A 144179-nucleotide genomic window follows, 5' to 3' on the forward strand; every position below is an offset into this window, starting at 1 on the left:
AGTCATTACATCTTTTGACAATTTCTCGTCTCTGGTAATTTTGAACATGAGCCGCAAAGTATTTGCTGGAAGGTGGTGGAGGGAGTGAGCATGCTGAGCTTGAGTTAGGGGTACACTGCTAAAGGTTGGTGCTATTAAGGGAAGAGTACAGGTGGCTTGGTCAGCAAGGGCATTGCCTGCTGAAAGAGGGCCAGGGAGTCCTGTGTGAGCTCGCAAATGGCCAATAAAAAAGGTTTTGGAGCATCAGACTATGAGATATTGAATTTGTTTGAACAGATCTGCAGCGTTAGATGAAGGTTTAATAAAGGGAGTGGTTTCTAGGAGAGGTACTGAGTGGGCTATATAAGAGCTGTCTGTATAAAGATTGAAAGGGGTATTAGGGAGTGATTGGAACACTTGAAGAACTGCATAAAGTTCAACAAGTTGGGCAGATGAAAAGGAAGTGGACAGGGAAACAGGGGTTTTACCTTGAATAACATATGCTGCTTGCCCTGTTGCTGAGCATCTGTAAAGATAAGGAGGGCTTCTTGCAAAGGAGAGGGGGAGGTAACTTTGGGAAAAACTAGGGGATGCAGTCTGCTAAATTGAATCAAAGGGTCAGTGGGATAATGATTATCTATGGTCCCAGCAAAGGAGGCACAGGCGATACCCCAGTCATTATTGGTTTGTAGCAACCAATCTATCTGCTCTGTAGTATACGGGACTACAATGATATCAGGATCTTTACCAAAATACTGTCTGCTTAATTTTCTCCCTTTTATGATAACAGAGGCAGTTAGGGAAAAGTAAGGTGTTATGACTTTTATAGGTTTGTTGGAGAGGTAGACCCAAAGAAGAGGCTTGCCTCGTTGTCCAGGGGTCTTGGCTGACTGCCAAAAAACTCCTACTGGAGCATGGGTGGTGGCACAAGTGATAAGATATAAAGGAGAAGAGTAGTCAATCTGGAAAGAGGTTTGTAGAGAAATAGCTTGATTTATCTGTTCTATAGCAGCAACTGCTAAGGGCGTTAGGGTGCGGGGGGAGAGGGGATGTGAGTCGCCTGCTAGTAAATTGTTTAAGGGAGTTAAGCTTTCGGGGGGAAGTTTCAGGTATGGCCTTAAAAACTGTAGGTTGCCTAGCAATTTTTGAAAATCGTGCAGCGTTTTGAGAGAGGAATTTTTTTTTTTAACAATTTGATTTTTTTTTTGAGAGGGCATCTCTCATATTTATTGATCAAATGGTTGTTAACAACAATAAAATTCAGTATAAGGGGGGTCAATGCTCAATGTACAATCATTAATCCATCTCAAGCCTAATTCTCATCAGTCTCCAATCTTCTGAAGCATAACAAACAAGTTCTTACATGGTGAACGAATTCTTACATAGTGAATAAATTCTTACATGGTGAACAGTACAAGGGCATTCATCACAGAAACTTTCGGTTTTGATCACGCATTATGAACTATAAACAATCAGGTCAAATATGAATATTCGTTTGATTTTTATACTTGATTTATATGTTGATCCCACATTTCTCCCTTTATTATTATTATTATTTTTATTTTTATTAAAATGCTGAAGTGGTAGGTAGATGCAAGATAAAGGTAGAAAACATAGTTTAGTGCTGTAAGAGGGCAAATGTAGATGATCAGGTGTGTGCCTATGGACTAAGTATTAATCCAAGCTAGACAAGGGCAGCAGAACATGAGAGAGGAAGTTTGGAGCTCTATTTTGGGTGTGAAAATCCTGTGAGCCTGGAGGCTATAGCCTAGGTAAGTATAGGGTTCGGAAAATTGAATTTTATTGGGAGCAATTTTTAAATGAGAGGCCTCTAGGGTTTCTATAAGGTGTTGAAAACAGGCAATGCCTTGGGCTTCATCAGGAGAAGCAATAAGGATGTCATCCATATAATGAAGGAAGTAAATATGAGGCCATTGTCTCCTGATGGGGACTAGAACTCGAGCTATGAATTTTTGGGCTAGGGTAGGGCTATTCGCCATACCTTGGGGAAGAACTGCGCCATTGATACCTAGGCATTGGTTTGTTAAAGTTGATTTGGGGAAGGCTAAAGGCAAAATGAACACAATCATCAGGATGGAGAGGGATAATAAAGAAGCAGTCTTGCAGGTCTATAACAATTTTATAATAGTTTATGGGTATGGCTGCGGGGGACGGGAGACCGGGCTGCAGAGCACCCATAGGTACCATAACTTTATTAATGACTCGAAGGTCTTGCAGGAGCCTCCATTTGCCTGATTTTTTTGCAATGACAAAGATGGGGGTATTCCAGGGGGAATTGGAAGGTTCAATATGACCTGCTGCCCGCTGTTCCTGTAAGCTGTGTGGCTGCATGTAATTTTTCTGTCTTCAGAGGCCACTGATCAACCCAGACAGGCTCGGTTGTTTTCCATGTTATTTTATCAGCATACTGCTGGGGTACAGGTATGATTGTGGCCTCTAGGAGAAAGGGAATCCTAGTCCCCTTTTTTGAGTATTTGATACGATGGTCACAGGAGTTTTAATGCCTTGTGCATTCTTTCCTAACCCTTGGCCTGGCAAGTAGCCTTGTGTCAGCATCTGCCTGGTCACTAATTCATTTGGCTACACATAATAATATTCATTTGAGAGAGAATGTCTCATCCCCATAAATTGACTGGAAGCTTAGGAATTACAAAGGGAATAACTGTCCCTGAATTCCCTTCTTGGTCTGACCAATGAATAGACTGGGAACTAACTTGAGGGTTTTGAGACTGCCTGATTCCTTGTAGGTGGGTAGTGGAGTCTGTAAGGGGCCAGGAAGAGGGCCACTGTTCTTTAGCAATAACAGTGGCATCTGCTCCTGAATCTAGGAGGCCTTGAAAGGCTTTCCCATTTAGGGACAGAGTTAACATGGGGCGGGCGCGCATGATTTGTTGAGCCCAATAGATGTCTGTGGTGCCGATGTCGCCTGTTTCATGGTGCTCTTTAAGGCACTTGTTAGAGGAAGGGATAAGGGGTAAGAGGAGAAGTTGGGCAAGAGTAGTTTTTGCTGGAATGTATAGGGGGCCCTTAAGCTTGGAGGCTAAGATTTGGATATCTCACTTGAAATCTGGGTCAATCACTCCAGGGGGTATTTGAAGCCCTTTTAGGGAGGCTGAAGCGCGTCCCAGAATTAAGTCAAAGGTGTTAGGGGGGAGGGATCCTCGGATGCCTGTCTGCAAAAGCTTTGCCCCTTCTCCTGGAGTTAATATTGTGCTGGTGGTGGAACAGAGGTCCAATCCTGGGCTGTTTTTTGTGGCTCTCCAGAGGTCTGAGATTGACTTTGGGTTACTGTCTGACATTGGTTTTGGGTTGCTGTTGAGGGGATGAACCCAATTGCCCCGGGGTTCATCTTTTGCAGGGGGGCCGGCGGCTGCCCCCTGAAGGGGTTTCCCTGGTTCTTAACAGGGAGGGGCAGACCTTGAATATCGGTTTTTGACCAACAGTCTCTGGCCCAGTGATATCCTTTTTGACATTTGGGACAAGGGGTAGAGGAGGGGAATGGATTAGTTGATTTAGGGGCATTGCCTGAACCACTAGAGAGGGGCAGATTAAAGCTAGAATTGGGGGGTCGAGGGTCTCAAGGCAGTCGGCAATCTTTGGCAAAATGACCAGGCTGCTTGCAATTAAAGCAAGTTTTTTGTGTTGAGCTAATGCCTGCCCTTTGCAAGGCAACTCCAATAGCCAGTCCAATGGCATGACTAGTTCCGGCACCTGCACAGAGGCACACAAAGTTGGATACTGATTCTTTACGATGATGTCGAAGCAGGTCCTGGCAGACTGGATTGGCATTTTCAAAAGCTAGCTGCTTGATAAAAGGGTTATCAGGCTCTTGGATTCCGAACATGCATTCGGCAGCCTCCGTAAGACGGCTGACAAAGGAGCTGTAGGGTTCATCTGTTTCTTGACATATCTTAGTAAGAGTGGCAGTAGCAGCTCCTTTAGGGGGTAACTTTTTCCAAGCTCCGAGGCCAGGTTGTCTAACTTGAGCTAGAAGGCCTGTGGGAAAGCGTGCTTGGGCTGCTAGAGTGTTATAAGGAGCTTCACCTAGAATTCCTTTTGCTGTCCAGTCCCGGGAACTGAGTCGAGTAAAATTTTTACTTTCAATTTCCTTTGTGAATTCAGCAAGCTCGGCTTTCCAGAGAACAAAGTCTCCTCTGCTTAAGGCTGCAAGAGCAAGCTGATGGAATGCATTTGGGGTAAGCCAATCATTAGTGATAGATTCTAGCAGAGCTAGCGTAAACTGGGCCACAGGCCTGTAATTGGAAACAGCTGACTTGAGCTTTTCCAAAGCTCGAATATCTAGAGGTGAAAAAGATGTTGCGGGAGGCCCGTCATTAGGATGCGGGCCCCCATTAACTCGGTCCTCGGGGCCATCGTCTAAATTGCGGTCATCATGCCACAAATCTCTTTTAGTTCCAACCCCAGGAGCAGTACTCACGGGATGTTCCTCATCTATATCAGGGTCACCACTTTCTTCTTCAGGGTTATCGGGGTCAGATAATATAGGGGAGGGGCTCCGGGGGATAGAAACTCCACTCCGTAGGGAGACAGGGAAAGTTAAGACAGGGTTGGATGTTTTCTTCTGGTTTTGCCCAAGTGATTTTGAGGGGGGGGGGAAACACTCTTAGGAGGGGGTTTTGGGATGTAGGTTATGTGAGTCAATTTGGAGAGCTCTTGATCTAAATCACGAATGGTCTGCAGGAGTTGAATCTGCTCTTTTCTGTTTTTGACCATGTGCCTGAGGACTGAGAGGTCATCTGTCATATGCAGACGCTCGCGGGAGAGAGTTGATGAGACAGGAAACACTTGGTCAAGAACAGGGAAATGATAAGGTGGCGGTGGGAGGAAGGGAGGCAGGCTTACAGTTGGGGGGCGGGGCGTGGTGGCAGGAACAATAGCAGGGCCTTTAGATGGCCAGTCAGGATTATTATGGCGCGCTGCCCCTTCCTCTAGAGTGGCCTCATCAGCGGGACTAAGGGGCTCATCAGGGTTTAGGTCGATGAGAGTAGGGTAAATACTTGGGGGAGGAATAACAGGATCGGCAGAATTATCAAGGGAAGGGGACGGAGAAAGAGACTCAATTGTTGGCAAGGGCGGGAGCTCGTTTGTGTCCTGGGAGGGGTTTGTAGCGGGATCTGAAGGGTGTGTTTTAAAAGAAGGGGAAGCTGGCCGGGAGGCTTCGGAAGAGGGACGAGAATGGGATTTCAAGGTTTTTTCTCCCTCAATAACCACTTTCTGTAAATTGGGCCATTCGTGATGAACGCGCAGGATATCATTAATGAGATTCCAATAGCTAAATGCTGACACAGGTACTTTTCCTGGACCAAAAACTCTGTAATAGTCTTGAAGGCAATCGCCCACGCATTGCCATTTCTTTTCACTAATGATCCCTCCTTGAGGGAGCCAAGGACAGACATCTTCTAGAAAGACAAAAAAAACGTTTCAAATCTTTTTTCTTAACCCTTGTTCCTTGTGTCCTGAGGGACTCCTTGAGTCCAGCTATAAATAATTCTCCTCGGGAGGATTCTTGCCCCATAATCACTTTACTTACCGTCCTACTTCGTCGCCGGGGAAATACACATGAGTCTGTCTCACGCCGGGTTCAGAACGTGGCGACTCAGGCGAGGGTCTTGCTGCAGACACCTCCTTTCATGAGTGGGGTGGGGTGGGGTGGGGTGGGGTGGGCCCACCCGTGGGCCCACCCCACCCTCCTGGGGGCGACTTTCCCTCCTCTTCAGTCGATTGGGCCTTCTCACAGACCATCTGAGGCCCCACGTTGGGTGCCAATTGTCCCGACCTGCAGGACTATCAACGGGGGTCGACGACATGGAGGAGAGAATTGGAAAAAAAAAAAAAGAATGGGGCAAGGGACACAAAGAACGACCAGCAAGACAGGGTGTCTGATCAAGCTGGCACAGTTTATTGTTTGCAGGCTCAATTTATACAGGTTAGCAAGTAAGGGGTGGGTCAGGAGATAATTGGACTTCAGGTGGCACCGGCAGGGAGGTGTAGAGGGGTGATTGGGTCTTGGTTGGCGCCGGCGGGAAAGGAGGACCCCGAAGAGAAGCAGGGAGTTCGCCATTTTGGGAGTGGGGGTCCTTGGGAGGGAGGTTTTAAGGGAGGGGCTTTCCCCTGGGGCAGAGGGTGTTTCTTGATTAACAAAGGACAGAAAAGGCACATGCTGTGAGGTAGCCTAACCACTAGCTCTAACCTAGGAGTTCACTAAATGCACTTCTTGGCAATAGGGGAAAACTTGTTTCTAACGCGTGGATGGGTTCATTGTTGCTGACTTTACAGGAAAGATTTTACTCAAACATTGCTGTTGTCTTAAGGCTTTTGTGACCGAATCTGCCTAAAGGCCCACAGATTTGCTCCCAACACTGCCCAGGAGGGGGCAAGGACAAGCAAACTCCCATGGAAAGGGCCTTCTGTGCCCGGGCTATGTCACTCCTCAGCACAGCTGGAGGGTAGAGAGCTCTGAAGGAAGGCAGTGGCTTGGGATCTTTTATATCTACAGAATTTATCTGATTTAAATAGCTAAAATCCTGCTTATCTGGGCTGAGCTGAACACAACTGGATGTACAAAAATTTGAGTTTGGCCTCAGTGGGCTTTTGAGGTTCTAGTCTGCTATGAAGAAATAACCTGAAGACCAACATACAGAGGCCATTGCCGGCTCATTTATGTAACAGACTACAGAATGAGCGACTGCTCTGTAATAATTAAAATGTCAGTGGTGTGAAACTGAAGGGGAGACTGAAAAGTGATTCTGGATTAAAAGTGCCTGACAGAGACATAACAGCTGTGATCCTGGACTGGACTCTCCTGCTGTAATGGACATCACTGGGGCACAGGCCAACTTGAATGAAACTCCCTGGTGCATGAATATTTTGAACTGCTTTGTTCTAGTCAAAATAAAATTACCGAAACAATATAAAAATCACACATATGGGCTCCTCTATTCCTTGGGATCCAGTGTTTAATGTTGGCTTAGTGCAAATGTGCAACCTTAAGCTTGGACTCTGATGGACTAATACTTTGTCAAGATTTGAAATTTGTCATTTTGCTTTATAACTTTCAATTATTTATACATATTGACTGTGAGCCTCTATTTGTTTTTCTGACCCAGGTCCCAAAAATGTTTGCAGCTGTCCTGGACTGGGAATACATGTATTCCAAGGACGTCAGGGAAACACTTCTCATGACTCCCATCCTCTGCCCTTGAAACACAGGACACATGCTGGGAAGTTGGGGTCGCACAACAACTGTTCTTGGAGATGGACAGCGGTCTGGAGGGCAGAAGGATTCAAGTAGCAGAGACATTTCTATCAGAAAAAAATTGAACTTCCTTACAGATGGTATGGATACAATAGATGCTTGTGTGACAGTATTTTCTGGCACATGGAACATGCATTTTCTGGCTTTTCTTTGCATTCCAATATTTGGTCACAAAGGGACTCATAAATTAGGATGGGTTGCAACATTGCCCATAGTAGCTGAGGAGCAGTTTGCAATTTAGTACAAGTCATATTACTCTTAAATTTGTGTACATATATGCATATTTATGTGTATATATGTATATATTTGTATATGTATGTGTGTATATATATAGCTTATATATATAAACTTTAGATCTAAAATATATGAAACATGGCATTGATTCCCTACACTGGCAACCAGATATATGTGAATGACAGCATTGCAGATTATGCTTTTTATAAAAATATTAAATATTTCTCTGGATCTTCAAGAAATCAAATCAAATTTCATTTCATTTAAATATTTTAAAATTGGTATTCTTGACTAATTAATTTGTATGTAGCCTTTTATTTTAATAGATAAGAATAAGTTTTTTGTAATAATATGAAAAATAATTTTGATTTTTTTGTTTTATATTTATATTTTGATGAAACATTCAAATTTTGACTACTTTGAACATACATTATAATTTTTCAATCTGTTAAATCCTTATTGTTGATGGAACATGAATTATGTGGACTCAAGTATAAAACACAGTGATTTTCCTGAAATAAAGGCACAATAAATTCTATGGAATAAACATGTAATAGTTTATGAACCACTTTGCTCTTTATTTTATTCATCCAAATATTGCTGGCACATCAACAAAATATCCAGACTTGTGCAGCAATAATTAGATTCAATTATCTTTGATAGTTTCCTAATTTTTAGTCATATTAAAGCCATAGCTTTACACATATTTTAAAAATTTTGTCATTATGGCATTTTATTTGTCCAAGTAAGCAGATAGAATATATTTTATTTTATAGTTTGTCATTTGAATTATAAATTCTAATTATTTAGGCAGTGATATATGGGCCTCCATTTATAATATTGATCCATGCTCCACAATTGCTAGGGGCTGGACTGGGTTGGGGAACACTTTGTATTCCACTGACTTCAGAAGAACAACCAATAAAAAAGCATTAGCCCAGTGGAGCAATGCTTTCCTTAGGGCTAAATCTGTGTATGTTCTGTTGTGGTAAATTGGAATTTCTGTCTTTATATTTTCTGAGAAGGTTAAGAAGATCTTTAAGGTATTCAGCTATTAATTAGAAAAGATTTTTGTGATTCTCCCACCAATATAAACTTTAACCATGAACCTATGATGCCCACAAAGCCTGTAAAATAGGTCTGTTATAGAAGATGGTATTTATTAGAATATATTTGTCATGGAACATTGAGTAGCTCACTTGAGCTGTCTACAAACTCTTGACCATTGTGCCAACACCTGAAAAAGAAAGCGTAAGAGGAAGCACTGGTCTGAGGAAGTGGTTAAGGTGAAGTAAATTCATTTTGTCCTTTTTGAGTTTTCAGGACATTTGAAGGCCAGGTGGCAGCCTATCTTGATTTTACAGGGGGTGTCTGAGCTGGAGATTGAGATTAGGATTCCTCTGCATTCAATGGGTGAAGACCAGCGGTTTTTGCAGGGAGAGACTCTACACTGAGTGAAAAGAGGGAGGGCCAAGGCTGGCGCCCTGAGGCCGGCAGAGGAGGCCAAGAAAACAGTCAGCGAAAGAGCAACAGACCCAGGGAAACCGAGTGTTGCAGAAGCCAGAGGAGTTTCGGGAAGGAGAGAGTGATAGATCACTTCAGCTGTTACTGTGTGCCAGGGAGAAGGGGCTGAAAATAAGCCGCTGCAGTGGGTGAGAGGGTGGGGAGGAGAGGGGATGCGAGGGAATGGGAGGGTATGGGGAACGGTAGTTTCAAAGGATTGGTAGGAGCAGAAGCAAGATTGCAAAGGTGTTGAAGGGTGAAAGGTGACGCTAAGTGTTAAATTATCTTTTAAGAGGAGTGACAGTGAAATGGAGGAACATGAGGCAGAAGCCTGAATGGGGAGCACACATAGGGCGGAGTGGCTCCTTTTCCTCTCTGCCCCCTTCCCTTCTCCCTCTCTCCCTCCCTCCCTTCTTAGCGTGAAGAAGCTTTAAGTAAGTTTATAGACTACAGAGTGGAGACTCGGGGGAGAAGAAAGGACGACACACAAGAGGGAACCCAGTTGACCTGAAATTCCGGAAGAGGCAGAAGGGATGAGATCAAGAAGGCTAGAGGTGTTATTTACCTGACAAAGGAAGAAAAATGCCTTCTTCTAAGGCAGGAAGCAGAAGCAGAAAAAATGATTTAAGACATGTTTGTAGATGGAGAGAAGTTCATTCCCCAGGGTGGTTTCCACTTCATGAGAAATGTTAAAAGCTGAAAATGCTGGATGCCGATTTCCTCCAGCCTCCCTTGCAGCCATAGGATATGGGCACAGGTGGTGGCTGCTGCCCATCAGACCACCTACGGCTGCCTCTCTCGGACCCAGGGCCCGCCCCTGCCCCAGCCTTGTGCCTTTTTGGAGAGCCGTACCTGCAGTTTTCTAAGTCCCCCTCTGTTGCCTGACGCTGGGCCGGGCTGGCAGCGCTGTTGGGGCACGGGGTGCCTAGACTCGGGCCGACCAGGGTCCCGTCTCTCTTCTTTGGGGGTGTTCTCCACCTTTCCCTTCACGGCTGTGGTTGGTGAAACTCTGTGGGGAGCGGCGGTTCTACTGTCCGTTGGTGAAGAGTGTCCTCAGGGTCGGTGGCGGGGCGGCAGTGCCGCTCTCAGCAGCTAAGGCAGTGGAACATTCGGACTGAGCGCGGCTCTTAGGGGTGCAGGGCGGGCTTCTTGGGCGTGCAGCCTGTACAGCCCCAAGGCCCCTACACCTGTAAGGGTCCCACACTTGGTTTAATGCTCTGCTGCAGCTGTCTTAAAATTCTTCATGTTGAACAAGGGGCCTGCAAATGGTGGAACTCTTCCCGGGACATTGATGTGACTGAAGATTTGACTGTTGATCTTGACTGAGAGAAATCGAAACCTGGACCCTCAGTCAAATCTAGAGGTTGTCAATTTACCAAATACTAGAGGTGTACCAGTAAACATTTAGCAACCAGCTCTTTGAGTACCAAAAAAGGCCACCTGTTTTGTGGTGTTTGCCAGTTCCCATGGTGTAAAAGCACTACTGCTGAGTTCAAGCTAAAACGTGATGTCATTGAGCATGGAGTGGGGCGAGATGGCCCACAACACTGCTGTGTGGTATTTCTGCCATACAGACAGACACAGGGCATGACCTCAAGAGTACAGATAACAATAAAATGTAGTAAGATAATTAGGAGGTATTTAGTTTTGAATATTGATTAACTTTGTCTTGATGTAATTTATTTAATTTTAAGTATATATAATTTAATTTTTAATAATGACTGTGCTTGGCAACTAGCTTACAAAAATTCCTGGTAATTTTGCACTTGGCTCTCGTGAGCCAGTTCCAGGACACCGCTGCTCACTCCACTTTGAACGAGTTAAGTTTTCAGTTAAGTCAGGCAGAGCTGGTTTCTGCTGCTTGCAAATAAGAACCCTGAGTGACAGGAGCAAGAATTATCAAAGTGTGTGCAGGGGATGGAAAACCAGGGTACTATCTCATTTGTGACAGGAAATAGGTGGCACATCAGGAGGCTGACATCTTGAACCATGAAATCCCATATTTCTTGGCCTGCTTGTGAACCCATGGAGATGGTGAGACAGGGACAGTGGGTGTAGTCAGAGTAGGGTGAGGGCCTCCTGGGAAAAGCAGGGTGGAATATTTACAGTCAGAGCAATGTAACAATGAGCAAAGAAGTCCCATTGAAACTCTGTGCTAAGCATTATGCAAAGTCAAGGTCACACTAGTTTTCTAGGGAAAGATACCTATGAATATAGACATCTTCAATGAGATTAGTTAAAGGTCAAAAGGCCAGAAGCAACTTGGCCTGGAATGTTTGAGTGTTCTGCAAGGGAATCAGCATAACCCGTGACTCCACTGTCAGCCCTAGCAATCAGACTATGACCCAGCCCACCTTGAGGACAGGGCAGGTGATGTAAGTCCACACTCCTAAGATTTTTCATGTTCTCAAAAAATCCTCAACTGCCTATAAAACCCCCTAGACAATGCACCACTACGGACTCTCTTGTCCCCTCCTGGCTTGAGCCAGGAGCTCTATTCTCTCACTGTATCTCTAAATAAAAACCTGTACCTTGCTCTCCTACCTTGACTGTTTGTGAAGCTCATTCTTCAGCTTCGTGAACAAGAACCCAGTCATCAATGGGAATGGCGGTAGAAGAACGGGTGGGAGTTATTGCTGAGGGAAGGCAGCCCCAACGCCATGTATTATGTGGTTTGGTACTGGATTCCAGGGTTCATATTGTAACTGCTTCAGATCCTCGGAGATGAGAAAGGCCAGTTCTGAGCAAGACAGTCAAGAAAAGCTCAGGAGAAGAGATTGGATTTGAGCTGGCTTTGAGAGTGGCACGGCTTGATAAAATCTTGGCTTTCATTTATATATGTGGGAACATTTTGGAACCCAGCTCCGCTGAAAAACTTCCAGCCTCTAGAACTGTAAGAAAATGAATTTCTGTTGTTTTAACCACCCAGTCTATGGTATTCTATTATGGCAGCCCAAGCAGGCTAAGACACTAATAGAAGGAAAAGCAGCAGCCATTTCATTATTCTGTTTATAGTTTGCTTTCTGTTGTGATATTTGACCAAATACCCAAGTGCTGGACCTCCTGCAAGTGTTTATGTCTTCCCCACTGTGGCATGAAAAATTTATTCACACATCACAACTTAAATTTTACTTGCTAGTTAAGAATGTCACAATCTCTCCCATTTAAAATAACCTCCTTTGGAAGATTCTGTCTCTTTCAGATAAGTGCATGATCTTCCTGATTATCTCCTGTTTTAAAATGTACCTGGGATATGTTCTAATTAGGTGTAGTAAGGTGGTGGACATGGAGACAGCTTCTTGGAAAGAAGAGGCTATTACCTACAATTCCCAAGAGGAGAGGGCACACCACTCCATACAGGGCCACAGGGGGAAGCACCGGAGTTGGTCTGGAGGTGGGAGGACAGCATGGGCCAGAGCCATTATTGTGTTTTTTATGGGAAGGAATGGGCAAGGTTGGGTAGATACACTGAGCAAGGTTAAGACTGGAGAGTGAGTGACTACAGCGTGCTCTGGGCCATAGAGCTGGTCCCTTGTTGTTTGTTACCTGACCTGGGGTAATGTAGGGCAGGCAATGACTGGCTCAGGGTGTGGGAATTAAATAAAGAAGTGGTTGAGGATATTGGCTCTCAGTTGGGTGGTCTGTATATGCAAGGTAAACTTGCAGGCAAATTGTTTGCTATCTCTAGGAATTAGCAAATCCTGGGAGGTGCAATCTCTCCAGGATTAGAAAGGTCCCAAGATGTAAAGCACCAAAAAATAAAAAACGTAAGTGTGATGGTTAACTTTATGTATCAGCTTGATTGGGCCGTGGGATGACCAGATATTTGGTTAGGCGTTACCTTGGGTGGGTCTGTGGGAGTGTTTCCAGATGAGATTAACATTTGACTGGGAAGACTGAGTCAAGCAGATGGCCTTTCCTAACAATGGTGGAACTCTTTCAATCAGTTGACGGTCTAAATCGAACAAAATGGCTGACCCTCCTGCCAAGTCAGAAGGAACTTTTTCTGTCTGATGGCTTCTGAACTGGGACATTGGTGTTTTCCTGCCTTCAGACCCAAACCGAAACATCAGCTCTTCCTGGTCTCAAGCCTGCTGGTTTTCAGACTGGGTCTGTGCCATCAGTGCCTCAGTGTCTCCGGTCTGTGGACTGCAGATCTTGGAACTTGCCAGCCTCTATGATCATGTGATGCAATTCTTTATAATAAATCTCCCTCTCTCTTTATCTATCTATCTATCTATCTATCTATCATCTATCTATATCTATCTATCTGTATCTATCATCTATCTCTCTATCTCTATCTGTCTTTCTATATCTATCAATCTATCTATCATCTATCTATATCTATCTATCTATTTATCTATCTATCTATCTATCTATCTATCTACCTATCTATCATCTATCTATCATCATCTGTCTGTATGTATATGTATCCTGTTGGTTCTGTTTCTCTGGAGAGCCTGACTAATACAAGTAAGTTATAGACCTCCCTTTCTTTAACCCTTGCCCTGAGTCCTCTCCCAAATGATATCTGGGGGATATGGGAGGCTTAGTTGACCTTGTGGTGAAGTGAGAGGAGGAGAGAACTGTAGGTTCACAAGTGTGCTCTGCATCCATGGTGGTCCCTGTGGCAGGCTGTCTGCTGTGGTCGGGCCTGGAGCCGAAGAGCAGCTGGCCTCACTGGGTCTTCTGGGGCACTCTGCGAGCACACACTCAGGGCCTCTGGCTTAGCTGTTGCCTTTGGTTGTGAAGTCCCCAAACACTGTGGCTTTTGTCTCAATTCTCAGCCTCTGCTAGAGATTATGGAAAATCTCTATTCTTTGTGCGAACCAGGTGTACTCTGTAGAGATGACCAAGAATGAGAATATATTGGCTGAATCTTCCAAATGTTCTTCAGCTTTCGGGTCCTCGCCCTTCAGCTGTCGGATGGTAGGCACACCAGTCAAAAGGAGAACAAGCGAAGAGGCTGGGGCCCAGCCTCATGAGGACTGGATAACTGGTTGTTTCAGTTTGCAAAAGGCAGGTACTTACATGGATATTAATTGTGAAAAGGCATTGTTTGAATCCCCTGGAGAGATGAATGCCTAGGAGAATGAACAGATACATTACTTGAGATTGTTCTTAATGGAGCAAGGTATTTATTTGATCCCATTGCACTGCTTCAAGTCAAAATGAAATTATGGCCAGACCACACTGACTGGCCTCTTGCCAAATCACACCTCAGGCAGGGACCCTGTTGTTCTAGAAGATGCCAATTTGCTAAGGTCACTTGTTTCAGTAGAAAGCAGGAAAAGGATGTGGTCGCAGCAGGCAAGAACCACATCGTAGGATGTTTAGGTTTAAATCCCTGATAGGGAAGGGAAAATATTTATTGTTCCTGCAGCTGTAACTGATTTTAAAAAGAAACAAATGGAAAGGGAATAATTCGGGTTTTTTTTCTGTTTATAGCTTGTATAATGGACATCTGTTTTTACTTACCCACTAAACCCCCATTCCCTCCCGTTCATCTTCATATCCTCCTGGAGTTCCGTGGAGTGCATCATCTGAGAGACAGGTAACGCGGTGCCCTGGTCTCCCCAGGAAAGGGTTGGTGTATGGGGAAGCCAGTCGGACAGACTCTTCTTTATCTATGCTGCAAAAAATACAGCAGGGGAAGGGATGGGGAGTGCCGCGCGGTGGAAGTGCAGTTTAAAATAGGGTGATCAAGAACGGCCTCATTGAAGATTTGCCTGAGACTCTTTCCTAGAATAAACCCTGTTCCACCTACAGTCTTTCCCATCTCAGTTGATGGCATTTCCATCCCAAAGAAGCAAACAAAAATTAATAACAGCATAAAATAATCCCTCTCATTTGCTTATACCCACATCCGATCAGTCACCTTACCTGTTTACCCCTGATGTATATCCAGAATCAGGCCATCCTCCAGCATCTGCTTAGCTACCAGCCTGTCCCAGGCCATCCCCATCTCTTGCCTAGATTGTTATCACTATTGTCTGAGAGATGGTCTCCCTGCTCCTACCCTACTTTTCCCTCATCTATTCTCAACCCCACAACCAGAATAACCTCTGTTGATAGAAACCAGTTAATGTCACTCTTTCCCCAAAAACCTTCTGATGGCTCCCATCTCACTGAGAGAAAATGCAGGCTTCACCATGGCCTGCAAAGCCCTAAATGAACTGGTTGGCTCTCACTTCCACGAGCACATCTTGGGTCATGTTCTCCTTTATGCATTCTGCTCAGCTGCCTGGCTGTCTTTGGTTCCTCCAGACCTGTGTGCACCCTTATGTGTTGGGGCCCTGGCACACACTCTTCCTCGTCTCTGGGTTATTCTTTTCCCAGATACCATACACCTCATCCACCCAACCCTTTGGCGTTTTCTGCATTGTCTCCAGACTCATTCCGCTGTGCAGGCACAGGCAGAGTAGATGGAGTTGAATTGAGATTGACCATGGAATTTAAACTGGATAAAGAGGGAAGAAGTGGAGCTAAGAGACAATGATAGTCCTAGGATAGATGGGTTATCAGTCCAGTGGAAGTACCTGAAAGAGTGAAATGGAAAATAGGAGGTGGTGTCAGCAAATGTATTTGGAATATGACTCTGGATGTGAGCAGCCAGGGTAAGGTGGAGGGCAGTATCACAGGAGAAGAAAGAAACTGAGAGGCCAGGGCTTTGGGAGGGTCATGCAGTGGATGTGAAATCATCGAGAATTAAAGCAGGAGCAGGAGAGACTGACAGTGAGCCAGGAGCCACCATCTTCAAGCTCTGACGACACATTCTAGAGCTGGTAGATGACCGCACAGGGAGGGATATGGGTGGTCCCGCCTGATGATTCAAAGATTCGGGAGGGTGCAGATAGTGAGGACAGAGGGAGGCAAGAGGAACCACCTGGCAAATCCAGTAGCATGAAACTCATGAGAGGGGCAGTTTTGCTGCTCAAGGGGGCTGCAAGGGAGAAGTGTCCTTAGGGCACAGCTGGGTTCCTGGGAGAGCGAGGTGAAGGCTGGGTCTAGCAAAAAGGCTGGGATAGGGGGCATTTTAATGATGACTTGCGAGGGTCCTGAATTCCCAGGAACAGTTTCAGGAGTTTGGGAGCTGCACAGAGTTTGGGAGGCCCATGCAGAGCTACGTGAGATTCAGAGTGTAGAAAAGGGAGGTGACCTGGAGTCCCGGGTTTTTGTGGAGGCAAAACAAACAGAGATAAAAGGCATAATAAGATGAGTAATGGCGGTAAAATCTAAGCTCTCTCCACTAGTTGAAACTTGAGGAAAAGATTTTTAAAACTCTGCATCTGGAATGACTCAGCAAGTCAACTAGTGCCAGCTATTATGCACAAAAATAACTTTAAAAAGGTGTTTTAGAAATAATTCCAATAATTTAGAAAAGGATAAATAAAAAAGTGAGAAACCCCCCTCTCCAGTCCTAATTCCAGTGGTAACAGCTATTAACAATTTTTGGGCATCTTTTCAGCCATTTTCTATGTATGTACAAACAAAACAGTGTGTCACTTTTAAACAAATAGATGGGAACATTATTGCTTTATAGCTTGGTTTCATCCTTTAGTAAAGCATTTGATACATTTTTTCATACATATATAAACCCCCCATTTAATTGCATGCTTATTATATTCGACCAGTTCCCTATTGTTGGAGATGTAGATTTCCTCTTTTTCCCTTATAAACATTGCCTCCATGATGATCCTTTAAATAAATCTGTTTTATTTCCAGTTTTATTTGAAAGTACAGAGCAGATACAATACATAACTGTGCACACTGCCAAGATTAAATACATGTTAATGTTTTACTACAATTGCTTTAAATCTTCAACTTTACTAGGTACTATTACCCTGCTCTTCAAAGAAGCTGTACTAATTTGTACTCACACAAGCAATTATAAGCATTCTCATTTTCCCATAGCGTTGACAGCACATTGTATTTTCAGACTTATTTTGCCAGTCTGTTGGGTAGGAGTTGGTATTGCATTGCTTTATTTTCATTTTCCTGAGTTTCAGATGTTTCTTGGCCATTTAGGTTTCCTTCTTTATGAATAAACTGCCCTGCAAATTTGTCCTAGTTCTTTTTGACCATCGCTCTTCCAAAAAGATATAGAACTAATTTTTCAAGTTTTGTGAAACCCTTTGGTTGGGATTTGCAGCTATAGTTCTTTGCATTCTTTTTTAGTGATTGGTCTTGAGGTTATACTATAGCATCTCAACTTTGCACAGCCTTTCTAGGGTTCATACGGTGTCACTTTGTGTAAAATGTAAAAAGTTTGCAATTACAAAGGTCTATTTACTCCCCTCTGTGCTTCTGTTGTAGTTGATATATCTTTTACGTCTATATTTAAAACCCTTATTATTATAATAAACTTGTAATTTTTGCTTTAAGTATTACTGTGTATTTTAAAGGAACTAAGGAGCTAAAAGGAAAACATACTTTTATATTTACTCATATATTTACTATTTCCAATGCTCTTTATCACTAGTTTCCATCTGGTACCATTTTCCTTTTGACTGAGGAAATTTCTTTACTATTTCTTGGAGTGTGTAGTGGGTGACATATGATCTGTTGTGTTTAGTTGTTTAAACCTGAAACTATATTTTGCCTCCATTCTTGTAGGCTATTTTTCTTGGATATAGAATTCTAGGTTCTGTGTTGTTTTCTCTTAACATATATCTTGCTCAGCTTACACTGGGGTTATATTCTGACAAACCCATCATAATTTAAAAATATGGCAAGTTGCAAGTACACTTAATGCACCTAAAGTACTGAACATCACAGTGTAGCTTAGCTTACCTTAACCATGCTCAGAACACTTACATTAGCCTACAATTGGGCAAAATCATCTAACACAGAGCTTATTTTATTATTTTATAATATAGTGTTGAATATCTCATTATTGAATACAGCAATGAGGATGAAAAACAGAATGGTAATAGAGGTACTGAATGGTTCTAAATGTATTGGTTGTTTACCCTTTTAATCAAGTAGCTGACTGGGAGCTGTGGCCCCCCGCACTGACCAGCATCATGAGGATTGTACTACATATTGGTAGCCCAGGAAAAGATCAAAATTCAAAATTCGAATTAAGGTTTCTACTGAACATGTGTCACTTTCACACCATTATAAAGTAAGAAAATCATAAATCTAACCATTGTAAATTGGAGATCACCTAAAACTCTGGAAGATGTTGTTCCACTGCCTTCTGGCCCTTATAATTTATAATTCAAATCTTCAGAAACCTCATAATTTATAATTCAGATCTTCAGAAACTTGAATCATTGTTCTCCTGCAACATACTACTTTTCTTTGGCTGCTTTTATCTTGGTTTCCAGAAATTTCACTATAATAATACCTAGATAGAGTTTTCTTCATATTTATCTTGCGTGAGGTTCACTGAATTATTTAATCTGTTAATTTATGTTTTCCACCAAATTTGGAAAATTTTTCATCTATTATATCTTCAAATATTTTTTCTTCCCCATGATCTCTTTTGTTTCTGAGACTTAAAGGTATGCTTGATTGACTTTTTGATATTGTCCCACAGATCCCTAAGCTTCTGTTAATTTTTTGTAATTTTTTTCAGTTCTTCACTTTGGATAATTTTTGTTGATTTATATCCAAGGTTATTGATTTTTCATCATCATCATCATTTTTCTGTGATTTTTTTTCTAAAGGAGGCCTTAATAGAGATGCCATTTAGAGTGATTTTTTAAATTGACTTTATTTTTATTTTGTTGTTTTACATTTGTTTTTATTTTTTATTGATCTATAGTTGAATCCAGTATCATATTAGTTTCAGCTGTACAATGTAATGATCTGGCAATTATATGCATTACAAAATACCACAATAAATGTAGTTACCATCTGTCTCCATATGAAGTTATTACAATATACTTGACTATACATTGTCCTTTTCATCTACATGACTTATTTATTTTATAACTGGATGTTAGTACCTCTTTATCACCTTCACCTATTTTGTCTATCCACTCACCCCTCTCCCCTCTGGCAACTACTGGTTTGTTCTCTTTGTGAGTCTATTTATTTATTTTTTTGTTTGTTCATTTGTTTTGCTTTTTTAGATTCCATGTATAAGTTAAATCATGCAGTGCTGTCTTTCTTCATCTGACTTATTTCACTTAGCATAATGTCCTCTGGGTTCATCCATGTTGTTGCAAATGGTAAGATTTCATTATTTTTTATGGCTGAGTAGTATTCCATTGCATATGCATATCACATCTTCTTTATCCATTCATTTATTGTGTACACTGTGATATTTTGTGTGAATCTGAACTTTGTTATATCCTTCCAAGAGTTTTGATGTTTTTGCTTTGGATGCAATTAACATGATTGGATTCAAGCTTCAAACTGTCTTCTGGTTGGCAGCTCAAAGTCAGTTCAGTACTCTGTCTTAATATGGACAGTTTGAGTTTACCCCATCCAGAGAATTGGGTATAATTTATACTCAGAATTTGAGGCCCTCTCCACTCAGATTCTCTATTTTCTGGATTCCCTCTCATTTTCCAGTGTCTGTAGTTGCTCAAAATGCTACTTTTGGTTGTTCAGCACACAAAGACTGTTTTTCTCTATCACAGTGTTAGTCACCCTGTGTACCACTGACTTCAGTCTGACAAGGCTAAAAGCCTTAGAAGCAAACACTTTTCTTTATTTCCTTCTCCCAAGTTTTAACTTTCCTTTAGAATATTTTAGTAGCTTTTGTTCACTATCTAGGGCCTTCAGATCTGTATGTGTGTGTTGTGTTATTTTCTCCAGAGTTTAGATTTATCCAGAAAAATCTTCCTTGCTTACTTTGTCATAGTAGAAGTGAAAACCTTCATTCTTTTTTTATTTTGAATTTTTGGATTACACAGTGGTGGAGCGTCTTTTCACATATTTATTTGTGTTACTTTTTAGAATGAACTATCTGTTCATGTCCTTTGGCCATTTTTCCACTGCTTTTTTCCTCTTTTTCTTTTGATTTAAAAGCTTCTACATTACGAAAATTGCCTCTGTCCATCACACTTGTCACAGTTATTTTCCCAAGATTGTTATTTTCTTTATTTTTTGCCCAGGAGGAAGTTTAGATTAGTCATATTTATCTGTCTTTCTTGGTTTCTGGATTTTTGGGTCATGCTTAGGAATTTCTTGTCTATAGAAGAAAATACATATACTAGTATTTTTATAGCTACTTTAAAATATTTTAATGTTAACTATTTCATCTATTTATAAATTATTATAATGTAAGGGCTTAGGAGGTGAACCAGCTTGTTTTTCCAACCGTGAAACCAATTCTACCACTTTGACTTAGATAAATCATTTCCTCACTGATTTTGCAATGTCAACTATCTCATTTATCAATTTCTTGATATTGATTTTTTATATACTGATTTTTTACATACTCTGTTCTGAGGATAGTATAAAAATTAGTATTATAATATGTTTATATGCTCTCAGTACCACCAGACTCTTCTTGGCTTCTTTGTTTCTGAATACTTAATTTATATCATCTCTTGGTTTGTTGGGATTCATCATCAAATAATTCTTTCTGTAAGACCTCATGGGTGAGTTTGTCTTGGGTTCTTGCATATTTGAGAACATCTTTTTTTTTTTTTGCCTCTTCTGTGTGAATGACATATGCATTGCGTTTAACATTCTTAGTCATATTTTCACTCAGAATTCTGTAAATATTCCAGCACCGTCTTCTGACATTGCATATTGCAGGACAGTGTAGAGAAGTCTGAGGCCAGCTTGATTTATCCTTGATTTATCCCATGTTTGGGTGACTTGATTTTTCTTCCAGGACATTTCTAGAATTCTTATTTTTCTTGTCTTTAGCTCTGTCATCTTCCTGTAAATTCTTAGTGTGTACTTGAAAACTATTTTTCCTGGCTGTTTTCAGCAGTGTCTATTCTGCATCTTGTTCCTTTTAATATGTCTCATTTTTGAAATATTTATATTTTTGTTTTTCTTTTATTGCCTTAAACTCTACCAGCTTTGTTTTGTTGTGTTACCACATCTTATTTGATCTCATCAATTTCTTCTCTGAGTTTTATTTTTCCCAGAGAGTCCATCTCTTCTCTAATTCCTTTGAGAACATGGGAAAATATTTGTCTGACATTTTCTTCTGTTTCTGAAGTGATTCTTCTTCTGATATGTACCCTTAATAGGTATTTTATTATTATATTCCTTCCTCCAGCCCTCCACCAGGCTCAAACCATATCTGTTTATCTGACAGCAAATCCCACATTACACTGCAGCAGGATGTAACGGAATGGGAGTACAGCCTGGTGCCACATAGGCTAGGATGAGATCTCACCTGTCCCACACACCAGCTCTATGACTTGGTCAGCTAAACTTGTATATTACCTACTCAGAGGCTTTTGGAAGATTAAAGTGCCTAATACAGTGTCTGGTACATAGTTCTCAATAAATATTAGAGGAAGATAATTCTGGTCATTACTTCAGTAGGGGAGTGATAATACCAATCTTGCATCCTTTTGACGTTATCTAAGGAAAATACAGGCCTAGCAATACTAAACTGATTTCTCTTTTTATTCATCCTACAAAGTCATAAAGTAGTTACTTGTGAGAGCTGTTATTGTCTACCAATAAAGAACTACCCCCACCTGCTGGCCACACTCAGGAATGAAAACTCAAGGGCTTTCTGAATGGGGTTGTTGAAATACTTCTTGCAGCAGTCTTTTCAGCTGGGAGCACCCCACTTCTCTCTCTCTCATATACACTCACACACACAGTTAGTATCTCACCACACAGGGCTACCTGATTTGTTGACACACTGATTTAGTTGAGGCAAACATTTCTTTTCAGTTTGGATTTTAGATTTGTCTTAGATGCAGACTAGACATGTTTCCCTTCTTGTTGGCTTGGTTATTACATAGTCTTGGCCTTCTAAATCTTGAATCTTTGTCCCAAGAAAGGAACTTCACCTAATGTTTTCAATTTTCCTTCTTAAGACTCGCTGAACTCACACACAGAGCTAATACACTTATATTCTTAATCACCATCAATGTTAAACAGGAAAGAAAATGTCCTTTAATTGGCCAATCTGTTTTTTATTTAGTTGAAGATGTAAGAAGAGCTGATAAACGAGCTGCTGGGGGGAGGGCTCTAGTTAAGCTCTGCCTGGGACTGAGACATGTCAGGCCTTCACAAAGCCATGTTAGGTCTTGGCCTGTGAGACTGCAGCCTGCTGGGATCAGTACATGTCATTAAAGCTTTCCTCGGGGTCTTGGACAGTGGTTGAATCGGTGACTTAGGTGGCTCAGGTCAGCGCCGCGGCACTGGCATGAGGAGCCGGGGCTGAGGGAGACCCAGGATCCTGCCTTCAGCCCTTCATTGTTGTCAGCACCCACTGGCCTGCTTCTTTACTGACCCAGCGTCAGGCTGGTTCTGAGCTGGCAGTGAGGACACTACTCTTCTCTGACTCCTGACAAACTACCATCTCCCACCCTCACATTCTCTGTGGCCTCGCTGTGTGCCTACCCCCAAGGGACCTTTCTAAGGAGCTCTTAGGTCCTCCTTCCTTCGGAGAGATGAAGCTCTTACTGCTTCCCTTTCACTCTCCACCCCAATCACACCTTCTCCTGCTGCCTGCACACCCTCTCTCCATCTTCTTCCCAGTGTCTCCCAAGTCCCTCAGCTACTCCCTTGTCAGCTCGCTGCATCTTTTCCCACTCTGCCCGTGCCTCCTGGATAATTCTCATGTTCACTCATTCTTTCCCTCCACAGGATTTCTGTTTCCCAGGCTTTTGTAATGTCTTCAGGCTGCTTTTTGCCCATTTTTGACACACCCTCCTTTTTTATTACTTCTTTTCCCTCTATGTTCCCATAACACTTTGTTCATGTTTCTAATACAGCCTGCACCACAACATCCTATCACTTCTGTGTCTGGATCCTTCTAGTCCAGACTGATAGCAAGGGCTGTCTTCCTCATTGTGTCCCCAGCTCCAGCACAGCCTCTGGCATGTGGTAGACACTTTGTTGAAAGAATGGCTATTTCTGTTATTTCAAATCTTCATTTGGTGATCAAGTTTGCGTTAATGATTATTTTCTCCTGATTTCATCTGTGTCTAAAGATTTTTTAACTTTTCCTTTGGAAGTACTTTCAGGCTTAAAAACACTGTAAAAACAACACAAGAAAATTCCATATGCTCTTCAGATTCCCTGAATTGTAACGTTTTACATAACCACAGTGTAATGATCCAAACCAGGAAATAAATGTTGATATAATGCAATTTATCTAAGATGTTATTTTGCCAATTGTCTCATTAATTGGGACAATTATGAGATTTTCCTTCTTTTGAACTGAATCCAAATCCAGTTATTAGCTGGCCATGTCTCCTTAGTCTCCTTTAATCTTGGACAGTTCCTCAGTCTTTGTCTTTAAAGACCTCAAAATTTTCGAGGGGCAGTGGCCAGTAATTTTGTAGAATGTTCTTCAAATTGGGTTTGTGTAATGTTTCCTCATGCTTATGTTCAAGTTTTATGTATTTGCTAAGAATACCCTTCTCAGTGCATCATATCAGAGGGTACATTTTGTGCCATAAATGATGGTTTTGACATTGATTGCTTGGCCAAGGTGGATCTCGTAGGTTTTTCCACTCTGTTGGTGTTTTTCCTTTGTAATTAATAAGTATTGTGTAGAAATGTGTAAAGATGCTGGTTCTCATCATACTTCCATCCACTGATTTTAGTGTCCTTGATGATTCTGGACTGCTACGATTATTATGCCAAGGTGGTTTTCTATTTCCAAGGTTTAAATGGGGCTGGGGAAATGGTTTGTTTATGGTGAGTCATCTGGGGCCCTTACCCCAGGAACGTCTTTGCAGCATTCTCCAAGCCAGGTCTGAGCACTTAATGTAGCACTTGGGCCACACATCTCTTTAAACAGTGTCAGTCTATGGACTACTCCTTTCCCTTTTCTCCTTTCATCCCCCAAAACTCCTATTTGTGGATGCAAATTGGTTCTCCTGATGGGTGGTGGTGTTTCTGATGAGACACCGAGAAGGGCTATCACAAGAAAATTGATCGCAACTTAATTATTAATTCATGCTCCTAAAGTACATACTGTGGAGAGTAATGTTCCAAGCCAAAAGATCCTTGGCTCACATCTTCAGAACCACTGTCTTAAAGGACAGCTGCATAGGCTAAGATCAAGGTAGCATATAATAAACCAAGACCTACTGTCTTTGGGGGAAATAATTCCCAATCCACTCTGAGCTATATCATGAAATGGATGACCTTGGGCATCTTTTCCAAAGCATTCAGGCAGAGTTTGGGGGAGGGTTGGATGTTGTATGAAATTAAGTCCTAAAACTGTGGATCCTTCATGGAATGCCAATTAGGTTCCATTAGTCCCTGAAGTATAGAGTATTTATTATCTAGAAGAAGTTTCAGATCTGTAGACAGTGTGTTGGCAAAAAAAAAAAAAATCTTTCTTTTGCCATGTTTGCAGGAGTTAGTTTTCAGCATGACCTGATTTAGGTTAATCTCTACTTAGAAAGGTCAAGGTGTTGCAAATCTGCAGGCTTTTAAGGGGCTGCAAAGCAGGCCACCAGGACTCCTGGTTGCATGAGGACTCTTTGGGGAAACAGGAAAGTGAGCATGAGGGTTCACAGTCAGGACTGAGATGAAGAGAAAGAAGTTTCAGCTGCCTCAGGCCTTGGGGTCATCAGATGACTGAAAAGTGCGGAGAATCCCGTTGAAGAAGAGGCAATCAGAGCTATGGCCCTGCTTCTAAAGCAGTCCCAGTGTTGAAGAGGGTGTCTCTCAATGAAACCCACTGTCCATCGCCACCCCAGGGAATTACAAGGAGCATACACAAGACCAAAAGACCAGAGTTTGGCTGGAAGACAAGTGACACTTGGGGAACGAGCCATTCCCCTGGCTTTCTGCCATGTGGGAGCGCGACTGGCTGCCACGGAGGATGATGTGTGTCATCTGGAACCTGTGGGCAATGGGGCAGGGCTGGCAGCAGCCCCGAGGACAGTTACAGATGCAGAAAGACTCAAGAACTCCAGTAACAAATGGGGTAGGGAGTGGAAATCAATTTCTGCTGTGATTAGAACCCACATGTGTGATTTTCCTCCACAGCTGGTATAGCCCAAGGAAACAAAGGTTACATTCATGAATAAATTAAAAGCAAGAGCTATTTGTTCTTGTTTGGGATTCTCTAAAACTGATCATGATGCCTTTTGAAATCTGTAAGAAAAAATAATCTTCCCTAGGATGAGAAAAGGAAAATCTTTATGTTAAAATGGAAACCCCAAGTGGATTTTTCAGAACTCTCTAAGAATGAATTGCCTAAATACTGTCTGCCACGGCACAAAGGCTGTTTGTCATGAGAATCATACTCTAAACAGAAGCCTTCTTTTGAGGCGTAGGATGGCGTTCAGCGTTTAGTCACTCATACATTCTTCTGGTGAGCAGTTGAAGACGCCCAGCTGGACAGAATGGTCTGGGAATGAAGGCTCTTTTCTCTGGGACAAAGGTTTCATGTCACAGCTCCGAGCATCAGGCTGACAGGGTCCGTTCAAGGCTTGGATTCACCCAGCTGGGTTCTCTGGAAGAATGGTCACAGGGGACACTTGGACACACGTATCTCACAGTGAACTTGAAATAAGCAGGGCACAGATGGGGCACTGGAGTGGTGGGGGCACTTGTCATGGGGGAGGAGGACCATGAAGTCTTATCCTTGTCCCTCACCAAGCACTGTAGCCTGGGGCAGAGTGTGACGCAAAGGCCATATTCCAGTGCCTTTATTATGGTGGAGATTCTTACAGTGCTCCAGGCAAGTTTTTCTCAGGACCTGTGTGGATTCTACCTATCAGCTCTGTCTGTACACCTGGCCTCACTTTGGGATGACCTGATTTGGAAATGCTCCTGAAGAGGTCTGGGAGACCTGGGCTGGCCGATGGGTAGTGACTGAGCCCCTGTCAAGGCTGCTTTTATTAGTTGTAGGAATATTATTGTTTCCTGTGTAGGAATCACTAGTTCCATAATCCCAAAGGATCCTTCCTCTTCTGGAATGCCTTGGGAACACAGAGAAGAGAAGAGGGCAAAAGAGCCTCTTCTTGAATGTTTTCCATTCATTCAATTAATCACTCTGTTGTTCAATGCATATTTATCAAGTGCCTAAGGAAGTGGTAGGCCCTGTATTGAGTGCCAGAAATGACAGCAGTAAACAAGACAGAAGAGATCCCTGCCCTTGGGGAGCTTTTTAATAAGACACATTCTAGACAGTAAGTGTTATAAGGAAACAAGATAGGCTTGTGCAACACAAAGTGCTTGGGGGCTGGGAAGGGCTTCCTTAAGTGCGGTGGGAGTGGGGGCGAGTTCTCCCTGATCTTAAGGCAGAATGGAACCCATCGTGTGAAGTCCTGAGGGATGAGAATTCCAGGCAATGGGACCACTTTCTGCAAAGCTTCTGTGGTAGGACTGTGGTTGAAGAATGGAAAGAAGGCTGGTAGCACCAAGCTCAGAGAGCAGATGTGGGGTGGGCTGGGCAAGCTTGGACAGGCAGGCATAGACAGGATCAGGGGAGACCTGGCAAGCCATGCAAGGAGTTTGGGTTTTAAATTGTCAGTCACGCAGTCTTTCAGAATTGTCTTCGCTAGAGACCTCAGTTTCATCTAAAGTCCAAGGGAACATCAGGGTGGGCAGGCTCTGCACCCTCCTCCTGTGTCCCCACTTCAAACCAATACACCTCCCTCCCTTGATCAGTTTTGCACATTTAAATTTTGTGTATGATTTAGCCTCTCAAAGGTCTCAACGTTGTGGCAGATGAAAGATAGCCAGAAATTCTTTATTTTATTAAGGTATCATTAATATACACTCTTATGAAGGTTTCACAAGAAAAACAATGTGGTTATTACATTCACCCTTATTATCGAGTCCCCCCCATACCCCACTGCAGTCACTGTCCATCAGTATAGTAAGATGCCACAGAGTCCCTATTTGCCTTCTCTGTGCTACTCTGTCTTCCCCATGACCCCCCACACCATATGCATCAACCATGATACCCCATAATCTCCTTCTCCCTCCCTCCCCACCTGCCCTCTCCCACCCCTCCCCTTTGGTAACCACTAGTCCCTTCTTGGAGTCTGTGAGTCTGATGCTGTTTTGTTCCTTCAGTTTTGCTTCATTGTTATACTCAACAAATGAGGGAAATCATTTGGCACTTGTCTTTCTTCAAACCCATTTTCTCTTACCTGTCTTACAGTAAACTCAATCATGTATGTGCAAGAAGACCAGCAAATATAGAAATAATCCTACTAGTCAGCAATGGACCCTCTCTTTTATTAAGTGAAAGAAAAGGTGAGTTAGAAAGTAGTCTAGGAGTAAAATGTTGGTTGCAAGGTTTGGTTGGGAGGGAGGAATCGGGAATTATTGTTTAATAGACAAAGGGTTACAGTTTGGCAAGATGAAAAAGCACAGGAGATGGATGGTGGTGTTGGTTGCACAACAATGTGAATGTACTTAATGCTGCTGAACTATACACTTAAATGATTAAAATAGTAAATTTTATCTATTATTTATATATTAATAGATAGTTACTAATTAATACATAGTTACTACGTATTAATAGTTACTAATTAATAGATAGTAACTATTAATACATAGTTACTAATAACTAACATATTAGTTACTTATATTTCACTGAGCATAATACCCTCAGCTCCATCCATGTTGTTGCAAATGGTAGGATTTGTTTCTTTCTTATGGCTGAACAGTATTCCATTGTGTATATGTACCACATCTTCTTTATCCATTCATCTACTGATGGACACTTAGATTGCTTCCATGTCTTAGCTATTGTAAACAGTGCTGCGATAAACATAGGTGTGCATCTGTCTTTTTACTCTGAGAACTTGTATTCTTTGGGTAAATTCCAAGGAGTGAAATTCCTGGGTCAAATTATATTTCTATTTTTAGTATTTTGAGGAACCTCCATATTGCTTTTTACAATGGTTGAACTAGTTTACATTCCCTCCAGCAGTGTGGGAAAAGAAATTCTTTTACTTCCCCATCAAGAGGTGGAGTTCATTTACCTGCTTTTGAATCTGGGCTGGTCCTGTGATGGCTTTAACCAAAGAATGTGGCAGAAGTGATGCTGCACCCCTCGTAAGAGGCCTGCCAGCTTCCCCATTGCTCTGTTATAATAGCAGGCTCCGGAGTCTCAGCTGCCATCTAGGGCGACTCCTACTGTGCTGAAGGCATCACGTGGCACAGAGCCAAGGAACCAGCCAAAGTGGGGCCTGAGGCACCATGTATGCCCCTAACTGGGCTGCCACATGCAGCCCCAGGCCATCTGAGCCATCCTGGGGGATGTGGAGGCACCACCTCGCGTTCTGTCTCCAGCAGCTGTCACGTGGGGTAGAGACAAGCCGAGCCTGCTTACATTGTCATGGACCTCAGAATGGTGTTCAAAATAAAATGCTGTTTTATTTCATGTTTTCTGATAGTTCGTTACACAGCAGGAAAAATGAAATAAAAGTTTTAAAGAAAGAGTTCAAAAGCCACTCTGCGGAGCAAAATCAGTGATTTTACAAGAACTCAGTGAGCTGATATCTTACAAGGCGGGAGGCAGTGGGGTACGGAGTAATACAGTCCTGGGGTTGAATTGTGACATAATTTTTATTCTTAGCTTCCTCATTTCTAAACAGCAACAACAATATATACCTTTGGGTGTTAACGTGAGATTTGAAATCAGACACTCTGTGTATTTGAGGCCTTGGCACAGAAGAAGAGCTCAGTAAAGTGTAATTATTGTGTGGATGTCAAGGCCCTCCTAATGGGGGCTCACGGCAGGCTGCCTGGGCCAAGGAGCCCAGCTGGGGCAGCCACGGCAGAATCCCCGCCAGGGCCCTCGGGTGTTCACAGCGGCGGCGGCAGCAGGAGCAGGCGGGGCCCAGACTGGCTGCTGGGTGTCCTCACGTGTTAACCCGTCACGTGGGCACAGAATTTCAGACCACGGGATTAGGATTGAGAGCATTCCCCCCTTTCAATTCTTCTGGTAAAGTCAAAGCCTAATTGTACTATAGTTTTAATGTCTCTCTAGCACCTCCCCTCGTTTTCCTTACTTTCTCATTGTAGCTGACCCCGCTTACTGAAACCCGTGACCGTGGGGTTAGAGGGCTTGGCAGGCCACGTGTCTAGACTAGCATTGTTTGATATCATAGTTCAGTTTTCATTGTATTTTTTCCCCATTGAAAGTTTCCTTTTTCCTATTTTTCTTGACCTTGACATAAAGATTTCTTTGAACATACATGAAGAAAAGTGAGCAGTTGAAAGTAGAATATTAAGTAAGAAATTGTATGTGTGTTGTACGGTGTGGCGAGGACCATGGGGAAGGTACACAGAGGGCCGATGCAAATGCTGTTTCACTGAATGTCCCCAGACTGCCTGTGGGCCCTCCTTTGGGTTGTCACGGTCCAGAAAGGTTGACAAACCCATAGCGTGGTACGTTTTCCCTCTGCTGCCTCTGAGGCCCGTGCTCACCACGGTCCTGTGGAATGGAGAGGGCCAGCCTGGGACGGCAGGAGAGGAGGGCAGCTTTGGGGCCAATGGTCTAACGACACTGCTGGTGTTCAGGCGATGGCCTCATGGCCTCTGAGCCCTCTTCAGAGCCACACTAGCCCATGAACCACCGCACCCGCGCCGGGACTCCTGCCCAGGCCTTTCTGTCAGCTCAGCTCTCTCTGACCTTCCCCGTCTGCGGCTTTTGCCTCCCTAATGCACTCAGCACTTTTAGCTGTTCTATGATAGTCTCAGAGGGCATGAAGATGAGAGCTTTGCTGAAAATGTGCATCTTCTGCAGAAAAGGGTCACAAAACACTTAGAGAGGGAAAGGACAAAAAGATCAAAGTGGTTTTGGAACAGAAGAGGGAAGGAGGGACTATAAAATTTGAATGAAGTGAAAGAAAAAGCAGGAGAAGGGAGATGGCTTTGTTCGGTATTTAGAGCTAAGACAGGAGAAATGACAAGAACAAAGATGGGAGGCCTTTAAGGGCTGCTGGAAATATAGAAATATTGTCATTCTGATCAAAGCATCAAAACCTACCAGTGTTGATCTCTGGCAGCCAATGTGACCAAAGGACTTTTGGTAGGAATCTTACTACCTAACTTCCTGGATTTTAAAATGGAATCTTAGCTTTAAGATGGAATCTTTTCTGTTCTTACTATGCTGTTTATCTCTGGGTGTTTTTCATCATAGGCAGGAAAAGTTAACCGTGGTGCTTGTCTCCTGCCCAGGTTGCAAATTACCTGATTAGGGGCTGGAGGAGGAAAAAACAGCATATAGGTTAAGTTAAAGAATAAGCTGGGCCTTTTAGCAGCAGGCTAAGGTAAATTTTACAATGGCATGATCTAATCACACAATGAAGACATGGGCTGTGCTCAGATACTTTCTTTTATCTGGGGAATCTTTAGACATTCCAAGTTACTCCTGGCCTTTGGAGCTTCAACTGATTAACCCATTAATTCTGCGAGTCTTTTCTGGCTCTTTAGTTTTAACTGGTTAACTCTTTGAGTCCCTGTTGGTGGGCTTTACTGGCCTTATTCTCTCTCCACGCCACTCATGTCTATTTTTCTGCCTCACACTTATGTCAGTGACATGGTGTTTTGGTGGCTCCTGTGTCCCCCCAGGTATCTGCTGTCACCTTAATTCCTCTCCTCTGTGGTGGTGCTCCTAGAGGCACATTTTCAAATTCATGGTTACAAAGCAGAGGACAGCCTCCTGACTCGTGTCTAATTCCACCTGAGCAGTAGGAGCAACAGTGAACTTGTATTAGGGCAAAGCGCTGAGGCTCCAGCTGTGCTGACCACCTGTATTAACCAGTCTCCTTATGGCACTTTGCACTTTTTGCTGAATCTATAAGAGTTACTGCTAATAATATCAGTTATAACAGAGTTTGACTTAAGCTTCCCTGGGCTTGGCTTATGGCACCATTATATTCTGGGTGTGCTTTTGACAAAGTGATGATATAGAATTAAATCTGTGCTTCTGTCCACCCAGTGGTGTGGCATTAAATTTTTCAGCAGCTTCTGACATATTCCTAGAGACTCTAAAAATCACCAGGGAGAGTAGACATTTTTGTGTTTACCCTGCCAGGTAGGTATTACTCTCCCTAAATCACAAGAGGAGAATGAGGCTCAGGACTGTGAATTAACTTGCTCACAGTCACATGGTTACTGAGCAGTGGAACTCTGATTCCAAAGCTTATTTCCCAGTGCTCTGCTTTCTCTATTGACTGAGAAGTTGCCCCTATTTAATTCACTGTGGGACATAGTCCACAAAAAGAGAATATTAACCTCCAGGAGAGCAGAGGCCAGATGAGATCACCAGGGGAGACAAGGTGAGACAGTTCAAAGGCAATATGAAAAAGCACCAGTGTGAATGAAACCGATTTGAAATACTGTAGGCGCCCAGAATGGGAGAGAGAGAGGCTGAGTGTCTGGGCGTACAAGGATTCTCAAAGCTCAGAGAGGGGATGGGTAAGGCTGGGTAAGGCACAGAGTGAGAGGAGGAAGGAAGGTCCCACACAGGAGAGAGCACCCCCGCAGAGCCTGGCCCGGGACCCAGAAGGAAAACCAATCCCACGGTGGTGGCACAGAGATGAGTGGGGTGGAGGACCCGGGACAGGGGGCCACAGATGGCCTGGCTGTGGATTCTGGACTTGACCAAAAGAGCCATCCTCTGGCCCTTTATCCCACATCACCTCCCCTCTGGCCTGGGTTACTTCAAAATGACGGTAAACAGCCTCTGGTAGTCAGCTGTGGTGACTATGAGCTCTTGTGTCCTACTTTTCATAAAGCCATTCTGTTTCTTTTTTTTTTCTTGGAGGATGTTTTGGGATACGTAACCAGTTTTGCTTCTTGGGGTCTTGGGTTAGGAGGGAACATAAGCCACCTGACCTACTTTTTATGGAGCGCAACTGCCTGTGCTTGTGTTTTGGCCAAAGTCTGATATCTCAAGGCAGGCAGTTCTCTCCCACTGCAGCACGCAAAGATTAGATCTGGAAAACCCTAGTAGAGAGAAACACTCCAAAATCACCTTCTTGAATACACACTGAAATACTTACAGATGAAAAGATAAGGATAGCTGGAAAGTGGGTACGGTGTAGATAAAGCCAGATTGGTCACAACCCGATGATAATTGCATCTGGGTGATCGTCTGAGGGGTCTCATTAAACTATTCCTGACTACTTTTGTACATGTTTAAATTTTTTCCATAATAAGAAGTTAAAAAAGAAACACACACAATTCTTTGTTTCATGTTGCAGCATCCAGAAAGCTGAACTGTTGAGTATACACAAAGCTGTTTCCTGAAGGAATCTTGAGATGTGGGAAAACAGTAAAGTTGATAAAACAAAATAATTTACTCTACACGATAGAGTCTCTCTGAGGACACTGGCCTTAAATGACTTGTTGACAAGAACAAGCTCTTTTTTTTGTGAGCTGTTATTTTCCTGCCTGCTTCTCCTTTCTCTTCTGTCTTTTTGTTTGTAAGTTAACTTTCTCCTGTGGGGAGACGGAACTGCTCTTTCAAGAACCAAAGGAAAGATACCAAGGCCCTCCAAAGCAGTGGTTTTCTTTCTTTCTTTCTTTTTTAACCACAATTCAGAGTAAGAAATATACTTCTCATCATCATAGACAAACACAATTGACATAACTTTCACAAAATAATACCCTTTACTCAGTGGGATACATTGTTATATTTTCTGTTCTGTTCTATTCTATTCTATTCCAATATTTTAAAAGGCTGCTGTGATCCACTAAATTGATTTTAAGATCACTAATGGGTTGCAGACTGCAGTTTAAAAAAATTGGTTAATGAAAGATACTCTGGGCAGGAAACTTAACATTTAAAACATCTGGCCTAGGGCTGAAGTCATAGGCAGCTGGATCTCATTTGTATCTGACAGTGGAAGAGGCCTCCACACTTTCTCTGAGTGGGTGGAAGGTCAGATCCACAACGCTAGCAAAGGACTGCCTGCAGCATGACATTTCGGCAGATGCGTTAATCGATGGGCGCATCAACAGAGAGTTATCACAAGTCATAGGCTTAAGATGGGACTTTGGTTGAAATGGGCTCAGCCATGTACCATCTGGTAGTTTTATGATGGTAAAAAAGGGAATAGCTCTGTGATTTACACCCCACTATGGCTGTTGCCAACCAAGGCACCAAACAGTGGTATAATGTGCACGTTCTTTGGAACCAGTCAGACCTGAACTGGGACCCTATTCTTAACCATGTGACTTTAGACAGATCACTTAACATCTCTGAATATTCTTTTTTTTTTCATCAGAGCAGGGATAATAATACAGGCATGCCTCAGAGACATTGTGGGTTTGGGTCCAGACCACCGCTGCAAAGCAAATATCCCAACAGTGAGTCAAATGACTTTTTGGTTTCCCAGTGCATATAAATGTTATGTTTACACTGTACTATAGGCTGTTAAGAGGACAATAGCATTATGTCTAAAAAAACAGTGTACATACCTTAACTTAAAAATACTTTATTGCTAAAAAAGTCAGCCATCTTCTGAGCTTTCAACCAGATAATCATTTTGCTGGTGGAGGGTCTTGTCTCAATGTTGATATCTGCTAACTGATCAAGGAGGTGAATGCTGAAGGTTGGGATGGCTGTAGAAATTTCTTAAAATAAGACAACAATGAAGTTTGTCATATCAATTGACTCTTCCTTTCATGGGCAGTTTCTTGGTAGCATGTGATGCTGTTTGACTCATTATTTCACTCATTTCACTCATTATTGAATTTTTCTTTCAAATTGGAGTCAATCTTCTCAAAATCTACCACTGCTTTATCAACTAAATTTATGTACTATTCTAAAGCCTCTGTCATTTCAATCATCATCAACAGCAATTCAGTCACATCCTCTAATTCAGGCTCCACTTCTAATTCTGGTTCTCTTGCTGTTTCCACCACATCTGCAGTTTACTTCCTCCCCTGAAGCCTGAACCTCCTCAAAGTCATCCATGAGGGTTGGAATCAACTTCTTCCAAACATCTGTTCATGTTGATATTTGACCTCTTTCCACAAATCATGAATGTTTTTAATGGCATCTAGAATGGTGAATCCTTTCCAGAAGGTTTTCAACATACCTTGCCTAGTTCCATTAGAGGAATACTATCTACAGCAGCTATAGCCTTAAGAAATGTGTTTCTTAAATAATAAGACTTTAAAATTGAAATGACTCCTTGATCCATGGGCTGTAGAATGGATGTTGTGTTAGCAGGCATGACGTCAACATTAAGTTCATTGTACATCTCCATCAGAGCTCCTGGGTGACCAGGTGCACTGTTAATGAAAAGTCATATTTTGAGATCAATCTTTTTTCTGAGTCATAGGTCTCAACAGTGGGCTTAAAATATTCATATTCAGTAAACCATGTTGTAAACAAATGTGCTTCAGGCTTTGTTTTTCCATTCAGAGAGCAAAGGCAGAGCAGATTTAGTGTAATTCTTAAGGGCCCTAAAATTTTTGGAATGGTCTTGGAATGGTAAATGAGCACTGATTTCAACTTAAATTCACCAGCTGCGTTAGCCCCTACAACAGAGTCTTACAAAGCTTTGAAGTCAAATACTGACTTTTTCTCTCTTGCTATGAAAGTCCTAGATGGCATCTTCTTCCAGTAGAAGACTGTTTGTCTATGTTGGAAATCTGTTGTTCAAATAGCATGGGTCTTATAGACACTGAGAAGTGACTGGTGGTTACCACAGAGGAGGGGAGTGGGGGCAGGGGATGGTCGAACCACTGTGATACACATTTGATTAAAAAAAAGAAATTCATTGTTCAGTGTAGCCATCTTCACTAATTGTCAGAGTAGAATTTCTGAATAACTTGTTGTAGCTTCTATATCAGCACTTGCTGCTTCACCTTATACTTTAATATTATGGAGATGGTTTCTTTCCTTAAACCTTAGGAACCAACTTCTGCTAGTTTCCAACTTGTCTTCTGCAGCTTCCTCACTTCTTGAAGCCTTTGTAGAATTGAGAGAGTTAGGGCCTTGCCCTGGATTAGGCTTTGGTTCAAGGAAGTTCTGTGGCTGGCTTGATCTTCTATGTGACCATTAAAACTTTCTCCACATCAGCAGTAAGATTGTTTTGCTTCATCATTCATGTGTTCACTGGAGTAGCACTTTTAATTTCCTTCAAGAACTTTTCCTTTGCATTCACCACTTGGCTAGCTGTTTGGTGCAGGAGAGCTAGCTTATGGCCTATCTTGGTCCTCAACATGCCTTCCTCACTAAGCTTAATCATTTCTAGGTTTTGATTTAAAAGTTAAAGACTCTTCCCTTGAACACTTAGGGGCCACTCTAGTGTTCTTGGTTGTCCTAACTTCAATATTGTGTCTAGGAATCAGGAAGCCTGAAGAGAAGGAGAGAGATGCAGGAACGGCCAGTTGGTGGAGCAGTCAGAACACACACACACCAGTCAGTGAATAAATTTGCCATCGTATTTGGGCACAGTTTGTAGAACCCCAAAACAATTACAATAGTAACATCAAAGATCCCCAGTCACAAATCACCATAACAAATACAATAATAATAAAAAACTTTGACATATTGTGAGCATTGCTGAAATGTGACTCATGAAGACATGAAGTGAGCAAATGCTGCTGAAAACTGGCGCCAGTAGACTTGCCTGATGCAGGGTTGCTACGTAAAAAGCATTGTCTGTGAAGTACAATAAAGCAAAGCACAATAAAATGAGGTATATTTGTACTGTTTTAAATGAGATAAAATGGAGCATCTAGACAGCACTGACATGAGGGCAGACCCTCTGCAAATGTTGTTAACCTCTTCCCCTAGCACAGTGGCCGTGGGAGGTTTCCTTTAAGGCTGCTCACTCCAGAATCCTGTATGACAGATTGGTCATCTCCATTTTGCTCAGAGGTCTGCTGGAAGGGAAAGAAAGGCAGAATACTGAAGTAAGTATGAAGTGCCAACTAACCAAGAGAGAAGCCACATTTTCAGGCTCAGTGACTGAGGGAATATTATTCTCCAGGCTTAGGTCTCTAGTTTCTCAATCCTGAAGTGAAGATGAGGGAAATGCTATGTTCTTCCAAAACTCTTGGCTATTGTTTTTCAAAGATATTTAGCTTCCTGGGCACCAAATCAGACCTTTTGAACTGTAATCATCCCAACCCAATGTCTACTAATTCACCAAGTCCTTTTGAGTCTGCTACCTAAATATGTCATCAAGCCATCTAATTTTGCTTCCTTGCTGTCTCACCTCTGTACCTGTCAGCTGGACTCCTGGCTCCCAGTCTTGCTTGCTCTCCACCTAGTCTCCACACCACAGCCAGACAGAAATAGGCATACAATGCAAGTCCAGGGGCCAAGGGCAGGCTGCTCCCCCATGAACCATTGTGACATACAGATTATTGCAGAGTTGAAAACAAGCAAGGCCCAAAAGACTCCAAAAGAAACTTTGACACCCCCCACCCCACCATGTGCATAAAAAGAATTAGACAGTGGATCTGCTGCAAGAAGAGAGCAATCATCATAGATAAGTTTATCATAATATAATTTAGAGGTCATAGACAGGGAGGAATGTGGTAGAGTCTGTTAAAATTCCTTCTATGTCCATTGTTTCTGTGTGGCCCAGCAAACATTTGTTTAACAAACATATAATGTTTCATATTCCTGTGAATTGCTTCCTTTTTCCTTTGAAATATATATCAGACCCTTACCTCTTCTCCTGAGTTCAGGACATACATACTCATTCTCCCTGACTGTCCTTGGAGTCTATGGATTCCTCACACATACATAATTAAGCTGTGTTTTTTCTCCTGTGTCTCATGTCAGTTTGATTTTTAGACCAGCTATGTCCTTGAGGGTAAAGGAAAATTACTCCTCTTCAACATAAGTGTGACACAGAGACTGCTGTGCAAAATTTCCAATGATTTCTCTGTGTCCTTAGAACAAAGTCCAAATCTCTGACATGTCTGTCCCCAAGGCTCATCAGTGTCTGTCCTTGCACCTTCTTTCGGGATCGCCTGCCCCAGCCCTTGGACTGCCAATTCAGAGTGGGCAGGGACAGTGACTCTCCTGCTGTTGATGCGCCAACGCCCAGCACTTGGCCTGATGCAAACTGGGCACTGAATGGGAGAGCAGTTTCTGAGCACCAACTAAACCTTTTCTAAAAGACTATGGCACGCGATCTATTTTCTTCACAGAATAACTTCCATGTCCTATGACAAATTGTTTCTTAAAGTCGCTATTGTATTTTCTGCTGGCTGATTAGGGAGTAAATAAATTGTACTATAATTTCCATCATTTTATATTTCAGAGCAAGGGTGATTTCAAGGATTTTTTTTTTAGATTTTGTGGAGAATGAATATAGTTTATGTCGTTCCCATACTCCTCAAAGTGTTCTAAGTGAATGCTGGTAGTTGCTCTTTAGTTCTAAAGCCTGGTCTTGGTCAGACATAATGGTTGAAGAGCTCCCTTAGCAGAAAGAATATCAAGCATTACAATTTTCACTTCCATTTAGCCAGATTAAACATTTGTTTAAGTGCTTTGTGCTCTGATTAGTGGTGTTTATATGTGAAGTGCTCCTTGAACAAAACTTATGGGTAGTCAAATGTAATGTAATTGAATAATGTTCCACAACTAAGGTAAAACCACTTCACTTAAATAATTAGCTTGAAGTGCTTACAGTAACAGAGTTAATAGATGTGCTTTTATTTCCCCTATGCTACTGGCATTACCTAACAACAGAGCTCCGGTGCCATGCTGTTCTACAGAACCTTCGGGCTCAGCAATTTAGGGTCCCAGGCCATGTCTGTACTGCCTCACTGCCTTCCCACGAAGGTGCCAAAGATCAATAATCACCGATCAAGTTTTCTCCTCTATTTTGTTCAAAAGATTGAATAAGCATTCAAAACAGCCTTCTGGAAAGCATATGGGTATTTTCCCCAAGCATAGTGGTGCATACTGGAAGTCACTCACAGATTTTTCTAGGCTGGTGACTCTTGAATCACTACCAACTCAGGATGCTGCTGTCACTGAGGTGGTAGCTACAGGTGAAACCAGCCAACCCAGGACTCGTGGAGGCAAAAGACTGGTTAGTCATTAGTTAAGCAGGTAAGAGAAAAGCCAATTTATAATGATTTAAACAAAAATATTACCCACATAATTAAATATCCAGAAGTAGGGTGTTACTGACATTAGTCATGTAGGTCAAAGATGTCATCTGGGCACCCAGGTGCTGTCTCTTTCCAGTCTGCCTTTTTTAATGTGTTAGTTTCCTCCTTAGACTAGTCATTCCATGGTCACAAGCTGTAGTTCAGCCATGCATCAGCATTCCAGGTGACCAAGGAGGAAGAGTCAGGCAAGCCACCATGTCCCCTTTTATTAAGAAAACAGAAGGATTTCCCACACCCCTAAGCCCAGCAGATGTTTGCTTGGGTCTTCTTGACCCCAGGGAGGCTGGGACAGCAGGGAGCAGGACTTTCACATTTGCCCTGGACTCAACCCTATCAGAACAGACCTTCCCTTTACACCCTTCTTTCAGAAAACGAATATTTTGTAATACTCCTCTATCCTGAAAGGTAAAGAAGAGATCATGTATCCCAGCTATATCCATAAATTCGGAATTATGCCATCACATAAAAGTAAGAAATAATAAGCAAGTAACTTAAACAAAATATTCAAACAAAATTTCAATACATAACTACCTCAGTTGTCTCCACCAAAAGACATGATGTCATTGTCAGATGTTACATTTCTTTTTAAAGAGTAGTTAAGAAGATAAAAAAAGATGAGAAGATATTCCATATAGGAAGTATAGGAAGAAGAAAAAGCAGAGGTTCAAGTGTGCACCCTAATGAAAAGCAGTGTAAATATAAGTAGTAACGAACCAGGCTTGTTTGCATATGATACAAGAAAGAGGGAGAAAGACCTTAATTGCCCAGACAAATTACAGACTGTGATTTGTAATTTGAAGCAGAGACAATGAAGGCTATGATGTTCTTTCAAGTGAGCTGAGCCTTATTGCTAAGTGCAGGGTCAAAAACAGTTTTTTCTGTTATGACACAGGACAGGAAACCGGAGAAATACTACAGAAAACGTGTCCTGTCTTGAAGACTTAACACATATCAAGACAGATGCCTAGCCAAGGACCTAGAAACTTCTTGGAGACCTTGTGTTTCAATGAGCAATGGAATAGAAAAAAAGTCATGATACAAGAGGCTGTAGAAAAAGGTGTTTGGTATAATTCTGGCAAGACAATTAAAATAAAGTTAAAAAATAGGCAACCTGAAAATAAATGAATGTCATTGCTCTCACACCACACAGACATGACATCATTAGGCTAAACAAAATAGTTTTGAAAATACACAATGACAAACATGAAATTATTTTGAAAATAACTTTTAATAATGAATTGAACTCAGACTATTTTGTTTCAAGCATCTCTACTTATTTAATAGTATTTGATTCTAAGTCTGTTAACAGAGACTCAAATTCCCCACTCTCATAATCACATGTGACAGCTACAATGTTGGGGTGTGGCACTGTCAACTCAAGTTCAGGGATGACACCCAGCAGTGATGTAATTTTCTGTAATAATGACCAGCTTCTGGTAAATTTTGAAAACACACACAGACATAACAAAGCATAGCACAATGTTTCCTCAATTTATACAATAACAGCATTCCTTCAAAATTTCAGTGTTTGTTAAAGCTCTGAAATGAATGAGTTAGATTGCTAGGTGCAGATGACACAATGCTTTTATTATCTGCATGAAGTTCCAGGGGCTAGTCTTTGTGCAGCAGAACTGCCTGACACACTACAGGGCACCCAGCACTATGCCCCCACTCTGATGCCCTTTAATCATTGTGACTTTTACTCTCCCTGCTGCTTCCCCCGTCCCCCAATTTCCAAACCACCCTCTGGTGTAGTTAGCAACCTTCTTGGAGAACCACTAGCTTAGGTGAATCGTGGTCTGCCGTGGGTTGCACACAATGTCCTGGGGAAAAAAAACAGGGTTCTGCAGGCAAGGAGGATGGACACTGGGCAGGCAAATCATGCTGTCTTGTCTGCTGCAGTGAGTGAGTGGAAGGGAGCCCAACAGGCCCCCCACCACCAAACCTCTTATCTTGGAGGAGAAGTTGAGGGATGAGCATCCACAGGGAAGTCAGGGGTGGTGATGGGAAGACCTGAGGTGAAGTGTGAAATCTCAGTTCCACCAGGGTCAGAGTCTGCATGGTGAGGAGCCGACGGCGGCCCTAGCTCAGGGCTCCCAGTCCCCAGCGGGAGCAGACAGACGGCAGCTCCAAATATGAAAGGAACTGAGGAAGGGCAAGATGCCCTCAGGAACCTTGGGCTGCACAACACGTGCAGAACAGGAACTTCTGCATGGGGAAGGCTGCTGCAAATCTGCCTCCGGCTGTCAGGCCTCATCTACTTCCCACCACAACCAGAATTCTAATCTGGGAAAGCAGAACTACAGAAAATCTAAACTCATTTTCCTTATTTGGACTGTGGGATTTGACCAGGGATCCACAAAGTTGCTGCTAGAATCTATCTCCCCTCCCAATACTGGACACAGAGGGACAGCTCCTTTATATGGAGAAAAACCACCAGACAGATTAAAAGATTCTTTTTTAAGAAAAAGAGGAGACTAGCTTGAGAAAAATGTTCAGGCAAAAGTGTTCCCTTCTGAGAGTATTACTTCAAGCCCATTAGGAAGCCTTAAGCCATCTCTAATTTGTGTCCTCAGAGAGTTAAGTGCATATTGCATCAAAGACAAAGGAGCAGGCAGATAGGAAAAGGGGAGTGGTGGGGGCAGGAAGGTTGTTCACAGATAAACACAATTGCCACATGTGGACATACTGTGGATGCAGGTGGACATGGCTGATGCTAAATTAGAGCAAGAAGACAAATGAGTAGAACAGAGACAAAAATGACACAGAGAAGAGACAAGCCACGATGCGAATCCAGTATATTCACATGTATAAAACAGAAACTTCCAGAATGAGAAATGGAACAGATGCAGAGACTAAACCTGAGCTGAAGGTTACTGTCCTTTTCTTTGTCATACTTTTTGCTTTGCTTTCTTTTCCTTCAAGTTTTCATGGAATGTGCTGCTTAAATAGTCACAAAACCACAAGCTACAACAAGCACACAATTCAGACAAGAAAACCTGTTTGGAGGCCCTGTTTTGCTCATCTTTTGGAAGAGGAAATCTTATAGAGCAAGAAGGGGTCCCAGGCTGAAGGCCAGAAATGAACAAGTATGACAGTAGTTTTCAACCAAAGGTGAGCATGAGCTGGAAGAAAAAGCATCTTCCTAAGTTTACTTGCTTGCTTCCAGCTTCCCTTCACAGCTGGGGAAGGCAGATCCAGGTCAGCTGCCTGGTCCTCCCCCAGGGCAGGCTTTGACTCCGCCATCCCATCTATCAAGGCTCCCAACCAGAGGGGACCCAAGCTTGTAGTGTTTAATTCTAGAACCTTCTTTAATAACCACAGCTGGGGCCTGAAGTCTGGGGCTGGGGGCTCATGCAGCTAATGAGGAAATATTAAAGGGCTGGTGCCAGGATGAGTGTGCGACTTTTACACAGCAGAAGCTCCTCTGTCCTACAGAAGCCCTAGCTTGAGTGGCTGGTCATCAGCTATTCCAGTCACAAGACAGGGGCTCAATGCACCTAGAAACACAGCTTGAATCACTTGCTCTGTCGAGAGCATGTAAGTGAAAGGAAGAGTCCCTTAATGCAAGGACTTTCTGGTAGTTCACAATTTTCCTTAAAGTAGAGTTAGTGAGACATCTAATTTTCTAGTGGCTAGCAATGAAAACAGTATTACACACAGAAGTACTACCTTGAACTTCCAAAATGAACATTTTCTCTATGGAGAATTGCCCCTTAGAGGAAACAGACTCAATATTTTAAAGTGAATAACATGGATTATTTTTTTTTCATATGTGGATATAAAGAATGAAACATGACTAACAATCATCTAGAATTTTAGTCTCTTTCTTCAGCATAAGCCTTGGGTATGTCTTAATAAGGTTGCCTTTAGTGATAGTTAGTCTAGGTATAGAATTCTGTTCCTTAGCTGATGAATGGATAGACATAATGTGGCATATTCTTAAGATGGAATATTTCTTGGCAATAAAAGAAATGAAATACTGATACATGCTGCAATGTTGGTTGAACCTTGAAGATGGGCTCACTGAAAGAAACCAGTAACAAAGGACCACATATTGCATGATTCTTCTATATGAAATGTATGAAATGTCCAGAATAGGCAAATCTATAAAGACGGAAAGTAGGTTAATAGTTGAGGGATGGCGGGGGAGGTACAGAGATTGGAGAGTTATGGCTAAGTATGTGGGTTATCTTCGTAGATTAATGAAATGCTCTCAAATTGATTGTGGTGATGGGTGCTTAACTGTGTGACTATATTAAAAGTCATTGAATTGTACCTTTTAAATGGTTGAATTGTGTGGTATATGAATTATATCTCAATAAAGCTGTTAAAAAAAGGTAGCCACAGGCAGTCACTCTTTTCTGGGGATATGCTTACATTTAGGACATTACTTTTGTCTTGTCTTCATGGCTCTCAGATTCCTGGCTTTGTGCTTCTGCTTTGGATGCCTCCATTGCTTTTGGGATTTATTTGGGATCTCTGTTTTTAACTGAACCCGGCTCTTTATCTGTCTTTCAGCAATGATTGCTCTTTTAATTTTGGCCAGTCTGTTACCCAATGCCCAACTCCAGATTCATGTGTCCATGTGCAGTAAGCCAATCGCTGAGTCACTGGGTTTGAAGTAGAGAAGGACAGCCCAACGAGAGGGCAGGGAACCTTCCCCAAATCTGCCTTACCCCATGGGCTGAAGGACAGGTTGTATACTAGTGGCAAAGACAGGTGGGGGTTAGGGCAGAAACTGGAAAGGCCTCAAAGCTTCTCAGAGTTATGCAGCATTCCCATCTTCCTGGTGCTGCCAAAGGTGTTTGGCATGGTTCATGTAGACTCCATGTCTGGTCTCAGCTCTGCAACATACATTTTATCAGCCAACATCCTCTCAGCCTCACCCCTCCCCCACCACCAACCTGTGACCAGCTTCAGGGGAGAGGACTAAGGACAAGTCCAGGTTAATGATCCTTGCTAGTTCCACGCAGCTGTAAGGTTACCGTGGAGGGAAGCCTGGTGAAGATATAAGGAATAAAGAAACTTATGTCTGAGTTCAAGCCTGCAGGCTCTGGGTGAGAAACCCGTCTTCCCTCTCTAGTCCTCTGGAGCCTCATCAGCAGATGTACCCAAGGTCTTGCATAGCAGATGGGGAACGCAACAGAGATGGACACAACTCTCTTCTCTAGTGGCTTTTCTGCAGGGAGCCTAAGGAGCGAGGTTATTTATCATCTCTGCCACCACTTTCTGCAAACACTGTGCTTTCCAAAGCAGTGTTCCATTTGCTGTGGTGCCTACCTTTTACAGCAATCCTGTGAAGTGGATACAGTGATTGTTATCATCCTGTGTCCAGATGAGGAAACTGAACTCAGGGGGGACTACCTTGCTTCACATCACACACGAGATCGCACAATTCAGATCTGATTCTAGCCCCAGTTTTCTTTCCCTTGGTTTAGGACAGCCCAGCATGAAATCCCATTTCAGGATGAACCCTATTTTATTCCAAATTATTTGGTTTCTTGATCTCTGCCCTTCCACTGTAGCTACTGAGCAATTGCTATGCGTCAGACTCTGCTAGGTGCTAGAGATACAGTTGAGAAGAATTTAGGGCCCCAGCCTTACAGACTGTCACACAAACACCTTATCTTACCTCAGATAATTTCTTCATTGCCATCCCAGACCCCTGCCTAGCATCCCCCCCACTACCACCCCATCATCTGGCATGACTTCTGTCTTTTCTCCCCCAGGTCAATGACCATCTAACCTTGAAAGCTCCTTCCCAAGGATAACACACCTTCCTGATAATATACAACCTCCAAGGATCTTTCTCTGCTTTCCTTTGGTGTTACATATGGGTTTTCAGGGGAGGCAACCATGAACTGAGTGCCCTTCCCTGCCCACAGTCAGGAAAAGGGTACATAAATTATCCTCTGAGCCCAAAAGGGCTCAGAGCAGAGATGTACTAAATCACTTTAAAGATATAGAGTGGCTCTCAGTAGTCCAACTGCTGATAACTTGATCAAATGCACTAACTTATCTAAAGAAAGAAATCATCATTGACAGGTTGGTCAGCCATGGAAATTGCAAAAAGGACAGTCCTTGAAGCCAATGTTACTGGTGCCTACTCCACACCAGGGAAGAGAGTGCCCAGCTGGTGTGTGGCACAGGAATTATGGTACAGATGGTCTAAGGGGCCACCCGAATCTGCTGGCACCAAGCCCTTGGCTCAGGTATCTCCCACCCCGTGCTCTGAGCCATGCTGCCAGATGACCACCAGCAAAACTGGCTTCCTTGGCTTCTAGGGAAAAGTGAACTGCTCAGTCAGCATGCATGTTTGGCTCACCTAACAGTTTTATTTCTCACCGGAAATTAATAAATGAGCATGTGGTTTTGTACAGTAGCCTCTTGTGACCTGAGTCAGCCTTCAGTCAAACCTGGGACTCTCCCAAGACTTGATTGCCTGACCTACCAAGCTGAGGGCAGGACCTTGGGTCACTACAAATCACCAAAGAAACCAGCACCCTACAGGGCCAAGGGAAGTACAAGCCTACTTCCTTCAAACCCCTAAACCCAGCAACAAATGCTGGTTGGCTGATGCATCCCCCTTGGAGGAAGACTTGGGGAAAAGTTAGGCTTTGCCCCACTTTCCGGGGGACTAAGCCCCTCTGCAGTGTTCATTGTCGCTGATACTGCCCTTGTTTTGGTAAAACCAGATGCTCAGGGCTATGATGTTTGACAGGGGAAAGCTGGGAAGGACGATCATTTGCACAAACATGCCTTTTCAAATATATTTACTCATAATCATATTTGGTAGGCAATGTCTTTACTCAGTATTGGATGTTCTTTTCAAAAACTGATCTTCTTGAACCAATATTAAAGCTCCAACTTCTGGAATTTCAACAAGAGGACATCTGCAGAGGAAGGAAGACTGTCCATAGAACTCCCTGTTTCACCGGCATCTCACTCACCTGCACAGGGTTAGGATGAAGTTATTTTGTTCTTAAACAGGGGTTTTTATGGTGATGTACCTAAATTTTATAACCTATTTGATCTTATATGCTTTATAGAAGTTCATTTAAACCATGAAATCTCATTTATAGGAGGAAGAAATACCTATTTTAGTCCACGGAGACTGTCATAGGTCACCTTGAACAGTCAGTTGGCCTTTTTATGACAGGTTCTGTGCAGATACAGAAAGGTACACTCTTGTGGCCAAGGATTAGTGATAAATAATGAGTTAGTTATTAAGGTCTCTTCTAATTTAAGAATGAAGAATCACATTTCATACAGGGGCTTCTATGTTTTCAGGCACAGACAAAATGGGAAAGAACCAATAAGATTAAAGGAAACTTAAGAATTTTCTAAACTATACACTGTGTTTTAGGAGGGAAAAAGTAGTATCAGGTTGAAGTAAATTAGCTTAATTCTGTTATCTGGAATGTGTTCACTGGTAGGCTTTTCCTTCCATTTGTTGACTAATCGAATTTTAAATCCCATTAAAGGGCAATGGATGCTTTTTTCATTTGAGTGAAAGGAACTCAATTTCCTACCAGAACAGGCCCGCTGAAAATACATAGCACATGGCTCAACATGCTAAAAACTTGCAGTTGGAACCTCAAGGGATATCAAATCTATGCACACATTCACACATACACACTCACACCATGGGTTAAATTTAAAAATGTTTACATTATGAAATAAATTAGTTGTTCGACCCATGCAATCATTGTGAATTACACACCCTCTAAACAGGAAAGTCTAATTTCAAGGCTGCCTTTTTGCTCACTAGCAAATGGCTTCGGCTTGTGAAGGACATGCTCAGGAAAGAGTCTAAGGGATGCTTGGCACATTTCAAACAGCTGGAGATTTTTGACAAAAAAGGGAAATTAAAAAACGTAAATGTAACACAGAAACTGAAAGATTGGTATTTTCACTTAAAGTATATTTGAATAACAGGTAAAAGCCTGATATAAACATTGGCAAACTTGAATTTTAATCTCTGAAATCACACTCTTATGAATTACACTGTCACTTGCCACCCCATGTCATTCAGACTTCGGTTTTTATATAAGATTTACATTTTAGCAAAATAAATAAATAAATAAGTTTCCTCCATTCTCCCACGAAGGCTAAATGCATGTTTTAAAAAAAATATCTCTCACAAAAATATGTGAGTTGTGCACACAAGTACCTAAGGCTCTTTCCTATGTAAAGTCCTCCTGGTTCCCTTCCAATCGAACAAATGAAAGAATTCCTATTCTGCATTGCTTCTGGGAGCTCACTTAGCACCACAGCCCTGTTCTATACTCCGTTTCTGGGTGAGTCATGCAAATCAGTATCTCATACAGCCACTTGGTAGACTTGCAGAATTCAACTAGTTGGGATAATACAGTAGTCTGAAATGTTTCACCCTGTGCCTCAGCCTAATTTATGGGAAAGCCAGGCCTTTCAACCTGAGGGTTGAGTGGCAATTTCTGGCCCATTCCAAAGTGCTTCTCCTGATGCCTGTGCCATTTGCCCCATACCTGGTATGTTTTCATCTCCTGGGTCTTAAGGATTTCCCCAGCCTGAACCTTTACTTCCATCGGTTATTGGCCTTCTTAGTCTAGTTCCTTTGGAAATCTTCGCACCTCTTTATCTCAACCTTCACAAAGGAGATCTTGGAAAACAAGCTGTATGCTAAGTTGAGTAAAAACAATAGGCTCCTTTGGGCTCAGAGGTACTGGCAGATGTATCCTGCTTTCTTCCTTCCTCCCCATGAGAGGAAGAGGGGAGGGTTTGGTAGGTGGGTAGGCATTTTACTTGGAAAGCAAAGATATGAAAGCTAATGAGGCTTGTTTGGTGAACTCTTTGGAAACTTCTTGGCAAAGGATCATGGGAAATCATGATTGCATGGGGCGTTTTGGGGTGGTGTCTCTGCTGGCTCAAATGGGAAGAAGCCAAGAGCAGGCTCTTAGGTCCTTGGCTCCAGAAGTAAAGAGGGCCTCCTTGTTTCCTTCTCGGTGGTCTCACCCTCTCCCTGAGCCTGGAGGAGGAGCAAGGATCCTGGGAAAAGTCTGGCCCTGGATCTTCTATCGGTTTTATTTTTCAGGATCCTGAGCCATTACATGTGGTGCCAGAAAGAAAGAAGTCTAAGTAGTGTAGGGGTTAATATTTGTAGGGGAGGAAAATATTTTCCTCAACCCTTTCTGGGTCTCAAAATTAAACTGATAAGACAGGTTAAGAGAAAAACATACAAATTCCTATAATGTAAGTTTTAAGGACTTGGAGCCTTCATAGGGAAATGAAGATACAAGTAGCAGCCTCAAACCTAAGTATTTCTATTCTAGGTTTGATAAGAGTAAACAGCCATGAAAAAATATGACAGGCTAAGGAGTGTAAGGCAATTGCAGTAAAATAGGTGGAAGTGGCGAGGCCTGGCAGCATTCTTCTCTGCGGCCTTTTGTCTGCTCTTTTTCTCCTGGCAAAGGGTTTTATGACCTGTTTCAGGGAAGAAGGGCAGTGGGAGTCGGGGATTAGGGCAGTGGGGGTGTGAAAGGGACCTTCCTGCTTCTGCTGTTTTCTCAATTCCTTCAACTTAAAATATTCAACAGCAGCAGTAATGACTTCCACTTCCCAAAGGTCTGCAGAATGATCAATTCTGCCCTTAAATCCCCTTGACTTTTCCCAGCTCTCAGTGGAATGATCTTCCAAATGTAGTTCCCTCAGGCATTCACTACCCAGCAGTGTCCCAAAGCACTGTTAGAACTCAAATGCCTGTGCCTTTCCTACAAATGTCAGCCATGTCTGTGGTCATCCGTCACAGCATGTCACCTACACCGTGAGCTCAGGAGAAACCCCGAAGAACCATTTCTGTCTCTTTGGCCACAGGTAGATGGTAGGCTGACCTCTGGAGTGATGTTCTTAAAGCCAGCCCCAACTATCTACAAGCTCCCTCAACCCCTAGACCTCCTGGGGGAATTTATAATGGACTTTTCACTTCCATTTCACAGGGGCTGTTGGGAAACACCCTGCAGCAAACGCCAAGTTCTCCATGACCAGGGCCCTGGACAGCTGTGGGGTGGGCCTGTTGCTTCATTCCGGCTGTTCTCACTGACGCGTGGCCATTACAGACCCCTCAGAGGAAACCTTTCTGATCTTCCATCTACGGAAAGCTCACCTTCACGTTTGTGGGGCCCCTTCAGCACCCCTGGAGCTGTCAGGGCACACATGCAAGTCATTTGGTCAGGACAGGTCCTCAGCCAGTTTTCCCTTCACTAAGCAGGCAAATTAGCTTTACGTTAAGCTTAATAATAACATTTATGCTTCAGTTTCTTTAGATGTATATGTGCTGCTGAGGCATCAGATACATAATAGATACCACATTCCAATGGGCAAGCTTCCTCAGGATTTATCAGAGAAAGACTCTTGAACTCTTCACCCGTACGAGGGCATATAAAGGATTGAAGGGAACAGAGACAAGAGAGAGGTGCGGAAGTGGATTTTGGCAGACATGCTGTTTCCCTGGAATCAGACCCTAGCTAAGGGGTGAGGAATGCCTCCACCTCAAACCCAGTGTGATCAGCCTCAGGAGAGCTAGATGGGGGCTTCCACCGTTGAGTTACACGAGTCTGAGGTCAACTCTGGCCTGGGAAGTGAACCCCAGCATTGAGAGGTGACTGGCCAGAAATTTTGGTGGTGAGTGAAAGACGAGGGTTAGGTTGTGACCAGATGTCATTCCCAGACTGTCAAACCAAGAGCACGTGTTTCCTGTATACAAAATGTGGGTCACAATATGGAGGCATAATGGCATGGGGTCATCTTAGGTTTTGCCTCAGACGCCCACGTAGGGGTAAACACAGCTACAGGGCCATGAAGGTCTGGCTGGGTTTCTGTCAGGTACCAGGGGGAGAGAGCTGACACCACCCAGGGAAGATAAACGCACGCTGGATGAACTGCATCTTCTTTCAGAGGGGGCAGAGCGCTCCAAACAACCTGCCAGACTAAGAAAGTGTGGAGCCAGCAAATGACAAAACCAGTCAATTCAGAGGTTTCCTGTGACACTCAGGCCCTGGAGAGATCAGAAACCATAGCGGGCAAAATGGAGGAGGCAGGAATCAGCAAGGCAGGAGCAAGAGAGAAGACCCGCGCAGCCTCTTCCCCAGATGGAGCCTTCCTGTCTGAGCGGCTCCAGCCACCGCACACCCGAGAAAAACTGTCCCGATCCGCGAGACGAACGTGGAGTGTAGCCGGAGACACCTGCAGAAATGACAAGCAAGGGACACAAAGAACGACCAGCAAGACAGGGTGTCTGATCAAGCTGGCACAGTTTATTGTTTGCAGGCTCAATTTATACAGGTTAGCAAGTAAGGGGTGGGTCAGGAGATAATTGGACTTTAGGTGGCGCCAGCGGGGAGGTGTAGAGGGGTGATTGGGTCTTGGTTGGCGCGGGCGGGGAACAGAGGACCGGGAAGAGAAGCGGGGAGTTCGCCATTTTGGGGGTGGGGGCCCTTGGGAGGGAGGTTTTAAGGGAGGGGCTTTCCCCTGGGGCAGAGGGTGTTTCTTGATTAACAAAGGACAGAAAAAGCACATGTTGTGAGGTAGCCTAACCACTAGCTCTAACCTAGGAGTTCACTAAATGCATTTCTTGGTAATAGGGGAAAACTTGTTTCTAACGCCCCAAAGCGTGGATGGATTCATTGTTGCTGACTTTACAGGAAAGACTTTACTCAAACGTTGCTGTTGTCTTAAGGCTTTTGTGACCGAGTCTGCCTAAAGGCCCACAGGTTTGCTCCCAACAAAAAAGTTAGATTTTAAACCCCAATTGGAGTTTTGAATGTTATCCTGCCTTAGACTTATTAAATACTGCATTTGAGGCTGGGTTTGGGACTTAAGAAGTGGATAGAGAAGTCTAAGGACCTGCCTGAGTTTTTACACAAGAGCAGGGGGAGAAGTGCCACTAGATAAATGTACGAGACCATGTTAGGTAAAAGCATGTTGCTGTCCCAGAAGTCCCATTTCTTCAGTGTGCCAGTAACGTATGCTTATGGCTTGCTTCATATAGTCAGATTTTTTGAGTCACATCTGGCAACAGGGGTACAAAGGTGAACTAACCAGGGTGCTTGTCCCTGAGGAACTCAGTCTTGTAAGAGAAGGGGACATCGCCTCTACTGTGAGATTCAGAGACTTGCGTCACTTACAGCTACATCTACTAACTTGGTGTCACATTAGGCTGACTCAAATAGGGAGCCCACGGAGCCCCTCTCTCCCCAAAGGTCTAGTCCGGGGCACCCTAACACAGGAAGGCCCCACCGTGGACACACCTCTAGCCATCATCTCCCAGTGCTGTGACTTGTCAGACATGGAGGTGACCCTCTATTTGCCACGTTACATTCTCTCACAGGGAGGTCACTGCCTACATCATTCCTCCAAGGCTAAGTACAGAGAGGCCCGTCTATACCCTCGGAGAGTTATCTGCGTGAACGCCAGGTCTGCACGCCGAGCAGGAGCAGTATCTGGACATTGAGAGAGCACCCTCACTGCCATGAGGGACAGGAATTTAAAAGAAAGAGGCTCATGCAAAGCCTTGTAACATAACAAAGAGGAAAGGAAAGAAGTAGCTGTGGGTAAGAATATTGGTCAGAAGAGGCATATGACACAGGCCTCTGTGTCTTTGTGGCAGTTACTTTACAGGCTAGAGTTGTCCGGAGCTCCGCTGAGCAGGAGAGAGCCGAGCCGCCAGGTGTCGGAGCAGGCCGTTAAAGCAAAGAGAGGTGACAGTCAAGCCTGTAGCCCTTGATGCAATGGTATAAGCAGGAGTTCACACCAGAGAAAGCGTCGACTCCCTGGGGGTCCATTTCCCCTTGCAGAACTGCTCATCAGTCAAAGGTCTGATGGATCAGTGCAGATGTGGAGGGTCAGAGGGTCATCTCCTTGCCGAGGGGCCCTCAAATTGTTGTGCCCTGTTTCCGTGAGTCCCCCGTGTGGCGCCGTAGTCACCAGGGCCAGTCGCAAGATGCAAGAGCAAAACAGGTCTTTATTGCTAGTCGGAACTAGAATCTCAGTGGCCCGTCAAAATGCAGGACTCAGTCTGAGACCCTGAACAAAGTTCCCTTTTTGCTTTTATACTTTGGAACAGTTAGGGGCTTTCCAAGGGGGGTGGTTTATTGTGATCTTAGCTAATTGGCTGAGGAGGGTCAGGGTCTTGTTGCACAGGTTGCTGGGCATGGTTTCTGTGGAGTGGGCGTGGCTTGAGCGGGGAAACTTTACTCAAGATGTAGGACACAAAATGTAGGCTTCCGGTTGGCTAGGGGTCATGTAGGGGACATAGTTATTCAAAATGGAGGACACAAAATGGAGGCAGGGGGTCAAGTATGGGTCATAGTTATTCAAGATGGAGGATACAAAATGGAGGCAGGGGGTCCCACAAAATAAATTCACAGCAGTTTTATGTGGCTGGGGGTGGCCAGGGTTTGGGAAATGGCAAACAGAGAAGAGATAGGAATATAAAGTACTGAGTACAGTATCAAAGAGGAGAAAAGTATCTTTACAGTTCTCAGCTCTCCAATAAAGAAATTTCCCATTGGAGGCACCTGGGCTAGGAAGGCAGATATTGGGAAGGAAGAATTTTCCTCCACCTTTCAACGGTCTTCTAGTTGGTCTAGTAATCAAGTTGACATGAGACAGATTAACAAGAAAAAAACCCCCAAAATTTAAATTACATACGAATGGGGAATCCATAGACATGAGATTCCGAAGACAGGGGCAGTGAGGTTTGTATGTCTTCTTGAACTAAGGAGAGGAAGTAGGGAAGGAAGGCAATTCACAGAATATGAAAGAGTAAATCTTTAGCAAACAAATGCTTGATGGGCCTCACAGAAACAATGGGACACGGAGAGTTTCAATGGACCTTGTTACATTTGTTATAAAGCAATTATCTATGGTAGTAGCTCTCCTCCTGGGGCAGTTCCTCCATCCATATTATTTTTCTGCAGTTTGAGGAATGGGGGGGTAGTGGGAATTGGTCAAAGTTTTTTCTGGGTCTTCTGACCTTGATTGTTTTCAGCTCTGACATAATCTACAAGCCAAGCTGGCCTATCTTAGGTTGGTGTGGCCCTGGTCTTTATGCAGATATGCATAGGAGTGGGGCTGGCCAGGGAGCTGCTTCCCCCACAAGGCCGGCAGATAAAGCCTTTATAATTGCCTGTGAAAAATCATACACCGGATGTGGCCTGGAGCTGGACTCTGCAAAAGTATCTAGACAGTGTCTCTTACTTAAACAGATATTAATGGCAAAAAGGCCGTGACTTCTACAAGGAATAAGAGACATGCTCCCAAGAAATGAGATTTTTAAGCCTGAAATGCTTTCCTCTTGCATGTCGCTGAGATAATCAATCCCCTTGTGGATCTGGCTTTGTCTGGGAAGGTTTGGGCCGTCCCCTGTGCGGGCAATCAGGCGGCCAGGTGGAAACCTGTGTGGAAGCCGCAGCCAGCCGCCCCTCCCCCGCCCGCCACAGGGGGCCAAACCCCGTGATGCCTATTGTTCCAGAGCCAGGTTTACGGGCGGAATGCGGAGCGCAAGGGGATGCCTTCTATTTAGTCAGCAAAGGAGAGGGGTGGTTAACTATGTTGGCTCTGGAATCATAATGTCTGGTTTATAATCCCAGCTGTGCCACTTACTGGCAATGTATTTTGGGTTCATTACATATATTCTCTGAGCCTTAGTTTTTTCATCTGTATAATAGACTCAACAGTATCTCCCTTTTGTAGTTATTATAGTAAATTAAGTGAGATAAAACACGTGAAGTGCTTAGTGATAATATGAGCCCAATGGCAGTGACAGACAGTTTATTTGCTGTCTGGAGGACAGGGATAGCAAAATGGAAGTGTTCAGAGTGTGGGTGATGGCCGTCTTTGCCCTTTCTCAGCTCATGGACGTTACTCACCAGTCTAGAAGCTCAATACCCAGAGACAGAAGGGCCTTTCGGTTCCAAGTCCCTGTTCAAATTCTTTTCAAGGTAAACAGCCACGCCCTAGGGCACTCAGGTAGACAAACTATTTTAAATCTGCAAAGTATTATCTCTTTTGCCTTAGGAATGAAGCCAGGTCTGAGAATGGCTAATACCAGACATCTAGGAAGAAAACAAACTCAGTTTGGACATCTCTCCTTTGCTCTTAGTCATAGTAAAAAAAAGCCTAAAGGATTTATTATTTTCTCAGGAGGCATCTTCCAAGAAGAAAAAGATATTCTGCTTTTTGCAATAGTAATTGGTATTCTTCACTTGGCCAGTAATAATTTAAAAATCAACCATATTAAGGTATAATTTACATACAATAAACCACATCTATTTAAAGCATGCACAGTTCAGTGAGCTTTTTTTTTTTTAGGGCATCTCATATTTATTGATCAAATGGTTGTTAACAACAATAAAATTCTGTATAGGGGAGTCAATGCTCAATGCACAATCATTAATCCATCTCAAGCCTAATTCTCGTCAGTCTCCAATCTTCTGAAGCATAACGAACAAGTTCTTACATGGTAAATGAATTCTTACATAGAGTTCAGTGAGTTTTGACAGATCTATAAGACTCCTGCTACAGTCAAGAAAAAAGAATATTCCAAAAGTTTCCTTGTGACCCTTTGCAGGTTACCTTCTCTCCATTCCTGTGTCCAAGCAACCATGGCTTTACTGTTGCTATAGATTAGTTTGCATTGTTCAGAATTTTATGTAAATAGAATCATACAGCATATACTCTTTTAATGTCTGGCTTCTTTCATTTCTCACAATGATCTTGGGGTTCATCCCTGTTGCATATATCCATGCAACTGATCCTGCCCCCTACTCCAGACTCTTCAGGGACTCATCCTGGCTTTTCACTGAAAGGTAGCCTGGCTGAGTGTGTGTGTCCCTTTTCTTGGTTGCTCTTTATCCCGGGGCTGTTTCATCTTCCCTTTTTTGCTGACTCCTTGTATGGATATACCATATTTTGCTTATCCATTCCCTTGCTGATTGACATTTGGGTTGTTTACACTTTGTAGCTATTATGAATAAAGCTGCTAAGAACATTTGTGTATAAGACTTTGTGTGGACATTTGTTTTAATTTCTCTTGATAAACAGCTAAAAGTTGAATGTCTGGCTCATATGGTAAGAGTATGTTTATTAAGAAATGACCAAATTATTTTCCAAAGTAGCGGTACCATTTTTTCCTGCACCAGCAATGTATGAGAGTACCAGTTGCTCTACAGTTTTGACTACACTTAGGATTGTCAGTCTTTTTACATTTAGCCATTCAAGCATTCTAGTAGGTATGTGATAGCGATATCTCACTGTGGTTTTTATATACATTGCCTTAATGACTAATAATGTTGAACACTTTTTTAAATGTGCTTTTAGCTTTTGGAATTTCTTCTATTGTGAAGTGTTTGCATGCCTATAATATTTTAAGTTAAAAATTATGTTTTGAACATTATTGCCAAAATATCAATGACCACACAAAAATAACAACTGAGAAATTCTTTCTCCAAATGTTGATGTTCTTCCCTTTCATGCTGCTTTTAGAGACTCAACTTTACAGTGCTGCAAACACTAGGTTCCCATTTCATGTTCCAATATATTTCACTGGTTACTCATCATGTTCCTTTCCATATGACCATGTTGAATTGGACTGCCTATTAATGGAATAACATTGTTTTATTATTTTCACAGATGGGTTGCATACTTACTCTCTTCAACTTGGAAATTTGCACAAAGTGGAAGCTTTACAACCTGTTTCAGTGAATCTCCTTAATGTTCAGAGATTCTATAACCAGATTTTATTATATTTTTATGTTTAGGGAGGATGATTACAGATGGGATGGAAAGAATTGAGAAAGGCAGGAAATGATTAGAAAAACATTACCTCAGTTTGAAATTACAATTTTATGCTTGAGGGCCTCCTGTTAGCTCTTGGCACTGCACACACAAGAGGTTTGGGTGCAATTACTCATCACTGTGCTCTAGAGGAAGATGAAACAGCCCTGGGATCGAGAGCAGCCAAGAAAAGGGACACACATATTCAGCCAGGCTACCTTTCAGTGAAAAGCCAGGCTGAGTCCCTGAAGAGTCTGGCATAGGGGGCAGGAAAACTGAGGGACCTTTAAAGAAATACTAGTAAGATGGAAGAAATCAGGGGCTCACCAAAAATTATTAAGGGAGAGAAGTAGGTGCCTTACAAATAGTAGGAACTTGGCCAGTGTGACTGAAGTGAGGTGAAATGGTTTCGCTAATGATGATGTATAGCCAGCCAAGTGTTGGCAAGATTATGCATTCCAAACAGTCACAGATTAACATTACAGAGAGAAGAGGAATGTTTATCATAATACTGTGAAAAGATACAGGGCTGACAAAATTAATCACAAGAAAATGTAAGAGAGGTATTAGGGGAGGAAAAAAAGAACTTTGCAAACTTGTTTGGCTCGGGACTAGCCTTCCAAGGGTGTAGTGATGACTCTGGAATTAATAGTCTCGGGGTTATATGCCTTCTCCTTGGCCCACAGGTGAGTGGATGACTTATGACAATTGCCCTGGGCTATCCCTGGTGATTTAGCAGAGCTGGTGGACCTCCAGGGTTGTGGCCAGCCCAGCAGCTAGCTTCTTTCAGCACTCACCAGCCTCCAACATATGCAGTCTGTGGGGCTGTTAACCACGTCTCCTTGCTTCCACCAAGAGGTCGACCCTACGTCTAGATCAATTAGATTCCTGGTCACACGTACTGAGTGCTTGCTATTTGCCAGGCACTATTTTTTTTTTTATTTTTAGAAATACAATATTATGTTTGTTTCAGGTGTACAATGTATGCTTTGACATTTGTGTATATCATCACCACCATAAGTCTAGTTAATACCCACCACCATAAAGAGTTACAGAATTTTTTTTCTGGTGATGGAAACTTTTAAGATCTATTCTCTTAGCAGCTTTCAAATATGTAATATAGTATTATTAACTATAGTCACCACGCTGTAATTACATTTAGCTTATTTTATCACGTAAAGTTTGTACCTTTTGACTACCTTCACTCATCTCTGCCACCCTCCCTCCACCTCTGGAAACCACCTATCTGTTTTCACTATCCATGAACCTGTTTTTTTGTTTGTTGAAGATTCCACATACAAGTGACATCATACAGTGTCTGCTTTTCTCCGACTTATTCGCTTAGCATAATGCCCTCAAGGTCCATCCATGTTGCTGCAAATGTCAAGATTTCTTTCTTTTTTATGGTGGAATATATTCTAAGGCATGTATACATTTTCTTTACCCATTCACCCACTGATGGACACTTGGGTTGTTTCCATGTCTTGGCTACCATAAATAATGCTGCAGTGAACTGGGACCCGTGTATCTTCTCGAGTTAGTGTTTTATTTTCTTCACCAAGGACTATTTGTAGGGTTTCTTATATATTAACTCATTTAATCTTCAGAACAACTCCATGAGGGAGGTTCATTTTATAGCTAACCAAGGGAAAGAGAGTTAAGTGCCTTGCTCAGGATCACATAGCTAGGCAGAGACAAAGCCAGATTTGAACATGGGCTGTCTGGCTCTTGCTGGTTGCAGGGAAGACAGGGAGAGAGGTGATTTCATCTTTTCCAGCCTCTGAAGTAGAGACAGGCAAGAAAAGAAGGGTTTGGGAGATGTCAAATGAGTCATCTATGATGTCTGCCAAATCTACCAGCTCAGTTTTCTCTTTCTCCATTATTAACTGTTTCTTCCTGCCTGCCATGGCTTTGTGCATGACACAAACAGTTCTCCAGTATTAGACTCTTTGCTTCACAAACCTACATCTTTTAGAAGACTTGCAATTTCATTTTGTAATTGATTGTAGTCTCCATTGTCATGGATGTCACCTGAAAATGGCAGATACATTTACAGTGTCTGACAGCTGGGGAGAGGTTGACCGCAGCTTTGATTGATAATTGGTACGGATACTAGTGTGCTTTGTTTGAATAAGGGATGACTTAAATAAATGGGCATCCTAAGAGGATATTTTTTGTATTATAAGATATTTGCTTTCCTGCCTGATCTGGGATCCCAGTTTCTTTTAACCTGAATACTAGAATTATGAGAACTCCTTGATAGAGCGCAGTGTAACCTGAATCTTGATTCCCTCCTCAGCCCTACATCTGTCTTGAGGATATTCAAAGGATGTGGGAAACATTAACAATGACAGCCAGAAAAGTCTGGTGGTCTGAGGCCTATTGATAGAGGTCCAGTTGGTTTCCCAAACCCCTGTGGAAAAACCAGTTTGCTACAATTTACATATTCATTTCAGTATTTCTGACCTGTAAGTACATACATCGTTCTTGGAGTTATAATGCCTGCCTGGACAAGCTCAAAGGTTCACCCATGCCTGTACTCCAAGTTCCCCTTCCGCCATGACTGGACCTCTTGTCCGTCAGAACCCACCAGGGTCAGCAGTCCACCCAGCCCTCCTCCGCCCACTGCTATAGCACGGAACCTGGCAGCGGGCACAGTGCTGCCTCTGACTCACCTGGAGAAGGAGCCTCTACCTGTTGGTGTCGGTGTCTGCAGAGCTGCTAGAGCCACTCCCTCTAGGTGACAAAGGTCTCTCCTGTTTCAGAACTCTTAAAAAAATCCTGAGGTAGTGACAGCACTATCCCAGTCTCCTGGGACTCCCTGAAGATGCTAGGATATCCTCTGTCTGGGTTGATTTAGAAGAAATCTGGGTGGGACCAGACAGCATCTCACACTTTATTAGAAGGTAAGCAAAATTAAAATCATGAATATGTATATATATTTCATATATATATATGAATTAAAGATTTTATTTTACTCATTAATTAATGAAAGTACCAGGCAGGCATTATAACTCAAAGAACAGTTGTATTGATAGATCAGAAATATTGACATGAATATGTAAATAGCAGCAAACTAATTTTTCCACAGGGGCTAGAGAAATCAATGTGTCGGACAGAATTTGTACTTCCATTGGAATCATTATTGGGTCAGACAGAATTTGTACTTCCACCGGAATCATTATGTATTACTGTCAATTACAACCGTAAAGGTTGTAAAATAGCTCAAAGACAATAAAAGATTAGAATCAGATAATCTGAGTGCTGTCCTCTAGACAAAGCCTAGTTTTACAGGAAGGGCAATGTTTTTCCATAACCCCCATGCATCTCTTTCCCTTGATAGCTAGCAAATCCTGGGCACCATTTGCACTGAGATAACCTTAAAGCCAGGGTTCCTGTTTTAACTTGTTTCCTTCAGGGCATTTGGTCCTTACGTAAACAAAGCTCCTGGAGGCCTGCAGTGGCCCACCAGAATTCTAGTAAGGGGTGTGGAGGCCAGGTCTGCCCTGGGCCCCTTGTTATAATGGCACATGTTCCATTTGGATTGCTTATCGGGAGGGTGTGCGGCTGGAGGATTGGTGGCAGGAAGCTGCAGGAAAGACAGGATCGACCAAGCAGTGAAGCATCTCCTGTGCCAACGAGAAGGATTTTGGTCTTTATTCCAAAGACAATGGAGAATAACAACAGTCTTTTGAATAGATCACTAAGGTGACCAGGGCTGGATTTTAATTAGATAACTGGAGGTTTTGTGAAGAGCATACACCACAGTAAGGGAACTGAGGAGATGGGACTAGAGAGGTAGAATGGGGAGGTGGCAAATCTTAGCTTGAGGAATTGTCTTGAGTGAATAGACATAATTTACAGAGGATTTTCTGCCCATCACAAAGGCGTATCTTTCATTCTTCTCTTCAAAATATCTCCAGATTTGTTCTGCTCTCCCTCTTGGCCTCCTTAGATCTTCCCTTTCTCCAACAGCCCTTAAGCTAGGAGGACATTCAGCCACCAACTTCTGTTCAACACTGTGGCTCAGTCATGTCTGAGTGCTTAAAAGGGGTTTCTGGTCAGTGCAAAGACCCTATACAGTTTTTAGGAACTAAGGTGTCAAAGTCAAGACAAAACAAAAGAAAACCTGAACAAGTAAGAAAATTTTACTTGGGTTGCTGCAATAGGAAGGGCCTTCCATATGTCAAGATCAGAGTGTCTCTGCAGGATGATTTGCTTTAGACTTTCACAGGGACAAGTAGGGAATTATAGGTGGGGTGATCTTACAGCTGGGATTGCTTCTGCCTTCAGAGGAAGCCCCAGTCAAGCAGCTGAACAAGACATTCTATCTTTGTGTCTAGTTAGTTGGGGTTTTTTGGGGGTTGTAACTCTGGGGGAAAATCCCAGGGCAAAATACCTGTAAAACTGAAATCAGTCAAAGGGAGAAATATGGTGGGGGAAACACATTGGTTGCTTACAAGCAGTCGTCCACTTGGGCTCTCATGTGTCTCTGGTGAGCCAGCTGCAGGAAAAGGGGCCCCCACCCATCCTCTCAGGTGCAGATAAGCACTCTGTCACCTGTGTAATCACCTATTGATATGGAGATGGCTACTTCTCTCCACTCCTTGGAAACACCTATTGATATGGAGATGCACTAAGGCCAGGTGAGAGATTGTGGAAATATCACAATTTTACCCACGGCAAGGTAGGAGTAAATTCAGCTAATTATTTTTGAGACTATTAAAGAAGAGACAACAGGCCCCAAATGGAGTGACCTGTGTTAACTTCTCGTCACCAAACCGAAATTTAGTAACTAACCTAATTGCAGTTTCAGTCAATCCCAGGAATATAATCTTAACCAGTCAGTCTGGTAGTTCCTGGTCAACATCAGTGAGGCAATCCGCATGACAGACCCCTGCCGTCCACCGTAGAAAGGTTACTTTGCCTGAAACAATCCATTCTTCCCCAGTAGCTTCACTGACCTGTTAGGAATGGTAGGTAGAAAGATAGACTTGAGCAGCTGTGGAAGGGGAAGGTAAGGTTCAAGGAAATAACTGCCCAGATAAGGTTCAAAGAAAAAACCACCCAAACTCTGCCCAGGTAGAGACAACAAAGGCTTTGTAGGGAGATAACGTTCTGCTAATTGGGACCAGGCCAAACCGGTTCCAACCAGATCCCAACGTGGGCACAATGGAACAGAACTAAGAACCACCCAAACCACACCTCATCATGGGAAAGGACATGGTACTTTGATGGTTGTACAGGTGGACCTGTCAATCAAATAACCCCACCTTGTCAGTCAAAGAGGTGCCTCCCAGCCAGGAGGTAATATAAAGGCCTCCTACCTAACAGACTGGGGCCTTTGTCTGCCTAGACTCTGGCCTGCTCCTCCCTTGGAGTGTATTCTGATAAAACTTTCACTCTGCTTCGCTACTGTGTCTCTGTCTTTGAGTTCTTTGTTTTGGTGGGGACAAGACCTGAGGAGAACAAACTCGACCCATAACAGACCCACCTTCCTGTGCCTATAAAAATCCCCTATTGGTACAGCTGATCGCAGCTCCTTTCTATTTGCTAGATGGGATGCTCCCTGATTCATAAATCGTTGAATAAAGCCAATTTGATCATCAAATTTACTCAGTTGAATTTTAATTTTTACCAAGACAAAGAATAGGAATTTGGAGAGTCTTTGTCTGGCTTTTTCATAGGTAAACAAAAGTATGTCTTCAAGTCTTACCTAAACCATAAGGGGAAGGATGGTTCTTCACAGAAGCTCTTTCTAGTAACACAAAAGGGTAAAGGATTTCAGAAAACAAAAGGCTGGCAGGATTAATTCCTGCTTTCTAGAACAGAGCTTGGGTAAAACTCAATATTGTCAGTGATTCTGGATTTATAGGTAAATCCAAGCTCCAACCCCAGTGCAAAGAAGCACCCTGTCCAGGAAGAAGTTGGAATGCAGATATTCTGACTCCTAGTATTGCAACTCTCTCCTTCACAAGGGTTAAGAAATCAAAAGCCTGTCTGTACCCGGCAGGTCTTATTACCGATGGGTAGTGGTCAGCAGAAAGGTAATGTTGACAGCCTGTGCCCCATGAAAAGAGGGGGCACTATGTGGGATTGTGGGCCCAATGTTAGAGGACCTCGTTTTCTTAATTTCAACAAGGGGTTCTGATTAGCTGCTTGTTTACATTTCTACAAATAAATTTATTTATACCAAGTCTCTAAAACTCTGATGGAAAAATTGGATTTTTAAGTAAAATCTTCCAATTAAAAAATTGAAGCTAAAATAAATTTCAGGAAATCACATCAGGAAAATGATGGGCCACCAGTCTGTACCTCCCCTATGGATGTCATCCAGTTACAAACTCAGTTGATTTTATTTAACTCCTTGCAGCCACCAACAGGAGGGCACGGCAGCAGAGATCACATTTTAATGGGGAGAAAGTGTGGCTGAGGGGTTGACTGGATGGCCTAGGGTCACCCCACTGGTAAGTAGCCTAGCCCAAGCTGGAAGCCAGCTCTTTGAGACTGCCTGCTCTTGCTGGGTACCACACAGGGCCCCTTATAATCTGGTCCCATGTCTCCCCTTCTATTGATAGAAAAATGGGGAGCGGGTAGGTATTATATGGGGCAGTCACTGTTTTCTTTTTCAGTTCTAAACCTCTGAGCACTTCTTAAGTCTATTTGTGGTTCTAAAGAGGAATTAGCAGGTTTGTAGGTTTCATCCCAGCTCACACATTTTAGAAACTGAGTCATTATACTCACTCTCCAGCTGGTTATCTGTTTGTGAGAAGCTGCTGTCTCCCAGGGTGCTCAGTCTGAAATGATGATCAGGATCTTAAGAGAGATGAAGGTGAAGAACAGATCAAAAGAGGAATAATTGTTCCATTGGTCAATTGGCCAAGGAGAAGATAAAAATCTGTTATAAATAACAGCAGTTTTTAACTCATTGAGTTAACTTTTCTTTTATAATCAAGAAAAACCTCAAATCGAAGATAGCTAGAAATAAGATCAATTTTCATTTCTAGAAAGGTCCCTTCAACCATCACACAGGTAATAGCTTCCCAGCTAGGTCTCTCATTTATCTGGCTCTTGAAAATACCAGCTGCAATTTGAGATCCTCAGAAAGCCTCAAAAAAGATGGCCTTTAAAAAAGTACATGTAAGCTTCTTATATTGTCTGATTCTTTGTAGAAACTTCTATTATTAACTGCTCTGACAAGATAATGATACTAACCCAAGTGGTTTCTATTTTCCTTTTGCCTTGTTTTACAAGGAGAATTTAATTCTTCTGTAGTGTGTAAAAAAACTAGAAGTTTGAGAATCTTGAAAGACAGCCAAGAACTGTCACCCTCTGAAAAACAAAAGCTGTGGGAATAGAAAGAATGACATTAACTCACTTCTGAAGAAATAACACATTTAAGTGATGATGGTTAAATGGGAAGCATTAGACCAGAACAACATTTCTCAGAGTGAATTGTAAATAGAAACCTACTAGAAAGAAAGAGTTGCAAGACCAAATAATCACTGCAAAAACTGGATTAAATAGTGTTGAAACACATCTCTCTTGAAGGACTTCTCAGAATTTTAAATATATTAATGTACATGGTGAACTTCTAAAAGAAACTATAGTATGAAGCAGTTTGCAAATGTGTTTTACCAAGAATCATTTTTTTGTAGAAAAGCCTACTTTGACAAACTCCATACTAGAGTGTTTTCTTAATTTCAGAAAGGGATTCTGATTATCTATTTGTAGGAATTTCTAAAAATAAATTTATTTCTACAAACAAACAAAATTTTTTTCATACAAATAAATTTATACAACTTTCTTATGCAAATGAATTGTAACATGACTCAATATGTGCTGTAGTTACATTTTGGGGGGAGAGCTGGAGAAGAGAATGGGACAGGAGGAAGTATTTGTCCTGGGCCCTCTAAGCCTTTCTCCCCAAGGGGGTATCATTTTGTGAGGGTTGCCATAAAAAAGTACCACAGATTCGGTGGCTTCAACAACAGAAATTAATTTTCTTGTAGTTCTAGAAGCTAGAAGTCCAAGATTAAGGTGTCAGGAGGGCTGGTTTCTTCCTCCTTGGCTTGCAGATGGCCTCCTTCTCTCTGTGGCTTCACAAGGTCTCCCTCTGTGCTTGTCTGTGTCCTAATCTTCTCTTCCCGTAAGGGCACCAGTCGAATTGGAACAGAGCCCACCCAAATGACTTCATTTCACCTTAACTACCTCTTTAAGGGCTTCTTCTCCAAATATAAGCACGTTCTGAGGTACTGAGGGTTAAGACTTTAACACAGGCATTTTGAAGAGACACAGTTTAGCTCATAGCAGTGGACAAGCAACTAATTCCCCAGAGCTGGCTACACATTCCATCAAGACCATCACATCCTTTGCACTCCATCCCAGTCCTTCCCGAGCAGGCTTCTGAGCCTGAGATGGTTTCTCAAGCAGATGCTGCAAGTGGGAGGAACTAGCCACACAGCCAGACATAGTCCCTTTGACCATTATATTCCCCAACCAACTTAATGCAATAGGCTGCTGGTTTGTGAGCCAGTCTCTTGAAAATTTGGTTAAGATGACTCAGCTTCTCTGGCCCTCATCACACATAACTGGATGGATAAAATGTGGTTTTTTAAAACTAACAAGCTGGGAGCAGACCTTGCCCCCATGGTGCCTTTGCCTGGGTAGCCAAGGGAAAGGAATGGTCTCTGATCAAGGGCCCACTAGGCAGCAGAGACTGTGTACAGTAATGGACCATATGTCCTGAACCCTGTTGGGCATTTTACATTACCATCATCTCATCTTTTCCTTACATCTTTTTGAGATAAAGGTGCTATTATTACCTCTAGATTTTAGATGAGGAAATTGAATTCTGAAGAAGGTACTTCCCACAGTCATATAAAAAGGAAATAATTGAAGACTCCTATCTCTTAGCTGTAATCCCACATACAGTTTATGTGATCTCACTTGATTTTGTAAGGGAGCAAAACTGTTCCTCTACCCTCTTAGACTCGTAACTAGGGCCTGTGATTCAAGCTGACAAAGGGAAAGATTAATAGGAGAAAAAGGAGACAGATTTTATTAATGTTTTTATGAGCATGGGGGCTTCACAGAAAAAGAATTGAAAATTCAAATAAATGTTTAGATTTGGGGGCTTATATGTGATTTTAACAGGGGGTGATAAAGTGTGGAGAAGTGATTAAATAAAGGAAAAGGGTATTAGGGGCTCTAGGGGTGGTAGATTGTGTGACATTGGCTGGGTATGTATGGTAGCTTCATTTTACCTACATATTCCTGTGTAAGACTTGTTAAGCTGACTACAGCTCCAGGTGCCTTCTCCAGTGATGAAGCTAGTTTTCTTCCTGGCATGGGAGAGGGGAACACATGCCCTGCTTTCAGACAGAAAGGAAAAAGCCAGAGAGTTCGTCCTGTGTCTGCTATTTCTCAATTGCCTTCAGTTTAAAATGATCAAAAGAATCCTTAGGCCAGTGTGACATAGTTTGGGCTGGCATATTTGGTCACCCTTCAGTTGCTACAACACTTAGAGATGAGGAAAATGAAGGCAAGAGTTGTTCAGGGTTACAAGGTTAATTTGCAGAAACTAGATTATAAGCTGATCTCTCTGACTTCAAAACCATAAGTATGTGCACCATTTAATACAATTTCTAAAAATACACTTTTTATTTTAGATTTACAGAAGAACCACACGAACAGTATTGGGAGTTATTCTATACTTTGCACCCAGTCTCTCCTAATCCGACTGTCTTACATTAGTATGGTACATTTTTACAAATAATGAATCAATATTGGCACCATATTATTAACTAAAGTCCATGTTTTATGCAGAATTCGTTAGTTTTTATCTAACGTCTTTGTTTCTGTTTAGTGATGGCATCCAGCATGCCACATGAGTTAGTTGTCATATCTCCTTGCTCTTCTTGGCCTTGACAGCTTTGAGGAGGACTAGTCAAGTATTTTGCAGAATGCCTCTCAATTGGGATTTGTCTGGTGTTTTTCATATGCCTACACTGGGGATGTATGTTTTGGGAACAGACCACAGAGGCAAATTGCTATTTTTATCATATTCTATTAAAAGTACATACTATGGACACGACTTACCACTGTCGATGTTTGTCAGGTTTCTCCAAAGCAAATAAATAGAATTTTTTATCTGCCTTTTTCTCCTGCATATTATTTCATTCTCATATTCCTATACAGCAGTGGTCTCCAGCCCTGTGCTTTTACAATAACTCCATCGTGTCCATGTGTCAGGTCTCACTGCGTGTCATTCCACTGTGTAGGTGAAGGATTTGTTCTTGCTTTTGTCCATTGCCGGTGAGGTTTTGAGCTTGTGTGTGCACTGATGTGTGCATGGAAAAGGGAGCAGGTGGCTTGTGGGCAGTTTGTTAATTCCATCGAAGGATTCTGCCAACCAAAATTATTGCCTCTAAGAGAGCTCCAGAGCAGTGTTGGCGCAGCAGTGAGCAGAGGTTCTTAGCAAGTGACCAGACTGGAGCACGGAGGGGAAACAGGAAGTTTACAAAAAAACTTCCCATGAGCTTCAGTTTTCTCAATGATAAAATAATAAGATGGAGAAGTCAGATTCTGTGAATTCCAAGATCCATCTCACTCTGAATCCAGGGATCTGGGGTCCGTGGGTAGGAAAGTAAGGCGGTTTCCTTTCTGTTTTACTTTATCTCTTTAGTAGTTCATTACAAGCTAAAGTTAAAAAGAATCCTGATTCGTAGTCCCCAGAGGCATCTCTTTGGCTGTAGTCTCTGGTTTAATGAAGATATAAACATTTCTTGTGGGAGCGTATCCCAGCTCGTTGCTTCACCCACACTTGCTTCACGAAGAAGCTCCGCCCCGTTTCTCTTGGTTTTCTACATGTTTCTGGCTCCTTTGCATCCAGCTGAGGTGAGGCAGACTTAAAAGGCGTATTGTTCATCCTCTGGGAGCATTTTTGTAAATCCAGGTGGGAAGCCACCCAGTACATAATCCCCTTTTTGGCCAAAGCTGTCCTCATTTATTTAAGGGTAAAAGTCAGAGTCTAAAAGTTTTCATTATTGCATTGTGAACCTGAGGAAAATCCCAGTTCTTTTTTTGTGTGTCTTGGTCATTTGCCACAAAATAAGTCTTCGTGAAATTTCTGCCCACTGATAACTTTTGTTTTTTAAAGAGTCTTTAGTTAAATCCTATATGTTAACTCAGTCACACCAAGTGTTTACTGTAGCCTGCAGCAATATGTCCTTTTTTTGACAAAGTACACTAACAATCTTCTGTTCAACAATTTACTTCTGAAAATGAGCAACCTGCCCATTTGTAACAGGCTAATCATTGAATATACTAATCATTGCCCCTGTGTGGAAAAGGACAAATCTGGGAATATATCCTTATCTCCCAATTTGGCTAGCTCTCAGTTCTCCTCCTTGGAAATGGAGAGTTAAAGTTATTCTTCAATCCATTTTTCCTTGTTTTTCTGTAGCCCCAATTACGAAAAAACTTTCACTTTGTGTGTCGTCAATTCCTCTGGGTTCACTTACATCAGCTTTGGCTGGGTTGGTGTTTAAAACATTTTCAGTGAGGTAAATAATTTATTTGAAAGCTAGTGAAGAAAGGCACTTAGAAAAATTAAACCAAGTGAGTGGATTTGAAGGAAAAGATGTTATTGTGAATCAAGACATATGGGTTAAAGAGGGAGAGATCTCCATTTCAAAAGCCAAAGTAAATATCATTGAAGTGACACCTACATGTATATTGTTTCCTGAATCTTGTTTGAGCATCAGTATGGATGTAAATGTGTCTGAATAAGTAAATATGTCTTTACAATATGGGCTTAAAGAAATTCTAAGCTTTGATACTTTTTTGTGATTTATGTATTTATCATATTATGATTGTGAACAGATTCACTAGCTTTTTAGATAATTAAATGCCATTCATGCCCAATTTGCACAAGTTCTCTGGGATTTTGAAAAACTCTCCTGGGCTTTTCCTACTTTATTTTGATTCTAGACTTGTTATATGTTAATCTACATTGATAATGTCTAGAAATGATTCCGTTACATTTAACCAAGTTTTCCACTTTCTAGCAACTTTCATTCAGGCGGTCACAGAGTTTTTCAAAAAACATTCTTGTTGGTTTGCCAGCAAAAACCCTGAGGGTTTGAATGAATGATTTTTGTCCTAGCTCTTTCAGACAAGGAGCTAGAAAAAAAGACCAGGAGGCGTGTTGGGACTTCCAGTGAGCAGAGGACCTCCCCTGGGCATCCGCCAGGCCCTCAGCAGGCACCGCCGGAACTGGGAAACTGGATCCTGAGTCTTACCCTTGTGCTTGGGAACTTAGGATTTTGTCCGCTCTGCTTCTCATTTTAGTGTCATGGGTTTGCGTGTATTATTTAGTTGCAAATAGTCCTGAACACCAAAACAGGTGAAAGGCAACAGAGCTTACTGTATTCTATAATCTAGGACTCTGTGAAAGGGTAAAAGATGACGCCAAAATCTGTCCAGTGCAAGGTTTTGGCTAGGATAAGAAAACTTGTGGTTGGGATAGTTGGTGTGTGCTTGTCCTCCTGCCTGTGTCTCCTGTGCCACATGGAGTGCCATTCTGCATGCCCTCTCCTTCCCTGACCAGCTATGGCCGAATCTGTCCTGCATCCCCAGACTCTGAGGTGCGGATGACTGATGCAGAACTGTCCCCCTTTCTGAGACAGCAGGTCCCAAATGAACAGAATTCCCGGGGGAGAGTTTTAAAAATGTGTATTTCTGATGTCTCGTTGGATTTTCTGAATTGTATGTTCTTGGGTTAGGGGCTGGAAATCTATAATTTGAAAAGCTTCTTAGTGATTCTGATGCGCAGTCTTGGCTGAGGACCAAAGGCCCAAGGGATCTTGCATTTGGATGTCAAAGGAAAAGAGCAGAGAAGACATAACCAGCTGCTCTGGGAGGGGCAGAGAAGAGGGACATTTGTAGGACATACAGCAAGGACAAATGTTGATGTATGTATTATTATAAATTAAACTGTTTTTATAATAATATATTATAATTATAATTATAAATACATCTGCTTGCTAAAAAAAAGTTAAAACATCTATTTGGATATAAGATGAAGAGTAACCCCTACCCTGTCTTTAGGAATTGTCTATTCTTACGGGACAGAAGTTCTCATTCCTGACTACAATCTATGGTGGTCTGAAAAAATACAAACATCTGGCCCCTTCCTCAGAGCTACTGAATCCCAATGCCTAAGAATCCGAGCAGCTGTATTTTAAAAACTTTATAGGTGATTCTGACATGCAGCTAGATTTGTTATCTAATGGTTCATATGTTCCTTTACTTTTTTTACCTATTTATAACATTATCAGGTTACTTGGGTTTTGCTGAGAGTCTATTTTTATCCTGTGATCCCTCAGAATTCTGGGTTGTCATCTTGGCCTTTAGGGGGAATCCACACAAATCTGGGCAAGAACCTCCTCGCTCCACAACTGCTTTTGTACAGCATTGGACCTTGTTGGCTCTACAGGAAGCATCATGCAGGAAACATTTGTGAAAATGTGGTTGTGAAATCATGGTAATAGTAGCAACATTAGTATAAATCAGAGGGAAAGAAAAAAAATAGCCCATAAACCCTCCATCCATCCCAATAAATCAAACTACTTTCATTTTTGCCTGTGACTTTTTCTCTGCATAAGCATGGATACATAAACAGTGGAAAAGTTGATGCGACTCAGCAGTGTATGTTTGCATCTCTTGAGATCAGACCAAAATAATTAAAGGGTTGGTATTCCCAGATGGTTAAGCAATTACCCCAAATTATTTGGCTTTGAACTTCCTAAAGAAATAAAAATACTTTTCAAACATTCTCTACCATAAGCTAAATGTGAAGGTGTTTTGTTCTCAATCCAGCTACTTAAAATCCCCAAAGAATGTATTTTAAAATTTCTTCAAAATATGTTGTCCAAACATTTCAATTCTATCTTTTTTCTTTCTTTTATCAGAAGCTGTGGAGCATCTAAACAATGATAACATATTGGCGGAGTTCTCTTAGAGTGTGTAAGCTCTGAGTTGGATTTTTTTTTAGGCATTTATTTTCAAATCTAAATCTTTCTTCAATTTATCCGCCTTTGGAGCCTAACAGAAGAAAATGACAATAAATATTTTAAAAGCCTGAATTTAACTGTTTTTCTTTATTGTTTCAAAGATTTAGTCTCCCTCATAATTGGAGTTTGTGCAGCATATTTATGTTTATTATCCTGAGACATATGGCGAGGCAACTTTATCAACCCACAAGGTTTTTGAGTAATGTGAGCCTCTGTGATTCCCTCAGGTTCTTTTTGGCGCCATCAATATTTCATTGTTTACCATTTGCTTCATGGTTTGGCATTCATTCTGTCCTCCTCCCAACCCAATAAAACTCTGCAGTTTGAGCAGCAGCTTCAGGGAATGAGGTTTGGGGAGACTGGTTGGGGTCTTCTGAGGCAGGGGCACAGGAATGGGCCTAGGCCCATGAAAGACCATTTTGGGAGCTGGAGTTGTTACACAACAGATCATGCGTTTTATGAAAAGAATCTTCTCTGATTCACGTGGAACTGCAATGTTTCTGACATAAAACTGTGACCCTTAGAAAGTCAAACTGCACACAAATACAGCTGACCCTCAAACAAAAGAAGTTTGAACTGTGCAGATCCCCCTTATACATGGATTTTTTTTTTCAATAAGTATATTTGAAAATTTTTTGGAGACTTGCAACTATTTGAAAAAAAATTTTCTTTTTTCTGGCATACTTTATTATAAGAAGACAGTATCTAATACATATAACAAACAAGATGTGTGTTAACAGTAAGGCTTCTGGTCAACAGTAGGCTATTAGTAGTTAAGTTTTGGGAGAGTCAAAATTTTACATGGAGTTTTGACTAGTTGGGGGTCAGCGACCTTAACCTCCATGCTGCTTAAGAGTTTGTTTAAATGTATGTTCAAGAGTTTGCAGGAATGGTCTTGATACAGACTCTGAAAATAAATGGCTTTAATTGGATACTGGTTTTATAAAGGTACAGAGTACATTTCTTTGGCTACTTGTTCAATAAGAAGTGGGATTTTTATTCTGAAGTTGCCTTGGGCATCCAATAAAAATGCCTTTAATTATCAGTGACTTCGGTGGCTTTTGTCCCTGTGTGCCTCACAATAAGCCTTTGTAGGCTACCTTTCAAGCTAGTAATACAAATATTCTGCAATCATCCGTTGAATACTGCTCCTCATAAGAAGTACATTCGCCTTGTCCCACGAGGCCTAAACCAGTACAGGTCTCCTGTAAGGCTATTTCCTGTCCTGTGAGTCAGTGTCACTGAATCGACTGTGCATGCTGCTAACTGTCCAGGGGGGCAGTTTGGATACATGCTTTATACTCAAGAATGTTGGGCCCCTGTTCTAGGGTGAAAAGAGCGGTAGTCACACGCAGACATAGCTGAGTCTGGGTTTGCCATCAGGCACCCCCTTGCCTTCTTCATCTGGGCGGGGCCCTTCCCCAGGGGAACTGGATCCACCACACGATGCCCACGGCTTCATGCCCATCAGAGACTCATCATTTTTCCCCCTATTCTGTTTAAAGGCCTTAGATTCACAAAAACAAGGATGATATGTATTTGTACATAGTGCACTGTGGCTTACTAGGCATGCCATTGCGAGATTTTGGCCATTATAAATGGAGACCTTTATAATCTTTTGATCATCCAGATTTGTTTTTATACAGTAATCAGACAGTTAGAAACTGTATACTACATGGTCCAATGGCCCAGTAGAAAGTATTTCCAGGAAATCCTAACTTAATGATATCCTTTGTAGTAGATGTAACCTGAAAAATCAATGTCAGAAGATACTGAAATATTCCTAGAGTTCTGCTCAGTCATTAACAATTGGTTCAGTTTATCATTTTACTGGATGACTAAAATTTCTCCCAGAGTAATGCCACTCAGGTTTGCAGATCTGTACTTGACTTTGTCAGATTCCACAAGCAGAGGTGGTTTTAGCAAACATATAACTTCACCCTTTCAGGTGTCTGATAGAATTGTGCTAATAGATAATATCGTTTCGTTGCTCTGAGCCTCTTTAGAGGCATCAATGCAATATTGGATTTCCCCTGTTGCATAATCCATTTAGTCATTCCTTTACCCTCAGATACTGTTTCCCCTTCTCTCCATTTGTCATTGATTTTTACCCAAACTTTTCCACCTTTTGAAGGTGGGCAGCCATTGAGCTGGTCCAGACTGCTGGCAGCAATACCCATCTAGCAAGTGCTTCCCCCTCAGTCCACTCTTGCTCTTACCATTAGTACACAATCAGAGCAGCATGCATGGTGGATTCAGTGACACTGACTCACAAGACAGGAAATAGCCTTCGGGAGATGTGTACCGGTTTAGGCCTCATGGGACAAGATGAATGTGCCTCTAATGAGGAGCAGTATTAGGTGGGTGACTATAGAATATTATTATTACTAGCTTGAAAGGTAGCCTATAAAGGCCTATTGTGAGGCACACAGTGACAAAAGCCATCGAAGTCACTGATAATTAAAGGCATTTTTATTGTATGCCCAAGGCAACTTCAGAATAAAAATCCCACTTCTTATTGGGTAGGTACAGAACAAGTGGGCTGCCTTGACCACTGGGCAACGCAGCAGTATTCTGTCAGCCTGACTTTGCTAGATGGAGTAGAAGCACAGTGCCATTCATTAGGCCCTTAGGAATTCTGGAATAAAGATTTAGAAGTATAGTTACAATTTCTTGCCTAGGGATCATTCCTACTTCATCCTGGGTGCTTCCAGCACCCACAGTTGCAGTCTTGGTTCCAGAACCACTGCAACAATTAGTTAAAAAGAAATTTGAGGTGATGTGGAGACTATTGTAGAGTAATATGAGCAATCTGCCCATAACCTCTCTCCAAAGCTGCTAGAAAAGGGAAGGAATCTAATGAACAGGGAGCCCTCCTTGACCCCCTCACGTTGAGTGGGAGCACATATTCATGAAGGTATGCAAACCAGCCCTTCATACCTTTATCTCTTCCAGTTTTAGAGTAAATGTTTCAGTTGCCCCTGACAATTCTCTATCAAACCACTACGTTAAGGATGATAAGCAGCATGATATTGTGGAGGTTCTATGGGTCGATCACTAAGTACCAATCTCTTTGGCTTGTATTCTTTTGCATCTAGTGCTGTAGGTAATACTACTTTATTCCAGTCTCGATAATCTATTGTTAGTTTCCCTGAGCCATCTCTCTTTTCCGTGGGTCACAGAGGCTACCGTACAGAGCATTTGTTGGCTCCAGCAGTGCAACTCTGGAGCAGGTCCTTAATTAAAGTGGAGATCTCTTTTTGTTCACTACATATCTAATACTGTGTCAAATTTACAACCTGTTTGGGCTTAAGCAATTCAGTTCTCATTTAGCATGTCCAATTAATAATAACCAAAGGGCAAACTAGCATGTCTTCACTTTTACAATAAAAGATTGGGGAAGTATTCCTCAATCAGATATTATATCCATCCTAGTAATGCATTCAGGTAAAGGAGACACAACTATTTCACATGAAGTCTGTTCAAACATTCCAATTTTTGCCAAACTCATACCTTAATCCCATCACTGTTGCATTCCAATATACCCCAAAGCTACCTGTGGTCTCCTGTAGAACCTCCACAATATGTTTTGAAATCATATTGCTTTGGGATCTTGCAACAAGGAGTCCCAGAAAAGGTTTTGTTCACCGCCTGACCATTTTACTCTCATACATGCACATGGCATATTAAGTAGATGAACATCCAGATCATCATAAAGCCAATCCAGCATGGATTGCACATGCAGCATATGAGCTGTGTATCATCTGGAGAGTTCCATTCAACATTTAAGGAGGGGAACCATTGATTTACATGCTCAGGGTAAATAAACTGCACAGTAGCTTTTTCCAGTCCACCAGGCTAGCTGTTCCTTTGGGAATAATCTGCTGTGTGTTTGATCGTGTGCAGCTACTCTGACTGATGAAGAGTAAGCTGTGGGTCCGGCACCAACCAAGCACGCTGTTGTACTCTGCAGCGTCCAAAATCACCACGACTTCTTCTGAGTTGGGTGCTCTCACAAGCCATTTAAGTACAAGTTCTTCAGGAAACTGATGATATCAATATACAAAATGAGATAGCTTCTTCAGAGTATGTTTTTGATTTAGTAGTTTCTTGGTTTTTGCACACTCTTAACACCCCCTTGCCTCCATCACCTGGACTACTTTCATGGTGACCAGAGGTTGTAGAGGTGCTTTGTTGTTCCAGAATAATTTGTCCTTTTGGTAGTGGCCCTGGGACCAGCAACCAGAGCTCTGACTGGCTAAATACACGCATGGCACAGTGCCAGATTTTAAATCTTAAAAACTTGAATCTTGTCCCATCCCATTGGGCATTTGTTACATTATTCCATGGGGATTCCCTCTTTCCAATCACCTGCGTCATCTTCTCCCTTTATGAGTGAGCAGTCCACTCAGTCTTTCTCAGGTTCAGATGTATGTTGGAAACAGGAACATCCTCTGGGCTCTTTTTGGGCCTCTTGCCTGTTCCTTCACCAGGACCTCTGCTGGGCAGGTGGTGGCAGTTCAAACAGATCACTGTTTCTTAAATCGGGCTGTACTTCAGAAGTATGAGGGAAGCTTTAAAAAATTCCAGTGCCCACATTCCACAGTCTCATGTAAGTGGTTGATTTCTGTCTTAGTCTATCGGGCTGCTATAACAGAATACCATAGACTAGGTGGCTTATAAAGAACAGAAATTTATTTCTCATTTAGTTTTGGAACCTGGGAAATTCAAGGTCAAGGCATCAGTAGAATTCATGTCCGTTGAGAGCCCACCTTCTGGTTTACAGACAGCTGTCTTCTTGCAAAGCCCTCACAAGTAGAAAGGGTGAGGGAGTTTTCTGGGGCCTCTTTTATAAGGGCACTAATCCCAGTTATGAGAGCTCCACCCTCAGGACCCAATCATTTCCCAAAGACCCCACTTCCAAAGACCTTAACATTGGAGATTAGGTTTCAGCATATGAATCTGGGGACACACATTCAGTCTAGCAGTTGTTAGTGAGTTGAATGGTTGCTCCCAGAAAGGTATGTTCACTTCCTAGAACCCGTGAATGTAATCTTATTTGGACAAAGGGCCTTTACAGATGTAATTAAGGATATTGAGATGAGATCAACTTGGGCCATAAATCCAACACACGCCTTCATAAGGGACGCCCAGAGGAGAGACATGTGGAGCGGAGATGAGGCCGTGTGAAGATGAAGGAAGAATTTGCAACCACGCAGCCAAAGCCGGGGACCATCTTGAGCCACCAGAAGCTGCAAGAGCCAAGGAAGAATTCTCGCCAGAGCCTTGGCTGTGCTGACACCTTGATTTCAAATTTCCAGCCTCCAGAACTGTGGGAGAATAAGTTGCTGTTGTTTTAAGCCACTGTGTTTGTGGTAATAGAGTTGGGGCATGGCCTGGGCATTGTGTAGTTTTAAGAGCTCCCAGGATGATTCTGATATATATAGCCAGGGCTGGGAACCTCTGGAATAGGGCATTTTGGTAGTATCTCAGCTCAGGGCCTAAATGTGTTTTGCAGTATCTTGATGTCTTCTTAGTTATATTTTTATGATCTATTATCAGAGTAAATATTTGATGTGCTATGGGAAGAGCTGAGTATATAAAGTTTGTGGTAAGGAAATACAAGCTTTATGTGCAGGTAGATAGGTATATCTGTATCCCAAGCACAAACCCCTCCACCAGGACTGCTTCCCCTGAGGCTGTTTGGCCTGTGTCTGCAGTGTCCTTTGCCACTGCTTTGTTTGATGTGGGAGTCATCCTGCCCCATTCTCCTCCCGCCTATCTGCAGCCTCTCTACAGGTGGGGCTGGTGGAGCTGGGGGGGAGGGGCCGCTGTGAGGTTTCCAGGGCTCCGCCCTGTGTCTGCATCCCTGGACAAGGAGATACTATTGCTGATGTACAATTACCTTTCAAAATAAACCTTGAGGAAGGAGATCCTGGAGAACGTTAGGGCATCTGTACACAGGTAAAGAGCCCTTGTTACATTTTAAGGGAGTGGGGAGTAATTGAACTGACATTTGTAGAGTTTCTAGGGGGCTGGGATTCAACACAGGTTAGATAGTCTCTGAAGTCCGTGATTTCTCCATCATATCCTGCCTTGTCAATATACACTCATATACAATACTGATACATTCTACAGTGTGGATGACCCTCAAAAACATTATGCTAAATGAAAGAAACCAGACACAAAAGACTATATATTGTATGATTCCATAAAGTATCCAGAAAAGGCAAACCTACGGAGATAGAAAATACATGAGTAGTTGCCTGCGGCTAGAGATGGGAATGGTCATTAAGGGTGAATGGGCAGGAGGGATCTTTTCAGGGTGACAGAAATATTCTAATGAATGATAATGTATTAGTTGCATAATCTGGTAAATTTACTAAAAATCATGGAATTGTATACTTAAAATTATTTTATGCTATATAAATTATGCTTCTATAAACTTAAATATATGTAAATTACATATAATAGATATAAATAGATACTATATATATATCTGTATCTATATCTAGTATCTGACTTAATGCTGTTTCTATCAGAGAGCATGTTAAATTTTACAATCTTCAGTTTAACATGCTTGTGGCAGAGACCCCTTTCATCTGAAGGGGTTGGGCACCATGCATCTGCCTCATCCTGTGAGTCCGGAGGGCAACATCTGCTCCAGGAATCTGAGGCCCAGGGACTTTTGCTCACTAGGTCTTCAGGTTAGTCCAGGGACTTTCTCCTGACAGATGGTTTGGCAACTGGATACTGATTTTCTTTTGTGTCAGTACCATAGTGGGATATGTACAAAAGTTTGATTGTTGCCACAGGAAAATCATTAAACATATCATTACTACAGACTAAAGTAGAGTTTCAGTTTCACTTCCTGTATCAGTCAGGATGGACAGGGTTATGCTGCAGTAACAAAAGACATCCAGTTCTCAGGAGCTTAAAAAAACAATAGTTTATTACACACTTACACAATGTGACCTTGAGGGTCTGTGAGGGGCTCTGCTCCATGTTATCCTCATTCAGGGACTCAGGCTGACAAAGGCTCTCCCATTGAAGACATTGCCAATGCAGGAGGAAGGGAAGATAGAAAATCACATCCTGGGTTCTTAAATGCTTCTATCCGGAAGTCACACTCCTCTTTTCCACTTGTCTATTATTGGACAGATCAAGCCACATGATGTGACCTAACTTCAAAGGAGGAGAGAAGTATAATCCTCCCTCCTGCTGGGAAATAGAAAGGAACAGGAATGGGCAGTAATCATTCCTGTCACCCACTTCAACCAGAGGAAACAGCAGAGTGGTGAGTACTTACAAGCTGCTCTCTTCCGGGTGAGGGTGACCAACTGTCTCATTTGCTTATTGGATTTCCTTAAGATGTGGCACTTTCAGTGCTAAAACTGGGAGTGTTTCAGGCCAGCTGAGATGGTTGGTCTCCCTAGCTGTGTTCTGCCTTGGGTTGCATATGTTGGGGATAGAGGATGGAGGGAATCTGCCCATTAGTACTACTTTCAGAAAATCTGCCCCAAACACTTTTGGGCTTTTTAATTGAAAACTGAGGTTACATAGAGACTGCTTGAAGGGTTCTCAAGTGGTCCCTGGCTCTAAGAGGAAACTAGAGTACTTGTCTCCCCTGGCAGGGCCTGGAAACTTCCCTTGCTCACTCAAAAGTCATCACAGCATTAGTCTGTCCCATCCCAAGGGGTTACCTACAGCTGAGGAAGCTTGAGTCCCAGAGCCACTCACTTGCATGATGCCCTTAATGTGTTTGCATGGTCATGTGCTTCTGTAAAGTTTGCAAAAGTAAGGTATGTGTATATCCCTTTTACGTCAGAAGGCTTCCCAAATTCTATTATCTCAGGCCCCATAAAACCTGAATTGACTCAGATTGCATCAGAACATGTCCTCTACTCCTCATCAACTCCTCTTTATGCTTTAGATGGTAAGAGGGCATGACTTTCCTCAGGATAACCTTCCCCATCTCCCTGTATAGCCACTTTGCCCAACTGTACATTTTCAGAGCACCATGTACCTCCTAGTCCCAATACCAGAGTTGCTGTTTTAACAAGGACTTGTGCAATTATGTGATTAAAGCCTATCTTCTCTAAGAGACTGTCCAGTCCAGGAAACAGGGTCCATGTCTACCTTCACTTGGCGTTGTATCTCCGGTGCCTACCAGCATGCTTGGTACATAATCAGAGCTCCATAAGTGTTGCATAAAATATGTCAAAATATTATGGATACTGTATGCATAAAAATTTATTTTAGTTAAGAATTTATTGTAGCCTTAGAAATAATTGGACACAAACTTTAATTTTGAAAAACTTAAGGCTAAGTGTCAATGCTCTAGGTCACTATCTAGATATTTACCTACTATATCTAGGTAATATAGGTTAACATACATACGTACTAGTGGGATCACCATTCCTACCTTGGGAAATTAAACCTCAGTTGTCCAAGAATCTGAAAATATCTCATCTTAATATTTGATTAAGCTCCTAGGATTCCTTGAAATATAGATAGAAGAAAGCTCAGCAATTACACAATGCCCAGCAAAATAATCCTTGTGATATGCTGACAGTATAATTTGAGTTTTATAGTCATCATACAGATTTTAGTTCCAATCTAGTACTTTAATTACATAATCCTTCTTCAGTATTAATAGTAGTTAACATTTACTGAGGGCTTGCTTTGTGCCAGGCACTGAGCTGGCCACTTTACATGCACTAGCTAAATCCTAACAATATGTTTATGATACCATTACACTGATTCCACAAGGACAAAAAATGAGGCTCAGAGAGGATAAGAAGATGTCCAATGTCAGAGAGTGGTGAAGCTAAAGGAGGAAAAGACTCTCGGTTGTCCTAATATTCATTCTCATCTTTTTTATTAGAAAAATATGTACATGTTTAGTTGGGCACATGGCTGCCCAGGGTAAAGTCCACATTCCCCAGCCTCCCTTGGATCTCACCTTGAGACTAGCTTCTGACCAATGTGCTGGGGGCAGAAGTCATTCATGTTCAGGAAAGGAAGGGGCATGAGTTCTTTCTGCCTTCCCCATAGGCTGGAAAGCAGACTTGGTGGTAGAAGTGGGAGAAACTGTTTTGATAGTTATCGCCTACCTAATTCACTGGGATTTGAACCCAGGTCAGTCCTTTGCAATTACCACTCACAACACAAATGGGCAGCTATTAACTAATACATACATACATGTTCAAAACAGAAAAGGACCACTTTTCCCACCAAAAAGGCAAATAAATGAATGTGAATGAAGATATTTCCATTTAGGTGGGATAGGGATAATATTTATCATCATGTATTTGCAGAGCAGGGACTTCATAACAGTAAAAAAAAAAACAGTAGAAAAAAAAGTAGCAATCCTTTTTTCACAGCTTTGCTGAAAACTTATTTCCTTGGGCAGGCTTTGCCAAAGACATTTGACACTGAGACCTCACTCAATTTAAAACTGTCGAAAGGTCTTTCACTTGATTTAATACCAATGACAAAGAAAAAACTGAAGTTGGCAGAATTCATAATAATAAAAGAAACATAAGGTGTGACCTACTGTTAAAGAGAGATAAAAGGGAACTATTGTGTCTTTCTGGAGAAAAAAATAAAGAGACTCATTATCTGAGAAACTCAAAATAAACATTGATTTTTGAGAACAGAAGACCTGAATTCTGGTCTTATTATTGTCCTGGTCCTTTAGCTGCCTTTGTAACTCATAGAACAGAATGTTCTTCAAAATAGTTCAAAAGAAACATTTAAGATTTTGTTACTTTTTGTAGAAGACACCAGGCAATGAAACAGTCTTAGTTTAATCAGTTACTTGCATCTGCGTTTTTATGGTGCTTTTATTGTCATTAATATGCACACTACCACTGATGTTAATTATTAACTTTCCCTGGTAACAGTTTTACCATACTATAAGGAAAGAAAGGGATTGCTTAATCTGGAAACAACAGAATCATGGTGGGTGGGTCATTCAGTTCAGTTAGAAGCTTACTTGTGAGTGTTACTAGAGTAATAAGGAACACCTTTTATTGGAATAACACATTACAATTTTCAACTTACTTTCACATACCTTAACTCATTTGACTGTGGTTACAGGTGTTAAACAAAATTCAACCCAGTGAATTTGAACATCTAATTGGCTCTATTAAGTGGTTCATGAATCAGGCAGCATCCATTCTAGAAGGTAGAAAAATGCTTTGAGGAGTTAACAAAATGGAAGGTTTTTATAGAGAGGAGGGTGGAGACAAAGAGTTATTAACAAGATAAAAGAAAGGGTTGTTTCCAGTATGGTCACCCTCCCTCAGGACAAGGAGCAGAGTGTCTTTTGCATGCAGATCACCTTAGAATATTTTGGGGTGAGAGGATGGAGAGGGGTCATGCAACATATTACCTCATGGTGCTGGCCCTATAGTTCTGATTAACTAAAACTACATTCCTGGGAGGTGGAAACTGCAGGTAGGCTAGGCCTTAAGCCCCAGTTTGACAACCTACCGCAGAACTCGCTCTTGGGCGCGTGGCTTTCATTTCTAATGCAGGGTCACAGTATGAAGGGCTTGAGGATTTGCAGTCTCCCCCAAGCAGGCACTGTGTGCCAGTCCTTCCAGTCTGTGCACTCCTTTCATCAGAGAGGTCTCCTGGGGCTCAAATGAAAACATATGCATGGGAATGTTTTGCAAACTATAAAGCTCTGTAAATAGAAACTATCGTACTAAAATGGTATTAAAGAGAAGGAAACAGGCTGTGAGATGCTCCTGGACTTGCCAAGGGGTGACTGGGTGGTAGGCTCAGAGCTGGACTCCACCATTCTTCCAAACAGAAATCTGTAGGGAACAGAGGGTTGTCATTCCTTTTGGCCACCAGCAACTGAACCCCCTCGCCTACGCTTTGAAGACTCTCTCTCCTTTCGGAAGCACCCCTCCTCTCATTACTTAAACTGAAAGTGTTGCTCTCTTTCCTGGTCTCTGTTAAACTGGTGGGCAGGGAGGCTGTGTCCAGGGCTGCAGCAACCCTCTGCATCGGCCCTGCCTTGGATTGGAAGCCAGAGAAGTGAAGAGGGGGCTGGTATCACATGGGCTCAGTGGTGAAGGCCCATGGCCCACAGGCTGCTGCCCTCAATGAGCCCCTTTGCAGGTGACCTGCCTGCTGGTTCAGACGGCAGCATCCCAGAGTTGGAGCTCTGGCTCTCCTGGAGGCTGTGAACAACCCAGTATCTTTTAAGTCAGCCCTTCTCAGTAAGTACAGTCTTACAAATCATCAGGAGGTTGGGTTAAAATACAGGTTGAGACTCAGTAGGTCTAGGAGGGCCTGAGATTCTGCATTTCTGTCTCTGGCTGACGCTGCTGATGGCCTGTGGGCTCCATGTCATGCCACAAAGCTTTACTAAAATTGTTTTCAACTCAAACTAACACTCTGCCTGACATTTACAGATTCTGTCATTAAAAATGGGCAGGTAGGGTTAGACATAAAATAATACAGAAACAAACCACAAAAGACCCTGAATAGCCAAAGCAATCCTGAGAAGGAAGAATAAAGCAGGGGGGATCTTGCTTCCCAACTTCAAGCTCTACTACAGAGCCACAGTAATCAAGATAATTTGGTACTGGCACAAGAACAGACCCATAGACCAATGGAACAGATTAGAGAGCCCACATATAAACCCAAGCATATACAGTCAATTAATATACAGTAAAGGAGCCATGGATATACAATGGGGAAATGACAGCCTTGTCAACAACTGGTGTTGGCAAAACTGGACAGTTACATGCAAGAGAATGAAATTGGATTATTGTCTAACCCCATACACAAAAGTAAACTCAAAATGGATCAAAGACTTGAATGTAAGTCATGAAACCATAACACTCTTAGAAGAAAACATAGGCAAAAATCTCTTGAATATAAACAGGAGCAACTTTTTCCTGAATGCATCTCCTTAGGCAAGGCACACAAAAGCAAAAATGAACAAATGGGACTACATCAAGCTAAAAAGCTTCTGTACAGCAAAGTACACCATAAATAGAACAAAAAAGAACCTACAGTATGGGAGAATATATTTGTAAATGACATATCTGACAAGGGGTTAACATCCAAAATATATAAAGAACTCACATGCTTCAACACCCAAAAAGCAAATAACCTTATTAAAAAATGGACAGAGGATATGAACAGATACTTCTCCAAAGAAGAAAGTCAGATGGCCAAGAAGCACATGAAAAGATGTTCCACATTGCTAATTATCAGGGAAATGCAAATTAAAACCACAATGAGATATCACCTCACACCAGTAAGGATGGCCAACATAGAAAAGACTAGGAACAACAATTGTTGGCTGCGGAGAAAGAGGAACCCTCCTACACTGCTCACGAGAATGTAAACTAGTTCAACCATTGTGGACAGCAATATGGAGGTTCCTCAAAAAACTAAAAACAGAAATACAATTTGACCCAGGAATTCCACTCCTTGGAATTTACCCAAAGAATACAACTTCTCAGATTCAAAAAGACATATGCACCCCTATGTTTATTGTAGCGCTATTTACAATAGCCAAGATGTGGAAACAACCTAAGAGTCCATCAGTAGATGAATGGATAAAGAAGAAGTGGTACATATACATAATGGAATACTATTCAGCCATAGGAAAGAAACAAATCCTACCATTTCCAACAATATGGATGGAGCTAGAGGGTATTATGCTCAGTGAAATAAGTCAGGCAGAGAAAGACAAATACCACATGATTTCCCTCATTTGTGGAGTATAACAAGGAAGCAAAACTGAAGGAACAAAACAGCAGTAAACTCAGAGACTCCAAGAAGTGATTAGCGGTTACCAAAGGGGAGTGGTGTGGGAGGGTAGGTGGTAGTGAGGGAAAAAGGGATTGTGGGATATCATGATTAGTGCACATTGTGTGTGGGGGGTCACCGGGAAGACAGTGTAGCTCAGAGAAGAAGAATAGGGACTCTGTGGCATCTTACTACACTGATGGACAGTAACTACAATGGGGTATGTGGGGGGGCTCGATAATAAGGGTCAATGTAATAACCACATTGTTTTTCTTGTGAAACCTTCATAAGAGTGTATATCAATGATACCTTAATAAAAAAGAAAAGAAAAAAGACATCTGCAAAAAAAGAAAGAATAAAATCCTAATATATTAAAAAAAATACCGAAACACAGTAAAAGGAAATTTTCTAATTTTTCTGGAATTACAATTATGCTATTGTCTTCTAAAAAAATTTTAATTATTAAAATTAAGGAGAGTTAAAATTATGTTGATTGATATTTGTTTTGTAATAGCTCTGGAATTAATTGGAGACATGGTAATGCATCCCCAAACTAGATTTGGAAATCACTGTATGAGGCAGTTACATCTTCAGGTGCATAATTAGAATGGGGGCATAAGGGATACAGGAGGCAGGTATGATAATTTCCTGGCTGAATTTACTTCCCCGGGATTCCTCCTCACATGCTCCCTGTCTCTGTAAGTGAATGAAGTGAAGAGGTAAAGTATAGCTGGTTAAGGGCAGAAGCTGAGTATTCCTCATCAAAATAGTGTAATGTTTGTTGTTAACGAAGTCTAAAGACCAGTGTCTAAGTCTGCTCAGGTGCTGTGACAAAATGCCATAGATTGGGTGGCTGAAACAACAGACATTGGTTTCTCACAGTTCTGGAGGCGGGGAAGTCCAACGTGCTGGCAGATTCTTGAGGGGGGTGCCTCTTCCTGGCTGGCAGATGGTTGCCTTCTTGCTATTTTCTTACATGATAGGGAATTCTTGTGTCTTCTCTTATAAGGACACTAATCCATTTTGGGGGTCCCACCATCATGACCTCATCTACCTAATTGCTTCCTAAAGACCCCACCTCCTAATACCATTACATTGGGAGGCAGGGTTTCAACATGTGAATCTGGTGGGGGCCACAACCATGCAGTCCATTACAACTAAGTAAATGAGTTAGCTCCACTGCTGGGAGTCTGTCAGTTCTGGACAAAAGTCCCTATAATCCGTGGTGGTGTGTCCCTCTGTGGTGACTGTGCCCCATGGTGAGTTGTGACTGACAGCAGAGCAGTGGGCAACATCTGCCTTTTTCCATGGAAGCTGGAATATTGCAGTTTTGTCTGCTGAAAGAGCAGATCCATAGCACGCCCTGCGATGCCATGAAGATTACATTATACAAAATATTGGATGCCTTTGTTCTAGAAAGCAACCACTGCAAACTCCAAGGTAGTTCAGAACCCAAGAGATTATATCAAATAGCCTTTAGGAAGAAAACCAAGAGATGCTTAAACACACAACTAAAGATTTCCCCTGGCTAACGTCAGCAACCAAAGAACTTTGTAGTGTTGATTTCTTGGCTACACTTGCCTTTTGTGGCCTGATAAAGCAGACGAGACTGTGACACAGAAGCAACAGATGGGGAGAGGAAAGCAAGTAATCTCTGTCATATTTAAATCAGGAAATAGCTGGTCTTATTCAAAGCTTAGCTGAAAAATTCTTACTCTGATATAGCAGTATTTAAGGAAATCTCCAAGATGTGTCTTCAGGAAATTTCTCTTCAAATCTCTCTTCTCTAACACCAATTCTCCAAATAATTAGGATACATAAAATTACTGTTTAATCTAAAAACATGCATGGCTCACAAATTTCATATATTTTGCATCAAAATGAGGTTATTTAAGTAAAGCTTTATAAATGGAATAGTGCTAACTATATAAACAGCAAAATTTATTCTTAAGATGGATAGATTTTTGAGATAGATTATAGAGTAAAAATGAATTGAAAAATTGTGCATATGTCGTACAATTTTTGAGACAAACACACACACAATGTTTTCCATAATATATGTGAAGGTTCAGGGAAAATGGTCTGGGACCACTAACTCCCAAATGAGATGAGTAATTATCTCAGGGAGAACATTAAACTACCACCACTACCACACAAAAATTCAAGCATGAGGTTTACTTACAGGGATTTCCAAGAAGTAGCATGATTTGGACCTCAGAGAGGGAAGGCACACTGTCTTTACGGATTTAACCAGAGATGCTGGGCAAATAAACAAACATACCTAAATAAAAGAAGAAGGACACACATAATGTAGAGGGGTCACGGGGAAGGCAGTATAACACAGAGAAGACAAGTAGTGGCTCTATAGCATCTTACTATGCTGATGGACAATGATCGTAATGGGGTGCGTGGTGGGGATTTGATAATGGGGGGAATCTAGTAACTACAATGTTGCTCATGTAATTGTGTATTAATGATACCAAAATAAAAGTGAAAAAAAAAAAGAAGAAGGAGATGGACAAATCATTTTATCCCATTGCCCTCCTCTCCCATTCAAATGGTTCCTTGGCCTCTACTCCCTCAGGAAAAGAGAGGTCAAAACTAAAGAGTAAAGATAAAGAAGTTAGTTCTTAGCCAGGGCTTCCAGGTCATTTGTGGGACCCTGGGATAGAGTACAAATGGACATTCACATGTAATATTTCTGTTTATATACTTAAAATTTTATATATTTAATGTATATTACTAAATCTTAAATATAAGTATTAAAATGTTATATTGTTACAGGTTTAAGTTATAAATCAAGCTAACACACTATTAAATGAAATATATTCTATCTTCCTGCCTTTAAAAATATTTCTGCAAAATGACGTGGAAGGCCAGGTCAAGTTGGAGTCCTCAGAGTCCGACCCCAGTGTGGGGCAGCAACAGGAGAGCTGGCTCAGTGCCCAGAGGTCACTCTTCTGGTTTTCCCCTGCTGTCTTGTGTGCATGTGTGGCCCACTCAGCTCCCTTGTGCAAGCTCCATGCACATTCCATTAAAGAGCTGCCCCTTGGTCTCCCCTCGTCCTGGGTGTGCACACCCTCTGGTATCGTGTTCCACCCTTGGAAAGTTGGGCCTGGGGAAAAGGCATATGCAGGCCCTACAAGTGGGCTCAGGGCCATTTGGGCAGGGAATTTGGGGTTTCTCATCCCCTGAGTTTGGTCTAGAAGTAGACGTGGTGGGGAACAGGCTTGGGAAGGGCACATCACTGGTTCCTCATCCCGTGGGAGGTGTGATTGGAGGAGGGCCCTCTGAAGCACGGATCCCAGGGCGGGCTCCTCTTACACTGGCCTAAGGTCAGTACTGTTCTTGGTTTGGGGGAGTCCTGGGCTCAGGTCCTGATGCCTTAAGGGATTTCATTTTGTCTACATTACATACAAAACCCAAGTCAGTGAATTAACTTCTTTCTTCTCATTTTGTATAAAACATGGATATTTAAAAATACGAGCAGCACAGTCAGCATCGAGACCTTCTCTTCTAGGAGAGTTGTCCGGGACTGGGCCAGTCTGACTAATAAAGCAGACTCATCTCATACATCTCATCTCATCATTTCACTGATTAGCAGACAGAATTGTTGACACTGTATAAATTATTCTCTCTCTGTCTTCTGCAAAGCAAGTAAGGTTGAATTTAAGTTAAAATGTAAATAATGTTATTTTACTGCACTAACCCTAGGATCTTATTTCCTGTTTATATTAATTAGTTATTGCTGCATAACAAATCCAAATTTGGCAGCTTATCCAATGAACATTATTTCATAGTTTGTGTGGTTCAGGAATCCAGAAGTGGCTTAGCTGGGTAGTTGTGGCTTAAGGTCTCTTAAGATTGCAGCCAAGCTGTCCACCAGGGCTGCAGTCATCAAAAGACTCAACTGGAGTGAAGAGTCCACTTAGAAGCCCACAGACTAGTTCCCTACAGTCTGTTGAATTGAGAGCTTCAGTTCTTTGAGGGTGTCATTTGGTTGTCATACATACCATGCGGGCTTCCTGGAAGCCAAAGAAGGAGAATTTCAGGAAGGACAGAACCGTCAACTGACTCAAAGGTCTATGGGAAAGGGTACCTCAGATCCAGCAGTGGCAAGGTAACCGGTAACCTTAACAAGAGTGGGGAGCAGGCTGTGAAAGATGTTACAATTGGTTGAGGAGCTATTAGGAGGGAACGGAAGGGACACAGGGTAAATCCCAAACCAGAGTGTGCCAAAAAGCGCTGGGTTGGGCAACCTGGGGAGCTTATAAAAAATATACCAATTTCTTACAGTTCATTACACTGTGTAGTATATTTGAAAGGTGCTGAGAGAGTAGATCTTAAAAGTTCTCATCAAGAGAAAAAAAATTTGTAACTATGCGTGGAGATGGATGCTAACTAAACTTACTGTGGTGATCATTTCACAATATATATAAATATCAAATCACTATGTTGTATACCTGGAACAAATATAATGTTATATGTCAATTTATCTCAATAAGAAACACCTGCTCCTAGGCCTCCCATCCTCTTACTTATTGGCAAGGAAGCTGAAGTTAAGAGAGATTAACTGACTTGCTCAAATTAGGACATCTGAAAGGGCAGAGCTGGGGTTGGAATTAGGATCATCTGGAAGACAAACTTTGTGTGAATAAGCAACATGGTAGCCTGGCTACTCACAAACTCATATGAATGTGAACCCTAGCTCTCCACTGATAGCCAGCTAGCCCTGTGTGAGCTCAAGTTACCTGATCTATAAGAGCCTCAGTCAGTTTATATGTGAAGAGCATGTAATGATTATCTTGTCTGTTACCATGATGATTAAATAATTTATTTTTAATGCCCTCTGGCCAAAAACCACTAGGGATACACCTATACTTAAACAAGTTGGGTTCATTTCTCATTGCAGTGAGGGAAATGCACACCTGGTGGTGTCTCAGTGAGAGGGTGTTAGAAAATATTAAGCGTTTGGGCTTTTAGCTGATTTGGGGGAGGACTTAGGAAAGCAGGGCTAATTCTATGAATGTGTATCTTCATAAATCTTATCCACAGAGAGGGCAGATTAGAGCGAGGCTCAGGCCATAACTGGTGAAGCAGCAGCAGTTCCTCTTATTAGCCAAAATAGCCGTATGTTTGGTATTTTGTGGTTTGGACAACGTTCATGTTTTCTGTGTTCAGTCATGATTGTGGAGTGGTCGTGTTCTTGTCTTGATCTATCACGGTCACAGAGGGGCCCTGTCTGATGTTGATGTGTTTGAAATTGTTTACATTCAACAGAACACCAACGCCCAGGTAATAGTGCCTGGTCAGCTCTTCCCGAGAATATAAAATATCTGTCACAGTGTTGGGACTCTTGGGTGTTCCATTCATAAGGATTATGACTTCTACTGTACTCATCCACATGGCCAGTGCTGGCTCTTTGAGTCACTGTGAGCCAGGTAGGGGCATTCTGGGTCTGAGACCTTTGGAGAAATCTAAAAGACAGATTATGTGTTCGAGCTACAATGACTCATTTTCTCCCCCAGCCTCAGCCATTACATGAGGCCATTTCCATGAGGTCGGAAGTATTTCAGCCCATGAGAAATTTCAGAAAAAAGCAAAGTGCAAGGTAGAGGACCCATCCTGGACTCTGCCTTTGACTCCTTCCTGAAACAAAATGTTAAGGGAGCACCTACCTTGAGTGAGTCAGACCTGGGCTAGATTCTGAGATACCCACCACTCATGGAAAAGACAGACAAGCCAACAACTGCACTGAAAATGGGGTAAAAGACAGCACTGTATGGTGAGGGCCACCAACATTCTAAGCAGTAGTTTCCACACTTGCCTGAACATTGCAATCACCAGGGATCTTTAAAATTACTAATGCCTGGAACCCAACGCACTGATTTAATTGGTCTGGGATACCACTCAGGGCATTGTGATTTCAAAAACTCCCTGGGTGGTTTAATGTGCCTCAAAGTTTGGAAGTCACTGGTTTAATCCACCCATCCTTAGTTTGGGGAGAATCCACACAGCTATTTAATCAGATGAAAGCTCTGATCCCTCTCTCCAGGCAATTGTACTGAGATACAAAGCTGGCACAGAATCGCAGGGAGTTTACAAATCCCAAAAAGTGAATCTGAGAATCCGTTTTTTGGGGAAGGGGCGGCATTTCTTGTACCCAGCTAATATCCAACACTAATCAGGGTTACAAGAGGTCTCTGTCCCCTCCAGAATGGGGACTTGGCTTTCTTTACAGAAGCCTCGGCGTTAGTGTCCCCAAACTGAGTTCCTGAAGAGTGAGGGCACCAACAAGCAGCTACGGCGCGCCTAGGGTGCGCACGTGAGCGAGTATGCACGCCGGTGTGCACGCGCGGAGCCGCCGGCGAGCTGCCTTTCCGTTACAGGAGCCCCGGCCGCCTCTGGCTGCGGCTGCAGATGCGCGCCCGGCGCCCCCTCCCGCCCAGTCCCCTCCTCCAGTGGCTCTCGCTCGCCCTCTTCCCTCCCTCTGCAGCGCAGGCCGCCTCTGGGTGCTCCGGGCAGTGATCTGCACGCGAGCCCCTCGAGTAGCCGCCTCAGCGCGAGCAGAGCGCCCAGCCCCGGGTGCGCGTGGCGCCCCCTCCCAGCGGCCGAGCGACAATGAGCGGCGGCGCGGAGGTCGTGGAGAGCAGGTGAGTGGGCTCCGGGCTGCGGCGGCGGCGTTGGGGGTGGGGGCGGTAGTCCGAAGGAGAAGGGGCCGAGCAGGGGTGGGAGGCGGCAGGGCCCAGCGCGCCGCGAGCGGAGAGGCTGTGCTCCCTTCAGCAGCCCGCGCCCCGGGCTGCGCCCTTGCCCCTGTTCCGGCGGGGGCGCCACTCCCGCCCCGGCATCCCCGCTCCCGTCGCACAAACAAAGCGCCCTACGGCGGCGGCGCCTGCCTCCTTTGCAGGGCGCGGAGCTGGGGGAGGTGTCGCGCCCTCGCACGCCCGACTCCCACGCCATATCCCCAGCCGGGGGCCGGGACCACAGCACCTGCGGAGGGCGGGGGGCGCCGGGGTCGCGCGCAGGTGCCCGCGCGGGAGGCGGCGGCGCGCAAAGGGGGGAGGTCCCGTGCGCCCGGGCCGGAGGCGGGGCCTAGAGGCTGCGCTGCTGCCCCCTGCGGCCGCCGCCGCTGTGCAACCCGGGGAGCGCGCGTGGGAGACGCGGTGTCTGCAGGTGGGCCCGATTTGTTCACATCCTCCTGGTAGCGGCGGCTGCGGGCAGCCCGCGGGTGCGGAAGGCCAATCGCGCTACCGCTCTTACGAACTCTGCGGGTGGACTCCCTGCCCCGCGGCCAGGCTTCAGCTGTCTTTGTCTGCCCCCAGCTCTCGGGCGTCAGCAAGCCAGAGCCCCGGCTCCCTCCATCTGGCGGAGGACTGGGGGCTCCTCCCGGCGGGGGCTCCGGTTTTTCTGAATACCGCCGGCGTTCTGGCCACCCAGCTTCCAACTTGTTTGAGTCGAGGGCAGGTTCAGATCCCTTAACGCCTCCGCTTTCCCCTTGAGGGGAGAATCCTCGCCCTCTTCTACCCCTCACCCGCCTGCAGCACTGACGCAGTCTTGCATTCAGAAGGCGCGAAATCGGCGTTACTTGAGGCTTTCTGCTGTTACTCTAAAGGGAGCCCTAATGCCTGTTTCTCAACAGCGCCCCATAGCCTTTTAAAGCAGCTGCTTTTTGCAGGGTAATGTTGATTCAGGGCTGGTCTGGGGATGCTGTAAGGGTGTCCCGGTCGTGTTCTCCCAGAGGTCCCCACTGTAATCTGCAAAAAGGAGGCTTTAGCATTGGTTGTCGTGCTTCAGCAAAAGACACGTGATGGGTGGGTTGGGAAATGTATCCTGTGGCTAATCCTTTTACTGCTGTTAGTGCTTGCAGGAAGTCCTCCCAGCAGCGCCTAAACGCTCAGCAAAGATTAAGGCTCTGAAGAGAATTTACTTTTAGGACAGTCACTCCTGCAAAATAAAGTTTCTACAGGAACAACTAGACGAAGAAGAGAATGCCAAATGTAAAGTGTCTACGACTTGTGTTTTATGCATCATTAAACATTAGGCCCAGCTTCTCAAGGAGAAGAGAGGGATTATTGTTTGTGTTCTTCCTTTAAAACACTTGTGCAAGCCTAGAAAAGTCTGTGTAGATAGGTTTTCCTATTTGATTTCTTGGTGTTAGGAGCATGAATAAAACCAGACTAAGACAAGAGCTCAGTTCACCATGAACATCAAACACACTTCTTCAGAGGTATTCACCCAAAAGTAAAACTTGCAAATGCAGTTAAAGAGAACTTTGAATTAAATTATCCCCCAAAAAACAAGATAGGAATTGACTTAAATATAATACGTGAAATTAGCACAGTTATTTACACAAGCAGAGCTAATTAAACTGCTGGTTGATCAGAACTACCGGCCCTTCCTAGTATTACTTTAAGATGAGGGTCCTCCTACCCCTTTCTGTGAAAATTTGCTAGTCTACCATCTCTGATTTTTCAGGCCCCTTTATGGACATTGTGTCTGATGTGTCATTTTTACATTTCAGTGTGGCAACAAAGTCCATGTAATTCTGTCAGACAAGGGTGAGGTGCAGTTCTCAGCAAATTGTAAAGCACCCTGCGGATGTTGGCTATTCTTGCTTGTCACTTTTAGTAGTTGCACAGCATGCCACTATGATACTTAGCCATTTGCCCATTTTTGGCAATTTATTTATATTTTTAATTATTTATTATAGACTTTTTAAAGTACCGAGGAATAGAGTCTTATGTCATCACATTATTTCATTTATTTGTTTGAGAACATTTTTTTTTCAATGCAAATTATATGCCAAACGGTGTGTTGGGTGCTGTGTGCTCTCTCTCCCTCTCTCATTTGCACTCCCCTTGCTCCTTTAGTTCCCAGGGGATGCCGACTTGCAAACAAAGCACAGCAGAGCAGTGCAAGCAACCTGTTGCCCCAGGTGTACATCAGGCGTTGTTGGCTCAGGGAGGAGAGCAGACAAGGGATCCTTTCTACTGGGCTGACTAATGGGAATTCCCCCTTCCCATACATCCCAGCCCAGGGGAGCCCTCTTTTTTTGCCTACCCTGGGCATTAGGATTTCTTTCTCTTCCCTCTTCTCCCTCCACTCCTTGGCCTCTCACTGCTGGAAATGTGCCAGCTGCCTCCCTCCTCCCTGCCAGCCTAGGTCTAGCCCTTTTCCCTCCTGGCCCACTTCCCTTTGGAGTAATTGTGTAGAGATCTCATTGACAGTTACAAGAAGGAAGAAGGGAGTAAACCCTGAAACTGTTCCCCCTGATTCCTGCCGGCCCCCAGCTGCCTGGTAGGCCCTATCTTCAATGCAGTCAGCCTCTTTGCCTTGCTCCCCTACCCGCCATGGTCAGTCTCCTTTCACAGCTGTGGCCCATAAAGCTGAAGTTAGGACTACTTTGCTTTTCCTTTTCCAGGATGCTGAAAACCCTCGTGTGTGTGTGTGTGTACAGTCATACAGAAAACACAAGCAATTTAAGTGGACAGCTTGATGAATTGTCACAAAATGAACACATCTATGTAACCACCACCCTTTTCATGAAATAAAACAGAGAACCACCCCCCACCCAAAACCCCTCTTGCTCATCATCATATCCCTCCTCCACAAAGGAATGGAGATTAATTTTTCTTATTTGTAAACTTTGTAACCCTTTTGTGTGTGTCTTGTTTTGTGCAACATCATGTTTGTGAGATCCACGTGGTTGTGCGTAAGCCATCTTTTGTTCACATTGCTTATGATATTTTATTATATGACGGTGTCGTATTTTATTCATCCACTCTACTCTTGATGAACATGGTAGTTTGTTTTTGCCCATGACAAATAGTGGTGCAATGAATTCTTTAGTCTTTTGATACCCAAAGACCTGCCAGTTTCACCACTGTTTTTCCTATTGGTTAACTGAAAAAGAAAGGGAGAAGGGTAGGTGAAGGGGCCAGTGCTAAGTACCTTTGGAAGCATTGAAGACTGCTGTCACTCAGGGACCTGGACATAGAAGAACAAAGCCATGGGATGGCTTCCAGCATGGGTGAGCAGATTAGTGATCTCCTGGGGTGCTTAGAAGAAAAGAAATTGGGTCATATGGGAAACCAGATTGGCTCATGAAGTTTCCCCTGGGGCATTGATAGCTGGCTGCTAAGTGTGCCCTCCTCTCCCCTCTACCTTCCAGGTCCCTGCCCCTTTCCCCTTGTAGAGTTCCTGATCCATCCGCCAGGGCCTGGTCCCAGAGGTCTTGGCACCAAGGAGGTCCTTCCGCCCTGGCTGGTATGGAGGGGGCTCTGGTATTGGCTTCTAGGGCTCAGTGCTGAATGGAGGCAGTTCCCTGGAGTATGCTTTAAAGTTACCTACCCTCAGAAGTTTTTGTCACTTTCTGGGCAGGGTACACTGTCTTCTGTGGCCTGCGGGACTGAGGTTTCGTTTGGGGAAATGCTTGGGCCCTCTGTACTCAACACAGGCAGTGTCTGAACCTGCAGGTTGTCAGGGGGTCACTTGGGGTCAGGCAATCCCCACAGAAGATACTGAAGACAGCGGCTTCTGGGACCCTGCACTATTAACTTCCTCCTCTGCTGTCAAGTTTTGAATCTTCCCAAGGTGGAAATACAGCGACCCCTCCACAGACGGAATGATTGCTGCCCAGCGTCCTGGTGCCTGCCATCAGTTGGGTTACAGAGTTAGGGTTTCTTCACCCCTCTGACCTTCATCTCCTGTGTCTCTCCCCCACACTTTCTTTCCTTCCGTTCCTAGATCTTGATCAACTCCTTCCTGCCTCAGACACATCCCCCCGATTCCCCAACACATACTGATTCTTCCTCTCTTGTCCATTCCTGCTTGGCTTTTGTGGCTCAGCTTAAATGTCACTTGCCCCAGGAAGCCCTCTGCAGTTCCTCAGTCCTGGCCTCTCTTGTCATTCTCTCAAGGCACTTCCAGTCCCAGTTGCAGGAAGACAGCCTTTCCTGTCTGGCCGATGGGTTCTCAGAGGCACAGCCCCCGTTGCTGTGTTTTACTGGTGGGTAGTACGTAATCCATCTATGTTTGTCAAGTGTGAATTGAAGAGTTAAGCCACGAGGCCTGAGACCAGGTGTAAGACCGTCTCTGCTTGTAACTTGCTGAGTCGTGTTGGTTGCTTATCGCTTAACCTCTGCTGGAGTCCCCATCTCCCCCTCTGTAAAATAATGCGTCAGACTCGAAGATGTTGCCGGTTCCTTTCATTTTCTTTTTTTTTCTGAGTAACAGCTAGAGGATCCTGTTCTGGGGGAGGTAGTGAGTGCCCTTTGACAATCAAAGACGGCCACCGCGTCGTGGTTTCACTGGCCTTCTAGTTAGTCATATGCCTGTGTTCTTAGTGGAAGAGCTCAGTTCTTCCCAGATCATCATCGCCTACCCTGGGTAAACACTAGAATTTATGTTTGTTTTTACTCTGCTCTTTCTGCATCATATATATGTAATTTTCTGTCTCCTTCCTCCTTCTGTGCCCTTGGGGACAGGTTTCATGTGTCATATGTTACTTTTGTCCGTTACTTTCATATCCCCTCTGCCTAGCACAGGACCAGTGATGTAAACAGTGAGGTGTGTGTTATTCGAGTTGTTGAGAAAGAGGTCTGTATCACAGAGAATATTACTTCCGTTGGTATTATGCTCTGGCAGCATAGCTATTATGTGATTATGCAGATTCGTGACTAACAAACTCTTTTCCACTTTCTTTAACCCATTTACTTATGACCTGTTTCCTGGAAGGTTGATAGAGGCTAACAGAAGTAAAACACTGCTTGGTTTATTTCTGGTGAAAAGTTACTTAGAGGAGAATTTGGGATTTGTTATGGATTTAATTATGCTTACTACTTTTGTTTCCCTATAGTTGAGAATTACCTACACAGGCAGCTGGACAGTTGGGAGGAAGAAACTGGTCTGGGGCTTTTCTTGATCTGCTTGGCAGAATTTTAGGCTTTTTGGGGTAAAATGTACTGATAAAAGCTTGGTGCTTCGGTCAGGTGGACCAGGGGTCTTGGATAAGTTATGGAAGATCTCTGAGGATTATTTCCTCATCTGTAAAGTGCGAATAATAATAGTTCAGTGTCAGGTGTTTAAAAGGTTGCTGCGGTGATTAAATGAGCTAATTGATGCATGCCAAGTCCTTGGCTTAGTTTCCAGAATGCAGTAAGCATTTAATAAATATTAGCTATTATTGTATTACAGTTTTATATTTTTAAAGAATTGTTAAAAATCTTCAACTGGAGAATTACTGTGTCAAATTCAGGTGAAATCGTTCTGATGCTTAATATCTACCCGCCCAGGCTACATAAAGTCCAGGCCAGAGCTCTGAGAAGGCCCCTTCAGAGGTGGGAGTTTCCGAATCCTCATTCTCCCCTTCACCAGCTTCTCTGCTTTTGGCTGAGTGACTCAACACCTCTGAGCTGCAGTGTCCTCCCGGGCACATGGCGATGGCCATCCTTGTCCTGTGTTCCTGGGGGTTCCTGCAGGGAGCTGGTGCTCTGGGGGTTTGAGAGCACTTTGGAAGCTCTGAGGTGCTGTGCCTACATGAGGGTTTGGGGTGGCTCTCCGGTTTCATTTTCCTGTAGTCATGATTTAATTACAACAGTTGGGTTTACTCATTTGCACATTTTGATATAATCTGCTCCCAAAAAGCATGCAATAAATGCCCTCATTTAATATTACACCTTCGAGTCTTAAGCCTGTTCTTCAGTCCTGTAGCAGCCCAGAGGTTTTACTGTGCCAAGATGCAGGTTTCTAATCCCCTTCTCCCCTGCCAGGGGAAAAAGGCCTATAATAAATTGGGGCCTGGAAGCTGATAGGCGTGAGGCAGCATTTATATTTGATGTTGATGTTGGAACTGCAATAAAATTATACTTAGCAATAATGATTGAGTCCAGATTAAAATTTCAGGAGGTGTAAGTGCTAGTAAGTATACATCCACTCGTCCCTTCCCTACATATCTTCAGTCCCTGTTACAGTGAGAACCCTCGAATGGGTGCTGCGGTTTTACTTTGTAACAGTCCACATGGAAAAGGAGAATGTGGGAAGTAGCATCCGTGGTGTGGCAAGGCCCTGTGGGTACGCTGGGGTCTGCTTCCTCCACCACGCTGCACACAGGAGGTTGCCTGTGGACCCCATTCCCCTCAGCTGTCGGGGTTGCTGTGCAGAGAACTGGCTCTCTACCCCAGGCTTCAGTGATCTCTCCTACTTCATGGAGACAATAAAGGGTTTAGAGGTTTTTCTGGGTTTTAGCAGAATTTCTAATATCTAAGCAGATGTATACACGTCTGATGTCTGGAAATAGAAGTAAGCAGCTATAGAAAAGGACATGTAAAAGTGCTGGTTAAGAGAAACAATGCAGTTTTGTCATTGAGGACACAGAAGTGTGTTTTAAGCAGACATATTTTGTCCAGTACGAATGACTAACTCTACTACATGTTCTCATAATTATTTTAAAATTAAAAGGCATAGTGATTCCAGTACAGGAAGTATGCATCTAGAGCAAAAAATGTAATGGATGGTTGTTCTTTTATGTGTTTTATTGAGAACCTTAGTTTAGCCTTTTCTTAGTTTCCTGGAGCTTTTCTCAGTCTCAGGCTCACCACTGTTCCTTGACATTTGAGCAGTTTAGGATTAAAAAACAAGAGGATTTAGGTCTGAAAATGAGAATGCCATGTATATCTCAGAATCATGGAGCTTGGGAAACACCAAATACTTGGGAAGGTGTACCAGTATAAAAACTTGAGGCAAGGAGGTTTACAAAGTCTGGGAGCCCTGATGGGTTTGGGTGAAGAAGAGAAGGGAAAGGGCAAGCGGGTGGCTTGCTGTTGTTTCTGTTTTCTTCCTCTGTTTACTTCTAGGGTTCGGGTCTGTGAGTAGAGTGGTGGGGAGTGAGGGAAGAATGGTATGAAGTCAGTACTTGGGCTTTGAAGTCATAATGACCTAGGGTCAAGTGCTTCCTTTTCTATTTGTTAGCTGTGTGACCTTGAGGAAGTTAATTAACCTCTCTGAGCCCGCAGGCTTATTGGGATGATTAAATGAGAAACTACAGAACAATTTAAACACCTGGTAAGTGCAAATAACGCCACTGTTGTTTACTTTCTGCCTTTTCATTTATTTGCCAGAGATTCTGATTTATTGGGCCCAGAAAAACTGCTTTTAGAGGCACCCTATATAGTTCTAATGGTCCTCAGACCACAAGCTGAGAAAGGCTGTTCTTAAAGGATGAATAGGAGTTTGGGCATCAAGGGGGAGGACAGAACTGTCATTTACATGCATGCATAACTCCAGGGAGGGCCCACACATCAGAATACATGTCCTGGGAGCACCCAGAGCTGGGGTTGCATGACCTCAAGGCCACAGGCAGCGGCCCTGTGTGTTGGGGGCACAGAGAGTGGTGTGTGTGTGAGCGTGTGATATGCAGGGTGTGTTTGGGACACTGAAGATCTTTCACTCTGGGGGAGCATGCAGGGTGGAAAGCAAGGGTGCAGGTCCTTGCTTGCCATGTCAAGGAACTTAGGCTACAGCCAGGAGCAGTGAGAAGCCACATGACTAGTCCCTGCTGATGGTCACAGGAGGGATGGGCCAAGAGTGAGATTGCAGGAAAGTATGATAATGATGAGGATATGATAACCAACTATAGAGGCCAGAGCTGGGAGAGAGCCTGAGGCAGGAGCAGGGTCTGTAGAGGAGGGGACATATTGGCAAGAGGTGCAGAAGGAGGCTTAGGACGACTTGGATTGGCTGCTTGATAAGGAACAGGGAGCAGGAGCTGGTGATGACCTCAGGTACCAGGTGTGACTCTGCAAGGGCAGATCAGGGGAGCAGGTATTCATAGAGAGGGAAAGCAGCGATTAGTTAAGTGCTGACTGTATTCAATTTGAAGTGCTGAAGTGACTGGGAAGGCAGTAAGGATTTAGGGTCTGAAGCCTTGGCATGGAGGGAGGTGAGCCCTGAGGCCATGTGGGGCGTGGGAAGGGAAGGGCACATATGTGATTCCTTCAGGCCAGCCCCAGGAGGCTGGAGGAGAGGGAGCCGGAGATGGAGCACCCAGAGAGGAGAGGTCACTGTGATGGGGAGCTGGGAGAAGGCTGTCCCCTGCTTCATCTAATGAGAGAGGTCACTGAGAACCAAGGGCCCACTGGCCTATGGGACAGGAGTCATCGGTGGCTCTAGCTAGGGCAGTGTTGGTAACGTAGGAGAGCAGAAGCCAGATGGTTTTGAGTCTAGGGCAGAGATTGTGAGTTACTTGTGAGCCTGGCAGGGAGCATTCAGGCAGTGAGGGTGGAACATGAAGTCCAGGAAGGGGCCTTTTAGTTAAAATGGGCGCTATCTGAGGCCTTTGTTTCCCAGGCATGCTGTGAGGGAGATGGCAGAGAAGCAGAGCAGCAGGCCTGGGAGGAGGGGGCCCGAGGGAGGGCCTGGGGGTGATCAGGATTATAGGACTGGGGCCATGACAGCAGAAGGCCAGGTGGCTGGGAGCGGACCTGGCAGTGTGTGAGCTTGGGAAGGTGTGGTGGTGACCCTGGGGGTGTGGCAGGACAAGGAGTCAGGCAACAGGTGGAGAGTGAGATGGGCAGCAGGACTATTGGGAGGGAGAGAGTTCTCTAGTCTGCAACATTTCTGGAGACATGTAATATATATAATGATCATTTTGAAGATTTTCTGTAATTATTTTCTATAAAATTAGTATCAGCTTTTAAAACTGTTTCTCTTTTCTTGTTTTAGCGATGATTACAATGCCTGTCCAGGAGAAAAAGGTACGGTACTCTAACTCAATGTTGTTATTGAAAAACTTGTACTGTATGAAACGTTAACAGTTTTAGAAAATGATTCTTTGTTTTATTTATTGGCTGCAGGCACTTTCTTACATTCCTGCATTCACCATCTGTTGGCTGGCAAACTGGCCACCTTACCTGAAGGGCAGAGAGAGACAGAGGAAGGAGGCGCGCCATTCCAGATTGGTAGGTGGCTGTTTGCATTGACAGGGGAATTTACAAGGCTCGTCTTGCTCGGTTTGGTGGTCTGAAGCTGGGCAGTGCATTCATTTGCTCATTGAGTGTCTCTTAGGTGTGGGTGCTGGGAATTGAGATGATGAGACATGGCCCCCGTCCTCAGGGCTCACAGTCCACAGCTTCCCAGGCAGCCGCCTTGTTTGGTAGCAGGATGAATGCACAGGAGGGGTCACAAAGGTGGCAAGGCTGACTGTGGTGGAGGGAGGCTTTCGCAGGAGTGACAGTCGTGCTGGGATTTAAAGGAGTTCTGGAGAACGCGGGTGTTCTGGATGTGGGGCTGGGGAAAGGATCTCCAGGCAGTGGTGAGGCAGCTGTAGGCTGGAAGGAAGGCTTGGCAGTCCTCCTGGAGTACACGTTTGGGGAACGGGGAAGTGATTAAGATAGGTTCATTCTAGTCCAGTGCTTTGACCCTGGCCGCACATTGCAGTCATCTGGGTTCCTTTCAAACAATACCGCTATTCAAGCCCCACCCCAGCCCAGTTAAATCAGAACCTCTGAGGAAGGGCAGAGTCCTAGGCTTGGGTGTATTTAGAAAGCTCCCCAGGTGCGTCCAGTGGGTAGCCAAGGTTGAGAACCACCGCCTTGCTTCCAGCCCTGGAGGACCAAGGCCATGTCTCCTCACCTTGATTTCCTGGCGCCTGTCCCTCCTTGCCCACTGCCTGCCCCTCCACTCAGGCATCCTTTGGTGCAGGAACCTGCCTTCTACTCCCACTCTCCCCTGACACCCAGTCAGTCGCCAGCTCCTGGGGGTTGACCTGCTGAAACAGTAACAAGCATGTTTGTAAGTGTGACAACATGATTAAGAGTGCAAAAGTTCACCCAGACTGCCTGAGTTGAAATCTGGTCTCCAGACTTCCCAGGGGGAGTGGTGGGTGGGAGTCTTGCCTCAGTAGGTTGACTGGCCTTAGCTTACTTCATCGGACCACTGTGAGGATTAATGTGTAAGTATATGAAAAGCACTTCCATAATAATATAAAGTATACATATATGCAAAATGAGTAAATAAATATAAATGAGTAAATATACATATAAAGTGTCTGGCACATAGTAACCACTCAAAAACAGCTGTTAGTTGCTATTATATTGTTCTCATCATTATTCTCAATCTTTTCCTTCCTTCATGTAACTATTGCCAGCCCATGGGTCTGGAGGTAGGGAGGGAAGATGGGAGAATAATGCTAATGGCTTTCCATGTATTTACCCCTGAACCCCAAGCCCGAGTGGAGAGTGAGGTGTGTAAAATGAGAGTCAAATGCATGTACATGAGAGTAAAAGGTGCTGTGAGGGCCCTCCGGACGGAAAGGAGGCTGGGAGTGGGGAGAGGTTAGTGACCGAGGACGGGATGGTGGAGAGCTGCTGCAAGGCAAGAGGAGGACACCCAGGGCGGTAAGGGGAGAACCGGCACCATGTGGGCCAGATGCCGCAGGAGGGCCATGCGGGCCGGAGGAAGTGGTTGGGAGATTGGGAGACGTTTTCTGGGGGTTAGTGGGCCTCTGGGGGCCTTAGGGAAGGGAGTGTGGGTGAGTTGTGGGAACAGAAGCCTGATTGCAGTGGGCCCAGGCACTGAATGGGGGTGAGGAAGCAGAGGGAGCATTCTTGGGGACCGTGCTTTCTGAAGTAGTTGACTGATACGGACTGAGTTTGTCAGTAAAATGGCATTTATGCTCCGGAGTTCTACGCTGCTGTGTCCTTGACCTTGTGCCCGTGAACTGCCCAGATGCACAGGTGATCAAGTCAAAGCCAGGCAGGATGTGGGGGACACCTGAATAACATGAATACTGAAGCCAAAGTATGATTTGAGCTCATATTTAAACAATTAGGGTGTATATTATCCATTTGCAAGGAAGGATAAACCTCCTTTTATATGAACCAGACCAGCTTTGGACTCAGTGAGAATTGATTTAAAGAAGAAATTTGTTGAGTTTGGATCTATTTTATAATATGTTTAGTTGAAACAAATAGTTCCTACTTCTTACTCAGTGTGTACTTCTGGCATATGTTTTTATTTAGGAGATGATAGCATTTCTGAGAGCAGTTCTGAAAGTGAATCTGGTAAGTAATATATGTGTTTCTTTAATTACTGAATTCTGGCATGAGCCTTTATTTTTATTTTAAAATAATGCACATATCCTATATATTGCTTGAGGACATATTAATTATTAGGGTGGTTTTGTAAAGTACTGAAAAAGTACTTACATGTTAAATAATTTCTAGCTGGCAGGCAAAGTAGCAGAACCGGATGAGCTGAAGAAGAAAGGCAGGAAATGGTTGCTATTGGTGAAAGGCAAACATTTACCTATTCTCCAATTAGCCTGTGTTTTCGTAAGTCGTCATCTGAATCTGACTTAGCCTTTTTATTTTTTTGGTAGATAATGGGGAGCCAAAACCAGAAAAAACAAGTGAGTATATTCTTCTTCTAACTTTTGTTGTTGTCATTGAAAGGAAGAGAGGGAAGGGAAGTCTTTGGGATTTTTAAGTTGCAAGGTGCTTGTTCGTGATCTTTTTCTGTGCAAAATTGAGTTAAACATTAGGAAACTTCTAAGCACTTTGAAAATTTGAGCTCACTCCATTTGGCATACAAGAAATGTGTGCTTTATCTGCCTTGATGCCAAGACTCTGTATGTGCAGTTCTGCCTGTCCAGTCTCCCCAAGGAGACGAGATTGGGAGGCTGCCTCTAATCTGCAGTGTAGCCGCAAGCGGCCTTGACTTCCTTCTGTGGTGGTCACTGCTCACAGATTATTGCAGAGCAAATTATTTGATACTGAAAATGTACCATTTTGTGGTTTGAAGTTTCTGGCTTGCTGTTGCTATTTATGAGCAACTTGAGTCTGAAACCACTTTATGGACATAGCTTCTAAATATAAAATAGGGTTTTTGTCAAAAGTTTTGTGAGTGACTAAGCTTATGTTTTAACTTATTTTACTGTAGGATTTTTTCCCCCAGTTCTTAGAGTATATCTGCCTGTCAACACAAATACTGTAGCAGAGCAGTCCCAGGGCTCCTTTGTAATACTTTAATATAAATGAAATCTCTTCACTCAGAGTCCTTCTGTATTTAATGTAATTCTCTCTGCAGTTTCCTGATGGAGAACCTGTGAAGGTAATTGTAGGCTCCTTGCCGATGTGTAATGTATTGATAAGAATCTGTAATTACATCACTCTTACGGAGTAGATGTTACATTCTGACACCCATAAGGAAACAGTATGTGCCAGCCCTCCTACTCCCAATCCTTTTTATGCATTATGGATTGTTTCAGCCTTCAGAATGTAGTCAAAAGTCTTGCCTCCATAGACTGAACTAAGATAGAAATGAAATTAGAAAACTGTGTACTGGGATCAGGTGTTTGATGTTGTCCCTGGCAAATAACTGGGTAAAGGCCATGGGGACACAGTCCAGAAGCCAGGCCTGGGCCAGGGCCTCACTGAGGCAAGCAACTCAGGTGGGAGGCACTTGGAGTTAGTAAGGCTCAAGGTAGGCTCAAGGTTGGGCTGAGGGCTGGGGTCGGTGCAAGGCCTGTGTGGGCCAGAGAGTGGCTGGCTCCAGCTCTGGCTGGATTACACACTCGGAACGTTCTCTGGTAGTGAAGATGCTCTGGCATCTTCTGTGGGTGAGCTGAGGATGCTTAGCCTGGCTGCCCCAGGTCCATCCAAGGGGCTCTGCCTTCCCCTAAACTTAGCCTCTTTGTTATAAGGCCTTTTATTCTCCACGTGGGAGAAGAGATTGGAGTGGCGCCCTCCCATTGGCCTCTCTTCTCAGGTCAGTGGGAGGCTCAGTTGGGCCACGCTGGGATGCCCGCGCCTCTGTGGTCCAGCTGGTGGTGCAGACTGGCCCAGCGTCCCTGTGACTGGACGTGCCTTCCTCTCACAGGCATGAGCTTGGAGGCCACCTGTGTCACATAGATTGAAGAGAAACTTTGGTTTATGAATTGGGGAGAATTGTATCAATTCCTGTGCTTTGGTTGGAAAGACCTGGTTAAAGACACTGCGTTGGCTGGTTGCTTAGGATTCTCTAACTTCTTTCCCTTTCTGTGCTGCCACGGCAAATAGCAAGACAGAAAACATGGGATGTGGATGAAATGCCATGTAGATGCATAGCCAATAAGTAATTTAAAATTTCACGATCTTGTGTAGGACAGCAGCTGAGGAAATGGCGTAGGGCATGTGGTGCAGTACTTGGGGTGGCAGCTCAGAACCTGCAGGTCTGCAGTGCTCTGTGTAGGATTCTGCATGTTTTCAGTCTCCATTAGCCATGTCATCTTAATGCTCTTTTTTAAAGCTGGTTCTGTCTTGCAGCCCCTGGTGCCCTGGGCTCCCTATAGCCTGACCGACCGGGCAGTTCCTGTGGCCCGGGCCGGAGCACTGTCCTGGGGCTGTGCCTGCATCTCCTGGGCCTTGGTGCTGGCGTAGGGTCTTGCACCTGTGAGGGAGGGAGGGATGCCTGTCTCACCTCTGGGGTGACTCTCCCAAAGGATGTTCAGACCTTTAAAATGTAAAACCAAGCATTTGACACATTGGGTCTTACCCCTAAGTGACGGGGTCATTGTCACCTTGGAATTCTTGAATTTTTTAATGAGTCCCACAAAGCAAAATAATAGTTAATAACAGTTAGCTAACATTCGCCGGGTGCTTGCTGAGTGCCAGGCATAGACCCTACGAGTAATTTAATGTTCCTAACTTTGTGGGGCTGGTATTATTCTAATCCAATTTTACAGCTGAGGATAGTGAGGTACTGAGAGACCTAGCGGCTTCCATGACTAGAGCCCAAACTTACGCAGCTAGTGGCCAGTGCAGATAATAGGAAAATCTGTTGTGTTGCCTTTCATAATGCATTTTTGTGTTATGGAATTCTAGTCATTCAGAAAATAGTCATTGAGCATTTACCAGGCCCAGGGACAGTCCCCGTGAAGCTTGTATCCTCCTGGGGAGAGGGACAGGAGGCAGAAACGCTAACGTGTATGGTGTGCCAGGTCGGGGGATGGGGGTACCCTGTAGGAAAATGAAGGGGGAAGAGTGAGTATGTTAGGCAGGACCTGTTTGGGGGTGGAGTCATCAGGAAAGCCTCTTGGGTAAGGCGGCATTGAGCAGAGACCACAGGGGCATATAAGCGGCGACTGCAAGGAGGTGAGGGAGTGAGCAACATGAATTTTTGTGGGAGGAGACAGTAAATGCAGAGGCCCTGAGTCAGGAGTGTGCTTTGTGTGGAGAAATGGCAGGGAGTGAGTGTGGGGGGTTGATAGGAGGTGAGGAAGGGGGAGCCAGCTCACACAGGGGAGAGGGGTCAGTGGGTGCCACAGGGAAGGAGTTGGCCTGCTACGTCAGAGACTTGTATAGTAGTTCCATAAATATGCCTAACATCAGATGTAATTCCTTTCTTACCTCAAGATAATCTCTCTCTAATCCTACAGCAGCTTGAGCTGCTGCCAGCCAAGCATTATCTTGGGGATAATGGGTGCAGCTTCGTTTCCTATTCCTGCAGCTCTCCAGGTGAGATGCTGGCCTAGGAGAGGAGTAACTAATGAAGTTTGTTCATGGCCCACCCCCCTTGCCCTAAACCCTTCTTGTCTCCACAGATGACGAGCCAGGAGAGTCTTCCCCCGAAGAAGCTTCTGCTCAGGGTAAGAGGGAGGCAAGGCACTTGCCCTCTTGTTTTCTCTAACTGATCCTGCTCTCTCCTTTCCTGTGGTGTGAGAGGAGGATGTGGGGGATCAGGTTTGAAGTATGAGGACAGAGCTGTTGCTGCCATGTAAAAGGATCGGACGAAGACTGTGTGACAAAATGGGGTGCATTGAAACTTGTCACAGTCAAGCTTATTTTCATGTATTAGACCTTACAGTGGGATTCACAGATATGACGACATGTCACATGTCATTGAATCGACTATAGAGATGTTTAAATATATGTTTAAAGTTCCTGTTGGTTGTGAAGCTGAAAGTGGGTGTTAGGCAGTGCATGATTTATTCTGTGACTGACTGATGTCAATACAAGTGTGATGATGTTTTACAGCTGAAGGATGGGAGGATAAAGATCTGCCCACAGATCATTTTAATTCAGGTATAAACTTACATCTTCCAAAATATTCTTCTAAATATCATTATTGCTTAGGGGCATGTATCTTTGAATTTTATAATCTGGGCATATTATGTATATTTATTAAAATTTTTATTTGAAAATGCCAAGCACATTCATATAAGCAAAACTTTTTCTTTATCATTTAGAATTCAATAAAATCCAACCTTACTGTGAACACTGTAATGCTGAAAATGTAAGTATCTTTTACTTGTAAAATGTGATTCTCTAATTTCCTTTATTTAAGAGAACAACATTTACTTATTTTTTACTTATGTATGTACTTTTTCTCCAGAAACACAATGAACAAGTGACCCCCAGGCTCCTTTCCCGGGGCCAGTTTTTGTAAGTAATTATGAATACAGAAGACTTAATATCATCAGTAATTTAATCTTCTACATAAAAATAACCCCAAGTAGGAAATGCAAAACAGCAAACTAATTGCACACATTTTATGTAATTAGTTGGATTGTTTTCTTTGATAATGATGCTTCTTCCAAATGCAATGGAGTTCCCTAGTGCTTTTGAATGAAATTAACATAAATAATTTTAAGAAATCCTCCTAACCAGACGTTAGGACTAAATGGGTGTTCTTATCTGCCCACTGCAGACTGAAGGTGGACACCGAGGGAATTTACCAGTGCACGGAAACTGGTCTGATATTTGAGGTTAACAGAAAAGTTGACATCAAGTATTGCGTTTTGTCCTGGAGCAAATATGCAGACCTGGTTGTTAAGCCCTGGGTTGTCGGTGGACCCTTGTTTGATGTTAAATGTGACCCAACCTGTCTTACCTCCATTCAGTTTCCACATTCCCTCTGCTTGGGTCGTAAGTACTGTTCACTAGACGTTTAATTAGGGTGTGCATGTGTGTATGCACCTGGAATACTAATTTACCTTCATATTTTAACAGACCACGATGCTAATATGACATTCAAAGTCTTACATGTTAAAAATACCGGGGCTGCATTAGAATCTACTGTGGATCATTCTGCAACCCATGTCAAATGGCATGTCAGCTCTCTTTCTCCTGTGGGACCTGTCATTCAAAGTGAGGAAACCGTACAGCACCACGGGGCTGTGATTCTATACAAGGCCGTTGACCATAATCCATCCTTGTCTTTTAGAGTATATGTGGCAACTAATAATGAGTCCTTCATCAAGGTAAAGTCAATGAAAATAAACAATAAGTGCTGAATATTTTATGTTCAAACATGACGTCCCGTTTAGTTGGGTCCTCTTCCTGTTGGTTTAAGTATCCCCCCACATGGGCCTAATTTGGCACTTAACCTGCAGAGGTTATAAAATCAGTGCCTAGGTGTGCCAGGTCCTCAGATTCATGGAGTACAGTTGTTTATACATGTAAACAGTGTCAAGAAGATAACAGATGGTGAAATAGCTCTTCAGGGGTGTGGATGGCCCAGGGAAGCAGGTCTGGCCTTGGAGGCGGTTGCCTGATGTACATACAGCCTAGGCCATCTAGTTTTTATATCCTTGCCACTCAAAATCTGATCTGGGAACAAGGGGCCAGGAGCATCGACATCACAGGGAGCTTGTTAACATGGGAAATCTCAGCCCTGCCCCCGACCTACAAATCAGAGCCTGCACTAGGTGAGCCCCCCGGGGATGCTGATGCACTTTGGAGATGGAGAAGCATCTGCTCTGGATACACTGGGGGGCCATTTGAGGTCTTCGAGTCAAGTGTAGAGTGACCTGAGATTTCTCCTTGGCCGAAAGCTCCTCAAATAAAATGGAACTCCCAGGTTAACTCATTTCAGAGCAATTTTTTGGATAAAAGTTGACCTGTGGTTCAAGGATTCAACATTCTAAGATTTGTAGCAGCAAATCTTCATGAAACACCTACTGTGTTTAAGGCAGCATGGCCTGAGGGGTGGGGGTTTGACTTCATGAGTGGAACCAGTTTTCCAGAACACAGAACAAGGCTGTGATATTTACGCCCATTTTCTGAAGCCCTGTATAAATTAGAATAGTGATAACTGAATCTCCTTTCATACCTTTAGCCACTGTCAGAATAGTTGTAATGACTTAGAGGTGGATGGAAAACTGAAATAAAGCAGACAGATAAATAGTGACCAAAATTGCACTTTCAGATTTGAAGTCAGGGTTTGACATAAATTTAAAAAATAAGCATTAGATGTTGAAGTGTACTAATTGATGAGGTATAGTTTGAGTTACAGATTTTACATTAAAGTAGCTACTTCCAGTGTACTAGTTCTAATTTATTTCCATGGCTTTAAAAATAAAGTTATATTGATTATAATTAGCAATGTGTATTAAAGTTTAAGAACTTTATTAAGTAATAGGTTTTAATTTCTTCCTAAGAAGGTAAACTGTGCTTCTTGTAATCTTATTTAAGTCGATACTTGCAGTAGGGAAACTAGTCTTCAAAATGGTATAAAAATAATCCCATCTGAAGTAGCATTAGCCTGGATTTGGAATAAGTACAATTCCAAATATTAAGTTCATCAAATATGGACTTTATATTTTTAAACAGTAAATTGAGTTAACTGAAAGGGCATTATTCACACTTCCTGGAAGCTGGTGTAAGAAGCTGACTGTCAGCACATGTAGAGGATATGCCACTAAAACAATGGGAGTGCTTAGGCAGGATGTCCTTCCTGGCTGATGTTTTATTTTTTTACACCCATCTTCTTTGGTTGATTTTTTTTTTCTTATGTCGGAAAAGATTTCTTTGAACTTTGCCTTCGGGAAAGCTAAATTTCATGTTCAGCTGTACAGTTGCTTTATAAGTGAGCCTGGGTCAAAGGTTACATTAACCTCTTCGGGACATTTGAGTAATACATGTAAAGTCAGTGTCCCCTCTATGGCCATGTCAGATGGATGGTTTTGATAATAAGGATGGGAACATAACGAAGTGCTGGGTAGAAACAAACTCTTAGTAAACTGGATCTGTGTACTGTAAAATAGTTACTTTCTCTTCAGGCATGGGAATGTAACTAGTATAGATATTTACTGCTAGTGCTAATTTAACGTTTTTAAATCCTTCAGAGGCAAATTTTTGGTGCTGCACAGGGACATGTGTCAGTTTTGACTGCTGTGTTCTTGCAGAAAGATGTTTGGATATCTAAGAGCTTCAAAGTGTGCAGAGAGGCCTGGCGCCTTAGCCTCTGTGGCATTTCTTTTTAGAGCACTGTGGATGTTACTACACTGCTGTCATTTTGTAGTAGGAGATGAAGTTAATACAGGCTGGCACGTGTACTGCTTGGACTCTTACAGTTCTTAACAGTTGTTGCTGATGAATTTCAAAACTAAAACCTATTTCCACCTTTAGGATATTTCCAAGTCTGTGAAGCACTCCTCTAAGAAATTCATGAAAATCGACAAGCCTCCTGTTTGCCACAAGTTATTACAGAGCGGGAAGAAATACAGACTGATCAGTGAGCCAGAAGCTGAAATTACCCCAGAGGTATATAGTTTAAAAACCAGTTGGAATAACAACAGGGATGTATTATTTTGGTAGTTTGAAGGTTTCAAAATAAGGCATTTTGTTCTCTTTTTAAAAATTTATTTATAAGAAAGCAATTATTTTGATTAACTTATAGCTTATTCCAAAGATGCTATTGAATTTCTGGATTAATCTGCAACTATTGCAAAAATAGATTATCCAATCTCTTTCCCCTAAAAAGATTTAAAATTTTCTTGAATCTTTAATTTAATTCTTCAAACAATGTTAGCTTCAGAGGAATAAAAACCTTAAGTTTAAGTCACAGAGCATTGAAGGTTAATGGAAAAGACTTGCTAACGAGGGATATTGGGCTTTACTTACTGGAAGGAAGGCATTTGAAAAATAGTTACATGAACAAATTATCACTAGCTTTAAACTGTTTAAACACTATGACATTTATAAGTGTTTTTGATTTCTCAAAAATTGCTGCACTATTTTTAAAACTTCTTTTCATTTGTGCTCTGGACGTATGCCTAGCTTATCTAGCCTAGACATCTGTGTTGGAAATTCCTTTATACACCTCTTTTTGTTTGTTTGTTTTATAGTTTATGAAAAGTTGAAAACATGTTTGGATTCCATTATATTAAAATATGAAGCAAGAGAGAGAGCTTATTGTAATGGTCCATGTTGCATTATTTTTATTATATTATCTGGGGCCTTGTACCCTGTAGAAGCAATCAGGTTAATCAGACAGCCTTCCCAAACCTTCCTTTTTAGTTTCAAATGGTCCCTTTGCACCCAGTGTCACTGGAGCCTTAGTGCGATGTGGCTGGAGAAACTACTGCACAAAGCAGGCAGGGCTCTGCTCAAGTCACATGCCCTGGCCATGGGCGAGCCAGGCGCCGAGCTCCTTCTGTCCTTGGTGCTTCATGCCACCGTCTTTCCCCTGGGTTCTGAGAGGCTGATTCCCAGCCCTTCTGAGTTGATCAAGCCCTGGCCGGTGGCACCTCAAGACAGTCACCAGAAGCAGACTGTAGCTTTGTCGGAGAGGTGGACTTAAATTGGAAGGGTTCGCTTAGAACAGTGATTCTTGGTCTTTGCTGGATAACAGAATTCCCTGGGAGCTGAAAAGTCTGTGGCCTGGGTCCCACCTCCAGAGGTACTGATTTCACTGGTCTGGGAATGGGCTCAGCATGGGGCTCGTCAAAGCTGGGAATGGTGGCTGGAATGTGCTGCCAGGAGTAAGAACCACTAGGAGAGGGAATAATACATATCAAATGGGTGAACCCCCCAGGAGGAGACCTAGATGGCCCCAAGCATTCTTTGTTACAAATACTGATGGCTGGAGGGCTTTAAATAATTTAGTTGTGTTACCAGTTGTATGCTGTCTCTTAACCAAACTTCTGGCCTATAAAATGTGGATAATCTTCCAGGATTGCTCTAAGGATCACATAAAGTAAAGGTTTTGGGGCTCTTGGAGAGTTGTAAAACTGTGTAAATAAGGCATTCTTATTAGTTACATACAATTAATGATTTGTTTAACTGACATTTATCAAAAGTACCAATCACAGGTCAACCTGGGATAAGAGCTAAGAATTAAAAATGAGTCAGTCATGATCTTTTCACACAAATGATGCCAGTGTAGAGAGAGAAATACTACACTCATGTAAATAAATGATTCTAATGCGGTGTGGTGTTACCACAGAGATGGTGCAAAGCGCTGTGGGTTTCCAAGGAGGCTTCCCACACAGTGAGGAGTTTGTTCTGGGTTTGAGGAGACGATTCAGGAGCAGAGACGAACTCTCCTGGAAGAGGGTGGTGCAGGTGCCTCAGGAAGGTGATGGGAACGCACAGCTGGGCTCCAGGCCCCAGGTAGCTCCAGGGAAACGAGACCGCAGAGGGCTTTGGGAAGAGTGGGGCCAACCGAGGGCGTTACCTGGGCTGACCTACTGAAGCGTGTGAGGAGTATACTAGTGATCTGGGATGGAAAGAGAGAGGGCAGGTCAGGACCATCCATTTATTGGGCATGTTAATCAGCTTCTCCGAGATTCTTTATCCACAGCAGGCAAAGGACTTGTTGGGGGAAGGTGGCATTTATCTGATGAGAGAATGTGGATTAAACATTTGGTGTAGTTCTGTAAGCATTGTTGACTCAATTTCGGGTTGTAGAACAATCTAAGCAAGAGATGGTGAGGACATTTAAAAGCACTAATGAAAGGGTGGTTGATGAGTGAGAGCTTGTTCCGGTATGGGAGCATGAATCATTGAAGTCAGAAAGGGATGAAAAGTTATGCTTAGAAAAACAGGGCCAAGGTACTGGCAGCCGCAAAGCGAGTAGGAAAGGAGATTGCAATAAAGAGGGACCAAAGCCAGGAGGTTAAGAGGTTTGTCCCAATAAAGAGGGACAAAAGCCAGGGTGATTAAGGAGTGGGATGCCCAAGGTCAGGCTTGCAGTGAGCAGTCAAGCAAGCATGAGTCCTTCTGTTGTTCCTTATTTGACATTTTCTGTTGTCAATTAATCCAACTTTTAAATTGTTTATAATATCACTTTTTTTTAAAGGAAATTGAATTTGTTGATGGCTCACTTTTGAAATTGAAAAGTTATATTGAAGTGTATTTGGAGCAACCCGTGGAATTTAAATTACTTTTGGTTGAAATGGATTCTGAGGAAATTGTGTGGAAAGCAAAACTGAGAGAATGTAAGTGTTTTTTGTATCTTGAATGAAAACTGGTTTGTGAGGTGGTGGGCAGGTAAAGGCCAACAGAGTGATTGTCTCTGTCATTACCATAACGTTTGAAAACCTGATTAAGAGAAACAAAGGCCCAGGCTCCTCGAATGGAAGCCGCTCTGGTTCTTAGACACCCACCGTCCAGGTACCTAGAGGTCTGTGGGAGGGTGAGGCAAGCATGTGCTGGGGAGCTTTAGTCAGTGAGGCTTCAGAAGTCTGTTTTACCCTTACCACCCTGAGCTTAGGGTCTCAGGTATTTTAATGTGAATTAGGGGTGTTGTGACAACGTGTCTTCCGTGATCTGGATGTAGACCTGCTTTTTTGATTGATTGCATGTCTCATTGGCCTGACCCTGCCCCCTGGGAGCTACTGCTCTGTGGTTACAGCTCTGCTGGGGGAGCGCATTTCTCCTGTTTCGTATTTTGGTGCTGGGAAGCCCGCTGGCTGCTACCTCTTTAACATGCTCTCCTGCTCTGGGAGAGGTGGGAGAGGGCTGCAGTCCATGTGGACTGCCTCTGGGAGAGGGGACATTAGGGACCAGGTCGCTGCCCCTTGCCTCCTCCTCAGGCAAATCTGAGCTTGACCGCCAGTTCTCTTTGGAGGAAGCTGTTAGAACAACAGATGTGTATAGTGAATTTTGGAACTAAAAGGGAGGCAGAAGCAGTGGGTTGGGAGTGGGTTCTAGTTCCAGCCTGAGAATTAACCAGCTCCTTGTGGGAGTGTGGGCAAGTCTCAACCCAGTTGTGGCTGTAGTTTCCTCAGGTGCAAATGGCACTGAGGTCCCTCCTGCCAGTGCTGCATGTTTATAGTAGAAATGCTTTTCTGCATCATTTCATTTTGGATTATGATACCCTCTTTTCCAGTATCACACCTAGTCCAGCATTGACTAGAGTATCATTCTGAAGGGCAGCATCAGTGGTATGTGCCAGTAGCTGGACATTTAGGGAGTTTTAACTCTCTTCGGTGCCTTTCATCCTCTAGAATTTTTATTTTGCTGCACAAATGTAATAATATCAAGGACTTAAGTATTCTATGAATCTCTTTATCAACTGAACATTTGAATCCTCTTTTTTAGCTTATTTCTTTTGTATCCATTGGGTTGTGTGGACAAATGAATTTGACTGCCAACAATGACATAGAGTGGATGCTGTGTGCCAGGCATACCTTTATATCTTTATTTCCAAAATACAGATTAATGTTCTTTAGAGTCTGTATTTCCTATCATGTTTTTATACTCTAGAAATGAAACTTGATATAATTATTTTGGAATTCTGAGTCCTAGTTTAAGCATGAGCCTTTTCTATAGATATGATTGATTCTTGATTCTCAGTATTACCTTATTCTCAATGTACCCTATAAATTAGCCAGTGCCCTATAAAAACAGGCCTTTTTATCTAAGCTAAAATTACTTAGGTGTTAAGAATTCTAGTTGAGACTGTTTATTGGGGGTTACATTGTTTTTCTTGGTATTCATTATTTGTCCAAATAAATGAACCTAAAAGATGTCACTTTTTAATCACAGCAATGCTATACACTAATAGAGATATTTGACATGTAGCAGCCTGAAGATCAGGTGTTCTCTGGACTGAGTCTCTTGGTAGTTTTAAAGAACACTTGATAAGGAGTTTAGTTATATTAGATTTTTTTTTTAGAACTTTTTAATAATACTCTATATTGTAAGATGTTTCTGGTCTCCACTATTTTTTTTTATATAAGCTAATGATTAATTGAAATTACCACTATATTAAGGCATCCTCATTAAAGGGGCTCATACAAGGCCTGCATGAAACAGACATTTCATAGAGCAGGGATTAAATTTCAAACAGGAAAAGTGGTGTAGAATCCCAATGACATGTGTGATTTCCCAAGTATAGTGTTCTCCAAAGTACAGAATGATAGCATATGAGGTTGTTTTAGGTGGAGTACATATAAACACATTTAGAATAAAAAATGTTTATTTTTGTGGCTTCCTTATCCATATGGCAAGTGGTACAAGTGTTCTAGTTACAGTAGTTATAGAGTTAAATACTTAATAACTTGTCACCTGGCCTTGGGTATGGCAAAAATCACGACAGCGGTAGACAGGTGACATTCATTTGGCAAACACCCTATGAGATCTGTTATAAGGAATACTATTCATTATTTATCTCAGAAGTTCAAGTCTACTACATTTGCATACATATCAAGTTAAAATCCCAAATTTATATTTGAACTTCAGGGAGATCGGCAAGACTCTACAGTTATACATGCTTTCACAAATTAATTTCTTCAATTCAAATTTCATACTACTTCTACCAGTTGTTGCTTATTGTACTTTAACAGGTGACTGGGTTCAGCATGATCAGAATCAGAACATCTCGAAAAGCAACATAAGTGGTGAGTTTGAACCTACTCTTTTATTCCTTCGATTCACCAGAATTTTTCTTTTGCTGTGGATCTGTTAAGTGTTCTGTAACTCTCAGTTGTCTGAACAACTGTTGAATCCATTTTCAGTTGTTTCTACCTGACTAATGATTAAAAAAAAAAAATTTCAGGTTGAAGGTTGGTAGACAAGCATGGGAAAGCCAATTTGTTTATTTATTTATTTATTTGTTTGTTTATTTAAGGTAACAGAAGACGAAAAATGAGTAGCAGCTTACCTGATGAGGAGATCTATGATAAAAGAATCAAGCAGGTTGACGCTTCAGGTTTGTAAAAATGTCACAGTGGCTGTAAACAATTTTCCCTGGACTCCCCATTGACATTCATCCAACTCTATGCTATTGGGTCAGTCTTCCTGGGACCACATCCCAGTTGTTCTTGCCCTCCTCGGAACTTTCTCTGTGACCCAGCATCTCAGGCCTGGATAGTGATTCCTCCTTGGTCTGCCCCAGCCTGCTTTCCCAGCTCGACTCCCCACTTCTTCCCTTCACTACGTGGGAGTAGAACGGAAGGTCAGAGAGACTGTTCATCTTTCTGTTTCCTATAGCCCTGAGCATGGAGCCTTGATTGAATGAATGAAATCATGAATGTCATTGTGTGCATTCACTGGCTTCACAGCTAGTAGCTGCGTGAGTGGGTGGAGAGTCTCCAGCGCTATTATTTGCGGCAAATGTCAACATAATTTCTTTCTTTTAATGGCAAAGGCCAAAGGTCCTTGCTGTGAAATACAAGAGATTTAAAATGTTTAACAACAGTTCTTTAAGGAGCCAGAAGGTGGAGTATGTAGCTCAAAATTCAAGTCCAACCAGAATTCACAAACCTAAGCTTAAAACTCAGATTCAAATGGTATGGGACAAGGTCTTAAGGCTTTAGGGGCCTCAGATATCTCCCTAAATTAACCCTTTATCAAAATGCCTTTTCTGCTACTCTTGTTGTAAGGGATGAATCTGTAAAAAGAGATAAACTCGTTTTCTATAAAGTGAAACAAGATGCTTTTCACTTCTAGAGCAGAAGGCTGTAAAGATGATATTTATGATTTTTACATGTGCAGAAATAGATTATTTTTAATAAGTAAAGCCCAAAATAACTGAAGCTTTGGAATTATTTCTACAACTTAACTGAATTGGAGTACAATTTTTTTCTAGTTTAATGAGATATAATTGACAAATTAAATTGTATATACTTAAAGTGTACAATGTGATGATTTGATATATGTATACAGTGTGAAATGTTTATCAGTTAAATTAATTAGCATATCACCTCACAGTAACCTTTTCTTTTTTTTTGGATGATGAGAATGCTTATTAAGACCTACTCTTAGCAAATTTCAAGTATGCAGTACAGGATTATTAACTATAGTCATGTGGTACATTAGATCCTCAGAACTTACAATTGACTGGGACACAATTTTATATTAAATTGATATATAGGGAAACTTTTTCATGTTTCATGTAATTATTTGGCTATTTAAAATTAGTTCCAATACCAAGTAGCTAGAAATAGAATTAAAATTATTAAATAGTTTCTGGAAAGATTAAGGATTTTCATCCTTTTTGGAGTTGATAGTGTGGTATCTAAATTAATAAAGATTTAATTTTGTGTATTTTTTTCAACATTCTTTGAGGTATCAAATCACTATTCCCGGTAGTTTTAGACTCAGTATGTCACTGTGTTGCTTTAAAAAATATGATCAGCGCTCAACCTTAACAGAATCACCTTGAGATGTTGATAAAATTTAGGTTCAGAGTCTGTTACAGTAGGTTTTGTGATCGTTCTGGAACTTCATTTTTAACAGGTTCCTTGTGTAGTTTTCATTGCAGCAAAGAGCTGAGAGCTAGGAGCAAGCCACCACATATAAGGACCCCACTAGAGGGCGCAGGCCACGTGTAGACCCGTTCTTCAGTATAGGAGGTTAGAGAAGGAACTGAAGTGGGCAAGAGTCCAAGCACCACTGTTAGATCCACATAGATGAGCAGAGGTGTTGTGGGGGTGGAGGAGGGGAGAAAGTACTATTCTTACCTCTCACCCACCTGTTGATATCACCTCTGGGATTTGTAACGCCTTGAGGATCCTTAACCAAAATTCTGCAGCCAGTGAGCTTTGCTGCACCATAGCACAACCAGCTAAAAAATGTGAAAGTAGAAAATCTAGCTTAATGGTAGGCCTCATATTTTCTATGGGGTCAGTGGTTTGCTTCAGCAAACATGCCCTTTCTAGATTATGATACTATTTTGTAGAGATCAACAGATGTTACAGATACCATCTCATGACTTTGCCATGAAATGCACTTTTTACCCTAAAGCCAGGAGATGGCATAATGGAAAGAGCAATTCATATCTCTTGCTGTCCCCTTTAGTGGCCACTAAGGTCATGTATGTATGTGGCACTAACATATAGATAAAGACACAGAGGTAAGCAAGGGCAGAACTGTTTATTTTTCTTTTCGACCCAATTAAATTATTTTTGGTATCTTGATTTTTTTTCCTTCCAAGCGAATTTGTGCTGCTTTGTAAAACAGTCTGATTTCCTGAATTACTGAATTATCATTGTGAACATTATAGCCCATTTACTGTTATATGAAATAGTTTCCTTCCTCGTTATAATAGTTATTTGGAAAGCAGGGATTTTTTTGTTACCTAAATATATTTTAAAAGCAGTTAAAGTTACAGATCATGGTATCCTTTTTTATATAAAGAGAATACATTTTCATTATAAATTGCTATAAATGATTGAAGTGTTGAGAGGCACTACTGAATTCCTCATTTGCTTTTAGATGGAGCAAAGACTAGAACCCTGTTAACTGACACTCAGTTGATTACCCTTGCTGGGAAGTTGGGGAAGGACTGGATAAAAATTGCCATTGCCAACCTGGAGTTGGATATCAACGATGTTGATGACATCCGGAAGAAGAACGAAGATGTTACCCTTTGGAAGTTTAGGATGCTGAAGAAGTGGCAAGAAAAGGAGCAGAGTAATGCCACAGCCCAGAATTTATATAACTGCTTGAAAAACGCCGTCTCCATTGAAATCCAAAATGTTCTGGAAGGTGAGCAGGAAATTATCTTAATCAGCCATTTACTTGGAATCAAGCTGTGTCTATGTAAAAAGCTTATTTTTACCATAGAATGTTTTGATTGGTTATAAGCTTGGGGTTCAGAGAATTCTGGAAATGCAGCAGTAAGTTTGTGGGCTGCCATAATCTAAGCAAAGGTACCCTTGGAGTCAGAGGAAGGGTTCAGATTTCTTCTCAAGTGCTGGCAAGCTTTGTGATTAGGCAGATTCTTAACCCAACTTTAAGCCTCTGTGTTCCCATCTGGCAAATGGATGCAGATGCCTCTATGTCCTGGGTTTGTTGTGAGAATGAAAAGAGGTAATGTGTGTGAAGCTCCAAGCAGGTAGTGAGGCTTGGTAAGGGCTTAGATACGAGCGTCATTATGGTACATGAGACATAACTGGTAGCACTGAGCCTCCTGGTACTCCCGCCGGGCAAAGCAGTGCTCAGGGAGGCCACGGGGTGGCACCAGTCAACCTCAGGTGGCAAAGTCTGGAAGCGACATAGCAGAGCCCAGAGGGAACTAAAGGGAGTTGTTTCTAGTCTCAATCCAGAAAACCACACAGTTCCTTCCTTTGTTTTTAAGCACTTATTTATTTGTGCTTGATTTAGCATATTGTTATACCTGAGGTCAAACTAATTCAAAGCTCCAATTGTTATATATTGTTACCATGGTTAACAAATGGAGTGTTACTTCTCAGAAATCTTAGTAGGTCAGAGAGAAGTTTTTGTTTGGAATTCTATTTGGACTTTATATTCCAAAAGAATGTAAAAGTGTGCAGACGATTCAAAAGTCTATATGAGAAGTAAAAGCATTCTATGATATCTCAGAATATGCTCGGGCAGCATGGACAGGCTTCCTGAACTGCCCCTGTAGACTTGGGGTGCAGAAGCCTCAAGTAAATAGAAGAGCTGGTTTCAGTATTCTTGGATTTAAATTCTTATTCTTGGATATGTTGAAATTATGTAAATTACTGAGCCTACCCTCAGTAACTTACGTCCTTTACTGCATTTGCATATAGGCATTTCTGCCTGTGGACAAAGATGGCCTCTGTGTTCTGATAACTGAATAAGCACAGCTACTTCCCGTCAAAGAAAGGTGGAAAAAATCTCGCCAACCCCTTATAACAGGTTGTTTATTTGTTTTCTGTTTTTATCTGCCGCTGACATCATTAGACATTTGACTTGTTGATTCATTAGAACTATAAAGGGATTTGTGAGATTTTTTAGAAATCATAAAGATATATTAGTCCAATTTCCTCAAACTAGGAAAAAAAATCTGTGAGTTGAAAACAAAAAAACAAATTTATCAGTATTCTGTGCCCTTGTGTTGCTAAAATACCTGATTAATTGGCCTAATTCTGTATTTTTATGAGGACATTTTAGTATCTTGTAACCACAGCCTTAAAATTGCAGTGGCTTATCTTCAGCACGGGAAAACCCAGCCACTTCCAGAAGTTCCTTTTTGAAATGGAAAATTGATTTTCTTTAAAAGCATCCTCCTTTTGCCCCCAGCAACCAAACCCTGAATGTGTTTGATTCTCTCTTTTGTTAGGTTTCTTGTGAAGTTGGGAAGATGAACTGATAAAGGAAACCTCAGGAACTTTCACCCGCAAAAGACCATTTCAACTGGTAATTAGGTCTAGATGGATGAGACCTTGAACTTCACAGTCAGTGGAAGCAGCTCCTTTCACAGGGACACTCTGCAGCTCACATTATTCAGGGGCCAAGAGAATGTAAAATATTTGGAAAACTTGAGGAAGAAAAAACCTCTATAATATCAGGATTTGTTTTTTTGCACCTCCTACTCACACAAACACATATACTCACTCACAAAGGGTGCTTAAAATGACTCAACTCAGGCAGGTGAGAAATGTGGTGATTTTCCGTTTGGAGTCTGTGAAGTATGAAATTCCTATCAACTGTTTGCAACATTTTTAGCAATTAAGTGGTGTACTTAAACTTGCACTAATTTACTTTCACTTTTTTCGTATTGACATTAATAACAAAGAGAGTATCCTGTTCTTTTAGCTCCCACTCCGACAAGATACACCTGCCCCGGGATATACTATATCCTTTTATTTGGGTTATGATTTTCACGTCTCCCATTACTAACTAACCTGTCGGGCTAATGGTCTGTGAAATCGTTAAGCCAATCATGTTACCTGGTCGTAGAATGATTACAAAGAAATGTAATCCCCTCCCCATCGATGTTGGTATGTAAACTCAGAGGTGATCTCCTAATCTCACTGGGGAAGTTCACTGAATCAGTGAACAAGTTACATCAAGTTACTTCAGCCTTATGATATCACCAGGCCAAACAGTACGTTTCTTGACTTTCAACCTGGGATCATTTACTTTCTGAGGGGAAAAAAATTGCCACTCAGAAATGGACTTAGTGAGACCACAGAAAAACTGTCATCTCTTCTTGAAGAAGACTTGCTCCAAGGAATGATAGGCCACATTGGCTCTTGTTAATTGAAGTGTTTTTTTTTTTAACGTGTAGATATTGTCACTCTCAGAATGACGTATGTGGTGATTAACATTTTGGATGTATTTTGTTAACTTATCTGAAGAAACTAAATTGCTGTTAGTTTTCTGTAGGAATTAGCTGGACAGTAAAATAAATCTCAATGAATTAATCAAAGAAACACACTTTATTGTTTTGCCTGTGAAGAACAAATTCACTTTATAGGGAAGAATGTATTTTTAATTGTCAGGGATCCTGTGGAGTTCAAATCAGTGTCACTTTATGAATTTTTTTTTAATTGTACTATATTTTAGGAAACACATGGAGTTTTAGAAGTGTAAAATACTTGTAAAGGACTTGAATTTTTAAATGTTTATTATTTTTCATAAGTTGTTTTCCCAGGAAAAGCATAATTTCAGAGGTGGTTTGTATGTAAGCTGGCTTCTTAACAATTTTCAATCATACTCATACTACGGATTAAGGGAAGGAAATAAATCTGCATTTGTACAGTGCTAATGTGTCTTTCTGTATTATTATTTACTTACAAATTATTTTTTAAAGCATCCTGGTCCTCAGTTGCTGCTATCTTGGCTGTTGGGCATTAGTGGGTTTTGTACCCAGCTCTCCAGGTCTTGACTTGAGGTTGAGGGAGTGTAAACCAGGATAAACTAGTTCACCCAGGAGTTTGCACAGGTTCAGGAAAACTTGTGTATCCCCTTAACCTCTGCGCCAGTAACGATAGTTTCCTCCCCGTGGTGATGGAAAGGTGTGTTCTTATTTAAAACCAGGGGGATTGATATTAGCTCCTTACCTGTGCATCTCTTTAATATGATTTCTCTCATTTGGGACTCATTTTGTTATTTTATTGAATTGCTTTAGGTGAACAGTTTTTTCCCTACTATGTCACATGGAAGCATGTTTTCACCCAATTTCCTGAAGAGGCCCCTGAATTTGCTGATTTTTGAATATGTCCTCTTGGGGATGGTGATTTTCTGCAGCTGGCACAGCCTGTTGCTCACACTGAAGGTCCTTCCTGGGTGATCATCGGCTGTGATCCCATCTGGGTACCCAGGGCTTTACTGCTGGCTGTGTCTTTTCCAGCTTACATACCATGGTTCCAGCATTTCTGGTAACAGCCATGTAGCAGCTGATACTCCAATAGGGGCCCTCGGGTTGAATTCTGAGCATGGAATTCTGATGTCCTTCCTGCTACCGAGCTGGAATGTCCAGCTTTGCTCTGCAGCCTCTGGAGGACTGAGGTCCCTTTGGTTCTGGTCAGGATGTGGATTCCTAGACAGCCCAGAGTGAGTGAGTCATCTTTATTTCCTGGAGGTCCATTGCAGTTTGCTGTATACTTTCTGGTGTGCGTGTTATTTTTAGAAGGGAGTATGCTCAATGCATTTGTAGCATGTTTTATTTTCAGGCAAGTTGGGAAATCTAAAAAAGTGGTTTTATTACTTAAAAAAATGTAATTGCATAGAGAGACTTGGACTAGTTCATTGAGTTTTTAACTTCTCCTTAGCTGTAGAAGTCATTTGTGAACTCTTACCAGGAACTTGCATTGGTAAACCATTCAAAAGTGGAGTGGCTCTCGGTGAGAGGGGCTGCATGGTGATTGAGGAGCCCTGCTGGACCCCTGGCTGTGGGAACCAGTGAGTCAGTTGCTTGGGGCTCTTGAAACTGTCACCCATGAGTCTGGTTCTAAAACATCTGCAATGAAGGGAACTGTTTTCCAGTTCTTCAATGTGCTACGTTTTGTTGGCACATTGTTATTAAGGGACAGTAACCATGTAATTCTGAATCACAGCTATGCATATTATTTAACTCCGGGTTATGAAGTTTGGATTTTTCCCTCTATTATAAGCATGTGTAATTGTTTTGAACCAAGCAAGCATGCATTTTAACTTTTTTGTAACTGGGAAGAATGTGATATTTTTGAAGACTAAAGAATTTATTTATTCTTAGATTAGAAAAAGAAATGAGACGTGTGGGAACCTGTGAAGATTTGCCTTTTGCCTTTGTCTTTATACCATTGTTGAGTGCCAGGGCCTGAGAACACAAATACATAAGTAAATGATATTTCCTGTGCTTGAGACCCTCAGTGTAGTGAGGTGGGTGTGTGTGTGTGTGTGCATAAATAACTGTGATGATATTTGCATGCTTATGATGAAAGTGTCCCTTGACTTCCTGGGACCTTAATACAAGAGGCAAAAGGGGTGCAGTGGTTGCTTGCATAGGCTGGGACCAGGCCACCTGGGTTCACATCACAGAATCTTTAGCTCATTATGCATGCTTATATAGCCTCTTACCTCAGTTTCCTCATTTATAGAAAGAGGAAGGCAATAGTCCCTCCTTGTACGGGGTTATTGGGAGGATTCTATGCATTTGTGGTTAACACTTAAAAATGCCTGGTACTTAGTAGGCACACGGTGAGCATCAGCTTCTATTGCTTCTAACAAGGTTCTGACTATATTGTCTCTGATATATTGCCACTGTAATTCACAATCATAATTTTAATATACCCAAAGATACATAAATATAACTAGTTTTTGACTTGTTCTAAACAGGCACATTTCAACCAAAAAATTGATACAACTCAATTTTTGAAAAATGTGGACGAGTTTTTGTCTTATTTAAAATAAGTTTCTCAAGTCAATTCAGACTGCTATGACAAAATACTGTAGACTGGGTAGCTTAATAGACGTTTATTTCTCACAGTTCTGGAGACTGGGAGGTCCATGATCAGGGTGCTGGCAGATTTGGTGTCTGCTGAGAGCTCTCATCCCTGTTGGCACATGGTCCCCTTGTCACTGTGTCCTCATGTAGGGGTACCAGGGGTGGGGGAGATGCTACCAAGTCTCTTCTTAAAAGGGCCCTAATGCCGTAATAAGGGCTTCATGCTTCGGACCTAACTAACCTCCTAAAAGGCCCCATCTCCAAAAAGCATCACACTAGAGGTCAGGCCTTCAGTGGAAGAATTTTAGGGGGACTCATTCAGTCCATAACAATGTTGTGATACACTTTGCCTTAAACTTGGAAGGCTAAATTATTCTAGGTAGAACCAAATGTTTAGTTCCCAAATAAGGTCAAAACTGAATGGCCCAGGGGTAATATGGCCAAGGGGACTTGTGACCTCTGCCTGCATTGGCCCCAGACAAAGCTGGTTTTCTTCCCTTTTTGTCTGCATGTTTTCTTTCCTCAGGGTATCTAAGGCCCTTTTGCATCTCCTAGAGTTGTCCAATACCCACCTTTGACTGTCTGCCCAGATTGCTCCTGAGAACTGTCTTCTTTCTCCAAACCTCTGGGCCCTCAGTGGGGCAGCTGTCAGCTGTTTTTCATGTTGATTCTCTAAGTCATTCTTAGGTGAAAGAAACACTTTCAGTGTTTATTTTCTTTTTAAAAAAGTAAACTTGTTAATCAAATGGATCTCTAAAGGGCTAGGACTGGGGAATATTTTTAGGGGGATCTCAAGTCTTAGTAAGTGTGCTTGGCTCCCCACCCTCCATTCCGTGAGGGCTGTGCCTCTGCCTTTTGCCCTCATATGTTGCACCAGATGACCCTCCTCTGCTGAACATCCATGATATGCTGAGTGCATGGAGGGACAGGGCATCGCTCTCTTTAAACAAATGATCTAACAATTAAAAAAACTTGATGTAGAACACTGACTCAAAAGAGATGGCAGCACTGTGATGTGTCATTGAATCCTTACAAAACAACACCGTGAAATACAATTTTCTGAATTTCACATATAGGAAATAGTAGCAAAGGGAGTTTAACGAACTTGACTTAGCCACCAAGCCTGAAGACTAGTAATTTCCCAAAATTGCTCACATGAATTGTGTATTTATTATGTGCCAGGTGTAATGCTAGTGCTTTGTATGAGTTGTTCCATTTAACCAAGGTTCTGATCCTCTGAAGTAGGTTCTAGTATTATCTTTATTTCTTAGAAGAGGAAACAGGTGGAGAGGTTAGAACAATGTGGTCATGTTATACAACTTGTAAGTTGCAGACCACAGCTTAAAAGGAAAAAGTGGTAAACTAACCATGTAATGCAGAATGGAATTGATTGTGAAGACGTTTCTTGGGCCAGTCATGTTCTTGAAGCATATGTTATAATTTCTAGAACCAAAGTTAATACCTCTGTTCACTCTGCATAAGCCCACCCACAGGACAATCTGCTTGCCTCTTCTTCCTTCTGGGCGCAGACAACCGGCAGACACCAGCCAAGTCACCAGTCCCTGTGAGGATGCCAGCAGCTCCGCAGCCGCCTCCAGCCATCAAGCTCTAACCACTCTCAAAGCTGCTGAAACCCTAAATGCGCTGTTTACCAGCAAGGGACTCCTGTCTGTGACTCACTTGCAGGTCATTCAAGTTTGCGAAGAAATCCCTAAAGAAAAAGCAAATGACAGGATCTAACTTGTGATGATTTCTATCTAATTGTTTATCAAGTAGGCTGAGAATCTGAAAAATGAATGTTGGTGTGGATAAAATGAGAGTTGCTGTGGCCAGGATTCCCACCTGGCACTGGTTGACTAGCTCACTGCACAGCTGTGGGCAATACATGGCTGTTGACACTATAAAAAGAGCTCCATCCAGGGCTCTGGGTGTGACATGGTGGCACAGCTGCAAGGCTGCAGGAGAGCAGAGCAGAGGCTGGAGAGATGGCAGCGCTGAGGACAGAGGCCCAGAGGATGACTGTGCAGGATGACTGAGCAGAGAGGCCCAGAGGATGGCTGTGCAGACAGAGGGGCCCAGAGGCAGAGACCGGCTTGCTGCACACAGACTTGCTCTGAGTGAATGGGATTCTAGTGACTGACCTACCACCTGAAAATAAAGTTGGGTATAACCCTTTCACCCTGAAAACGTTTTGCTGTGAATTTCTTTGGTCACACTGAATCCATAGTGAACTTGCCCAGGGCTGAAACCCATTGGCAAGACCATTGGTGTAGTTGGCAGGATTCATTGTTGATCAAGGAAAAGACAGGCTGCTGTTATGGGAGGGGTGCTTCAGCGGGCTGCCCCTGTGAATGGGGAGACAGTGGATCATACCCCAATGGGTATGTGGTCTGAGGTGGCTTGCCTCCTAGAGGACTGGGCCCCACCCCAGGACTGGAGGCAAGTGGAGGTGACACCTGAGGCAGCAGGGGTGGCCCTTGGTATAGTAAGTGGATCCTTTGAGAAGCTAAATGCCCAGGAGGCAGCAGGGACTGTGGGTTGGCTGCTTCTCGCAGTCTTAAAAAGGTCTACAGAGGAGACCCATGAAATGGTGGCATGAGAACGCAAGCTGCAGACTTCTGTGGATTCCCTGAGGAAGGAGATGGCATTGATGCGGGAGGAGGCAGCACGAGAGCGCTGGCAGCAAGGTGCCATTGGAGATGAGATGGCAGTGCTGCCAGGTGTTCTGAAGGAGGAAGAGGCCATCAAGGAAAGGGATGAACTCCTGAGGGAAGCACAGGCAGCGGTGGCACGAGAACATCAGCTGTGAAGCATTAAGCTGAAGGTAAGAGACCTTCTGAAGACTGAGCTGGCATTGTTGCGAGGCACTGTAGCAGAGGAGGCACTTGGGGGAGGGGAGAGAAAGGTGCCATCAGGCCCAGAAATGGAGGAGCTGGGGAAGGATGAAGGGGTGGTGCCAGAGGCACTGGCCCCTCCTGTATTGAAAGCATGCCCAGTGGTTGTAAAGAAAATAGAGACCCAGCAGCTGGAAGTTCCCCAAGGAGAGGAGGAGCCCCTCCCCAGGTCTTGGGGCTCTATGGTCCATCCCTATATTCAGGCTGAGCTGGTGGCTGTGGGACTTAGGGGTGGATGGAATTGTTCTGTCGGTATCAGAGATGGGAAAGCTATCTTCTTTGACAGTGCAGCCCGCCTTGAGGCAGCGATTACAAAATGGGAGATGACATGTACAGTAGCTGAAGCAACGAGAACCTGGAAAGAAATAAGACCTGTTACTCATAGGAGGAATTTGAGGGGCCTCGTGAGGGTTATGAAGACCCAGATGTGGGTTGATTTTATATGGGCAGGAGTAGATGGAAGGAAATTAGATGGGAAGCCAAATAGGATCTTACTGGAGCTATGGCAACAACTGAAACCAGAGCAGCAGTTCCAGCCATTAAGACCAAAGAGGCAGAGGTCAGAGACAGAGCCTGTGAGTCTGCAAAACTTTTTGCTGGAGAGGCTGGAGAACAATGTCCGAGCTTCCTTGCACAGGGACCATTGCAGAGGACTGAGGGCACATAGATTGAGAGGAGAGAATCCTGGAGGGGTGGAGTGTGGATAAAATGAGAGTTCCTGTGGCCAGGATTCCCACCTGGCCATGGTTGACTAGCTCATTGCACATCCGTGGACACTACATGGCTGTTGACTCTATAAAAAGAGCTCCACCCTGTGCTCTGGGTGTGACACGGTGGCACAGCTGCAAGGCTGCAGGAGAGCAGAGCAGAGGCTGGAGAGGTGGCAGCGCCAAGAACAGAGGCCCAGCGGACGGCTGTGTGGGACAGCTGTGCAGGGAGAGGGGCCCAGAGGATGGCTGTGCGGACAGAGGGGCCCAGAGTCAGGGACCGGCTTGCTGCACACAGACTTGCTCTGAGTGAATGGGATTCTAGTGACTGACCTGCCAACTGGAAATAAAGTTGGGTATAAGCCTTTCATCCCGAGAATGTTTTGCTGTCAATTTCTTTGGTCACATTTGAATCCATAGCGAACTTGCCCGGGGCTGAAACCCATTGGCAAGACAGTTGGTCACACGGATCAGGGGGATTCTCAGGAGCAAAGGAGGGACTCTGACGAGGTCCTTTCCTACAGCCTTTTCATAGTAAGGAAGAGTATGATTATCAGAGTACTAAAATTACATGGCATTCTGTCAGGTGAATCTGTTAAAATGTATATGGTTTAGAGAATTGAAAAGATGGAATTTAATATTTGGGTCCTTAAAAGCCCATCTCTTAAGCCAAAGCAAGGCAATCATCCATTGTGGTTTAGGCAGAAGTTTAAAGCAATTGGAGAGTTTTTCTCATGGTAATTTAGAAACAAGTTCCCTTGGAGGGCCCAGGTCATAAAAATTAGAATAATTTAACTAGAAGTTCTCTTAATGATGTTTTTCCCAGTTGGATGGTATTATGTATTTGTCTAATGCACAGTTACAGGGCTGTGGTTAAGAGGGGAAAAAACATTTCTTTATATTTTACTTTCAGATTCAGATATTGAACAATCATGAAGCATACTCTCAAAAACCATAACTCATTCAATGGCTTCAGTATCAGAGCCTATCTAGTCTTACTAGGCTTCCTTTAAAATCTGGAGTTAAAAGACCTAGAAAATAGGTAAGCATATTGTGGCATTTCTTTCCAAGGGAATTTTGCTGAAATTTCATTAGAGTTTTCAGTTTTCCCACAATGTGATTTTAACATTTAATATATTCCAACTACATTAAAAAAGTATGAGAATTACTTTAATTCAATCATTTTATTTTTAGAACATGTTATTACTGAAATCCATTTGATAATAAATATTTTAATAAATATTACATAAATAAATATAAGTTCACATGCTTTCATGAACATAAAATTATATAAATAGATATTTTAAAATAAATTATGCTTGAGTGTTTGTTCCTACAAACACTTTGGTACAGAAATAGCTTATAAATTCTTGCTCTTCTATTAAAAGGAAAAGAAAAACATGTTCAGTGAGGACATTTTCCCTCAGCATTTTGCTCATGAAAACTTAAAAACAACTTATCTGTAGTAAATGGGAAATATACTTGACCAAAGGAATCATATGGATATTATAGTCTGAGTCTTCAAATTTTGGGTGGTGACTAATGTAAACAGGCATGAGAATTATTGTATTAGCTTAGTAGGGCCATGACAGGTCATCCTGTCCCCAGTTCTTAACCCATATCCTATTAAATTTCTTTGGTTCAAATTGTTATAAAAATGCCTGTAAGGTTGGGAGAGACCTCAGCATTTTAGGAAGAATTCAGATAGCTCATCATTCTATCGATAGTCACCACACGAATTCTGAAAGCATGAAGAAGTATGCAGAGCTTGATTTTAGTTTTATAAAAATCCGGTTCTTCAAGGGAGGGTTTTTGTGGCACAGTCTCACTGTTGAAACTCAGGGCCTAGGAGAAATATTAAGCATGACATTTACAGTATTCCAAAATTAAAACATTGGTCCATAAAAATGGGTGAAGCCAATACATGTCTCAGCCCGCAACCCACTCCCTCATTATATCTACTAAACCCAACCCAAATCTACTCCCAGCCAGATGGCAGGCGAACCTGAGAGAAGGAAGATTCATTATCCAAGCATGTATATCTTTTCAGTGAGCTCTGAAAAGACCCTTATAGCTATTTAGAAAACCATTTAGTGGGAGTTGTATTTTAGGAAGGAACAATTCTGTTAAGATGACATCTGCTGCAATATCTAATTAAATTTTTTATGTTATATTAAGAAGCTAAGTCCTTTTAGAACAAGGAGGTGATAGATTGCTATTGACTGGAACTCTCTATCAGTAATAGACCTGTTTATTACAGACTCGTTTGTGTCAGATCAATACCCCTGACAATGGATCTCCCAGGTTCAGCCCTTTAATTTGATAACATAATGCAAGACCTTATATTTCCACAATGATCAGAACTTTCGTTTGTTCCTCACAAAAAAACCTAAAAGAAAGGTACAGTGAGTGAAGCCATCCCATTTTGCAGAGGAAAAGCCTGAGGCAGAGAGAGAGAAATGGCTTGAGCATAACTGTCTGATTAATATTAGAACTGATTCCAGCACCCAGATCACTTGACTCTTGGACCTGAAATGGAATATCATAACAACTCTGTACAGTGACATTCTGTGATGCATATGTGAAGTTCACTGCCTTCCAAATAGGTAATTGGCACAAAAAAGAAAGAAAAGGAAGGAAGATTCCTTTTCAGATGATTCCTGACACTGTAATTTTTATCCCATACCCTGATCACCAAGGCACTCACCCTGTCTTACATGGATATTTCTATGTTTTGTATCAGCATCATGTGTTATGGTGACTGAAAAAATTACAAAGTAGTACCTGTCTGTGAGTACAATTGTCGATGAACTCAGTGGTAGGTCATTCTTACTTTATTCACATTTTAGTTCAAAAGGGGGTCATACCCAGGCGCTAGTCCCACTTGTTTTCTCAAGTAATATCAGAGAAATTTGCATGCTGGACCCTCATGTGCACATCCTGGAGCCTTCAGAAGTGAACAAGAAGCGAAGTGTAGTGGAATCCCTTTGATGGGGGTTTAAATCCTGCCTCTGCCACTTAGAAGCTGTGTGGCCTTGGACAAGTGACTAGCTCTCTTACGTTTTGGTTTCCTCCTGTGTACAGACAGACCAGCTATGGGTGTTGTGGAAGACATAAGGAGGAAAACATTTGTTGAGATTCTGGTGCCTACTACACAGTCAACAAATGGGAGGCTGCTTTTCTTAACATGATCTGCTCCTGTTTGCTCTTTCTAGAAGGCACCTTCAAGGCTATGGCTCTACAGGGATTTTAGAATGGGGATTTCAGGCCTCTCCCAATTAGAAAGGGCTGGTTTTTATATTTCTCCATCAGGGACCCTGGCTGGCTGTCTCAGCATGAAGGTATTCTCACTGATAGAAAGAAGGCCTTACCTGCATCAGCTCATCAATAGCTGCCAGCATGTTTTGATCCAGAGAGATCTGCCTCTTAGGATCCATCAAAAGCTTTGCATTCATGGCCTTGAACTCCACCTGGTACATCTTCAAGTCTTCATAGATACTGCTAAGGCACAGGGTCTGGGTGAGATGATAAAATGGGGAAGGGAACATTGAGATGGGCTAAAAATGTCCCCATCTCCCTGCACTGCGTTTGAGGAAAGAGTTTTGTGTCTTACCATCATAAAAGAGGCCTTACTGGAGGCCAGACAACTCCCATTCTAGAAGAAAAAATAATCAGACATCAATGATATGAATTCATAATATGGGCTGAAACCTTGAATTTTCTGACTTACAGTTAAGAAAGAGATCTCTCTGGAAGCCAGGCAGCTCTCATTCTAGAGAAAAAAAAAATTGCACATCAAAGATGTTAATTCTTAATACATGTTTTTCTGAACTTTCTCCCCCAAAATATCTTTTTTTATTGTAGTAATAAAAACACATAACATAAGATTTACCATCTTAACTATTTTTAAGTGTACAGTTCAGTAGTGGTAAGTATATTCACATTATTGTGAAAAAACATATTTGTTTTGTAATTTTTTTTCAGATCTAACTTCTGAAGTGGGACCTGTTTAAGGCCCTTGATGATGGAGACCAGAACCATGAAAATTTTTGAAAGAAGATGAGGTTTTATTAGCTCTTAACTGTATTACATGCTTTGGGAAGAAAATCAGCTATACCGTGGTTAATTCCAGTGGTAAGCAGGCCTCCACTGTACTGGTTTTATCTTTTGTGATATCTTCATGATCAATCTCTTCAGAAGAGCAGGAGTAAAATTCAAGGGTTTGTCTGGCCTGTTAAGAGAACATAAAAAGAGAACCCAGTTTATAATATCAATAAGTTCCTGGCTCCCATGAGCAAAGAGAGAACTGGCGGTCCTTGACCTCTGTCTCTCTGACCTGTAAGAAATTTGGGGTCTTCATAAGACAAAAGGGAACAGGTCATTTACCTCCTCTTCTTTACTTAGGACATGTAACTCTGGATGATACGTTTTTCTATTATGTAAACACTATAAATCATTTCAGCAGCCTGTGCTAATCAGCATCTACACCACGCTGTGACACTTGCTTTTGGTGAAAACAGTTTTTCTCTTTTGCCAAACCTCCTGTGTTTTATGAATATCTTTTTCAAGTATAACTTCTAAAGGGGGGGACCTGTTAAGGTCACAACTTGATTGCTATAATAGACATGCAATCCTAAAGGTAAGTGGAGATTTGGTTTGCATACATACACACACACAGACACACACACACACAGACACACACAGACGCACACACACATCATTTTACAAGCATGTTGGAAAAGTATTGTTGAATTATGATATTTATCTTAAGAAGTTGATCAAGGTCATTTTTCCAATTAATAAGACTGATGTGTACCAGGCACTATGCTAGGCATACGTGTCCCCCCCTTATCTGAGGGTTCACTTTCCAGTTTCAGTTACCCATGATGAACCACAGGCCAGAAACAGATGATCCTTCTCCTTTGACCATAGGTGAGAAGGTCAAAACATAGAAGCATAACATCACAATGCCTACATCATTCACTTCACTTCCTCTCATCACATAGTCATTTTATCATCTCATTTTATCAACTATCCATGGTTTCAGGCATCCACTGGGGGTCTTAGGATGCAACCCCCATCGCTATGGGGGGACTGCTGTACTAAGGAACACGACAAACAAGAGCACTATGTTACAGCCCCAGGGTTCCAAGATCAGCTGCAGAGACAGGCAAGTGCCCAAATGACTAGGAGGTAAAAAGTACTAAGAAGGGTAAGAAGGCTCTGAGGAGCTGGCTGGAAGGCAAGCAAAAGCTTCCCAGAGATGGGACATCTGCATTAAGAGGATTAGAATGGTGACAGGCAGAGGAGGAAGAATGAGTTCCGTCAGGTGGAGGGAGCTGTGCAAGCATGAGTCCAGGTTTGAGGGTGCAGAATGTGTTTGGGAACAAGTAGTAAATCCATACCTGTGGTAGACAGAATAATGTCCCCCAACCAACAGACACCCACCTTTCGATCCCCAGAACCTGGGAATATGTTTTGTTACATGGCAAAGGGGAATTTAGGTTGCAGATAAAATTAGGGTTATCAGCTGACCTTAAAGTAGGAAGGTTATCTTGGATTACCGGGGTAGGTCCAGTGTAATTGCCGGATCTTAACAATTGGAAGAGCCCGGAGAGTCAACAGGAGAGTAACACAGTATAAGAAAGACTCAATTGGCCATTGCTGGCTTTGAAGAGGGAAGGGCACCACACGCCTCTAGAAGCTAGAAAGTGCAAAAAAACATATGCTCCTCTAGAGTCTCCAAAAAAGGACAGCACTCTGCTGATTTTGATTTTAGCCCAGTGACCCATTTTGGATTTCTGGCCTCCAGAGCTGTAAGATAATAAATTAGTGTCGTGTAAGGCCACTCAGTTTGTGGTAATCAGTTACAGCATCAACAGGGAAAGGTGCAGTCTTTCTGGAGGTGTTGAAGCAGACCTGGGCAGCCACTGTCCTGAGCAGGTCGTAAAGAGAGAGCTTTGGAAATGCAGGCCCTCTGTCAACTTTCTTCAGATGCTTTTAAAGGGAAGATGGAAATTTGTATTCTTACATGAAAGAATAAGAAAAGTTGCACTTTTTCAATACCAACCAACTCAAAAATCAAAATAAAGTATGAAAGACACGGGCCAAACTACACAAGTCTGTGGGCTGCTTACTGTGAACTGTGCGCATGTGCTACCTGTCTTTTCTGCAGTAGCCAGCTGCCTTCTTCTGGCAAATGGGACAAAGGAATGATATAAAAATATCAAGTTGAGTTCTATGATTTTTTTACCTTTAGCGCAGTATCTGGGAGTAGAAGAGTCAGCTTTTCACATAAAGCATCTCTTTAAATTGGAGCTCTAAAATTGTATCAACACTGAACCTTTCTTCAGGAATCAAAGTACTCATCTCTTCAGTTTTCACTTGGTGAGCCGCCTTTTAATTAAGATTGATTGAACTGTAAGGAGCAGTTGGCAGCACATTATGAAAGATTTAGAAGGGAGAAAATTCTTTAAGAGGCCTTGTGGCATTGAACTTATTTTAAGATAGTCATAAAGCAACAAGCTAGAAAATATTCAAGGAAGATTTACTGGCAAGCAGGAAGGCAAAAGGACAGCTTTTAAAAACATTGGTTTTGGCCATTGTGGCAAAAGCAATGGCTTATTGGGCCACTTTTAAAAGGAAAAAAATTTTTTTGCATTAAAATATGAAACCTAAAAAATGGAATGAAATTCATTCATAAATAGATAACTCTATACATAAAAATAGGTAAACTCTTTGTCAAAAAAAATCAGATAGCTCTCTCACTAGAAAATGAGGTCTGGACATGCATCACGGGCCCTCTGAAATGTTACTCTGACAACAAAGTGTGTCACCAGACTGGAAGCTGGCAAGCAACGTGAAGGGCAAGTCTAATTCATCTTTGTAGCCCCTGGGAGCACAGAGACTGCACCTCATAACAGTTTCCTGGATTGATAAGTGTGTCAGAGAAACAGTGTGGGCCTGACACAATTTCGTCTCTGTTGGCAGGCTACCGGGAACACTGTAAATATCCACTTTCCCCTGTGTGGATGCAGCCAATACAAATGCCATTATAATTTATTACCATTCTTGCTTTCTCTGGAGACACAATTTCACTGAGATTCTTTGGCTATTAGTTGGGCCATTTGTAAAGTTCCCTTTCCCCCTCTTGACATCTCCTGATTAACGTCCACAATTTCTCTGCAGTTCCTTCAGGTGACTGAGGGTTCAGAGAAGCCCCTTCCCTACAGAGGCTGCAAAGTGGGAATGGGAACACTGAAAAGCTCACCTTCTGAAGCATGTTGCCGACGGCTCTCAGCAGGTTTTGGGAGTGGCTGAGGCACTGGAGCATTCCTAGGCCTGGTGTGGCTGTGGGGAGGCTCCTGGCCAAACCGGGGTGGCCCAGGTGGTTTAGGAGGGCCAGCATGGCCACGAGGAGGAGCCCTGGAAGGGAAGTGAGAGGCAGGCTGAGCTTGTCACTTCGGTCCATTCGGGCATTTCCACCCACCCATCCACTCCTTCGAGGCACCAACCTCCACTTATTCCCAGTCTTCCTTCCACACCTGAGAGAGGAATCAAGTTCCTGGAGGGTGGTGCTCTATTCTAGGGCTAGAAGCCTACTCTGTGAGAGCCCCTAATGAGCTCTGGATGAGGGTTTTGGACTCAGAGCTCACCCAGAAAAAGCCTCCATTTTGCCAGTAGGGAAACCGAGGTCAGGTGCTGAAGTGTCTGGCTCAGACTCATGACCTAGTGTTTTGGGAACAGTGGGGTGACAGAGCCTCATTTTCAAGCTTGCTGGGATCTGCCCTCTTACAGCTGTTGCGGAGACAATCTGATCAAGAAATCTACCCCTGGGGGCCTCAGTTCCAAAACTGCTAAGTGGGGGAGGCTGTTTCAAAAGACACTGCCCTTCCTATTTAGTGCGGGGTGAACACGCTCTAAGTCTTCCCTCCCTTTCTCCTTGGCAAGACCCTGCTGATCTAGTCTTGCCTTAGCGGCCCCAAGTTTGTGCCTCCCCTGCCCCCGCGCCTCCCTCCCCACCCCAACGCCGCGCTCAGGCTGCTAACTCACTGCGAGCGGGACCCATGCTGAGCGGGCGCTGTGCACGGAGCCGGCGGCTGGACGCGGACGGGCGGGCGCGACAGGGGAGGGCGGTGGCTGGGATGCCGGCCCAGGGGGTCACATTTTTATAATTGCCCCGAAGCGCGACAGGACTTTCCCGGGACTTCGGTCTCTTGCTTTCTTTCTCTCGGTCTCTCTCTACATCAGCTTCTAGTGACACGTGGAGGTCGGCCCGCGGGGTTTGCGGCGCTTTCGGATTAACTCCCCGGGAGCCTGGCCGCAGACGTTCCGGGACGGCCCCGCCGCCTCCGGCTGCCCCAAAGGGAAAGCGAAATTCCGGCATTGTCGCGGCGCTGGGTCTCCGGGCAAGCCCTACCCCTTGCCCGCCACCCTCATTCCCCGGCCTCGGAAGCTCCCGCCCCAAGCAGCCCAGCCCTCGCCCTGCGGTCCTGCTGCGCCCCCTCCCGACGGGGCGCCGAGGAGTGACCCCACTTTCTGCTGTACGCAGCGAATGCCTCGACTCTGCCCTCCCGCCTAGTTCTGGATGGGGGTGGGCAAATCATTCCTTCATCATTCTTCATTCATTCACTCATCATTTATTTATTCAGATCGTCCACAGTGTTCCAGGCTGACAGTGTGGCAGGTGCGGGACACCCAGCCATGAACAGGTCCTTTTGGGGCACTTCCACACCGAATTAACTTTATTTGTTTTGTCCACAGGTACCATTTTCAACAAGAAAGGGATGAAACCAGACTGTCTATGCAATAATCACTCCTTTAGAGAATCCAGTTTCTGACAGTGTCCAGGAGAAAACCGTTACAATTTAGTGGAATGGATGCACAGGGTCCTGGGAGCCCAGAGAGAGGGCACCTCAGCAGGAACAATGTGGGTGAGGAGGCAGCAAAGGCTCCCAGGAACAGGAGCCCCCAGCCCGAGTGTTGAGGGGTGAGTAGGCATTAGGGCACTTCCAGGGGGAGGGGTGCAGGGGGAGCAGGGACGAGAAGCACAGTCAAGGGGAAGTCCTGCTGTCAGGTTGTGAGGCTGGAGATGGCCATGGCCTTGCCGTGCTAGGAGATGCCATGCTACAGAGTGCATATTCTGCTGTGAGGTTTGGTGGGGAGCTTTCTAGGGTGTTAGGCAGGAGACATGGTTAGATACGCATGATGAAAGACTCCCTTTAGCAGCAGTGTGGAGGATGGATTGGGGTCAGGAGTGGATGGAGCAGCTGGGAAGATGTGGCTAAGGCTCCTTTAAGAATGGAGAGCAAAGGGCATAGGAGGGATTGTCAGGGCTGGAGGGGGCAAGGCTTGGTAAGTCCTCAGGTTTAAGGGGCAGGAAGGCTCTGAGAAAGGCTGAATGGAAGTTGTTCCAGGTCCTACACGGGTTACTGTAAGGGGAGAGTGAATTTGCAGGCGATGCTAAGAAGTTCCACTTTAGATGTTCTGGGTTTGAGGTTCCTGTGGGACTTTTCAGTTCACTCATTTCTTCCTCAAGGGTTAGTCACCCTGGGTGTGTGGGAAAGGAAGGGTGTGTTTGGTCACCCACTTAGAACTTCTGATGAGTTTGATGGCACTCAGGCCCTAGGACTTCCCTATGGAGCCACCTGTGCCCACCTTTGTGTAGATGCACCTATCTTGGGTAGGAAAAGCCTTTTGGAGCACAGGAGAGAAGAGTGGGTGGTTCCTCCTCCTTTCCTCTGGATCCCCACTAAAGTCAGGATGGATGAGGTAGCATCCCATAGCTACCACGAACACTACACAGGACTGGCCTCTACTAAAGATGGGATGATGAACCCAGTTAGGAGAAAGCTGTGTTATCTCCCGGTCCGAATCAAGCACTCTCCAGTTGTTGGCACCAGCTCCCCACATGGGTCATGGCTTAAGGCTGATGAAGCATCACCACAGGGAATTTTAGATGTGTGTAAAATAAGAGTAATTATTGATCTCTAAAGCTCCTTCCAATGCTGCTGCCTATGAATCCCCCCATGAGGATAGAAACCAATGCATTGCCAGAAACAATTGTGTCCAGCAGATCATATGAAGCAAATGACAGGTGTAGAGCTGTGCTGTTGCCATACGGTCTTGGGATGGAGTTAAATCAGAATGAAGTCAAGTTTATTGTATTGAGCTATTTTTCCCCTGGAAGGGCTGTCTCTTATGGAAAGTAATTTCTGGACACGGATGAGCACAGGGCCTCTGCTCAGAATAGATACTTGGCCTCCAGACACAATTTCTGACTTATACTTTTGTGATACAGTTCTCTGTTGTGCTACACATACTTTAGACAAGATAAAGTGAAAACCTTCTTCTCCGTAACATTACTTTTCTTTAAGAGAACTTCTTTGCTGACAATCACTCCTACATAGTGTCTAGCATTGTACTAGAAATCTTGGCCAATGCTGTAAGGCGAGAAAAAGAAATAAGAGATTTAAAAATTGGAAAGGAAAAGTAAAAATTATTATTTACAGTTGATATACAAAAAAAGCAACAAAAACAACAGACCTTTGAATAAGGAATTCAGCAATTTCACTAAATGCAAATATCATCTTTCAAAAATCATCCAAATTTCTCTACATCTTCAACAATTGATCAGAATATATAGTAAAATAATATACTGGATAATAAATAAACAGATAAGAGTATGGACTCTAAACTATTTGAAGCTAGGTTCATCTAGGTTCTGTTACTTGCTGTGTGTTTTTGGGTAAGATACTTATTTTTTGGTCTCAGTTTCCTCATTTGGAAAATGATAATAAAATAACCCATATTATAAGGTTGCTGTGATTATTGCTTGAGTTAATGTAAGTATAGCATAGACTTTAGAGAAAAATTTAAGAGTCTATTCTAGAGCACAGAGCGATTTAATTTAAATAGAAACAAAGTCCATGCCCTTGGATGGAAGATCTTAATATATAAAGAGCTCAAGTCTCTTCTAATTAATTCACATATTGAAATGAATCCCAATACAAATTACCAATACACTTTTGAGGAACTTAATAATAAACCTACTCTAAAGTGTATATGTAAAAATAAAAGCTCATGAATATATAAGCTAAACTTTTAAAGAAATAATTTATAAGGGGAGTAGCCCTTCCGGATATAAAAACATAGTTCAAGCAGTAATAAAAAGAATAATGTTTGTCAAACGAACAGCCAAATAGACCACTGAGACAAAATAGAGTAATTGAAGGTAGACACACACACACACACACACACACACACACACACACATATATATATATATATATATGGACATTTAGTATAAGAAACAGATGGCACTCAGGTAAATGAGGCAGAAAATGCTCTCAGTATATGGTGAAAAATAAAGCTGAACTCCAACCTAAAACAGCCTATAAGGTAAAGCCACTGTGATTAAATGTGAAAAGTAAAATTACAACAGTAGTTGAAAAAATGGTAGGAGATTATTTTTGTTACTCAAGAGTGGGAAGGAGTTCTTAAAAACTTCAAACCTCCAAGCCATAAGGCAAAATACTGATAAATTTAATTACATAAAAGTTAAGAATTTCTGTATTATGGATTCTTGTTAACCATGGACAATTAACAGACAGCTAACAGATTGGGAGAAGATATTTTGCAATGTCTAAAAATATAGGAGAGTTACAAGGAACTCCTACAAGTCAGCAAGAAAGAGAAACTTCAATGAAAACAGGCAATACTTATGAACAGGCAATTTTCAGAGGAAACCCCGAAGGCTAACCAGCATCACCAGATGCTCAGATATATTAAAATTAGAGAAGATACATTGTGATTAGAAAAATAAAAATGAAAACAAGAATGAGATATCACTTTATACCTGTTTGAGTAGCAAAAATTGCAACACTGGCTACTGACAAGGGTTGGGGGAAGTGTAGAACTCCCAGATCCTTTGCATAATGCAACTAGGCTGATGCAGCTGTCTTGGAGGACATTCTGGCCCCTGGCTTGGTCATATTAAACATATGCACACCTGATAATCCGCTGTTCTACCTTGGGTTTATTCCCAAAGAGATTCTTATATAGGCCCATAAAGGGACATGTATGATGGTGTTCATTATATCATTGTTTTTAGTGGTGGGAGTTGAAGGCAATCCAGCTGTGCTTTGGGGGAGTGGGTAGGTAAAATGGAGGGACCCACTTTATGGAGTAATCTGCAGTGGTTAGAGGTAATGAACAAGAGGTACAACATGTGTTCCTACAATGTGGATAGGTCTTAAAAACATAATATTGGGTAAAAGTATAAAGGTAAAAGCAGAATAAGATCTGTATATAATACTAGGCAATTAAACCCTTGGAATTAGATTTGTTTTGAGATTCAAGAAATTTGTATTTTGGAAAGGGAGGAGGTTACATCTCATAGTTGAACACAGTATCTCTGCAGCAAAATGTAGGTATGGTTATATTAAGTGGATAAAGATGACAAATAATCTAGTATCTCTTGAGTCAGATTTTGCTGCTAAGTGAGTTTAAGAGAAAGCTTTTGGTGTCCAGAGCTGTATGGGTTTCAGAATTGTGAATAAGTGATTATGGGCCTCTGTTTACTTAAAAATAATATATTAAAAATAGTATGTATTACACAAGAACACTTACAAGCAAAACATCTTAGGGTTGAACCCATTAAGGAGTGAAGGGGGTGAGAATGAGAAATGGGGATAAAGAAACGACATAAATATATGAATAAACACATATAAGAGAAGAGACCAATGATTTCATGGAGTGAAGAATATGATCAACTCACTCCTCTTCATCTGAAGTCCTTCATTTCTCCAAAATGTAGGTAAGCAAAGACACCCTCTCTAAGAAGATAATTCAAGATAGTTGTTTGCAAATTTCAACTGTAGTTTGACACATTCAGATAGTTTCTCTACTAGTCATTCCTTTTCCAATCAGTTTGAGCAATGGGCCAATCTGGGATCTCACATAATAGTGCCATCACTGGGAATCAAGGGTCTTTTAATGAATTCGGTAGAATATATTAAGTCCCTATATCAGTGGTTCCCAACTAGAGGTGATCTTGCTCCCCAGGGGATATTTGGCAATGTATGGTGACATTTTTGGTTGGGTAGTGGGCAGAGGAATGCTGTTAAGTGCTGCTGAACATCTGCTAGTACAGAGGATAGTCCCCGCCCTTCCCCCAAATAAAAAGCTATATGATCCAAAACATCAGCAGTGCTGAGGTGAGAAACACTAGCTAATGTGAGCAGGTAGCTCAGGATGCCTGCCTTTGTTATTGTTTTTCTTGGTAAGTATACAAGTTCATAGTCACAGGCCCAGTAGAGAAGACTTTGGGCTGCATCTTGGTGCTGTGTAAAGTGGCAGCCCATCCTTGGAAGCTAGGGGATCCCAAAGATGCTTGTGATCATTTGATAGTGTACACGTGAATCTTTAGATCAGTACTGTAAAGGCTATGGGGTCCTTCATAACAGCAAAGTCTCTGCTGTCAGTTTTTCTGCAATTTTATTCCACAGATGTCATGAAACTTGAGCCTAATCAGCTGGTGCTCCTGTGCCATTGGACAGTCTAGGGTCCAGGACAGCTCTCATCTTGTAAGGTGTCAGGGGCAGGAAGCAGACGATTATGTTCCTTGTTGTATGCTGACCCCAAGCATGATCTGCTGATGAAGCTTGTTCCATGTGCCAATTTCTTCTTGGGTGGCGAAGTGTTTTAGCAGCAGGGAGAAAAACAGTGAGCTGAGCCAGAGAGACTGGTAGAGCTAATGTAACTTTGTGCCTATGATCAACAGACCTAAGTGCTAGCCCGTTTCTGCCATTCGGGAGCTGTGTGAGCTTGGACAAACCACTGCCTCTGCTAATTTTCATACTGTAAAATGGAGATGGAAAGCCCTGGTTAGCTTTGTCATGAGAACCAGATTATATAATGAACAGTAAAGATTTTGTAAAGTGGTAGGTAGAGTGTTGTCACTATGAGATATCACTATTCGAGAGGTATAATTATTATTTTTGGACTAAGGCACACACACATCAGTTTTCTCCACAACTGCCTCTTTGCACTCTTTGAAATGTTAAGTGGCACTTTCCCAATAAAGGGCTAAGGGGAGTTCTTAATATTCACAGCACAGGTTCTATAGGCAACATCCATAAATTATCAATACTGACTTGAAGAACCTAAAAAATATTGACAATGGGCTTGAAAAAAAATACCAGGAAAGGTGCTCTTTATTGTTTATTGATGCTCCAGAATAAAAATTTTATTAATATTGTTACAAATTCTTCTGCCTCTTGAGACATTTAACAAACTCTGAATATGATACAGCTCCTGGGCATTGCAGCCTCATAAATGATAAGATCACCTGACAACTGGACGTTATAAAGAAAAGATTGAAGAGTTCGGCTACATAAAAATCGAACATTTCTGCAAGGAAAGGATGCCATAGATAATACTTATTTTATTCAAAACAAATTATATTAAATTTTATTTTTAGTGTACAGCTTGATGAATTTTGACCTGTGTATACACTCATATAACCATTTCCCAGATCAAGATATCAAACATCCTCACAAATTTGTTTTCCCTTTCACCCATTGCTCCCACCTCCTCCCTATAGTTCCGCTTATGGTAACCATAATTTCCATTATGTGAAAAGCCAAGGTTCAGATCAGTGTATAATGTGCTTCCATCCATGCAGGGAAAAAAGTGTAAACGCATACATATGCATATTTGTATTTACACACATGGATATAGGTATAGCATAGATTTAGATCTACACTCATAAGAGCATAGGAAATCAATGACCATTGCCTCCGGAGAAGGAGAGTGGATCCTGGAGGTAGGAGGAACACCTGCTTTATAATGAATATCCTCTGTACTGTTTGAATTATTTAACATGCAAATATATTAGAGCTTTATTGATTTTTGTTTTTCTTTGTTTTTTCATTTTAAAAGATCACCTAATGGCGGGTGAAGGGAATTGCTAAGATAGCTGCTGGGCCCATTTTGACAGCTTTTGCACAGAGAATTTCCTCTAACTTCCAGCATTTTTGCTGGATTTACCATACAAATGTTGAATCTCTGAATGTATTCACTCTCTACTATTGCATCTGACTCCATCTGTCCATTCATCCATCTTTCTCACTCTATTTTGAAGATATTCTACGTGTATACTATGCACATTTAGAGCTACTCTTCTAACTATTGTGTGCCCTAACATTTTACTAGCTGGGACCTTTCTAGCATGTGGCCTGCTAGAGTGGAAAGACCATGGGCTTTGCAGTTCTGCATTAAAATCCAGCCTTCATCTCTTTCTCAGTGTGCAGTGTTGGGCAATTTCCTTAACTTTTCTGAACTCTTGTAAATTAGGGAGAAAAGCACTGACTTGGCGGAGTTCTTGGGATGATGTATTGGGATAATGTATGCACCGTGAGACAGAAGTTGGAGCCCTGTAACCCAGCAGCATTGCCTTTAGCAGGCTTCTAGTTTCCTTTTGTGGCATTGATTTCTGAACAGTGAATGATGAGGCTTTAAATAATCCCTCAAGGGCCCGACACATGCCTTATTCTTCAGTGAGTTGAAAGATTGGGGTTCATATTTTGATGCTATATGGCCCCTAATATGAAAGGAAGCAGTGTTGCTAGTTAAGATCATCCTTTTTTGCTTAAAAAAAAATTAAAATTTCTCAACATATAAGACCTGAAAAGCAGGCTGTCTGGCACTAGTTTTTAAAACCCCCAAATAGCCATTTTTATTGTTTTATATAGTCATTCATATTCTTAGTTTCCAATGTTTTTCATTCCCCCACATTTACATGCTCTTCTGTCAGAGATAATGTTCCTTCTGCCTAAAGAATTCCTTTTAGACTTTTTTTTTAAAAAAGCACAGGTCTGTTGGAAACAAAAATTCTCTCATATTGTATTTGTCTTAAATGTCTTTATTCGGGCTTAAGTTTTGAATTATATTTTACTTGGCAGTTATTTTCTTTCAGCATTTTGAAGATGCTATTCCAATGTCTTCTGTTTTCTATTATTTCTGTTTTGAAGTTACTGTCTCTTTGTTGCTCCTTTGAAGGTAATTTGGGAAAACAGTCTGGTTGCTTTTAGGATTCTCTCTTTTTTTTTGTTTTCTCCTAGACATTTGGTTATGACATTCTGAGGTGTGTTTATCTTTGTGTATATCCAGCTTGAGGTTTGTAGCACTTCTTGAATCTATAACTTGATTCCTTCAAATCAGCTTTGGAGAATTTTTAGTCATTACCTCTTCAAATGATGCTCCTATTGCTCCCAACTCAATCTCACTCTGGAACCTTTCTGGAACTGTAATTACACATATGGTAGACTTTTTCACGATTTCCTACAACCTTTTTAAATGCTGTTTTCTGTGTTTTCCATCATTTTTCTTTTTCTTTTTTTTGATTTGGGTGCTTCCATTTGGATATTTTTTGCCAATGAATCTTCCAGGTCATTAATGCTTTCTTCACCTGTGTCTAAACTGTTTTTAAATTTACTTATTGAATTTTTATTTTCCATTATTGTGTCTTTTAGTTTTAGAATTTCAACTTGGCTTTTTTTTATTGTAGATTTCAGTTCTGTGATGAAATTCTCCATCTTACCATCTTGAACATGTTAGTAAGAGTTATTTTATATTCTGTGTCTGGTAGTTCCAGTGTCTGGATTAGTTGTGTGTCTTTTTCTATTGTACATTTTTTCTCTTGTACCTGTCTCTGTATGCCTGGTAATTTTTGATTGATTGCCAAATATTTCATATGAAAAATTGTAGAGCCTCTTAATGATATTAACTTTGTCAGGCAGTCAGATTAAAAGCAGAACACCTTAAAGCAATCAGGGAATAAGTTGATTTGAGGTTGGGTTTCAATCCTTACAAAAGCTAGTCTCTATCTATTTACCCTCATTTCTAGGATGTAGTCCCATAAATCCCAGCTGAAAGCAGGAGGTGTTTACCAAGTCAGCCCTGCTTTGGTGGGCCCTGAACACTAATGATCATTCATCCAGCACTGTGATACTGTCATTAACTCTGTTTGGTTTCTCAGTCTCTTAACAACCCCTTCTTGTTCTGTCTCTTTAACTCTTAGCCTTTTCTGCTTACTAATTGGCAAATAGGGGTGCTCTGTGCAGCTGAAAATCCATGTATAACTCTTGACTCCCCCAAAACCTTACTATTAATAACTTACTGTTGACAGGAAGCCTTACTGATAACATGAACAGTCAATTAACACATATTTTTATGTTTTATATATATATGTGTGTATATATATATATATTAATGTTATATACATATTTATGTTATATATATATATTATATAGTCTTTTAATTAACTAAGTTAAGAAAATAAAATGTTTGTTCAAACTATCCTAAATCTCCAAAAAAATTTTCCAATATATTTATTGAAAAAATTCCATGTACAGGTGGACCCACACAGTTCAAATCTGTGTTGTTCAAGGGCAAACTGTATGTAAGGCAAGAGGCAGTTTATTCTACTTTAATCACTTCTCATCACTTTCTTTCCCTCCAAGATCTTGGCAGCTAAACCCTGGTTGCTTTGGTGGCCCTGAACTACATTACTTGACCAAACCTCTGGTCACCTTTCCTGCTTTTCAACAGCCACTTTCTGCTCAGCTTCTCAGTCCTGTATTCATTATGCTTACAAGTCAGTAAATGACTCAGTGGGGAGTGTAGAGTATCAGGCTTATCTCTAAGTTTTCCTTCTTTCAGGGATCTTGACCCATCACGTCCTTAATTTTTTCAGACATTAGACACTTTTTAAAATTTAGCTCTTCTCATTGTTCATAGAATTTTCCTGCTACAAGCTAGACTGTTAATGGCCAGAAATATAAACCAAATAACCATTTTAAATACAGGGTCTGTTCAGAGGGATTTGACAACTGATGGTGTCTTCCTTTTTAAAAATAATATACTGTCATTGGTATATTGGAAGAGCTGGGATGGACATAGAACAATAAAAATAATCCATATGGTAGGCATTACTATTATTATCCTTATTTTTACAGATGAGGGAACTGAGGAACAGAGTGTCTAAGTCAGTCACTGAAAGTCATATAGCTAGTAAGGAACAATGCTGGGATTTGAATCCATGTGGTTGGACTCTTGAGTTCAGTTTTAATGGAAGGGTAGACCTTCAAACAAATTCTTATTATTAAGAAGGTAATATGACAATCTCTCTCTCCTTTTCACCCAAATCTATAACAAACAATGAGAAATATACAAAGAGGTTCTTTATATCCTTCAGGAACTCACAGAATCCTTATTCTCCATTTGTATCCTTAGTAGGCCTTGCACAGAGCTGGGCATGTGCAGATTCACAATAAAAGCATTTGGGTTTCTGGATTAGAGCTGAGGTCTGAAGTTCTATTTTATCATTTGTCTCTGCTGCTTTTCTTGTGTTACTTTTGGAATTCAGCAACACAGGGCAGTTGTAAAAATGAAATTTAGGGTTACATAGTATGATTGTGCTAGGCAAAGGGGCAATTTGGGGCAAAATTTAGCCTGTGCTTTGCTTGCTAAGCTGTGATCCTTACTGCAGCATGGAGGAAGATGTGCCTTTTTCTTATCCACGCCCTGGGCAACTCTCAGTTAGAATTTTCCCCTAATCTGTCTCACAGGAAGAACTACGCATGTTTTCTGGCCAAAACAGTTGGACAGGAAGATGTCTAAACCCAACTGTTTGTTATCATATACGTCTGTTTATTTGGTGACCCACTGCATTGGAAATTTACAGGGTGTGATAACATTGATCTCAAAGTAAGGAGAAGGGAAATAGGACAGGAAGACACTGGGCATATATGTACTTCAGGAAGAGAAGAGTTGAATCAGTTTTCTGTTCCCAAATGCTACGTTTGGCATCAGACCAAAGCTTTTTATTTAGTAGATTTCCAGAGGAGAAACTACAGGTGAAAACAGCAGCTGGGACCCTTTTGGGTCTCCTAAAATTTCATTTCTTTTGTTGTTTTTACAGCATGAAATGCCTCAGTATTTCTCTCCCAAATAATGACACAAGTTTACCCAATGTCAAGAAACTCTAAAGAATTTAAAACACATTCTGTATATTTATCCCACTGATAGTAATATCATGTTCGACAATGGATACAGAACAGTTTTGAGTGTTTTCTCTCTAGAAGCTGAGTACTTATGACTTTCCATTTCCACTGACTATCTAACTCTATAAAAAGATTAAGCAAATGTATTCTTGTAAAGCAATTGAAAAAGATCTATTTGTACTTAGATAGGATAAACCAATTTCATGTAACAGTTTTAGGGCATCCATGTGATAAATAGCTTTCTACAAGTGATTTCACATATCTTGGGATCATCTTAGCCAAAAATTCTGGGGACAAACAAACCAAAATTCACTGACTTCTACAGAAAGTTCCAGCAGACCTTTTAAATTAATTGGAATGGTTTTCTCTTAGTTAAGTTGCTCAGAAACATTTTTTTTTTAAAGGTTAATCTCTTTTGAGAGGCTATAACCATAAGGTAGTAGATTGGTGCCTGTGAGGCCTATTTATGATGAAGAATTAGATGTTTATGTTGATTTTCTCTCTTCAGAAAAAAAAACTTTCTAAATTGGAACTATTGCCCAATTTAAATAAATTTGTTTTCCTTGAAATTTAAATAAATCTGTTTTCCTTGAAATAATAAAGAAAAGTATACCATAGTTAAAAATAATGTATAATGAGCAGAAAATACCTTACGAAAGATCTCTTTTGCTTCCAGGTGGTAACCAAATAGGCTACCATTTTTAGAATACTGAGGCATACAATAATTGAGTAACCTCAGCTGTTAAATAGTTTGATTAAATAGGGAGGCTTGATAT

General features: G+C 42.5%; 2 protein-coding genes and 1 long non-coding RNA gene across 5 annotated transcripts; 2 read left to right on the forward strand and 1 right to left on the reverse strand.

The window, feature by feature from the left end:
* Nucleotides 1-57803: 57803 nt before the first annotated feature.
* Nucleotides 57804-69166, forward strand: LOC118968240 (uncharacterized). The gene is made up of 3 exons (XR_005055797.2): nt 57804-57930; nt 61398-61491; nt 67813-69166. It is a non-coding gene; the product is annotated as an uncharacterized lncRNA (long non-coding RNA).
* Nucleotides 69167-76331: 7165 nt separating this feature from the next.
* LOC108409121 (uncharacterized) lies at nt 76332-118571 on the forward strand. Of its 3 annotated transcripts, none has more exons than XM_073232153.1 (17): nt 76332-76399; nt 97609-97640; nt 97740-97844; nt 99906-99947; nt 100265-100294; nt 103466-103510; nt 103899-103946; nt 104111-104157; nt 104257-104306; nt 104572-104789; nt 104874-105124; nt 107274-107408; nt 109948-110086; nt 112439-112492; nt 112723-112803; nt 115311-115583; nt 117145-118571. In XM_073232153.1, the coding sequence occupies exons 1-17, from the start codon at nt 76347-76349 to the stop codon at nt 117153-117155; spliced, it is 1614 nt and encodes a 537-aa protein (XP_073088254.1). In that variant the 5' UTR covers nt 76332-76346; the 3' UTR covers nt 117156-118571. The 3 variants fall into 3 exon arrangements, with proteins under 3 accessions (XP_073088254.1, XP_073088256.1, XP_017535019.2); XM_017679530.3 differs by lacking the exon at nt 76332-76399 and adding an exon at nt 88127-88541; XM_073232155.1 differs by lacking the exon at nt 103899-103946.
* A 6977-nt stretch (nt 118572-125548) lies between these two features.
* IL12A (interleukin 12A) lies at nt 125549-132882 on the reverse strand. The gene is made up of 7 exons (XM_017679520.3): nt 132389-132882; nt 131607-131761; nt 128454-128567; nt 128067-128108; nt 127950-127991; nt 127708-127851; nt 125549-126181 (listed from the first exon to the last, which is right to left on the reverse strand). The coding sequence occupies exons 1-7, from the start codon at nt 132720-132722 to the stop codon at nt 126026-126028; spliced, it is 987 nt and encodes a 328-aa protein (XP_017535009.1). The 5' UTR covers nt 132723-132882; the 3' UTR covers nt 125549-126025.
* Nucleotides 132883-144179: the final 11297 nt, after the last annotated feature.

This window comes from Manis javanica, chromosome 3 (assembly GCF_040802235.1).
Source record: "Manis javanica isolate MJ-LG chromosome 3, MJ_LKY, whole genome shotgun sequence".
Lineage (NCBI taxonomy): Eukaryota > Metazoa > Chordata > Mammalia > Pholidota > Manidae > Manis > Manis javanica.

Bases quoted from the DNA above. Each gene is read 5' to 3' on its own strand.
- LOC108409121 (XM_073232153.1), top strand. From the start codon at position 76,347: ATGGGCAGTAATCATTCCTGTCACCCACTTCAACCAGAGGAAACAGCA. The intron at 107,409-109,947 runs GTATATAGTTTA...TTTTTTTTAAAG, and splicing joins AAGCTGAAATTACCCCAGAG to GAAATTGAATTTGTTGATGG. The intron at 110,087-112,438 runs GTAAGTGTTTTT...GTACTTTAACAG, and splicing joins GAAAGCAAAACTGAGAGAAT to GTGACTGGGTTCAGCATGAT.
- IL12A (XM_017679520.3), bottom strand. From the start codon at position 132,722: ATGCCGGAATTTCGCTTTCCCTTTGGGGCAGCCGGAGGCGGCGGGGCC. The intron at 131,762-132,388 runs GTGAGTTAGCAG...CTTCCCTTCCAG, and splicing joins CAGCATGGGTCCCGCTCGCA to GGCTCCTCCTCGTGGCCATG. The intron at 128,109-128,453 runs GTATAGCTGATT...TTTTTTCTCTAG, and splicing joins TACCACTGGAATTAACCACG to AATGAGAGCTGCCTGGCTTC.